Source organism: Gossypium hirsutum, chromosome D01 (genome assembly GCF_007990345.1).
Source record: "Gossypium hirsutum isolate 1008001.06 chromosome D01, Gossypium_hirsutum_v2.1, whole genome shotgun sequence".
Classification (NCBI taxonomy): domain Eukaryota; kingdom Viridiplantae; phylum Streptophyta; class Magnoliopsida; order Malvales; family Malvaceae; genus Gossypium; species Gossypium hirsutum.
Window position 1 is genome coordinate 59,541,722 of NC_053437.1, and position 125,138 is coordinate 59,666,859.

Genomic DNA, 125,138 nt, shown 5'->3' on the forward strand with positions numbered 1-125,138 from the left:
TACCATACACACATACTATGAAACTTTTATTTTCACACATGAGCTTAAACCATGACCAATAATGCACAAATATAAGCATCATTTCTATTTCATTGTTTATCAATTAAAATCAAGCATATGACCAATTATACACAAATCAATCATATATTTCCAAATTTTCCTCCTCCTCCTCTCCATTCCACATCCTTAATGTGTATAACACACTTAAACAACATTAGCTATAATTTCACTATTCACTCACATGTATATTCAAAACTGTTTATCCGAGTCAGAGTCACTAAATTATTTTTATCCAGAGCTACAGAGCTCCAAATTAAGATCCGTTAATTTTCCCTAAAACTAGACTCACATATCTTCATACCATAAAATTTTAATAATTTTTGGTTCAGCCAAATAGTACAGTTTATTCTTTAAATTTCCCCTATTTCGCTGTCTGACAGTTCCGACTACTCATCACTAAAAATTAATTATCTCATTGTACAGAATTCGGATGATGTTTTTGTTTGTTTCTTCTAAAAATAGACTCATTAAGGATTCTAACCATATAAATTATCACTCATAATAATTTTTTTACAATTCTTAATTACTTTCCAAAGTCAGAACAGGGGAACCCGAATTCATTCTGACCTTTTCTCACAAAATCTATTATATCTCATGATTTACAATTCCATTGCTCACACTGTTTCTTTTATAAAAAACTAGACTCAATAAGATTTAGTTTCATATTTTATTCATCCTATAATTCAATCTATACATTTTTTGGTGATTTTTCAAAGTTACACTACTGCTGCTGTCCAAAACTGCTTTAGTGCAAAATGTTGATTTCCATTTTGCCCCAAATTTCACAGTTTATACAATTCGGTCATTTCTCAATTAACCCATCAATTAATATAATTTTCTCAATTAATACTTTACCTAGACATTATAAGTTGTTACACAACTATTGAAATTCAGAATTTCCACATATAACTGTATCTTCAAACTCTTTCACTATTAGGTCCCAAACATTCACTTTCTATTCAATTCTTTCAATAAAATCAGCATATGAAAAATTTAAAGCTCTAATTTCATGATAAACATCATATAATTCCAGCACATATTCATATCAACTTTCAACTTCTTTCATAAAATCAAAAACTAATGAATTTAACAAGTGGGCCTAGTTGTAAAAGTCATAAAAATACAAAAATTTCAAGAAATAGTCAAGAATTGAACTTACTTTTAATAAAGATATGAAGAACCAGCTTGAAGAAGCCCTTCCATGGTGTTTTAGCTGATGAGAATTCAGAAAAATGAAGAGAAATCTAGATAATTCCTCTTTGGTCCTAACTTTATTAAGCAAATTTTGCAATATTCCAATTTTGCCCTTAATTCTTCTTACTTTCTTGCTGATTTCATGCCTTTGCCGTCCAGCCCAAATAGACCTTGGGTCTATTTGCCTTTTAATCCCTCTTCCTTTTATCATTTAAGCTATTTAATCATTTCCCAAAATATTGCATTTGTTACAATTTAGTCCTTTTTGTTCAATTAATTATCGGAACTTTAAAATTTCTTAACGAAACTTTAATACTAACTTTTTAACACTCCATAAATATTTATAAAAATATTTATGGCTCGGTTTAAAATCCCCGAGGTCTTGATACCTCATTTCGATTCTAATTATTTTAATATTTATTTCTAATGCACTATTAACTATTTCAAAAATTTTCCTAACTTCACATTTAACTTATACTTACTAAATTAATAATATTTTCTACCCATTTGTCAAATTTAGTGATCTCGAATCACCGTTCCGACACCTCTCAAAATTCAAGCCATTACATTTTTTTTCTCGTCGGATTTGTGGTCCCGAAACCACTGTTCCGACTAGGCCTAAAATCGGGCTATTACAAACCAGATTGGTGAATCATGATATGAAGATATACGTAAGTCCATGTGGAAGATACCCACGGCATTATATGACAACGAATACACTCATGGTGTGTCCTCCAGTGAGACGAAGACTAGACTAACAAATCACAACATGAGGATGTGTAAGTCCATGTGGTTGAGACTCATGGTATAATATGATAATAAGAATACTCATGGTGATGCCTTCGATAATATGTAAACCGAACTGGAAGATCACAACAGGAAGATATGTATAAGTCCATGAGGGAGAAACCCATAACACCTTCTGTGAATGTCTGCCGGGACAATAAAAATGTGATCTTGTGTGTTACCTGTGTGGTGTAATTTTCTAGGCCTTAGTGGTATGTTCTGTGTTGCCTTTGTGGCGAATTTTGAAACGCCTATATGGTGTATTCGAGGATGCCTACGTGACAGAATCTGGTTATCCGCCTTTGTGATAAGATTTGGTTAAGTTCAGAGATTTCTTTGACAGATAATTCTATGATAAGAATCTGATACATCTGAATTTAATTTGGTTTGGTTAGTCTTGTGATGAAATTGAATGAGTCTTAAGGGACGTTTCTTGAAAGAAAGTATGTATTTGTCTTTTTAAAGAGGGAATCTGTCATAGTAGTCTGGTAGTATAGAATATGGGTGTATTTGTAGTTATGAAATGTATAAGGGTTCGTTGGTCTGAGTTTTTCTACGCTATGTAAGGTCAAAATTTGAGCTCACTGGTACCCGTTATATCTGAATAGTATCATGTCTCGTTCTGGGGTTATTTGGAATCGTAGTCATTTGTCAATTTGGGCGTTCTTGTGTTATGTAACATAAAAGTTTGGAATTCTTATGAATGATCTGGAACGTTTCATCATTAGTATGAGTTTGTTTTGGGTTTGAATCAGGATATGCTCTGATTGGTAGTCTGATAGTTACCAAACTTAGTATGGGAATTTTCCAAATGTAACATAGTTAAAAAGTATCCGCCAAGGAATAGTATCTATGAACAACCATTCTAGGGGGAAATGTTAAATGTTTGTTTGAAGAGAAAATTCAAGTGGTCTCTGTATAGATATTCTTTTCAAAAGTACTTTCGTTAATCTAAGAGAAAAAAAGACATATATATCGTCTGGTAAGATCTGGAGTCAACTAAGGTGTGAAGTGAGAGTTGATACGTTAAGTATGGTAGTTGGCGTATAAGTATATATCTGATATTATAATTGTATTCACCAAAATAGAGGTGTACTCCAAAATCTTCAAAATGAGGAATTCAACTAGAAAGGCTCCAAGGTATTCTATATTAAAACTCACTAAGTTCGTGTGAACTTATAAATGTTTGTCCATGTTTTAGGTTTTGTTGTGATAATGAGTACGCCAGGAAGGAATAAGCCAGGAATGTGCCAAGAATACGGCGAGTTTAGGTTACTATGCATACAGAGCACATCTTAGGAGTATGGCGTATAGTATACCACGCCTTAAAGAGTTTGTCTTTTAATGAAATTTTATGTTGTTGTAATGTATTATATTATTTTAAAAGCCTATTGTATTCTTGAATGTTTTCCTTATCTTTTTGTTCAGAAAATATTTATTGAAATAATATGAAGTATATTGAAAAAGGATTATACACAGATGTCTTAGAAATTATGCTAAGTGTTTGTATATCGTAACATTCAATATCCGGACTCAGTGACTCGGGTTGGGTAGAAGGTGTTACAATACTAGTATCAAATACCAAAACAACATATCCAATTTACCACAAGTATGACCAATTCCATCTTACCTATCAATAACCAACAATTACTTACATACCAATTCAATGTTAGCCATGAATCATACATTCATTATATCATATCATCAACATTACATTACACATCTAGTATGATACACAATTCATTTACTTTGTTGTCATCTTATTCAACTTGTTTCTGGAGTCTATTGACTCCTTTACGTTTGTTTTGGCCCTCAAGACTTATTTTCATTTGATTTTCACAATCATAAGCATAATTCCCTTTATCTCAATTCACATATATGCATATTTAGTTCAATAGCATCATATGTTACCATATTCACATCATTTATCAAACTCACAATTTACAACCTCTATTAATCTTACTTGGACTCGAACGGATACTCAGATCGTCCAACCAACACACCAGACTGGCACCAAAGTGCACCACCGGATAAAATGGAGTAAGGTAATCGGCATGTAACGTGCATATTAGCATACAGAACACATCCTGGTGCACAAAGCACATATTAGCACACGAAGTGCATCCTAGCACATGGAGTGCGTATCTGGCACACTAGGTGAATCCTGGCATGTAAAGTGCATCATGGCGCATAAGCGCATAATCCCGTACACAACTCAATTTTATAGCATGTCTACTATATCTGACACAGCCCGAACAACTAATAGGGTACCAATATGCAATTTATTTACAATTTAGTACACTTACCATTTATCAATTATATTCATAATGACAATCCAATCAATTAACATATCACATAAGCTTCATGTCGTTCAATACATTTTCATCCAATCTCACAACACATATCATATTCCAAGTAATTCATAATATTTTACAACTTCTTCAATTTATTCCCTCATTTCGACAATTCACAATCAAGCTCAATTCAATAGCTTTCATCATCACTAGGTACTCACCTTGATATTTCTAAATGTATTTAATATGAAGATGCAATCAATTAATACAAGCCTAAATTGTAAATGTACAAATTATGGTCTCGCGACACTTGTCGACAACTCTCACTTTTTTTTCCTTTTCGAAAGTTTCGCGTCGATGTTAGCTACAAGTAGTGATAAAACATAAAACATTATCAATTTCTAGCAAATTCATAATCAATTATCACTTCAAGCATATTTTGAAACTTATTCAATTTAGTCCCTAAAATCAGGAGAAACATAACTTTCAATTTAAGATTTTGGATTAAAATCCAATTTCACCAAAATTCATTAGGGACCTTATATTTTCTATTCTTATCATAACATTTTTTTCATTTTATTCAATTTAGTCCCTAGTGTACGAAACTAACAATTAATGTTTACAATTAAGTCTTCTTAAACTAAGTTTAATTTCTAACAAATTCACACCACTTTCATTGAATTTTCAACAACGACAACTTCCAAAAACTTTACCAATTTTACAAATTAGTAGATGGGCTAGCTAAATCAAGCTCCCATAATGTAATTTCCATAAAAATCTAAGAAAAATGGCTAGGTACTTACTTGAATTAAAGATCAAAAGCTTAAAAAAAACCCTAGCAATGGCGTTAAGCTTCTTTTCTCTTATGGTTGGTTGGAGAAGATAATTTTTTATCTCTCTATCCACCAAATTTTATTTTATACTTAGATTATTATTTAACTAACCTTAATTAATCCACAATTATCCTTATTATCCACTAGCACGTGTTTAATAATTATTTATTAACCATTTTGGCCCTTTAGATAACCATTTTGGCCCTTTAGATAATTGCAATTTAAGTCTCCAAGCCATTTCCTGAGTAAAAATCTATAACAATTGGACTTTACAATTTAGTCTCTAGGCCTTAATTAATTACTATTTCGGCTAAATTACTTATCCAAATTTTAGTTAATCTATACACTAACTTCGTAAATATTCGTATTTAATATTTACGAACTTGATTTATAAATACGGGGTTCAATACCACTGGAAACTGGGTTGTTATAGTGTCCGAGTCTGTTTTACTAGGGTTCCATTAGGCGAAACATTGAAATTGAATCTTGAAATCGGAAAATGAAATGAATCGAATTTGGTAATCTATTATGATATGTGATTTAAATTGAAATGGTATGAACTTGTGAATTGATTATAGTATATGAAATTATGATGATCTTGTATGAATTGGAATAAGTTGGTGATGTTTTGGACATGCTATAATGCCTAACACATTTATATACTTATGCCTTTTATGCATTTTCTTGTGACATTATGTACCAAGTTTTAGCCAAATGTATGTCAAATCCTTTTGGTAAAAGCATGTTCATCTATGAGCAAGGCAAGTGTTGTAATTTTCATATGAACTTACTAAGTGTGGGTTTGGATAAGCGATGCAGTTCGGTGCATTTAGTTTACTTTTTGTCTCATGTTACAGTATCTAATCTCACCGCTACCACTATTTTTACACTAACTGCAGGTAAACGCACCGTCCATCCAAACCCACACTAAGAATTAAATGCTTATCTATCTTTGTTTTTCCTACATGTAGATCCCCAACTTGCGAAATTCACCAAGCCGGATTAGTGTAGATATTCCACTATCATCAAGACGGTAGAAATATGTACATTTTGGTATCTCATGTTGTGGCATGTATATAAGGTATTTAATATGTAAATGGTCATCCCTAATTATGAATGTTATTGTTGGATTACTGCCTATGGGTCTGTATAACTAAGCTTGATCTATGGTCTAATTATGCCTAGTTTTTTTTCATGAGTTGTGTATGCCATTTGAACATTTGGTTGTAAAGGTTTCTTAAGCTTTAATTGCATAAGCTGGCATGATATGGTGAATTGAGAAGCTGGGATGAAAATTTAGTTGTTATGCTTGCCATTATAAGTCCTAAAATTTGGTCATTTTATGTGATTGATAAGGTGGAACCAAAAATGGATTGAACTTGTAGTAGACTGCTCTCAAGATCGCGACACTAGCCTTCAATATTGTGACATTATACCCCTATTATTGTGACACTAACTTGATGAAGTTTGGAAACTTTACATTTTATTCCTTAAGTTGTGATGCCAACCTACTGTTTTGGAGGTCGCAACATTAAACCCCAAAAGTCGCAACTCCAACCTGAAATATTTCAAAATTTTGCAGTTTAGTCTTTCAATGGTATCGGGTTATGAAAGGAGGTTTCACAAGCTTGTACAAAGTCGGGATAAGATAATATATTATAAGATAATGATGTAATAATCATGTCAATAGATATAATGTATTAAATCTATAAAAGTTATGTTGCATTTGATTGTAGTTGCTCTAGCAACGGATATGACATCCTATAGCTCAGACCCGACGATTGGGTCTAGTAAGGGACAATCATACTTCTCAAGTCCTCGAGATCTAAGGTACCTACGCACAGAAATAAACAACCTACACGTCGGACAATAGAGCTCAATGGTGCTAACATGATTTGGAAATAATATAACACATATATAAGATTCAACAATAGATTCAATCATGTCCATCTTTCTTGTCTCATGCTTTTATTTATCATGTTTTCATGCTTGTTTAACGTATCACATATCATTATTTTGAATTCAACTATTATACCATTTCAATTTCAAGTATCATGATGAATATCAATTACACACATTAAACTATCAGACATTTGCCATACCATCTCAATCACATGTATTCTCTGACATTTCATAATAACATATTGACTTTCTCATTTCTCACAATTGAATCCATTGATTTTTGTTATATCCATATTAGCCTTCAAGGTTCGTAATAATCAAATCACATGGTCTTTTTCATGCTATCATCAATGCTACAATGTTCATATACAATTTCAAAAATCAACATTCAATATTCATTAACCAATTTACATGTTTTATAATCTCTATTAACCAGACATGGACTCAAGACGGATACACGGATCAACCAACCATCACACCAATATAACTGACACTCAGTGCATCATCAGCACATCCAAAGTATATAATACTTCGTTCCTCATTGGTATAAACTGAAGTAATTTATATAAATGTGTCTAGCACCTCATCAGTATGTCCGAAGTATAATGTGCACTACATGCCTCATCGGTATAAACCGAAGTAAACCCCATATACTAATCTTATGAGATACCAACTATACCAAATTTAATCCTAGATTGTAATAAGGTATTCAATGTTTCATACCATTCGTATTTCACATATTCTAAGTCATCACATGGCAAATTCATATCATACTCAATTTATTTTCATATCATTGCATATCAATACATCACATTATCATGCTTTCTAATTGTACATCACACATTCATGTTATATACATGTGTTTGCATCAAGACATCATTTGCTTATCATCATATACATATACTTTCATCTCATTTCCGTAATTCAACCATAGCATAAATATACTCACCTATCGTGCTATGTATTAAGAACAAATCATGAAATTATAAACCAGTATAGGCTACTCGTCTACTACTTTTGCCTTTCCTTTATCTCGAGAAGGTCCAATGTTGTTTTAAGCTAAGTGCATTAAATTCGATAATAGAAATAATATTAGTTTCACACAATCACATGTATATACATTAATAAGACATAGATTGCATTTTATTCATCTTAGTCCTTATATTTGAATTGCTCATATCTCTCAATATTTATTATCGAATCAAAATTTAATTTTATAATTATTCATTAGGGACCTCATACTTTTAATCTATAGCAGAATTTCTTAATAGCTTTCAATTTATTCAATTTTTCCCTAATATAAAAAATTAACTATATAGCTAAACATTTAAACAAAATCTAAGCTTAACAATTAGCCATCCATCATTTTCAAGCTTTGAACCTAACAACTCTTTAATGGCAACTTGGTATAAACTTAACAAATTTAAAATCTATTACTTAGCCTAGTTAAACTAAGCTTAAATAATAAAAAATCTATAAAAATTTCATGAATTTAACTTAATTACCTTGTGGAATTTTGGACCGAAATGAAAGGAATAGATTAACCTATTTTTTTCTTTCTTTTCTTCAAGCCTTCGACTACAAAACCAAGGGAAAATGATGACTTCATCTCTTTCCCACCAACTTATCATATATATATACTTAGGTTAATAGGTTTAATTAAACTTAATTAACTTAACTTAATGATTATAATATATAATTATTTTTCCTAATTAAAGAATGAATGGATGAAATCATCACACTCCACTTATCTATGTTATAAAAATGGTTATTGATAACTATTTGCCCTTGGTTGAATTACTAATTTAGCTTTGTGACATTTTTCTAAATTAAAATTTAATAACGATTGAACTTTTACAATTTAGTTCCTACATTATAATTACTTGTTTTCTCAATTTAATTACTCGACAATTCAATAATATATTTTCATACCAAATATATAATTTCTTCTATTCATAATTTCACATATTAAATTTACATAATTTGATTTCAAAATCACATTTTTGGACACCAGCAAAAATAGGATCATTACACCTTCAATACGGGGAATGCTAGAGTCTTACATGACAACAAATGTCCTAGGCTGGCATGATCATCTTATCTCAAAATTGTTGATGAAGTGGCGTAATTGGACAAGGAAACCCCTCACCTATAAATACCCCATAGAAGGGGTAGTAACATACTAGACTATCATTCTCTTCCTCTTTGCATATTTTGGCTCTCTGCTTAACTCAAGTGAACTGACTTCCTAACCATCACTACCATCTTTTCCTTTTCTCTTCATTTATTACTGTCTTGCATCAACAAGTATTATTAAAAAGAGCTAGTGTAACACCCCAAACCTAGCCTAGACATTATGGTTGTATCTGGCAATGTCACACGATAGTGTTTTTGAAACTCGTTGTTACGTTTAAAAAATTCCATGTTATTATCTTTAGTAAACCATTGTTAGAACTTAGGAAGTCGTCTTTATTCATTTAAAACATTTGTTTTGAAACATCCCTCATTACAGAAGCTTTAATAAAACAGTCTAAGTGATCATGCATTTAGAAACTACTCTAACTTTTTGAAAACCGAATTTCCTACGACCAGCAGGTATAAATCCATAAAGTAAAATAAATAAATAAAAACTCAAAATTTAAAACAAAAGTCCCAGAGGGTCCTTAAATTACAACCCAAATAATCAATAATAATTAAATCATAAAACATAAATTGAAAACCATGAAGTCCAAAAATTTCGGTGGTCACCCCTGAGTCCTCCGTCGCACCGATCCGTCTAAGTCTGGGGATTACCTGTGCACATTAAACAAAAAGGGTGAGTTTATGTAAACCCAATGTGTAATACTGCAGAAACAAACAAACAAACAGCATTCATAGTGCATAGTTAAATAGTCTTGGGCCTAAGCCCTTTTCAGTATCAGTGACAGTTTGGGCCTTAGCCCATCTCAATACAGTGTCAAAAATGTAGTAGGGCCTTAGCCCATCAAAGTACTAGTAGCAATAACAGTTATGCAGTAGCAAAATCCTACCCATCCAGCCTCTACACACCATCTCTGTCCAACCCTACACTCCACGTGGGGATATAATCAACCCACCCATCCCTACACTCCAAGTAGTACCGAATGCGGCACAAAATAGTAGTTTGCAGCTGAGCTGCCAGTAAATTAGGCTTAAAGCCTTTTAGTACACTTTCTCCGAATACAACCCCCAACCCAATGCAATGCAACATACAATGGATGATATGCTATTATGCAATTTCAGTACATATATTCAGTTCAGATAGTAACATGCTCAGTACAGATATTATTTAGTCAATTTCACACATTTAGGGGTTTAAGTAGCGCTTAACGATCTTATAGTAGGTTCACAGTCGACTTGGGCGACTCGTGCAACCTTAGAAACATTCCGGTAAAAATGGGCCCACATGCCCGTGTGTGCCCGTGTGGCCCACTCTGCCCAAATTGGCCTTGGCCGTGTGATCCATTTTTAATGTAACCTATGCTAGCTAAATATTCATATATGTTTTCACTATTTACTTATATGTTCATTCAAAACTGTCTACTTGAGTCATTGTCCCTAAATTATTTATATCTTAAGCTTCATAATTCCAAATTAAGATCCGCTTGATGTTTTCGAAACTAGACTCAAATAACTTTCTACCATACAATTTTTAGATTTTATAGTTTATCAAATAACTACAGTAAAATCTTCAAATCTATCTCGATTCTGCTGTTTGACAGCTTCAACCTTTCCTTACTAAAAATTATTTATCTCTTAGTACGAAATTTAGATGATGTTTCCGTTTGTTTTTCTTGAAAATAGACTCGTTAAGGATTTAAACATATAAATCTAAGCCCCTAATTATTTTTTTACAATTTTTGATGATTTTTTCCAAAGTCAGAACAGGGGAACCCGAACCCATTCTAACCTTGTCTCACAAAATTCATTATATCTCATAACTTACAATTTCATTGCTTACAATGTTTATTCCATGAAAAACTAGGCTCAATAAACTTTAATTTATTACTTTATTCAACCTCTACTCAATTTCCACTATTTTTGATGATTTTTCAGAGTTAGACTACTGCTGCTATCCAAAACTATTTTAGTGCAGAATGTTGATTTCCAAGTTTATAACACCCTTATTTCCTTTCTCCAACACTCCACTTATCCACCAGACCAGCAGACTCATTCTGTTAATTATTTTCCAACTTTTACTTAAAAGCCTACTGACCAAATATAGGGCTTATTAATAAAAATACCAAAATTTGCTCAAGTCCTGGCTTGAACTTGGGACCTCACACACACCCAGAAACAGATATACAGTTGTGTCACACCTTCGCAAGAATAAAAATAAAAATTCTGGGGCGTTACAACTCTACCTCGTAAAAGAAAATTTCGGCCTCGAAATTTACTTGATCAGAACAAATAAGGATACTACTAACACATCGCATCCTCAGGCTCTAACGTGGCCACCTCAATGTTATGATTACGCCATAAAACCTTCACCAGAGGAATAGGCTTCTTCCTCAAAACCTTTACGTCATGATCCAGAATCTGGACAGGCTCCTCCTCAAAAGCCAAGTCTGGCCTAACCTTAATCTCCTCAATAGGGGCAATATGAGTAGGATCAAAGCAGTAACGCCTTAACATAGAAACATGGAACACATCATGGATACGATCCAATGCCGAAGGTAGCACCAAATGATAAGCAACTGGTCCCACTTGCTTCAGAATACGGTAAGGTCCAAATAAACCTAGGGCTTAACTTGCCCTTACGATCAAACCTCAGTACCTCCTTCCATGGTGAGACCTTGAAAAAACGAAGTCTCCCACAGAATACTTGATCTCATGCCTCTTCAAATCTGCATAAGATTTTTGCCTATCAAAAGCCGCTTTCAAACGATCCCGAATCAATCTAACCTTATCCTCTATCTTAGAGACCAACTCAGGACCCAGAACACGTCGCTTATCCAACTCAGTCCAACATAAAGAACTGCGACACTTACGACCATACAGTGCCTCGTAAGGTGCCATCTGAATGCTAGACTGGAAGCTATTATTAGAGGCAAACTCCGCTAACGGCAGATAATCCTCTCAACTGCCTTAGAAATCAATAGCACAGCTACTCAACATATCCTCCAGTACCTGAATCACCCTCTATGACTGACCATCAGTCTGAGGATGGAACGCAGTACTAAAGTCCAACTTTGAACCCAGAGTCTCATGCACCTTTTTCCAAAATCAAAATGTGAAACGAGGATCCCTATCAGAGATGATCGAAATCGATACCCCATGCAGTCTCACTATCTCAGAAATATAGAGTTTCGCCAGCTTCTACAAAGAATAATTTGTCCTGATTGAGATGAAGTGTGCAGACTTAGCCAATCGATCTACGATGACCTACATTGAATTTTTCTTAGTGGGTATTAAAGGCAACCTACTAACGAAATCCATCATTCCTCGTTCCCACTTCTATAGCGGAATCTTAATCGGCTGTAGCAATCCCGAAGGCAATTTATGCTCAGCCTTAACCTGCTGGCAAGTCAGGCATCCAACCACAAAATTTATAACCTCTCACTTCAACCCTGGCCACCAATACAACTCCCGAAGATCTTGATACATCTTATTTCCGCTAGGGTGTATAGCATAAGGGCTACTATGTGTCTCTTTCAAAATAGACTACCTCAAGTCCGAATCATTCGGGACATATCAGAAACACAACACACCCTCAAAGTTCAACTAAAAGTTTATAATGCTACCACTTTCAATCTATCGAAATAGAAGACCCAAAGACTCATCCTCCAGTTGTCTACCATTAACCTACTCGATCCAAGTTGGCTTGACTTGAAGCTCAACCAACAAACTCCCATCATTGAACAAGCTAATTCGAGCAAACATCGCTCTCAGATCAGTCATAGCCCTACGGCTCAATGCATCGGCCACCACATTGGCCTTGCTAAGATGGTATTCAATGGTACAGTTGTAATCTTTAAGCAGCTCAACCCATCTTCACTGCCTTAAATTCAGCTCCTTCTGAGTAAGGAGATACTTGAGGCTTTTGTGATCAGTGTAGATGATACACTTCTCACCATACAGATAATGCTCCTAGATTTTCAATGCAAAGACTACGGTGGCCAACTCCAAATCGTGTATCAGATAGTTCACCTCGTGTGTCTTAAGTTGACAAGACGCATATGCAACCACCTTACCATCTTACATCAACACATATCCCAAACCGACATGTGATGCATCACTCTAAACCGTGAACTCTTTTCTAGGTTCAGGCTGTACCAGAATAATAGCCTCAGTCAGTACAGTCTTAATCTTCTCAAAGCTCTCTTGCTATGAATTAGTCTAGTCAAATGATACACCTTTACGTAGTAGCTTAGTCAAGGGTGCTGCAATCAATGAAAATCCTTCCACAAACCATCGGTAATAACCTGTCAACCCCAAAAAGCTGCGGATCTCAGACACATTCTTAGAATGCTTCCAATCAAAAACAGCCTCAATTTTTTGAGGATCAACTCGAATCCCCTCAGCAGACACCACATGACCCAGAAATGTTACTTTACGTAACCAGAACTCGCACTTGCTAAACTTAGCATAGAGTTTTTTTTCCCTCAAAATCTAAAGAAAAATCCTAAGGTGCTTATCATGCTCATCCTCAGTCCTTGAATAAACCAATATTCCATCGATGAACACCACTACAAACCAATCCAGGTAGGGCTGAAACACTCAGTTCATCAGATCCATGAAAGATGCTGGTGCATTAGTCAGTCCAAATGGCATCACTAGGAACTCGTAGTGACCATAACGAATCCTAAATATCGTCTTATGCACATCAGCCTCCTTAACCCTCAATTGATGATACCCTGAACGCAAGTCAATTTTGGAGAACACAGACGCCCTTCGAAATTGGTCAAACAAATCATGAATCCTCAGAAGTGGATACTTGTTCTTAATAGTCAACTTATTTAGTTTTCGGTAGTCGATACACATCCTCATAAATCTATCTTTTCTCTTAACAAATAGTACCGGTGCTCCCCACGGGGACACACCAAGGCAGATAAACCCACGATCTAATAACTCTTAAATTTGAGCCTTGAGCTTCGTAAGCTCATTCGGTGTCATTCGATAGGAAGCGATGGACACCGGAGTTGTACCAGGAAAAAGCTTAATCCCAAACTCCACTTTTCGATTCAGAGGTAAACCTGGAAGCTCCTCAGGAAAGACATTCGAAAAATCCCTTACAGTTCTGATGTCCTTTACAGTAAAGTCCCCAAAAGTGGAAACACTTACGTAGGCCAAATACGCCTCACATCCCTTGCGAACCAGTTTTTCAGCTACCAATTTTTCACCCCATAAGCTCTGGCCTTTTTCTTAGGCCTCTGCACAAAACTCGAGGGCTCCAAATCCCTCTTGTTCCTACCTCTCTCCCTATCACAGTTTTGGCGCTCAGCGCACTTAACCTCCTCGGTAATCTTCACCTTCTCAACCAGTGAAAAAAAATCACACTCCCTCTGCGGAGCTATCAGGACTCTCAAATTATCTCTGAGGCCACCCTCAAAGCGGACACAACGTTAATATTCAATCGCCACCATACCTCGTGCATAGCGGCTCAGTCACAAGAATTAAGCCCCATACTCAGCCACTGATCGATCTCTCTGTGTTAGATTCAAGAACTCCCTCATACGAGCGTCCACATAACTAGCTCCCACATACTTCCCCTGGAAAGCAGTCTTAAAGAACTCCCAAGTCAGACGTTCGAGCTGAGTGCCTTCCTTAACAGTAAGCCACCACTAATAAGCCTCATCACGTAGCAGCGAGACTGCACCCTTTAACTTCTACTCGAAGGTGCAATCCAGGTCATCCATGATCCTCTCTGTGGCCTCAATCTAATACTCAGTCACATTAGGGGTGACCCCAGTGACACCCTTGAAGAGCTCAGCTCCATTTAATCGGAGTCGTTCTGTAACCGACCCACGGCCCCCAGATCCAGTATTAGGACCAGCGACCCTCTCTAATATCCTCAACATAGCCTGGGACAATGCGTCATCCCCAGCCATGCGATCATGAGACTCAGTCTCAATAGCAGGTGACACAGGCGTCTCACTCGTGTCCAAATTCAGTATATTACCTAGGAAAGAGGACTTAGATCGAACCCCCTTACGGCCTCTAACTCGACCTTGAGTACCACGTCCATGAATACCTCGTGCGCTTATGTCTATTCAAATTTCTCTGTATTACGAATTTTTATACATCAGTTTTAGTTTCAGTATTTACTAGCAAATGTTTTATGTTAACAGTTTCAGTAATTCAAAGTGATTTTCATAAATCGCAGTCTCTATCAGTTTTGCTACAGTCTTAATATACATCATCTAGAGTGTTTTCATAGTATACTACCTATAGTAGTTTCAGTATATCATAATATATATCAGTTTCAGAATGCTTACAGGATCAGCGTCAGAGAATTGGTGTACCACATACCCAGTAGAAATATTTCAAATCATTTAAAAACCAATTTTTCAAAAACCAAATTTAAAACCCATAATCCACAGCCGAGTTTTGCAACCTGAATCTGATACCACTAAATGTAACACCCCAAACCTAGCCTAGACGTTATGGCCGTATCTGGCAATGTTAAACGATAGTGTTTTTGAAACCTCGTTGTTACGTTGAAAAAATTCCATATTATTATCTTTAGTAAACCTTTGTTAGAACTTAGGAAGTCGTCTTTATTCATTTAAAACATTTTTTTGAAACATCCCTCGTTGCGGAAGCTTTAATAAAACAGTCTAAGTGATCATGCGTTTAAAAACTACTTTAACTTTTTGAAAATCGAATTTCCTACTACTAGGAGGTATAAATCCATAAAGTAAAATAAATAAATAAACACCCAAAATTTAAAACCAAAGTCCCAGAGGGTCTTTAAATTAAAACCCAAATAATCAATAATTATTAAATCATAAAACGTAAATTGAAAACCATGAAGTCCAAAAATTTATATGGTCACCACTGAGTCTTTCGTCGCACCGATCCGTCTAAGTCTGGGGATTACCTGTGCACATTAAACAAAAAGGGTGAGTTTACGTAAACTAAGTGTGTAATCCTGCAGAAACAAACAAACAATCAGTATTCACAGTGCACAGTTGAACAATCTTGTACCTAAGCCCTTTTCAGTATCAATGACAGTTTGGGCCTTAGCCCATCTCAGTACAGTGTCAAAAATGTAGTAGGGCCTTAGCCCATCACAGTATCAATAGCAGTAACAGTTATGTAGTAGCAAAATCCTACCCATCCAACCTCTACACACCATCTCTGTCCAACCCTACACTCCATGTGGGGATATAATTAACCTATTCATCCTTACACTCTAAGTAGTACCGAATGCGACACAAAACAGTAGTTTGCAGCTGAGCTGCCAATAAATTAGGCTTAAAGCATTTCAGTACATTTCAGTACACTTCCTCCGAATACAACCCTCAACCCAATGCAATGCAACATAGAATGGATGATATGCTATTATGCAATTTCAGTACATATATTCGGTTCAGATATTAACATGCTCAATACATATATCATTCAGTCAATTTCATACATTTAAGGTTTTAAGTAGTGCTTTCCAACCTTACAGTAGGTTCACAGTCGACTTGGGCGACCCGTGCAACCTTAGAAACATTCCGGCAAAAATAGGTCAACATGCTCATGCGTACCTGTATGGTCCACTCGGCCCAAATTGGCCTTGGCCATGTGATCCATTTTTAATATAACCTATGCTAGCTAAATATTTATATATATTTTCACTGTTTACTTATATGTTCATTCAAAGTTGTGTACTTGAGTCATTGTCCCTAAATTATTTATATCTTGAGCTAAAGAATTCCAAATTAAGATCCGTTTGATGTTTTCGAAACTAAACTCAAATACCTTTCTACCATAAAATTTTTAGATTTTACGGTTCATAAAATAAGTAGAGTAAAATCTTCAAATCTATCCCGATTCTACTGTTTGACAGCTTCAACCATTCCTTACTAAAAATTATTTATCTCTTAGTACGGAATTTAGATGATGCTTCTGTTTATTTCTCATGAAAATAAACTCGCTAAGGATTTAAACATATAAATTTAAGCCCCTAATTATTTTTTTACAATTTTCGATGATTTTTTTCAAAGTCAGAACAGGGGAACCCAAACCCATTCTAACATTGTCTCCCAAAATTCATTATATTTCATAACTTACAATTTCATTGCTTACACTATTTCTTCCATTAAAAACTAGACTCAATAAAATTTAATTTAGTATTTTATTCAACCTCTACTCAATTTCCACTATTTTTGATGATTTTTCAAAGTTAGAATACTGCTGCTATCCAAAACTATTTTAGTGCAGAATATTGATTTCCAAGTTTATAACACCTTTATTTCCTTTCTCTACAATCTTTCACATAATTTTCTCTCATTTCTCTTATTTCTCAACAGCAAGTAATTACGGCTTTTCGCCAAATCCCATTTTATGCGTTTTGGGTACACACCTGGTATTGTTTCTGATGCGTAAGCACTCCTAAGCCTGCAGAACTTAAAAATCGACCAACAAATCTCTAGATTAATCACTTAATTCATTTTCAATCAACCTATTTTGGAAGGAACTTGACTAAAAACCTAAGAAAACCCTTACCTTGCTTCAGTAACCACGACTTCGCACAATCACAGTGTCTATTCAAAACCACAAGCCCCTTAATTAACTCCTAAACACTAAAAAGAAATCCCCCTTTCAGAGATTAACCAAGAATGATTAACAATAGACAAAATCGTTACTTACCGAACACACGCAACCAACAATGAATAACCAAATCATTTCGAAAATAAAGAAAGAAACAAAAGGGGAATAAAATAATGGAAATTTCGGCAGCAACTAGGGGAAAGAATCGGCAAAGGAGGGAAAAAAGAAAAAGAAAACGTCAGAAAAAGTTTGGGTAATTGGAGAGAAAACTGAAACTCTACTTTTTTTCTGTAACAAAAAGATAATCAGATTATTTTCTGATAACCTCTCCCCCATTATCTCCTAAAATCACTCCCTATTAACCCACTAAAACACAACTACTCAGAATTTGGCCCCAACACAACTCTTAGCTGAAATTGGAGCAAAAATACTGTCTCCACGCAATCACAAAGAATTGAACATAATACCTCCTTTACACCAACACTCTACTTATCCACCAGACCAGCAGGCCCATTTTGTTAATTATTTGTCAACTTTTACTTAAAAGCCTACTGACCAAAGATAGGGCTTATTCATAAAAATACCAAAATTTGCCTAAGTTCTAGCTTAAACTTGGGACCTCTCACACACCCAAAACATTTAACCACTGAAGTAGATATACAATTGTGTCACACCTTCGCAAGAACAAAAATAAAAATTATGGGGCGTTACAACTAGGGATTATGAGATGATGGGTGGGACTTAATGTTCCACCATGCATTTAAGGATGCATGGGCCGTTGTCACATTTTTGCAATGAAAATGAGTAAAAGCACAATATATTAAATGCAAGAAAGAGGCTACAGGAAAAGAAAAATGAAGAACCATGCATGGGAAAGCTAAAAAAGTACAAAAGCTTAAATAGCTTGTAAAGGATTACACCGCAATAAGCTAAAGTATATTTTTGAGTTATACGTTGTTTATAATTTTGTTTGCATATTGATGGATGAATTTTTGTTAAAGTAAATTTGTGATGATTTTATTGTTATGAACATGATACATTCTTGAAAATTTAGTGTTTTTGTGAAGTCTATTGTGTTTGGCTATTCTCCATAATAAGTTTTTTTTTGTGAAAAACATAGAAATAAAATTGCATAAATATAAATTGAATAAAAGCATCATTATTCTTATCTTGTTGAATGAGCTCTAAAAGTTCATTCGGGGCACTATCATAAACCTGAAGACTTGAACTCCCTGTTAGACTTAGTTTCGCCAAATAATCAGCAACTTTATTAATATCTCTAGGGATATATCTGATGCACCAATTCCCTTCAAATCTCATAATTCTTTGAACTCTTCTGAGTACAGTGATACTGGAGTCTGTCATCATATTTTCTTGTAAAACCCTGGAAACCTTCAAATTATCCGTTTGAATTGTGGCATTTTTAATCCCTTTTCTAAGCATCACTAATCAACCATCCAAGATTCCCCAAAGTTTTGGTTCAAAGATGTCTCAAACAATGATTAAAACCTAAAATCCAACTCCCATGTTGATCTTGTAAAACACCCCCAGTAGAAGGACTTCCTGTACCGCTAGTAACTGCACCATCAATGAACAAGTTAACCCACGTATTGGCCATAGTTGTTTGAGGAGCATTCGTAGAGGGAAGTTGTTTATTGCCTCTATGGTTGAGATCGAACTGTTGTGCCCAACTAATGGAAACCTTAACGGTTTCAAGAGCCATCCAAGTAATGCCTTGAAAAATAAACAGGTTCCTGTTTTTCCAAATACGCCATGCAATTAACCTGAAGAGACAAGACCAAGAAACCCCTCGATCAGACACTCGTACATGTGAGCAGAGATTAGAATTCAACCAATCCTATAAGGATTTGGAGAAGAAATGATTTTGCCTATTGATAGGAAAGACTTGTAACCAAGCTTCCTTTGCAGCCGAGCAATCTCTAAGAGCATGGAGAGTATCTTGAATTTCACAACCGCAAACAAGACAAGAGCTATTATGACCAATTCCCCGCCTAGAACGCTCCAAATTAGTCAAGAGCCTTTGCTTAAAAGCTAGCCAAAGGAAAATTTTAACTCTCTGCAGCCCTTGGTACTTCTAGAATACATCTTTCACATTCCAAGAATGCTCCTTAAGAGACCAAAAGGCGCTACATATCGAAAAAGATCCTGAAGCCATACATGTCCAAATAATTCTATCTGATCCTAAAAAGGGATGAGGATGTGGAATACAAACTATCTCCTTGACCACTTCCTCAGATAACCAAACGCGAAACAACTCAAGATTTCAACTACCATTTGGCATAACCATATCACTAAGATTACAGTTCAAATTGAGGTTCACATGAAAAAAAATTTGCGATATCAAAGGAATTTGATCTCTTGATGCTTTAACATTGTATGGCTTGTTCATGTCATCTTTTGGGCCAATGTGGTGTAAATTACTATTTAATTTTTTCCTCTTTTTTAAAATCCATTTTGTTTAAACTTTGTTTAAATCTTACATGTATGATTCATAGTAAATTTAATTTTATTTATTTAAATGATGTTTTTAAATCAAGAATATTAAAATAAATAATTTTGCTAACATTTTAACAATTTTTAATGTGATATATTTCTTTTTTATTGGAATTATAATAAAATTAACATAATGTGTAAATATTGAGGGTTAAACTTGTTATTAAGTTAAATTTAGAACTTCCATGTCTTATCTCCATCACAAAGTTAATGAAATTGGATATTAAAAGAAGAAGAAGAAGACAAATGTGAATAGTTAAGTGATTATTTTAATTTTTTTATTATTGGATGATAAAAATAAATAAAGCATAACTTTGCTGGCTTACAATATAATTTATTCTTAAAAATTAATAGACCAATCATTGGTGTATAAAAAAAAGGGTTAATCAAATATGATGAGTTTCCGATCATTCTAATAGCGTTTCTATAGGAACCAATTTTGTTCCAATACCACGTATAATGGCAAGAATGCTCCATTTTGATACGAGATCGGGACACTAACCCCTAAATTACGTTCTGTTTTAAATTACATTGGGCATTCATCGTTGCATCATGTTTGAGTCAATTTTGCCCATTTCGTCAGAATTTGAGGTGCCGAACGATACCCAAACAGAGATTGATTTCAATGCATTCTTAATGGAAGAAAAACGAAACTGCAGATTGCATACGCTATGGAAGATGAGACAATGGCGTAAAGAAAATATAGACAAACCCTAGAAAAAAAAGAGTATCCCTACACAATTGGGCCGGCCATAAAGAATAAGTCTCGAAATATTTTTTGGGTACTTGAACTTTCAAAATATATTAAAAAGGCTTTCAAAATTTAAAAAAAAAGCAATTAAGTCCATACTTTTTTTTGCACTCAATTAGGTACTTGAACTTTCAAAATGCATAAAAAAGACCCTCAAACATTTTTTTGAAAAAGCAATTAAGCCCCTGCTTTTATTAAAAATTAGAACAAAAATTGTAAAATTTTATAAAAATCGTAAAAAATTATAAAATATATAGAAATATAAAAAAATTTATAAATTTTATAAAGTCGTAAGAAAATTATACAAAATATAAAGAAATATAAATTTCGTAAAAAAATTATAAAAATTATTGTACCAAAAGAAGTATTTTATAATTTTTCTATAACTTTTATTGATTTTTTTTATTTTTTTATCATTTTTAGCCACACGTCACATTGTGTTGAGACACGTGATGACTTTAACTGAAAAAAATTAGGAGTCGTTAATTTTTGTATGATTTTTACAAAATTTTACAATTTTTTTATTTTTTTACGATTTTTATAAAAAATTATAATTTTTAATAATTATAATTTTTTATATTTTTATTATAATTTAATAATTTTTATAAAATTTATTATTTATTATAATTTTTTTCTAATTTGTAATAAGATTAGGGGCTTAATTGCTTTTCTTGAAAAAGTTTGAGGGTCTTTTTGATGCATTTTGAAAGTTCAAGTACTCAATTGAGTGAAAACAAAAGTAGGGGCTTAATTGATTTTTTTAAGAAGTTTGAGGGCTTTTTTTATGTATTCTGAAAGTTCAAGTGCTCAATTGAGTGCAAAAAAATAAGGGGCTTAATTATTTTTTTGAAAAATTTTGAAGGCTTTTTACACCCTTAAGCCTAATTTTTTTTAAGTTTAATGAATAAAACGCAAATTTATTAATAATTTAGTATATTTAGGTTTAATTTATCTAATAATTAAAGAAGATTATAATTTAAGGGATAATATATTTTTTGACCTTTAAACTTCTTTTTTATCGAATTTTATCTCTAGATTTGAAAATTGTTATTATTTTAAAACCTATTTTATTAATGACCGTGACAAAAAAGAGGATAATGTAACTTTTGGTCTCTAAACTTGGTAAGTAAGTTCACTTTGGCACCTAAACTTGACGACTAATTTCACTTCGGTAGTTGCAACTTTTTTTTAGTTCATTTTGACACTTGAACTTGACAACTAGACTCATTTTAATTCGTGAACTTGAAAAATCTAAAAGTTTGATGACGTGACACTCAAAGTTTGAAAAATAATTTTTTTTAGATGAAGATGTGGCACAATCTCAAAGTGTCATATTCAGTGTTTTAATAACTACAACGATAGTTGAACAAGTTAGACCACCAATTCTTGATTCAACCGTTCGGTCGGTTCGACCATCGAACCAACAATAATTAATTAATTAATTAAAAATTCATAAAAATCTAAAAATTCAAGTAAAACTATTTTTTTTGGCCCGACAATTGAACTAGTTGAATCAAAAATTGGTGGTCTAACCTGTTTAACCATCAGTTCGATTATTAAAACCTTGAATATGACACTCTAAGATTGTACCACATTATCATCTAAATTTTTTTTTATTCTTCAAGTGATGATGTGGCACAATCTCAGAGTGTTATGTCATCAAACTTTTAGAATTTTCATGTTCGAGGATCAAAATGGATTAGTTGTCAAGTTCAAGTGCCAAAGTGAGCAAAAAAAGAGTACAGGTACCAAACTGAACCTAGTTGTAAAGTTTAAGGGAAAATGTGGACCTACTTGCCAAGTTTAAGGGCCAAAAGTTACATAATCCCCATTTCTTTTTCCATGGTGATTAACATAATGGGCTTAAATGAATAACAACTTTCAAGTTTAGGGGCCAATATAGACCTGCTTGCCAAGTTCAGGGGCCAAAAGTTACATTATCCCATAAATTAATAACCATTCTACACTTGTTTAAAGTCTAATTCTAAACCCGCGTCGTCCAAAACCCCTGCCGGAATCCGAGTTTGTAAAACCTCAGCGGGTCACTGCAGCTGCTTCATGGCTGCCACTGTATCAGTTGACGAAGATTAAACCAGCATACTGCCATTGGTCCTCTCAAAACTTACCAAATCCAAGGTATATTACCTAAACTTAGGCCATCTTTTTTTTTGTTTTCTTCTTCAAGCTTTAAAAGTTCCTCCTTTTTCTGCTCTCTCTACCTATTTATTTTTAGCAAAGATTCATATTTTTTTATCAAATTAATAATGACCCATTTTCGAAACCTTAGAAAATCAGTTATTCTCAAATGGGTATCTTCTTGTTTCTTTGAAAACCAACTCAACCCCCCAGTTTTTGTAATGGGTTCGTTTCACTTATCACAAAGGCAAAACCCTAGGTTTTATAGGTCAAAAGGATCAGCTGTAGCAGTGAAGCGTGAGGTTTTAGAGGTTCCCAAAATCCCTCGGGCCACTTTGAAAGAGGCTCAAGCTGCTTTGTTGGAATATTTGCATTGGACTAGGAGTATTCCGTTTATGGATGCGGAGAACATAAGCAAAAACTCACCTCATTTTTTACGAAACCTTTTGGAAAAGGTTAACATTGTTAAGGATGTTAGAAGCTCTATGGCGCGGTTTTTACGTTATCATCCCATTAATGAATTCGAACCTTTCTTTGAGAGTTTGGGATTGAAGCCTTGGGAGTATACTCCTTTACTTCCTAGGAATTTGATGTTTTTGAGTGATGATTCTTTGTTTTTTGAGAATTATAGGGTCTTGTGTCAATTCGGGATTGAACGAAATAAGATTGGTCGGATATATAAGAAAGCAATTCAAGTGTTCCAACTTGAATCTGGTGCTTTGTCATTAAAGCTTCAAGCTTATCAAGAACTGGGGCTTAGCCACTCTTTTATGGTTAAGATTATTGTTTGTAGCCCTTGTGTTTTGATTGGTGATGTAGATATGAAATTCATTAAGGTATTAGAGATTTTGAGGAGTATGGGATTTGATCATGCTTGGATTCAGGAGCATTTGGCAGATCAAGATTCATATAATTGGGGTTTGATACTTCGTGTTCTGAACATCTTTAGTGAGATGTTCTTCAGCAATGAGTTAGTTAGGTTAATCAACCAGCATCCAGGGCTTTTGTTTGAGGGTTCTGGGTATGCTACGTTTTCACTAATCGGGTTCCTGTTGAAATTTGGACATCCAATAGATCAGATATCTTCTATGTTCCTACAGTTTCCAAAAATCCAAGTTCAGCAATTCGTTTCAAATCTTATTAAATGTTTTGTGTTCTTTCACGAGATTGAGATGGAGGTGGATGAGATTGCGAAACTTGTTTGTTCATACACTGTATTACTTGGTTCATGCAGGTTGAAGAAAACAAATAGTTTACTTAGTAACTTGAATGTTGGAAAAAAGAGGCTTTGTAAATACATCCAAGAGAATCCCCAAGAATTGAGTAAATGGGTTATTGGATTAAGAATTGTGCCATTACCAGACTCAGGAGAGGATATAGAGTCAAAAAGGTTGAAGATGAAGTTCCTTTTAGACTTGGGATATGGAGAAAACCCAAACATGATGAACAAAGCATTCAAGGTGTTTCGAGGCAGAGGAGGGGAGCTCCAAGAGAGATTTGATTCGATCGTGAATGCTGGTTTGGATAAGGCAGACGTGTCTGAAATGGTCACCGTATCCCCTCAAATCCTAAATCAATCAAAAACTGTTATCCAATCTAAGATTGATATTCTAGTAAACGAATTGGGTTACCCCTTATCGTCTTTAGTATCATTCCCCTCTTTTCTTTCCTATACAACACAAAGGGTCAGGCTTAGAATGGCAATGTATAATTGGCTCAAAGATCATAAAAAAGCAGAGCCTGACTTGGCCTTGAGCACCATTGTTGCATGTTCAGACAAAATATTCCTGAATCAATATGTGAATCATCATCCTAGTGGCCCTCGAGTTTGGCAGGATCTAAAAGCAGAGCTTAACATGGATAAATGATACATTATTTACCTATTTTATTGCACCATTATGAGTTATCTCTTGCAATTTTCCACTGATACTTTATGCTGTTTAACATCACCCATCCTGCATTCATACATAGTAAAAAGGAACCAGTTTTCTTCAACTGCCAGATTAGCCTGTATGGACAGAGTTTATTTGCGTCAGGTAATAAAGTTTTAGATTCTGGTTCCTACTCTATGCTTTATTTTCCTTTTTTTAGGGTTCAGCATTTAGACATCCATCCATATGCGTTACTTATTATAACCATTGACTTCAAAGTGAGTCCATCATGATACTAATAACTTGTTACCAGCTTTGTGTTCTGGTGTTAAAAATACCATAGAGGTCTCTGTACTAAGAATCAGATTGCATAACCATGTATCACGTGGTGTGTCACATGTGCCTTATGTTGATGTACAAGAACCAGTTTGTTCTTTGATCTAACGTACATATACCATAGTATTTTTATCTGTTCCGGTTCTACATATTTGTATGAGAGTTATGCTCTTTGTTTGTCAATTATTTGTTGGGACTTGGGAGTGGCATAATATATAATTGACAATAACTTGTCAAAAGGAATTAACTCTTTGTTTTCGCTTTTTCACAACACCACAATGACTAAATCAACTACTTCTATATAATCATACTTGGAATTTGGTTAAATTTTCAAGGTAAATTCATTGAACAATCAATTAAGCCTCAGCTATCTTTATTTTTATGTCTTAATAGAAATGTGGCTAGCGTGACTTGAACTCGGGTCACATCTGAGGTGGTGAATACCGTAGTCAACACATGGGTTTTTTTTTTTTTTCTCCCTTTAATTACTAAGTACTTTATTTTGGTACTTGAAACTATTTTATTAACACCCCAAGTGCCTCAATAGGGAACATTGTCCATTGTTGGAACTTGAAAACGTACAATCTCTAAACCCAAGTTTTTTTTTTTCCATCCTCCAATAATAAAAGTTATTACTATATAAATTAAAAGAAAAAGGGAAAAAAACCCTTCTTTATCTTTTGTAATGGTGTGAAAAACACCATTCAACTACAAAGACAGATCCATTTCATCAGATACAGACATTTATCGTTTATATATTTAGATATAATATAACTCCATGTGTAATTTTCTTTTTCCTTTTGGGATATTCCAATATTATTACTCAATGACGATTATACCCTCATGTCAATAGATACTTATTAAAATTATCTGTTTTAGTTTTAGCTTTGAAATTCCCCTTCAAGCCTTTAGCCAACCATGAAAAGAAACAAATAAAAAATGTAAAATGCCTTGGTAAAAATATCATAGAAATCCTTGCATTAAGAGTTGGATTACATTTTACTTCTTCTACTAAAAAAATGGGTAAATTAATCTCTGTACATAAGATCTAAAAGTAAACTGATTTTTCTGTTAAAAATTTTATTTATTTCTATTATTAAAAATTGATCCCTATACATTGATATAAGGTACACATGGTCTGTCATGTGTCACATTGTTTGATTATTATGTCAATCATGTTGGTTTTGTAGTAGAATTAGAGTTGGTCGGGTCAGGTTTGGGTCGGGCTAGTGCAAAAAATCAAGTTTGTTTTCTAAGCTCAGGCTTGACCCGAAAAAGTGGGTCTAAAATTTTGCCCAAGCTCAGCTTGGATAAAAAATGCTAAACTTGAACCCGTTCGACCTGGCTATATTAATTTTTTAAAGATTTTTTTATATAAAAATGAATTTTAAAAATATAATATATTAAATATAACAAAATTATTGAAATAAATGTTTCCTAACAATTTAGAAGTACATATAAAAAAGTTTTTATACTTAAATAATACTAATATAGTTGCAACTAAACAAGGAAATATCTCCAAAATAGTAGTAAAATTAATAATAAAATAAGAATTATATAATATTCAAACAATAACAACAAAATAGTAGCAATATAGTATCAAAATAGTAGCAAAACAACGTAACAACAATAAACAATAAACAACTAAATTTTTTTGTTGAATTTGGGTCGGGGCTGAGCCAAAAAAGTATTGTTTGGAGTTTAGTCCATTTTTTAAAAGAGCTTTATTTTTTATTTAAGTTTATTTTTCGGGTCTATATTTTTACCCAAATTGTCTTATTTTTCAGTTGGGTCTTCAAGCTTAGACGGGTAGGTCTAAGTAGAATTAAAATTTTTAATAAAAAAGATTAGTTTGTTCTTTGATCTAATGGATATGAGTTAATTTATCTATTTTTTAAGTAAAATCAAATATGATATCTAGTACAAGGACCTTCATGAAATTTTTACCCAAAATAAACCCTTACTCTTCTGATATAATGGCCATTATCACCCTACACGTGTCAGTCAAAACCCACCAATTTGAGAGAGTGATGATGATGATGATCTAAAGTGTGGACAAATTGTTCTTTGGCAGTGAGGACTGAAGCAATGTCTGTTAAGTTAACCTTTTTTCTACTTTAGTTTTTTACCCTACAAAATATTTTTTCTAACTCTAGAACTAGGACTAGAAAACAACCCTTCTAAGGAACACCCAAGAAATAAACAATACATATCTTTTTGACACTTTTTTCTCTTCATCTATTACCCTTCTTCCTTCTCTACATTTTCTCTTTCTCAACTCCATGGCTTAGAGCTCTGTTAAAAACCCATTGTGCCTTTGCTCATCTCTCCTTTTAACTGATCTGGGTTTTCTTTATTTCTCATTCAGATCATAGTTTTCCAAGAAAAAAAAAACTTCTTCCTTTCTTTCTTTCTTTGCTTCACTCAACCTTTGAAAGAAATAAAAAATCCAGCTTTTCTTTTTTCTGTTATAGTAACTTATTGGATTGGCCAACGAGATTCTGAAAAATGGGATTTTGTTTCAAAGATGCAGAATATTGATGTATGTTTTAAGATCAGCTTCATTTTTCTTGGTTCTTTCCTTATTCATAGAGAAAAAGCTGTGTATATAAATGTTTCTTTTATGTCGTATTGATTTATCATTTATGAGGAGTTAATGCTGTGTTTGGTGGTGAAATTATAGGAGTCATAGATGCTTTTATCTTTTAGTAATTCAGAAAATGATAAAAACTTTTGCTTTACTTAAACCTTAGATTGATATACTGAAGATGTTATGAGTTCATATTGCAAAGTGAATAGCATGAAGTTATGTATTTGGTATTGATTTGGGGGTTTCTCTATTCTTTGTTGGTTACTCAAACTTGAAGATTTGTATGGCTTTGTGGTTGTTTGGATTTTCAGGTTAAATTCAGTTTGGGATAAGGTTGATTTGTCTTGAATCTTTTTTATTTGATTTATTATAGTTCTATTCAATGATTTATGTGTTTATGAACTCTTTTATCTTTGATTTATTCCTAGAAAATGTAGAGAAAAAATAGGAACTAAAACAAGAAAATGCATTTCTTATTAATTAAAAATGGGGAAAACCTGCAGTTGGATGAACCAAATAGGAGTTTCTGTTTTGAGTTAGGTGGGTTTTTACAAAGTTTCTAGGAGAGTGAACATTATACATACATACATATTATATATATACACAGACACATAAACAAGCAATTTCTTTTGTTGTAATGATGGAATGACAGCATGAATGTTTCACTTATTTAGTATTGCCTGTATGTATATAAACTGATGACATGCTATATGTATTTTGCTTAATCTTTAATTGGTTAATCTTTTCTTACTTAATATGGATTATTTTGGCCTGAATCCATCTTTTCTTCTTTGCAGAAACCTTCTTTAGTTGTTTGAAGTTGTTGTTTTATGATGAGAAGAGGAAGAGGAAAAGCAAAGAAGCAGAATGTTGTTTCGTCTCTCGAAGATCCGGGTAGTGGTGAAGATGAAAAAATACCGGCATATAAGAGAAGAGGAAGGCCACAAAAGCAGATGAAGGATGATATCGATGAAGATGAAGCGGAGAAGGTTGAAGAAGATGGTGAAGATATAAAAGTTTCAGTTCTTACCAAAGAGATAAAAAACCAGGCTGTCACAGAGAACGGACGGAAGAGGAAAAGATCAATGCAAGCAAAAGAAAACATAGATTCAATCAAGAAAGGAAATGGCATTACGACAAAGTCAAGCACCGATGATGCAACTAAATCGGTTGGGTACCGACAAAACGGTAGCAGACGCAAAAACAAGCCTCGACGGGCTGCTGAAGCTGTTGTCGAGTGCAAGTAATGCTTGTGAGGTTATGTATGGATTGAGATGTTTCTTGTTGTTATATGGTATTTGTTTTTTGGGGTTCCAAGTATTCCATTTTGATAAGTTTGCAGTACATGCTTGTAATATTCCATGGTGTCATCACAAATTTTAAAGAGAAAACTAGTGATTTTTTTTTTCTCTGAGAAAATCTTGTTATTCAGATGAGAAATTTGTCTCTCTGCAACATCTGTAAGGAACCTTGTTTTTATATCTATCTTGGTAATTTTCTTAATGGAGACCAGGTTATATGTAACATAGTAGAGAGAATGAGTGGTTTTATGCAGAGTTAGAGAAAGAAGATGAAGTCTGTAAGCTCGAGAACCGGTGGAGAAATGCTTGCGTATGTGCCGAGCAGTGAGCCAAAGGGAATCTTTGTGGGTTACTTGTGCCAATTTTTTCCAAACTTTCGTACTCAATAATGTGTAATCATTCGTTAAATTAAATTGAATTCAATTGGAACGGGGTGAGAACTCGAGTAATTAATAAAGTTACTTTATTTATTTTTGTTAATTTTAATAGTAATTATATTGTCTAAGTAGTTCTCTGATTACAATTTATACTATCACCCCATAAACTTAAAAATTTAGAATTATTAGTTAATTATTAAAAACTAATTATTTATTACAATACGTCAAAAAAATGAAAGTTAATTCATATTAATTCATATTTATGTATTTTTAAAATTTTCTAACGAATGAACCTTTCCAGACCCGAATTTATTGGAGCCGGGCGGGGCGGGTAACAGGTTTAGTAGCGCATCTTCAAGAAGCAAATGAACTTCTCGAAAACCTTTCTGAGCTAAACTCCCTCACTCTTTCACTTCGTCTTCTCCAATTTCCTCCGAAAGGTAATTTTCCTCCATTTTCTCTTCCTTCTCTTTTTTCTCTTCTTAATTGATTACCGCTATTTTCCTACACCTTATCGCTTTCAATTTATTGGAGTCAGCTGCATAATCTAGGGTTTTCTTTTCATAAATCTAATCTAATCCTTTGATTTGCTTGATTTGATCTATTCTCAATTCCTTCGTTTTCTCTCTCTTTTTTTTTTCAATTTAATATGATTTTTTCCGTTGGGATCTGACCGATAGTAAATTAGCATTTCAGAAATTCTTTTTTCTCATTTTCGAAATAAAAAAGATGTTTTAATTTGGTACATAGGCATTGTTGGTTCGCAGCTGTGCAATTAAACTGAAAATGATTGGTTCATTGCCCTTTTTCACTGTATTTAACGGTTTCAAATATATGGATGTGTTTTTATTTCAAGTTGTAAGTGCTTTTCTATATTATTTTGAACATATGACAGTATGATTATGTTGATTTTATGCATTGAATTTGTGTTGTTTTCCGGTATTATCGAAGGTCCATTTTGAATTCTAATTTGCTTTAGATGATATGCTCGTTGTTGTGTTCCAGAAAGTATACCAAATGGTTAAAATTTGAAATTGAACTTAGAAGTCTGAGATTCTCAAGCTTGAGTCTCAGGAAAGGATGGGATTTATGGGATGGAGAGAACTACCTTCCTCTATGTATCCCACGCCCAATCCTTGTTACTTTGCAGATGTATTTTAATTGGGTCATTTCCTTTTCCTATAATATATATGCTAGACAAAGTTCTGTGGCTCAACACATTCGATATTGGTTGTTATGCAGTAAGATGGCTGCGGATCCCTCAGAGCTTAGGTATTATGAGGATGATGACACTCCAACAATGAAAACAATCAAGGGTGCAACTACTGGTTTTGTTGCTGGAACTATCTGGGGAACCGTTGTTGCTACATGGTATGATGTGCCTCGTGTTGAGAGAAGTGTTGCCATACCTGGGCTTGTAAGAACGCTAAAGATGATGGGAAATTATGGAATGACATTTGCTGCAATTGGGGGAGTCTATATTGGTGTTGAGCAGCTGTTGCAGAATTATAGGATGAAGAGAGACTTTGTCAATGGTGCCGTTGGTGGTTTCGTGGCTGGGGCTTCCATTCTCGGTTTCAAAGGTATAAATTTTATTCTGAGTGCTAGTCTGGTATGCTTTGTGCGCCTTGTGACTTTTTATCTGATTTTATTATTTCTTACATCAATATTTTCTGATAATTGGCATAGCTTGGATGATTCATCTAAACTAAGTCACTGAAAACTTTAACCTTAGAAAACTTTACCTCTTCACAATTTCAAAACTTGTGATGGTTCTTAGGATCTCCTCTACCATCTAAGGAATGGTGCTAAAGTTTTACTCATATATTCCAGTATTGCTTTGACTTGTTTTTGTTTGTCTTGTTGATATTTACTAAACATATTTACTTGTTATACGTGTAGTGGTAGGAGTTCTGCATCTTGTGAATGGTAAAAGTTAATACTTTCTGATGTCACCTATCATTTCCTTCTTCTTTTTTTCGTACATTTCGATAGTTGCTTGCTTTGTTGTTTCATCTGTACTGTGAACTATCTGTAGAGTCGAGCAAGACTTGACAATTTTGAGCTGAAATATGTTGTGATAAAAATCCTTGAGTTAGGGGTCTGAGTTTGACTTTCGAAGCAGAGGGTTGCGTAAAGGCATTACTTAATATAGTTGATCTCCATAAGTTTTTGTGCTTTTAAGGGGAATAAAATGGATTGTCGATGCCCTTTTATGGGTTTCTTGATCTATGTTAAACGTAATCAGCTTTGGCCACTTGTAATGTTACGTGTTATGTATTTCCTAGGGAGGAGCATCTCAACAGCTATTTCTGCCGGATCAGCTCTGGCATTCACCTCTGCGGTGATTGATGCTGGAGGTCAGACTACAAGGCTGGACACAGGGAAGGAGTATTACCCATACACCACCAAGAAAAGGCCTGTTGAGTCATAAATCTTGCATGTCTCTGTTGAGAAGGCACTTCCAGTGAAACGTGAGATAATCGATCCTGTTCGATGATCTGTCTTTGTTTTTTGAAGATATAATCATACTCGCGGACTCCATTTTGCTTTTTGCTATTCACTTTTAAAGTGAGGATGTTGGTTTGAATAAAAATGCATCCGAATTTATGGAATTCTTGACGACGAATTGTTGCATTTGTTAAATATTGGTGCCTGTTATAATGAGTATCGTTGTTAATGAAATGAAAGAGAAGATCTTTGCCATAAATCTGTTATAGCTTTAGCTAAATGTGAAATCCATAATTGCACTTGTTAAATTTAGGGTTCCATGTTGACATTGCCAAATGACATGCCATCTAGGTCCCAATGTTCACGTGCCACACCATAAATTAGGACGAATCCCGTGACTCACGTTTATCAGTTTTGCCAATTAGCTTCAAATTTAAAAGCAGAAGGGCCTAAGCACTTCAATTCATTATGACGGGTCCAATATGCCCACTTCCTAATAGTAAAAGGACTGAATAGATATATTAACGGTCGAGTTCTTAGCTTCTATAAATTACAAGTGAGATTAAAAAAAATGATTTGTCTCATTTATTTAATTTTTATTTTTTCTAAAATGCTAATTAAGGGCACGTGTCAATTTATGAAGTTAAAAAATTTCACTAAAATATATCAAATAATAATTCAATTTTTAATACAATTAACTTATTTAATTACCAATTTTAATATTTGATTATTTTTATACCTTTTATCTTTTCACAGCAATGGGGTGTCTCAGATCCATTTCTCATGCCATTTTTAGAACTTTATGAGTTTGCCTTATCAACAATTCATTTTCATAATTAATAATTCTATAACTTATAAAAATAAGAGTTAATGTATCATTTTGTACTTAAATTTAATTTCAATGTTGAATTTGATATCTAGATCAAATGATATTAGATGTCCCAATTAATATTTTTTATGTGTACTCTAATAAAAAAATATACAACGTTTAGAACTACTTATAACCCCTCCCAACTCTTAAATAGGAAGACTGTTTATGTAGAATATCATGGAAAAAGAGGAGAGCGGGTGGTGCCGAAAAAGATAGGTTCACCCAAGCCGAGGCCGAGAGTCGAAAAAGTAGGAGAATGGAGAGGAGAAAGATGAGAGCTTAGCATCTTAGGATTTGTTGGTGGGAAGGAGAGAGCCTCCTTTCTATGTGGTAACTTGGGATATTTACAGGAGAGGTAATGGTTTCCGGGTGATCCCCTCTTCAGGAGAATGCACTTGTGATACAAGCAGCTTGGTCTAATTCAAATGTCATAATGGAAATGTGATTAGTTTCCCTCAAGACCCAATCACAAGATCCAAATCCAAGCAGCTAAAGTCCTACAAAAAAAAATTCAATTTATTCAATTTATTCGTTCAAGACTTTATCACAAAAAAAAAATTCGAGAAGAAGAGTTGAAGCTTCAAGACAATAGATTTTGGAGCAAGGATGAATTAGAAGCGATTAATTTTGTTTGTGGGTCTAAAGTCCCAATCTATGATGACAAGCTCATGTGGAAAATGTTAACAAGCTTAAGCGTTTCATTATAAGGACCCTAATCAATCCCACAACCTCAAGCGTTTCATATTGGATTCGAGTCCTAGGTTTAATTTTTATTATACATGAGTCTAATATTGTATTTAATATCTCTTATTATTTTTTTATTTTTTATTACGAATTTTTTATAATTATTAAGTATTTTAAGTTATTTGTTAACAAAAAACAAGGTTCAAAACTACTTATTTAGATTAAATAGAGTTTTAGTATACTTTAGAGTTTTAGTTGGATGTACTTAGTAGCTTATATAAAGGTTTCTTTATTGTTCATTAAGCAGATAATTTGGTTTTCATTAATAAATTTTTCTCTGGGAGTTTGTTTCTTTGTGCAAGATTTTTTTTTTTGTAATTTTTAAAAGTAGTTTTTTTCTCGATTTTCTTCAATGAGTCGTGGAATTCATTCTTCACCTTTTAATTTTTCCAAGGATTATTTCTCGGAGGTTTTATTAGAGCCATTAATTGAGTTTGTTGGGATTTATATCTCAAATGCTTCAATTGGACCTTTATCTTTCTATTATCATATCCATCGATTTACTCGTCTATCTTTCACTTTTTTCTTTTTTAATTTCTATTTCTTATTTATTTTTATTCTCAAATTTCTTCTTTTACTATTTTTGATTTCTTTATTACTAAATTTCTTTATTTCTTCTTTTTAGATCGGATCCAAATCTTTCCTTTTCAAGTCGAACAACTTAAATTTGATTTTTCTTCTGCTTCCTCCATTCATTCCGTATCAACCCGTTAATAGCATATGGCTTAATAGAGGATTTAATTGGATGGACAGTCCCTCCCATGAGGGGGTACGAGGCACTTGGGTAGTTGGTCACTAAGTGACCATTCGGATGGTACAAGGCAAAGAGTTGCTAGTGAGTATCTTTGGTTGGTTCCTGTGTTGTCACGTTTCCCAATCGAGGTAAGGGTATAATAAAGATAATAATGCTTCAACGCGTTTAAATACATGCCCTCTTGCGGTGACAATAAGCTCGAGCTCAATTGAGCTAAAACTCATTAGGTAAAAAAAGTATAGATATCAAATTGAGAGAAAAGAAAAACTCAAGAACCAAATTGAGACAAAAAAAATATTGAATATAAAATTGAGAAAATTCGGATACCATAATAAACATTTAAACCAAACTCAATTGCCAAAATAGGAAAAAGAACTTAAATATCAAAGGAGTGGGGAGTGGGTCAATCTAAAATCATACAATATAGTTTCAACTTTTTATATTGCTTGTTCTTGTAAAGCAAAATCAAAGGAGGAAGGCTCCAGAAATAATAATATCATATATCCGATTTTGATGTACACGTGGCAGAAACCCATTGCTCCTTCCAAATTTCTTGGGTCAATCTCGTGGCTATCCTCAATTCTAAGCTGGCTCCAGTGTAACCACTCTGAAAACACGGAGAGGAGCAGCAGCAACAAAACCAAGTAGATATTTCTTTCAATGGCTGGAATTGCTACTACTTGTTATTATTTGACCCTCTCTTCTACAAGGTAAACTTCTTTTCTTCTCAAATTTGCTTAATTTCGAAACCTGATATTTGGGTCTACTGTTTGGTTTCTGAGAAAATTAGAATGCTCCAATATTGAGCTTTATTTTGAGTTTGGAAAGACAAGTTTCTCGAAGAAATATACATATTGAGTGCTAAAATTGAAAATTTTCAACAGTAAAGATCACTGTGTTTACCAAGAAATGTGGGATCGGAGTAATTTGTTGTGTAAATTTTTGTTTGGATTCCTTAGAAAATGGACAAAAAAAAAAAAAAAAACGAACATGAATTTTTGAGTTTTCCTATGTCTATGGGTTAGTGATCTTAGAATGGAGTAGTTTGTTCAATGCAGTTTGATTTTGCTCTATGCATGAACATTTTTGTTGGGATATTTGTACTTAATATCACAACTACTGTAGAAATTTAAATAAAAAAGAAGATATGAACATTGGAAGTAATGAATTGAGATGAGATTTCAGCACTAGGAAAACCTGGTTGGAATTAAAGACCAACTATGGAAGAGCCACACCTATCCGGAGAAGAAACTTAAGCATTAGAGCTGAAGTCAATTTTGTAAATGCTGAAGAAGCCAAAAAACTTATAGCTGTTGAGGGTTATGCCGTTCTCGACGTCCGCGATAAATCTCAGTTCGATCGAGCTCATATCAAATCATGTTATCATGTTCCCCTTTTCATTGAAAACACAGACAATGATCCTGGTGAAACCTCCTATCTCCATTCCTTCTAAACTCAGCTCATTTCTCAGTTTAAGTACTACATAACTTACATGTTGATCTGTTCTGTTTGTGCAGGCACAATTGTTAAGAGGACTTTGCACAATAACTTTTCAGGCTTATTCTTTGGGTTGCCATTTACAAAACTCAATCCTGAATTTGTACAGTCCGTGAAAAGTCAGTTTTCGCCCGAATCTAAATTGTTACTTGTATGTCAAGAGGGGCTGAGGTTAGTTCTTACCATGCTCTGGATATGCTTGATTTGCAATCTGATTTATTAGTATACATCCGAATCCGATTCATTCTAGATCCGATTAAAGGCTATTCTGCATTGAATATACTCAACTGATGAATGGTTATTTCGATGCCCTTATCTTCATTTTAGCCTCAATGTGAGTAATCATTGATGGAACTGAACTTCTTTTTTCAATGTGAAGGTCTACTGCTGCTGCCAATAAATTGGAGCAAGCTGGTTTCCAGAATATAGCATGTATAACATCAGGGCTTCAAGCTGTAAAACCAGGTTAAACATCAACCGCGTGCTGTTGTAATGACCATGCTTGTGATGTATGCAAGGAACAAAAACATGAAATGGTTCTTGTTTTTTGCAGGTACATTTGATTCCGTAGGTAAAGCTGAGTTGCAAGATGCTGGCAAAGCTGGTTTGGTGACAATTCAAGGCAAGATTTCGGCTGTGCTCGGAACTGTACTCATCTGTGCATATCTGTTTATAACTTTGTTCCCGGATCAAGCGGAGAAGCTGCTTCTGATGAGTCCTGTAAGGTAGCCCTTTGCAAGGAACCTTAAAGTTTTGTAGTTTTCACAGTGCCAATGCCAACAAGGGAATTCTAAACATGGAGTTTCGTCATTCACACTGTATATTTTATTTTGTTAAATCCTTTTCTTTTAAAGATGATTGCTCAAAAAATATACTGAAAATTCAAGGTTGAGTATGAAAGAAATGATGGTGGTGAGATTTGTTAAAAAAGTATAGGTTGTCACAAGTTGAGTTCAATAGACGAAACTGAATTCAAATATTAGTTAAATAGTAAGTCGGTTTAGTCGTGTTTCATTATGAAATTCAATAATCAACTGACATAATCAAATAAACCGATCCTACAATTGAGTTAATTTCCAAAATCAACTGAACCAAATTGATTAAATCGATTCCATACTTACTTCAATATTCTTTTGTTAGCTCATTTTGCTTTTTCAAGGGGTCGATAATAGATCTATATATATATATATAGCACTATCATTTTGAATCGTCGTTTCATTTTCTTACTTTTATCCGTCTAATCATTAGTTTTTGACGTTAAATGTTAACTTGAATCTAACATATTGAAAAAATTAATTATTAATGCATATTTTTAAAAAAATATCACATCAGATCCAAATTGAAATTTAATGCCAAAGTTAATTGGCTAGCAGTACTTTAGTTCAAGGATTAAATTGAAACATTTTGAAGTTAGGGAACCAATTTAAAAATTAGTTTATAGTATGGAGGGTATCAAGTAAAATTAACCCAAGAGGAAATGGCAGTCAGGGGCTGGACTTGAATGGATATAAAGAAAGTTAGGCTGATTTGGACCTAATCGAAGTTGGATTAGAAATAAAGCCCAAAAAGGACCTCAAAATGGCTAAGATTCTTTTGGATTATTATGGCCGTGAATTATCAGCCCTAGCTACTAGCTATTAAATATCTCTATCTTTCAACCTTTTTTCCCACTCTCTCTGGCTTTGTTTCTCTTCCTCATCTTCTCCCAAGCTAGGGTTACTCTTCTTCTTCCTTCTCTCTCTGGGCTTTTACATTCCTCTTTCTTTGGTTTTTAGGGTTCCTGAAACTCTTGCAGTCATTTGATTTTTTTGTTGGTATCTTTTTCCTTTGGATATGGATCTGTGATTTTTCATTAAAAGCAAAGTTCTCAAATGGATGCTCGTAAAAGAGGAAGACGTGAAGCTGGGTTTAATGCTAATGGCGGCATCAAGAAATCTAAGCCAGGTTTGCCCCTCCCCTCCTTTTTTCTCTCTAATATGTGGTCTTTGTTCCTGTTAATATTCACCAGCTTGTTCAAGTGTTAATATAGAAGTAATTAATTATATAATTATTAGTAATTAAATTTCAATAACAGCTTAAATGAAGAACTAATAACGTGTAATTTTTTGGAGGTAATTTCAATAAAAGAGAAAAAGTAATTAATTAATGTTGTGCAACAGAAATGGAATCTTTATCAACTGGTGTAGGAAGCAAATCGAAGCCTTGCACCAAATTTTTCAGGTTAAAATTCTTATACCTACCTAAATAATAAATATTGGTGTTGTTCAGTTTATATTGTACTTAAATTCTGTTTTTTTTTTAATAATTCATTTCTAATGCATATACTGTAAAGAATTTAACTTTTTAAATTAGCCAATACTGATAGTTAAAAATTTGTGATTTTGCTAATCAAATGTGGGGTATTGAGCTATGACAGGTACATTACTGTTGTTTGATCATAATCAAGTTAGTGATTAACAGAGATCTGCTTGGTGAAAAAGGCAAATTATATCAAAGATGTATCATTTGTTTCAACTTATAAACTGTACCTAAGATTGAATTAAATGGTAAAAACTTTCAAAACCGGTACAGTTATCGAGTCCGATGGTAAGTTATAATTCGAAGCATGATGAAATTCAGGTATGATGTGTTTTTGTCAAAATTATGTCATTGGAGCTCTTTCATGTTTGATGTTGTTTTACTATTTTCTGGATGAAGGTTTTGTGGTTTGTTTTGTTGATCCGGTGATTGCAAACTCTAATAGAAAACATGACAGGGAACTAGTGTGGTCTGGTTCTTTTCGCTGTTATGCATTTAAGATATTTGCTGTGTGCTTGCTCTAGCTAGGTTTCTGGTCTACTGAATATCTGGGTTTGACATCTTATACCGGTGAAGTGTATGTATGTCATCTTCTAATGGTTTATATTTAGCTGATTCCTGTGTTGTTTTAATTGCAGTACTGCTGGTTGTCAATTTGGTGAGAGCTGCCATTTCCTGCACTATGTTCCTGGAGGTTACAATGCGGTGGCCCAGATGATGAACCTTGCACCAGCTGTTCCACCGGCTTCTAGAAATGTGACAGCAACAGCTGCAGTCCCGCATGGATCTGGCTCCCAAGTCAAAACTCGCTTATGCAACAAATTTAGTGGCCCTGAAGGTTGTAAGTATGGTGACAAATGTCATTTTGCACATGGAGAGTGGGAACTTGGCAAGCCTATTGCTCCATCTCAAGATGATCCCCGTTCCATGGCACCTCTTCCTGGTCGTATGGGCAGTCGGATGGAACCACCACCCCCATCAGGTCCTGCTGCTACATTTGGTGCTTCAGCAACTGCAAAAATTAGTGTGGATGCTTCCCTTGCAGGAGCCATCATAGGGAAAGGTGGTGTGCACTCGAAACAGATATGTCGTCAAACAGGAGCAAAGCTATCTATTCGGGAGCATGAGTCAGATCCATCACTTAGGAACATCGAGCTTGAAGGATCATTTGAGCAAATTAAAGAAGCGAGTGCAATGGTTAGAGAACTAATCAGCAGCCTAGGTCCGGTTCCAGGTCCTGCCAAAACACCTGGTGCGCATGGTGGTCAAGGGCATCCAGGAAGCAACTACAAAACGAAGTTGTGCGACAATTTTGCAAAGGGAAGTTGCACGTTTGGAGAAAGATGTCACTTTGCACATGGTGCAGCGGAGTTGCGGAAGTCAGTAGTGTGAGGGCTTGCATTGGTTACTAGTGCATTCCAAGTAGTTAATAGCAGGAGATTCATGTAATGAAGTGTTGTATCAGATAGAGCCCTTGTATAACATGCTAGCCGTTGAATTGCTGTGTTTTTACTGTTTGAGTTTTTTACTTAATTAGTCTTTTACTTCATGACTCTCAGGTTTGGTATCCGCAATTTTTCAGTATCTAATGTTGTTTTGTAAGCGTTTTGATTGGTAGGCCAAATAATCCAAGTTTATGCGTTGAAGTCTTTTTTTTTTCTTTTTTTTTTTTACCAGACAATTCCATTTCATTAAGGAGATACTTGATTTGAGTCATTTCAGAGTAATCCTGTCGACTGCTGCATATTCTTTCAGTAATAAATCGGTGCAATACGTTTTGCACCCATCAAAATTTCAAATCTGTATTAGTAGAATTCAAACTTTGGTTAACAAATTAATTGGTTAAATTGATTTAATTCGGTTAATTTGTCAATGACTGAACTTAGTTCGGTAAGAAGTCGGTTGATAATTTTTTAAAATTTTGGATATTGATTAATTCGACTTAAAATCAGATAATTAACTGAATTAATTGAACTTAATAATTAATATTATGTGTTGATTATATGTTAATCTCAAGACTTAATGTAGTGTTTGAAAACATAAAATTTCAATTAATTCGGTTAACTTTCAAGACAAAAAGTATATATATATTTCAACTAATTTCAATCTATTCTTTTATATATTTTATACTTGTTTTAACCAAAATGCAGAAACATATAAATTCGGTTCGGTTAATTCTTTTTGAAACTTTTTTATTCGGTTAACAGTTAAAAAATTATACAATTCAATTAATTCAGTTAATTCTAGCTCGGTTCGATTAATAACCGAACCGACCATCTAGATACCCTACTAATTGAATTAAAAAATATTAAAGTTCCAAATTTTTTACTCGTAATAAATAATAATTTTTTATTGAAATTCATGCATCAATATTTCACATTTCAAATTTTTTTAATATTAAATATCTATCTATATATATATTAAATATTTACTCTTTTTTTTTAATTTTTGATAAATCTGAAATTACAGAACAAAATAAATTAATATTAATTGATATTTGTTGACACCATTTTTTTGATAAAACGGGATCGAATTCGATTTTGAAAATGAAAATTAAAATTGGGAGTCGCCACCGATCCTTTTTGATGAGGTGTGATCGGATCACCTCGAAAAGTGGTTGTTTTCAATAAACGATTTGATTTTATTAAAGCAACGATTTTGGTCCACGAAATTCTGAAAAATGGGTTCGGGAGTCGGTTACGTACGAGGAAGGATTAGCACCCTCGTAACGCCCAAAAAATTGGTACCTAGTTGATTAGTTAATGTCTTGATGTCGAGAATTAAAAAACTTTGAAGAATTTTAAAATTACGATCATTGTATTAAAATGTTGAAAATTTTTGCGAAAAGAAGCATATTTTACGTTAATCGAGAAAAAAAGCATCATATCCAGTAAGTTAGGACACAATGTCTCGAATTCCTGATACGCGAATGAATGTCAAAATTTATTTATTTAAAAGATATTTAGCTATCTCGAAAAAAAGGGGTCACGACCAGTAAGTTAGGACACAATTTTTTTAATTCCTGAGATCGTTTAAAACTTGAGTTTGAAAATATTCACGTATTTAGATTTATTGTGAAAATCGAAACCCAGTAAGTTAGGGCACGACTTTCTCAAATCTAAATGCAAAATACTGCCTTTATTATTTTTTAGAAAAAATTCTCATCTCAGGAAAACAACATGTCATATCCAATACGTTAGGACACAACGTATTGAATTCCCGATAATGAGTTTTTTATTATATATATTTAAAAGAGTAATCTTGATTATTTAGATTCAACGAAGAAAATCGGAACCCAATACGTTAGGACTCGATTCTCTCGAAGATCCCAAATATCGAGTATTACTTATATTTTTAAAATTTCTTTTTTTTGAATCTAGGTAAAAATTGACGTAATGGAATGACAATTATGATGATGTAAGCAAAATAATACAAGCAAGGGCTACAAAATAAAATAAATACAAAGACAAACTAATATAGTACACAATCGCAAGCATATAAGCAATAAAATTAAAACATTCTTTCAAAACAAATAATGAAAATATAAATAAAGAAATAAACAAAGAAAACGTATAAAACTATAAAAATATAAAAGATATATATGTGTATTTACATAAAATTATGGAAATATGAAAAATATATGTATGTACATATTTTAAAATTATTATATAAATATATATATAAGTAAGCATATACATATATACGTATGTAACTATCATAAAATATAAAAAGTATATATATAGGTATATATATGAATCATAAAATATAAAGAACATATATAAAATACATATCTAAAAAATATGAAGAACATGTAAGTATATATATATATTTATGAAAATAAAATACATATATAGACATGTATATAGATATGTATAAAAATTATGAAATATAAAAATATATATAGGTCCGTATATGTATATATAGATAGATTATAAAAATATGCATATTATATATATTATATAAAAACACATGTATGTATATATAACGAAAATTTCAAATTTAAATAATATAATGAGCAAATAACAATAACAATAATTAATAATAATAGTAATAATATGAAATTTATTAAGAAAGTAAACAAATAACGAAAAGGACTAAATTAAACTTTAAAACGAAAGTGGGGGTTTAAATCTGCAAATAAATAAGGGGAAATGACTATTCTGAACACGCGCAAGACATGGAGGGACTAAAAAGGTAATTTGTCCTTCTCCTTTAAAACGACGTGGTTTTAGAAGGGACTAAATTAAAAAACGAAAAAATCATAGGGAGAAATTAAAAAAAAAACTAAAAGACTTGATTATAAAACCATTAAAAAGCGGAAGGGCTAAAAGTGCAATTAGCTCATCCCTTGAAAAAACGCGGATCCCCCTGGAGCGGGTCGGGTCGGCCAACGGGTCAGGTCAAAACGGCGTCGCTTTGGTGCCTGAGAAGGCTGCCCAAAACGACGACGTTTTGGAAGCTTATTTAAGCTAAAAAATTTTCAAAAATTTCATTCTTCCTACTTTTCAGAAAAGAAAAAATTTTTCAAAAAACACTCTCCCCCGCTCCAGAAATTGGCCAAGGTCCAGCCAAGGAACCGGTCATCGGCCGCCGCGTCGACCGCCGGTCACCGGCGCCGGTGCCGCCAAACACGGCGGCCGGAAAGCTAAAAAGCCTCTTTTTTTTCCGACGCACTCCTTGGGGCCTCCGAACACTCCGGTGACGGCGAATAGAGGTAAACTCTTCCCTTTTCTTATTATTTCGAAATAAAAAAAAAAGAAAATAAAAGCCAAAAAATCACCTTAAAAACTTCTACTTTTTTATTTCTTTTTTTAATTTTTTTTCCAAAATCTCCCCTTTTACAGATGCAAAGATCGGTCTCTTTAAAATCGATTTCCCCCTTACAATCGGTTTACAATCGGTTTTTATATCGAAATAAAAAAACAAAATCCTATCCCCTCCACTTGTGTTGTGCTTTGCTTTCTCTTTATTATTTGCAGGTAACTGATGTTGATGGAGCAGGTGGGCGACGGTGACAGGCGGCGGCAATGTCAGAAGACAGGGCAAGTGGAGGACAGGGCAAGTGGACGTGTGGCTCTAGGCTAGGGCTTCAGAAAACTGAAACCCTAGTCTGACTATTGGGAATTTGGGTATTGGGCTTGGTTGGGCTTGGGTTTTGGTATTATAATTGGGTTCTGGGTTTTGGGGATTGGGTTTGTAATTGGGCCCCGGGTAAAAAATTGGGCCCTACAGCTGACCCTCTTTGCTCATTGTCGTGTAACGAGAATAGAGCAAAGACATCAAAAGGGATCAATTTTTGCTCGGTGTTGCTAAATCTTAACTTCTTTTGGCACTTCTATTCCTCAAATAGTTTTACTCTAGTCTACTGTGTCGTGTTGCGTCAATCCACTACACTGCACTTCAGAGAGATCTGACTTGTAGCTTCAATCTTCTTCGCAGCAACTTCAGGGGGACGAGATTCGTGGTTTTAGTCTGTTCCACTGCAACATCAGGGAGATAAGACTTGCTATGATAGATTTAATTTGACCTATTGCAACTTCAGAGGTATAAGATTTATCATTTTAATCCGTTCTACTGCAACTTCAGGGAGATAGAATTAGTAGCTTCAATTTGCTCCATTTCAACTTCAGGGAGATAAAGTTTGTTATCTCCAGTCTGCTCTACTGCAACTTTAGGGAGATAAGACTTGTCATGGTGTGATCCGTTCTACTGCAACTTTAGAGAGATAAGATCTGTCATTTTAATCCGCTTCACTGCAACTTCAAGAAGATAGGATTGATTTCTTTAATCTGCTCCACTACAACTTCAGGGAGATAAGATTGGATGCGATCTGCTCTACTGCAACTTCAGAGAGATAAGATATGTGGTTTTAATCCACTCCACTGCAACATAAGGGAGATAGGACTAGTAACTTCAATCTACTTCACTGCAACTTCAGGGAGATAAGATTGGATACAATCTGCTCTACGGTAACTTCAGAGAGATAAGATCTGTCATCTTCGATCTACTTCGCTGCCAATACAGGAAGACAAGATCTGATGCTTTCAGTCTTAACGCTGGGGAGATAAGATTCGTTGTTTTTCAATCTGCTTCGCTGCCAGTACAAGAAGGCAATATCTGCTATCTTCAGTTTGCTTTGCTGCAAACTATGGTGTCTTCGATCTGCTTCACTGTTAGTACAGGAAGGCAAGATCTACTATCTTCAGTCTGTTCCGCGGTCAGTATAGGAAGACAAGGCTGGTGTCTTCGATCTGCTTCGTTGCCGGTACAGGAAGGCATGATTTGCTATCTTCAGTCTGCTCCGCTGTCAGTATATGAAGGCAAGGCTAGTGTCTTCGATATGCTTTGCTGCCAGTACAGGAATGTAAGATCTGCTATCTTCAGTCTGCTTTACTGAAAACTATAGTATCTTCGATCTGCTTCACTGCTAGTATAGGAAGGTAAGATCTGCTATCTTCGATCTACTTTACTACCAATACAGGAAGATAAGATTTGCTATCTTCGATCTACTTCGCTGCCAATACAAGTAGACAAGATCTGCTATCTTCGATCTACTTCACTGCCAATACAGGAAGACAAGATCTGCTATCTTCAGTCTGCTTTATTGCAAACTATAATATCTTCGATATGCTTCACTGTTAGTATAGGAAAGCAAGATCTGCTATCTTCGATCTACTTCGCTGCCAATACAGGAAGACAAGATCTGCTATCTTTGATCTACTTCACTGCCAATACAGGAAGACGAGATCTGCTATCTTCGATCTACTTCGCTGTCAATATAGGAAGACAAGGTCTGCTATCTTCAGTCTGCTCCACTGTCAGTACAGGAATGTAAGGCTGGTGTCTTCAATCTGCTTCGCTGTCAGTACAGGAAGGCAAGATCTGCTATTTTCACTGATCTGTTCTCTGGGGAACATGACATGTATGTTCTATTTTATTAACCTAATTGTGCCTAGTGATTAGGATGACATGATCAGAATGAATCAACTACTCCTAACTAGACGCGTATGAATGACATTTGCAGAATGTCATGAAGATGATTCCTTAATGTTTGAGTTGTTATTCCTCGTTCTTCATCAAGGTTTCATTACCAATACGTCAGAATGCTATCTTGCTCGGCTGGTAACACTCATTTCTTACTTAATCGGATTACCCCTACTATAATCTCCAGAGTTCTATCCGCTGTAATCTTCAAGGTTAAGTCCACTGTAATTTTAGGACACCATCTTCTTCCCACTCGGATATCACTGCTTGCTTGTTCATTGAAGCTTTGTCACCGACATGATATCTTGTCATTTTGTTCCATCAATGCTTGGACAACAAAATCTGAAAGGATAGTCTGAATTTAGACTTTTCCTTCTTAGACATTTCAACCTTTGAACTTGGTGTGTTCTAAACAATAGTCTTGTTTCAGGTTCCTATATCATTTAAAAACTTCTAGAGTAAATATGCAAAACTTCCATTGTGAAAGTATTATTAGTCCATTAATCATTATTCCAATGCAACATGCTTGCAAAAGGATCATAACCGTGGATAAAAATAAAATTAATTTGGAAGCATAGCTCGAAATGAATAAATTATCAAGAATAAAAGATGAATTGATTGAGAGCATGTATTTTGAGAAAGAAATATTCCAAGATTAGCAAATTCAATATATAAATAGTATGAAGGTTAGGTGCCCCAAATATCGCAGCTTGAACTTCTCTGTACAAACTTTCTAAAGACCTTTCTGAGTTTGACATGTGTTTAGGAGATCTACTGGACTTTGTCGATGCCTCAAGATGTTGCCTACCCTTTCTTGTTGATTTAGGTATAGCAAGATCATCACATGCCCCGATCTGATCAAAATTTGAGCTACTCTGATCACCTCATGCCCCAATTTGATCCAAAATTTGAGCCGCCATTTTCGGGTTTTCAACTCAAATCCCTTTTGGTCTCAAGGCGCCATTTGCGGGTTTTTACTTTGGCATCTCCTTCTCTTTTTTTCTTTTCTCTTCTTCTTTCTTTTTATTCTTTTTCTTTTTTTTTTCTCTCTTTTTTTTATATTTTTATTGAATCTGAACTCATAGGATTAGGCATGTTCTTGTTATCCCTTCCGATCAAGATTGACGCTTTTCCAGATAAGGTCTTTCACATAAGGTTCTTCCCAGCTTGGCATGAAGTTCTTTTGTATGGGGAAGATCTTCTTCAATACCAGACCCCTCTCGTGAAATCATCTAGGGCGAACTCTTCTCCTTTTTCTTCTTTTTCTTCTTTTTTTGGGCGATATGGCATTAATCGTGAACATACTACAAACTTTTGATATTGTGCTGTTGTTCAAATTTAGTGCGTGTCGGATATGATCCTTTTTGGCATTCTATACCGACATATGTATTTTTCAAGAATTTACTAACTGTCGACTTTGTGACATTGGCACATGAAACAGCTTCTACCTACGAAGATAAATCGATGACCGCCAAACTCTTTTGGCGAGATTGACCAAATGAACTTCATGCCCCACATAGAGAAAAGCCATGGACTCCATTGATTCTTTGTAAGGTAGGATCTTATTCTACCATCCTCAACAAGTCCGGAGATAGGCTACAATCTATGTCACCTTCAAAGTCATGAGATCCCTCTAAACACATGTCTCACTCAAAAGGAGATTCTGAGTTTGTAGCAGCGTCACTCATGTCGTTGATATCCAATGACCTATTGTAGGTGCAAAAGAATATACAAAGAATATATGAATTTAAGAATAATTATCTGTACAATATAATTATGAATGAAAGGTTGATTTGGAAGAAAAAGAACGAAAGAATAATTATTCATAAAGAATGAAAGAGTATTGGCTCAAAAATGATCGCAAAGATATATTTCATTAAAATAACGACGTTCAGACATGAGCCTGTTTCACAAAAGAGTTTTTGTTGCCTCTAGGATGAAAGCAACAAGAGTGTTCTGAATATTACTCTAAGTAGACTCTAAATACTACAGGGTCTCTTCTGCTGTCCCATTATTTAGAACACTCCTAGGTTTATAAGGGCGAATATCTAATAAGGTCTCTTCTTCAATTGCTTTTTCACAAATAGCATTGATGTGAACATTTCCCAAATTCTTCATGCATTGTATTCACTCAATTATCAATCATGATTGGGTAGTGGAATTTTTGCACTAGATAAATCATCCAATTTGACAATGCCCATACTGATAAGCCTTTCAACCACTTTTTTAAAAACAATGCAATTTTCTATGGAATGCCCCGTAATTCCCGCATGATAATCGCATTGTGCATTCGCGTCGTACCATTTGAGGTATGAAGGTTGTGGGGGTTTTGAGTAGAAATAGACTATTACATGCGCATCAAACAGATTCTGATATAACTCCTTATACGTCATCGAAATGGGTGTGAACTGGAGTCTTCCTGTGTTTGGCCTCGAGTTAGATTATTGCTTTGAGAGGCCTTGATAGCTAGCTGCTACCGTCCTTAGCTGGCCTACAGTGACTGATTTTGAATACCCATTATTATACAAGCTCATGTTGCTCACTTCATTTTCTTTGTGCTTTGGGGTTGATCTTTTGGTACTTTCCCCCACATCTATCTTCCCACTTCTTATGACGTTTTCAATTATCTCGCCAGATATCACTACATCTGAGAAGCTCATGGTAGCACTTCCTAACATATGGTTAATGAACGGTACTTTCAGAGTGTTGATGAAAAGCATTATGGTTTCTTTCTCCAAAAGAGGTGGCTGAACTTGTGTCGCTACCTCTCTCCATCTTTGGGCATATTATCTGAAGCTCTCACCTGACTTCTTTTCCATATTCTGCAGTGTAATTCTGTCAGGTGTCATGTCTGTTACATGGCTGTATTACTTCATAAAAGCCTGTGCCAAGTCCTTACATGAGTGGATGTCGACACGGCTCAACTAGTTGTACCATTTGGCAGCCGACCCGGTCAAGCTATCTTGGAAGCAATGAATTAACAATTGATCATTGTTGATGTATCCCGTCATCCTTCGACAGAACATAGTGACATGAGCTTCAGAACAACTAGTCTCGTTATACTTCTCAAACTCCGGCATTTTAAATTTGGGAGGGAGCACCAAATCTGGTACCAAGCTCAAATCTTTAGCGTCCATTCCTCGATGGTAATCGACATTTTTCATGGCTTTAAACTTCTTCTCTAGCCACTTACACCTGTCTTCTAGTTGTTTTGGCAGGTCCGCTCTTACCTTTTCTATTTCTGCTACATCGTCGAGATCAGGAACCACGAGATTGGTAGGATTATCCCCGGGATTAGAACCCGAGCCTGTTGGAAAGTTCATCGATACTGGGGTACCAACTTGGTATTGGAATCTAATGGTGACAGGTACCCTTTTTGGGTACACCTCTAGTTGCACCTGGATATTAGTTGAGGCGAAACCTGGAGGATAGGAAGAGTCTTCGTGATCATCCCTAGAATTTACCACAGTGTTCTTTCCCTTATCATGCCCCCCAGCCATTAACTGCTTTAAATGACTCAATAAATCTCTTTGGGATTCTTTCATGTCTCGCTGCATTTTAGCTAGCTTTTCTTGCATCTGATATTGCATCCCCTTTTGCAATTGTTCCAGTCTTTCTAATCTCTGGTCCATTGCTTTGGTTTTACGACGGGTACCGTAGTGATATCTAGTTGGCAAATTTTTGTTGGTTTCCAGGGTAACTGTCATAATTTTAATTAATTAGGGTCATTTTGTAAAAATCTAATGCATATGATGCAATGTAATGCAAATGAATGAAATGAATGCAAAAAGAGACGTTGATTCTTGATTCAATTCTATTAGAACAACTTTACTAGAAAACAAATCTCTTTACATAAAACGAATATATATACGGCTTTGCCCTCATAGGCGGAGACATTCGATCCTCTTCTTTATTCGAGCGTTAAGATAAATTTCACAAACTCCTCAAAAGGGACATCTCTTTTATCTCCTTTTTGCTTGATCTGGGCCGCGACTCGTTACTCATTCATCGTCGTGATGCTCGTTGGCTCCTCTTTAAGAAAGTTCAGCGGCTTTCAAATAATCTTTGTCATCTTGAATCCTCGGGCAATGGAGCAATAGTCGTGTAGTCATCCATTAAACTATCACGTTTTCTTGGACCATATTCGGACAACCGTATTATCATCCACTTTATCAAGAAACCTATTTTCTTATGACAAGCTCTCTATTTAACAACTGAACGTGAATCAACACCTCTTTTTTTATGAAGAAAATGCAATGCAATCATAGCAAAAAAGAAAACAGGTTAGTACAAAGCAAAAGCAAGCAGGAATAAATAAAACACCTATTTGGGTGACTACTAGGGGTTTGAAGTGGTTCTACCTAGGGTGGGCTCCTAAGGTATTCTACATGTGGTTTTAGTTCTAAAGCAAAGGTACCCGAACCAGTAGATTCCTCGATTCTCACCCATTATAGGCTCATATGGATCGACTTCGGTTCAGGGGAATACATTTCCCTATGGCTGCACGGAGATGAAAATCTCACGAAGACATAGGTACAGATGTATCCTGAAAGCGATCCACTATCCTGCACGGAGGTGAAAACCTCACAAAGGAGTAGCTTCTCACTCCCACTTGAAAAGGGTGTGACCAAAGGTCATGCAATGTAATGTGCAAAAAGATACCAAAATTTAAACCAACACAGCAATTATAAACCACAACAATGAAAATTGTAATAATGATGAATGAAATGCAATGAAAGGGTGGTATATTTAAATCAAGTTTTCAATTTTCAACAAAAAGACAAAAAGTAATCAACTTGTGGCTCGACTCACTTATTTTGGTTCCCTAGTGGAGTCACCAAGCTGTTGACACTATTTTTTTTGATAAAACAGGGTCAACTTGGATTTTGAAAACGAAAATTAAAATGGGAGTTGCCACCGATCCTTTTTGATGAGGTGTGATCGAATCACCTCGAAAAGTGGTTATTTTTAATAAACGATTTGATTTTATTAAAAAATGATTTTGGTCCACGAAATTCAGAAAAACGGGTTCGGGAGTCGGTTACGTACGAGGAAGGATTAGCACCCTCGTAACGCCCAAAAAATTGGTACCTAGTTGATTAGTTAATGTCTTGATGTCGAGAATTAAAAAACTTTGAAGAATTTTAAAAATACGATCCTTGTATTAAAATGTTGAAAAGTTTTTGGGAAAAGAAGCATATTTCACGTTAATCGAAAAAAAAGCATCATATCCAATAAGTTAGGACACAACGTCTCGAATTCCTGATACGCGAATGAATGTCAAAATTTACTTATTTAAAAGATATTTAGCTATCTCGAAAAAAAAAAGGGTCACGACCAGTAAGTTAGGACACAATTTTTTTAATTCCTGAGATCGTTTAAAACTTGAGTTTGAAAATATTCACGTATTTAGATTTATTGTGAAAATTGAAACCCAGTAAGTTAGGGCACGACTTTCTCAAATCTAAATGCAAAATACTGCCTTTATTATTTTTTTAGAAAAAATTCTCATCTCGGGAAAACAACATGTCATATCCAATACGTTAGGACACAACGTATTGAATTCCCGATAATGAGTTTTTTATTATATATATTTAAAAGAGTAATCTTGATTATTTAGATTCAACGAAGAAAATCGAAACCCAATACGTTAGGGCTCGATTCTCTCGAAGATCCCAAATATCGAGTATTACTTATATCTTTAAAATTTCTTTTTTTTGAATCTAGGTAAAAATTGACGTAATGGAATGACACTTATGATGATGTAAGCAAAATAATACAAGCAAGGGCTACAAAATAAAATAAATACAAAGACAAACTAATATAGTACACAATCGCAAGCATATAAGCAATAAAATTAAAACATTCTTTCAAAACAAATAATGAAAATATAAATAAAGAAATAAACAAAGAAAATGTATAAAACTATAAAACTATAAAAGATATATATATATATATATGTATATACATAAAATTATAGAAATATGAAAAATATATGTATGTACATATTTTAAAATTATTATATAAATATATATATAAGTAAGCATATACATATATACGTATGTAACTATCATAAAATATAAAAAGTATATATATAGGTATATATATGAATCATAAAATATAAAGAACATATATAAAATACATATCTAAAAAATATGAAGAACATGTAAGTATATATATATTTATGAAAATAAAATACATATATAGACATGTATAAAAATAGATATGTATAAAAATTATGAAATATAAAAATATATATAGGTCCGTATATGTTTATATAGATAGATTATAAAAATATGCATATTATATATATTATATAAAAACACATGTATGTATATATAACGAAAATTTCAAATTTAAAAAATATAATGAGCAAATAACAATAACAATAATTAATAATAACAGTAATAATATGAAATTTATTAAGAAAGTAAACAAATAACCAAAAGGACTAAGGGTGGGTTTGGATTAGCGATTGGGTGCGGTGCAGTGCGTTTAGCTTACTTTTTGTCTCACGCTACAGTATCATTACAGTATCTAATCTCACCGCTACCACTGTTTTTACACTAACCGCAAGTAAACGCACCGCCCATCCAAACTCACCCTAAATTGAACTTTAAAACGAAAGTGGGCGTTTAAATCTGCAAATAAATAAGGGGAAAGGACTATTCTGAACACGCGCAAGACATGGAGGGACTAAAAAGGCAATTTGTCCTCCTTTAAAACGACGTGGTTTCAGAAGGGACTAAATTAAAAAAACAAAAAAAATCATAGGGAGAAATTAAAAAAAACTAAAAGACTTGATTATAAAACCATTAAAAAGTGGAAGGGCTAAAAGTGCAATTAGCCCATCCCTTGAAAACACGCGGATCCCCCTGGAGCGGGTCGGGTCGGCCAACGGGCCAGATCAAAACGGCGCCGCTTTGGTGCCTGAGAAGGCTGCCCAAAACGACGACGTTTTGGAAGCCTATTTAAGCTAAAATTTTTTCAAAAATTTCATTCTTCCCACTTTTCAGAAAAGAAATTTTTTTTCTTCAAAAAACACTCTCCCCCGCTCCAGAAATCGACCAAGGTCTAGCCAAGGAACCGGTCGTCGGCCGCCGGTCACCGGCACCGGCGCCGCCAAACACGGCGGCCGGAAAGCTAAAAAGCCTCATGTTTTCTTCTGACGCACTCCTTGGGGCCTCCGAACACTCCGGTGACGGCGAATAGAGGTAGACTCTTCCCTTTTCTTATTATTTCGAAATAAAAAAAAAGAAAATAAAAGCCAAAAAATCACCTTAAAAACTTCTGCTTTTTATTTCTTTTTTTAATTTTTTCTTTTTTTTTCCAAAATCTCCCTTTTTACAGATGCAAAGATCAGTCTCTTTAGAACCGATTTCCCCCATTACAATCGGTTTTTATACTGAAATAAAAAAACAAAATCCTATCCCCTCCACTTGTGCTGTGCTGGGTTTTGGGTATTGGGTTTGTAATTGACCCCGAGTCAAAAACTAGGCCCTACAATATTGATATGCATCACTACTAATAGAAAAACAGTAATATCATTATATCTTTATGACTCTTATAATTTTAGATTTCATTTTTGGAATAATAAGTTCACATTATTGATAGAATGGTCTTTGTTCTCTTGTCAAATTACTACATTCTAACAGGCCTGTAAATTATCACACCATTTAGTTTAATAGCTTCCATTTTGAGTCAATAATATGATATAATTAATTAAATTTTTAGTATAATTGTAATTTAAACCTAATTATATGTGGATAAGGTAAATAACCAATCAATAATATTTAATTAATTTGCTATAGTAAAAATTGCACAAATAAATTGTAACAATTGGCCATACTTAAATTTTTTAAGCTTCGAAACAAGGATCAACAATGAGAAGATAACGGCGGGAGTTGGAAGGGGGAGAGGGGAGAGGAGAAGGTTGGAGAATGCCAAGTTAATAGATTATTCATGTGGTCAGCTAATTGATAAAATGTTAGCTGTCAGTTAGTCAAAATAAAAGTGAGTGACCAAAAGCGATCACCTATCGAAAACTTTGCTTTAATTCCCTAAAAACATACAGATTTAATTTACTCATTCAATAAAAGTTGATTTTTGTTGAAGATAATGTCTATGCGTTATCATAACCATTAGGCTCAAGATTCATGCAAAAACCTTGTTTCAGACTATGAAGCTCAATATTTGATTTCTATCATAACATAACTGCATCATGTTTTGCATTACTTATTTCCTCAAATAAAACAAGAAAAAAGGGATTAACTGGTAGTCCCTCCAGTACCATATCCATGGGGATTTCCCTCCACTCGAGTATTATGTGATTTGGCCCCTCCCACACCAAGATTTGACCCAATAGGATGGGCAGCAGCAGTACCCTCAACCACTTGCCCTGCAGGCTGCCCACTCCCATGTCCAGGCAACGCCGACATCTGATGAGCTCCAGTGGATTGTCCACGTTCCCCTGTGGTGGAATAAGAGTGAGTCCCAGTTGCTTTGTAAGTACCAGTTCCCGTTGCGGTGAATCCGCCCTCCGCTCCGGCTTGTTTCGCCGCCGCATTATGCTGACGAGCCTCTAGTTTGTTAAGCTCCGCCTGGTGGATCCTCTCCTCTTTCCTTTCCTTGGCAATTTGTTTCTCCATTTGGTCATTGCTTCTTGCTTTCTCCACCTGCACCATAATCCAAATTAGAATAAGTTTTTGGTGTATAAAATACAAGGAGAAGGAAATGAAAGGACCACCTTCTCTTCCATGGTAGCCTTGGTCTTTTCCAAGCCAGATTTGGCCGAAGCCGCGACGTTGGCTGCTTTTTCCTTCATGGACTGCATTTTTCTTTTCTTGTTCAATGGATCAAACTTGTCAAAATGAACATGGTTTTTTGCAGCTTTATCGTTTTTCAATTAAATAGAAGCAAAGGGGGATGTGGGTTTCTGCCACTTATTGCTAAAAATTACACGTGGCACTTACTGAGATGTCTTTTTCTAAGGTGCTGCCACGTTGTTATTTATTTATGGCGGTTTGCATTTGGCTTATGATTCGGCGCATCAAACTGTTAAATAGTAGGAAATGGAGCATCCTTTTTCGATTTGCTACAAAAAAGAAGCAAATATGACATTGGATTATGGGGTTAAGTGTAAGTGTATAATCCAAAATATAACCCCATTGCTTGTTATAATAAATAACCAAGTCCTCCAAATCCAATCAGCTAGAAGGACACTTGGAGAGAAAATGATGCGTTTAATATAAACCCAAAGAAACTGCCCGCTGTGGAACTACTTCTTCTTCCCTTCTCTTCTTCATCGCCAGTGTCCGTTTTCCAACTCCGGTTTCTTGACTGTGTCCAACTCTTTCTTTTTGTCGTATCCCAGCGTGTCTTGTACATATCCGAGCTTACCAGTATGACACCGGTACGATGGCGGAAGAGCCATGTCGGTGCTTCATAGTTTCCGGGGGACAAGTCTCTGAAAGTAGCATAGCCCATGCAACCACACAACATGCAGAACAAGGTTGTCACTCCAACACCTAACAAAGTTGCCTTGTTCATTGTCTTTGATTCGGATGGTGGAGCGTTAAGTGTGTCCTATACAAGTATCATACTGCTATTGGAGTTAGATAAATTAGATAAAATGAAGTTACATGACATACCTGAATTTCAATGAGTATGAGGGAGTAAGAAAGGCAAAAAGCTATATCTCCAAGTCCCTGGAACCTAAATGTTTTTTGTGTTTGAGTAACGGTTCCAACACTGGTCCTAGTCAGGTTTTCCCTAATTTTTCCATTCGCTGGTACATTATCCAAACAAAGCACCCTAAGTCAGCTAAACCGTACCCATTTTCCTTTCTAAAAAGTTCATCTCAACAACATCAGGCTGATTGCATTTTAAGTGTCTAAAAGAATGCTGTTAATACATACCTACTATTTTAGTAACTCCAAGAGCAAGTCCAATCCCAATTGTTGAGTAACTGAAGGACAACAGCAGCAACAATGGAAAGCCACCATAATAGATCAAAGTCAGGAACTTGAGAGAACATGATTTCAGCAATGCCAAAAGCAATCCTACAAGGGTTGCTATTCATGTGAAATCGATTCTTGCCACCGCTTTCATGGAAGCAACTAGACCTTTTTATAGCCCCGTTATAATGAAAACACCAACAAACAAAGAAAAAAAGAAAACCTGTTAGCCCCCCAAACAAACGCAAGTAAGGAAAGCAAACATGTTCTGGCTGGAACCCTTGTGTTAAGGAACTCACATCATGCTAATTGATGATGCAATTGTGTATCCAATGGCAATTCCAAAAAGGTTCAAGTATTGAACCCACCCACATATCTTCACCTTAAACCCACCTGAAAAACAAAAAGGTTAAGTTTACAAGTTTAGGAAGAATCCTCCCATTTTGTTAATGCAAATGAAAGTTTCATTTTAGTTTACCAAGATTGGATCTGACAGCATCCATGTAAGTATAGTTTCTCTTGCCATTAACAGGGTCATCACAGCGGTAACAAGCAGAAAGAAGAGTAGAAGTGTAGTAAGTTACAAAAGAGAAGAAAAACATAACTGCTGGACCAGCTATCCATCCAAGCTGAGCAGTGGCCCAAGCCAGGGACAGGATGCCAGAACCAATCACAGCCGTAATAATATGAGCACTTGCCGTCCATACAATTCCTGGCACAGGGAAAAAACAGTGACATCACATAAGCAAGTGTTTGGTGCAAAGGGATGTCGTCATAAACTTGGTGGAATTTACCAGTTCGCTTGAGTCGGCCGTCATCATCAAAGCATTTGGAACCACCTTGTGGAAGCACGGAGAGATTAAAAACTTGGTTGTTGTGAAGCTGAGTTTTCCCTGTTAGAATATGATTTATGCATGCTTAACTATGCAGTGCATATACAAATTTTTCATTGATTGCAGAAATGGATCGATACAACATTTATAGAGACTACTGTGAAGCTGTTAGCTTTTTTTACCAGAATAACTACTAACAACTTAACTGCTAACTAACTAGTAACTGACAGCTTAACTACTAGCAACTGACTATCTTTTATATATTCTATCATTCTCCTCGTTGTCAAAATCATTTTAAACTGAGTTCCTTGCTGTGACTCGAAGCGCTTCCCGAAAATCAGAAAAATGTTTGGGGGGAACAGGTTTTATAAGGACATCTGCGACTTGGTGCGCTGAGGGTACATAGTTGACTTGGAGCAGTCCTTCAAGGACTTTTTCACGAACAAAGTGGTGGTCTATCTCAACGTGTTTGACTCTTACATGATGTGTTGAATTTGCTGCCATAGACACAGTGGAGGTATTATCACACCAGACCACTAGTGTTTGTTCCATTGAAACCCCTATTTCCTGTAACAACTGCTGAACCCATACCAGCTCAGAGACACAATTTGCCAAGCTGCGATATTCAGCTTCAAATGACGACCTGGAGACCACAACCTACTTCTTTGAGCACCAGGCTACTGGATTAGGCCCTAAATACACCACGTAGCCCATAGTAGAGCGCCTGTCTTCAACTGAAGATGCCCAGTCAGCATTCGAGTAGCAGATCAGTTGAAACTGCCCCTGTGTAAAGAACAACCCATGATCTAAGGTGCCCACCAGATAGCGTAGTACTCGTTTAATGGCCTTCCAGTGAGATTCACTAGGAGCGTTCATATACTGACTGAGTTTGTTAACATAGAAAGCCAAATCAGGTCGTGTAATGCATAGGTATTGAAGCATACCAATAGTGCTGCGATAAACGCGTGATATGTTGGCACAAAAGTATCGGTGCTGGACTGTGCAGGCTGCTGAGACACCAGATTAGCAGAACTGGGAGTTTCAGCCAAGATAACCTGTTGCCTTGCTTCTGCATCCAGAAGCATCGTTGTGACACTCTGAACTGTGTAAATTTGTTGAACAGCAAGGATGATGGAAACAATAGGCTCATACTCAAACGACAGCCCATTGAGAATAGCCGTGATGTGTTCATGAGCACTTATGACCTCTCCACAGCTAGCAAGATTGTCACAATAGGACTTTATTTTTAGAAGAAAATCTTTCATAGACATATCACCTTTCTGTTGTGAGTGAAGAGCTCGACGATAAAACATCAGTCGAGAGGTAGTTTTGCTACCATACAGGTTGACAATAGAATTCCAGATCTGGGCACTAGTCTCAAGACCAATGAGATGAGGAAGAACGTCAGAACTTACCGAAGACAACAACCATGAAGCAAGAGCACTATCTTGCTGCTCAAACTTCACAAATTCAGCATTTTCTTGTAGCACTCCTTCACCATCGGTGACCATCGAAAGGGGCGGTATTATGTTGATATCAAGAAACGACTGCAGTTTGTGAGCTTTAACTGCTAGCAAAACTTGTTGCCTCCACAGGAGATAATTGGAATCATCAAGAAGGACACTTATTTTCTTGGTAGAGAAAAACTTACTGTCAAGAACACTATTAGCAAGAGTGGACACCATCGTTGGAGCAGCTGAGTGAGCAGCGGAGGGACTCGACAACGGTTCCATGCAGTATAAGCAACTAGAACCCGAACTGAACGTATGATAAGAAAACCTCTGATACCATGTTAGAATATGATTTATGCATGCTTAACTATGCAGTGCATATACAACTTTTTCATTGATTGCAGAAATGGATCGATACAACATTTATAGAGACTACTGTGAAGCTGTTAGCTTTTTTTACCAGAATAACTACTAACAACTTAACTGCTAACTAACTAGTAACTGACAGCTTAACTACTAGCAACTGACTATCTTTTATATATTCTATCATTCCCAGCACACTTCTCTCCCATCTTTGCCAAGTGACACTGAGATTTACACAGAAAAAAACCAAAAAAACGCCTAGAGATCAAGGAAGAGAGTGTTGCAGGGGTGGAAATTAAAGAAGAAAAGAGAAAAGGCCGGTGAGAAATGAAGAAGAAGAATAGAGTGGAGTGGAGTATGATGTCAAACCTCCCCTGCCCCTCCATTCCCCCACAACATCATTGGCCCCAAACCTACCTCTTCTAGTACGCGGTTTAAAATTTATTCTTACTTTTTATTTAAAAATCTTCGAAATGCACATTATAAAAAAAATAAAAAATAAATCAATTCGGTACTTAATCTTTAAAATTACATTAACAATTACAAAAAATTTGAAAAATTATTTTTTTCAATAAAAATATAACAATTTTGAAAAAATAAAAAAAATCTTTAAAATTAGAAAAAAACATTTTAAATAATATTAAAAATATGAAAAACATAAAAATTTCTAAAAAATTCAGAATTTATGTTATTTGTTCATAAATGGTAACAAGGCTATTCATTAAGTTTATATTAAATCAAATTTAAGAAAACTATTATTATTATTTTCAATCAAATTATTTATATACCAACAATATTTTTATATAAATTTATTTATAAAATATATAAAATATCAATATAAAATAAATTTTATATAATGAAGCAAACTCTAAATCAATTCAAATTAAAAAAAGAAGAAGAAGAAGAAGTTGATTTCGCTTTTAATTTTTGAATAATGTGTTACACTTACATTCACATGCTTTACTATTGAAATAAAATTCTATTCGAAGTCGCAAGTTCTTATTCATTAAATTCTGAAAAAAAAATTAATCATTAATATTATCAACATTTATATTTTAATTACTGTTTGATTAAATAATTAGTGGAATGTTAATATGGTGTTTTTTTTATTAGCATGATAATAAATTTAGTCATCTAATATTTACAAAATTTATTAATTTGATATTGAATTTTAAAAATTCAACAAATTCCATCATTCACTTTACACATTTTTTCAATTTAATTTTATTCTAAAAACGTTAAAAAATAAAAAATAAAAATTATAAAAAAAATATTTTCCATAAAAATACTTAAAATTGTAAAAACTATAAAAACAATAAAATATATAAAAATTCTATTACTGTTATATGTTTTTGTAGAAAATGAATTTTTAAATAACTTTTTATTTTAAAATTTTTAGAATCAAAACTAAATTGATAGAATATGTAAAGTTGGTGGTTAAATTTATTGAATTTTTTAAAATTAAAATTAAATTGATAATATATGTAATTATTGGAGGACAAGATTTGTTACCAAGCCATTAAAAAAGGCCGCAGCAGTATTTTATTAATGATTTAATGGGAGAGTGACCAAAAAATTAAATGTCAATAACATTGATGATTAAATTTATTTTTTAAAATTTTTAATAATTTATTTACTTAAAACTAAATGAACCAATCAACTCAAAAATGGATGGTCTAATTAGTCTTCCTATCATTCGATTCCAAAAACATTGGCAGTAATAAATTTAAACCTCCTTTTTGACTAAAATAGATTAAAGAAAATGACAATGTAGATAATAAAGAAACTAATATTTAAATATTTATGGGTGTAATTTACCCAAAATTAAAAAAGAATACATAAATTAACTCAACAAGTGGTTGAAAATATATTTAACACAAAATCAATTCAAGTACCATGGTGACACAAAATCAAGATACTGACATTACATAATGAAGACTACTACTTGAGAGAAAAACTGCGAGCTCCATTGTAATGTGCAGCGGTTGGATAGATGGGAATCCACCCACCTTGAGAGTTAAGATCAGTACCTGCAGCCGTGAATCCACCGTCTCCTCCCATATGCTTGGTCACAGCATCGTGTAGGCGTGCCTCTTCTTCATCGAGTTCCGCCTGCTCCATCCTCACCTCTTTCTTTTGGCTCACCGTTTCTTCCTGCTTAGCGTCATTACTATTATTACCTTTCGTTTTCACCAACTGCACCACCACACATATATATATATCCACCATTGTTAAAATCAAACATATCGCGTTAAAATAATTGTAATAACAATTTACTTTGTCATTACACTTGAAAGACATAAAAAAAAAACATTGGGTTCCTTCATGTTCATCTAATAGACCACCTTGTCTTCGACGATGGCTTTGACCTTTTCCAACCCAGATTTGGCTGAAGCCGTTGCATTGGATGATTTTTCCTTTATAGCTTGCATTTTATGTTCTTCCTCCACACACTAATCAAAATCTTGCATGGTATTCCCAATTTAACATGATTTTTTTGGTTCGTTAAACATAAAATGAGGGAAGTACTGTTCCATTCACTTGTTTATCTAAATCTAGAACAAAGATCCAATAGACCCGTTCTTTTTTGGTTAAAATATGCACTTAGTCCCTTTACATATTTAGAATTTGAGATTTGGTCTCTATACTTTAAAAGTTAAATAATCAATCCTTTTATTTTTTTAGTTTAAAATCATAACTCAAGCATTATTAATGTTATTGGTAGTTTTATCCAAATTTGTCAGTTTAACATGTTTATTTTTTTGTTACTCATATGTCACATTATATGAGAACCTAACAAAAATTCCAATTTGACAATTTGACTAAAAATACTTATGATTTTAATGATTGGATTAAGATTTTTAAATAAAGAAGTAGGAAGACTTAATTTTTAACTTTTAAATACAAGGACTAAATCTCAAAATTTGTCATCGTATAAAGACTAATTGCAGGCTTTAACCTTCTTTTTTTATCCATTTTAATCAAAGCATTTGAATCTATATTTATTTTCATTTATTAATTTCGATAAAATAAGTTCATCAAGCTTTAATTTCAAATTATAATGGCCCTTGTATTAGGGTATAATTTTGATTTGTTATATAAACCTTTTTTTATGCATGCAACAAAGTTTAAATCTCAATTAACTATTTGAATAATTTTAATATCACTTCGTTACATTTTGTTATGATTTAACAAGAGAAAAGTGTTTTAAGACACATTAATTTTTTTCAGTAAAAAATACAGCAAAATATTGACTATAAGGTAAAGAAAACACTAACGGGCGACATTAGATATGGTAGCAAGATTGTCATTAAGTAAATCTTGGATCGAAATCGGAAGTTCTTCAAACAATTGCAAGTTGTTGTAATTTAAGCTGGCAATTTTAGCCATAAGATTAGCAACTTTGTTGTGGTCCTTAGGAATATGTTGAATTCGCACTTCCCAGTCGTGGCATAAGAGATAGTGGATCGGGCGCAACTCCGACATCCTACTATTTACAACACCTCCAGCTAGGATTGTTTCAACTTACAAAGCATTATCACATTCCAATTCTGTTGGTCTAAAACCAGTATCCCATACTATGACGAGTCCTTCTAAAATAGCTCTTGATTCGACTTTAAAAATTATATCCTTGCCAGTCCTTATAGCAAAACCACACAGCCAATTTGCACAAGAATCTCTGAAAACTCCTCCAATCGAAGCATTATTATTAAGAGCCGAAATAAGACCATTTGTGTTGAGTTTGACTAAGTGTAATTTAATAAAAGATTGCTGACATTAAGCATTAATTTAAATCATTTTTCCCAAGCTTGTGTTATATGATGTGATGGGGGAAAATATTTTATGGAACTTATACAAATATTCAAAACTTGACATGTCGTAAAAAATATTTTTAAAAATTTTGAACAATATTTCTTTATAGGATACCAGATATGAATTTTTTCCCCCTTCAGCATAAATTACACTTTTTATTTATTTATTTATTTATTTATTTATTTATACAACTTTACCTAAATTACATCGCGTAATACTTATATATGCCTAATAGTTCTGTGCACAACGTCTAAAGTAGTTGTTGCATAGTCTCTCAAACTATGACGTATTGATTAAGTCTTAACTAAATTTTCCCCAAAGTTTGACCTTCCATTTTTACAAAATTTAATGGACAAAGTTCTTTTTCCCTATTGTTTTTCTAATGTGACAGAAATGGAGATTGGATTCTGAGGTACAACTGTTATTTGAGGCAGTATTTGATACCAAATTATAGGTATTTTGAATGATCTAATTCTTTTTCAAGGCCGAAGGTACCAAAGGGTGATGATTCAAAGTAATTGCTTAGAGGTCAAGGTTCTCCAAGACACTTCATCAGCAATATTGAATTTACGACAAGTCTCAAGGGAGGATAACCAAGCTGTTGATATATATTTAAAATGGTCTCGGAAGGGAAAGAGGGCCTACAGGTGATCCTCCTAAGGAGATGCTAGCAATCCTTTACTCTGATAAAATAAGTGGTGTTTCTGCTCAGTTTAATATAATGCAATTCAACTGTTTTAAGTCTATTCACCAAAAAAAATTGATTCATAATTTTTTTTTGACAATCAACCCAAGTAACTTGGTTTGGCTAAATTTGAATCATAAATCTTTCACAATAAATTTATTTTATTGATGAAGTAGGCGGATCAAACTTAAAGAATCAAAAAAAGATAAAAATTACAAATATTGTAAGGGAGAAAGCGTCATGCTTAAGATCCTCTTCATCGTCAAGTTTCATCTGTTGGTTGGATGCTCTCCTCTTTCATTTGGCTCGCCGTTTCTTTATGCTTTTTGTCTGTGCCTTTTGCTTTCTCCAGCTGCACCACCACATGATCCGAATGTTAAAATTTTATAATAAAATATTAAGCTTCGAAGCAATAAAACTTGGGTTGGTTTATGTTGGTGAAATAATAAGTTGTGGTCATAAAACAACACTAATCTATTAGACCTTCTCTTCAACAGTGTGCTTGGCTTTTACCAAGCCAGATTTGGCCGAAGCCACTACGCTTGTTGCTTTTTCCTTGATCGCCTGCATTTAGTTTTCTTCTTCATACTAATCAAAACCCCGCAATTTAACATGTTTCTTGTCTGGTGGACATGATATGAAGTCAGTTTGGGTACTTGTTAATAGAAGTTTAATCTTGAAATGAGGTGTTGCTCTTGTTTTCATCCCATGACCAACTATTTTGAAATTTGACCCCTTTTTTTAGTTTTATTGTTTTCATCCCAAACACCAATGTTGCACTTTTTGTCTAATTTGAGACTAAACATCCATCACAACCATTTTTTTCATCCACTTTAATTCAAATTAAATGAGCTCATCAAGTCTGACCCATTACTCTAATATGATTGTTCGTTAAAAAATTAAACTAAACAATGACATGTTGTCATGTGTCAAAAAATAAAATAAAAGTTACATAAAGACCATTAAAAATCCCAAAAAAATTTTAAACTTGAAAAATTATAAAAACTAAAAAAATAATTAATTATCGATTTTTTTAGGATAAGACATTTGAGACTTGGTTTTCTATGCGTCACTAGTGCAATATGATCTCTTCGGGACTATTGAAAGTGGTTAATTGTTTGACCGAAATTCTCTGTCAAATTAGTCTGATAATTACAAGACTAAGATGCAATTATTGACCGTTGATCAAGATAATAAACCTTTTGTTTGTTTCCAAACTTTTCAGTGTTATAGTTGCACTCTTTTTTGAAACAGTGGCATTCTTATACTATTATGTGTAAGGTTTATATTTCTATTTTTATATGGTTCTTTTTGGGTTTTTTATAAAAATGTTATAAAAAAATAAAAAAATAAAAATTTACCAAAATATTACAACTTTTTTATTTACCAAAATATATAAACTTTTTTTTATTTACCAAAATATATAAAAAAAAACTAAAAAAAAATTAGACTGATGTGACAATTTACTGGTCACGCCAATGGTATTGGCGGCACCAGTGGTGCCAATGCCATTGGCGGCACCAATGGTGCCATACTAATTGGCGGCACCACTCGTATTATAAATACGACCTCTGGCCGGCTGAAGAGAGAAAAATCAAAAAGAAGAAGAAGAAGAAGAAGAGTTGGCGCGGAAAAGAAGAGAAAAAGAGAGAAAAAGAGCAGAAAAAGGAGGTATTTTTTTAAAAATAATTGATTATATTGTTGTTATTATTTTGTATATTTTGTAATATTTTTTGTTTTAGTTTAGTTATTAAGATTAATAAAACTCAAAATAAAAGTATTAGTTAGTATTATTATTATTATTGTTGTTGTTGTTGTTGTTGTTGTTGTTGTTGTTGTTGTTGTTGTTAGTATGAAGATGTAACTTAGTAATATTATTGTTAGCAGAAAACTAGTATTATTATTGTTACTTATTATTTTTATTTACGAAAATAAACTAGTTAGTAAAAAATTAGTATTATTATTATAGTTAGTTATTATTTTTAGTAAAATTAATAATTTTAGTGTGTATTATTTTGAGTATAAAATTATTAATATTATTCGTAATATAAAATTAATAATTTTAGTGTGTATTATTTTGTGTATTATTTTGAGTATAATTTTTTTTAAGTAATTCAGTTACCGTTCGAGATTTTTTATGAGATTTTGTTTTTTTTTGACAGATTAAATATTGAAGATGGATGCTAAGTTTCTCGTATGCGTTTATTTCGATGGAGTCATATTGACAACAAGTGTTGGATGTGTATTTGAATATCGGCAACAAATAGCAATGAGATTTAATAGAAATGTATCGTTCGATGAAATGAAGGCAATGATTAATGCAAAAATCCATAGACGTTGTGGGAGAAGGATATCAAAAATTTTCTACAAGTTTCCAGTTTTGACAAACCCGGTCAAATTCGTCGAAATGGAACTTGTAGACGACGAAGACGTGGAGACAATGGTCGATCTCTACTGTGGGAATGGGAGTGAGAAGAATGCACCGATTCACTTATTTGCTGAGTTAGTCGGTATGGAGCAAAATGCATCTGATGAAGAAGACGGGGCTGAAGAACCGCGGATGGTGGCTCCAATATCATACGTTGATAGTGAATCAACTATGGGTGGGATGGGTATCGACCTGAATATTACACCCGATGTTGACATGGTTGGTGGTGAAGAAGAAGGTGCCGGCGAAGAAGAATATGGTGGCGATCATTGGGATGAAGAGGTCGATAGTGACGCTGATCCCGATGTGGACGATGTACCTGATGATATTGACGCTGAAGATGTCAACAACGATGAAGGCATTAGCGTTTCTTCGGTCGGGGAGCAGATGCGGCGTATTGTGATACACAATAATCCTAGGCCACACATGTCGCTCATAGATCCCGACGCAGCGTATGTATCTGAGTTTCCGGAGTACCCTGAAATAGTTCATTCTCACGGGCTGGCCGTAACATCTGATGATGATGAGTTATTCATAGGCCAGAGATTCAGTTGCAAAGAAGAGTGCGTATATGCCATTAAACTGTACAGCATAAAGATATCGGTGGATTATAAAGTCTCCGTGTCTACTCCGACAATATATGTTGGGGAGTGTTGGAAGGCAGCGGAAGGCTGCAATTGGCGGGTACGAGCTGCATTCATTAGAAGTTCTTAGATGTGGGAGATACGGAAATTTGTTGGTCTTCATACATGCACATTAACACGTATGACAGAAGATCATGGAAAACTTGATTCGAAAACTATTTGTACGTGTATCATGCCAATGGTGAAGGATATGACAACCATTAGAATTTCGGTACTCATTGTGGAAATGCAAGCACGATTCCAGTATCGAGTCTCATATCGGAAGGCATGGGTAGCTAAACAGATGGCGATGGAGCAACTGTATAGGGATTACGATTCGTCGTATAATGAGATTCAAGGTTGGATAGCTGTTATACGGGAGTACGTACCGGGGACTGTGATTGAGTTGCAGACCAGTCCATCTTACGGCCCGGATAAGCAGTTAGAGCCGGCAAAAAAAATTTTCCATTGGATGTTCTGGACGTTCGATCCATGTGTGCGGGCATTTCCCCACTGCAAGCCACTTGTGCAGGTGGATGGGACCTGGCTGTATGGAAAATATACACAGATACTGCTTCTTACAGTTGCTCAAGACGGTAACAAAAACGTACTCCCGATAGCATTTACTATCGTAGATAAAGAGAACATGGAGTCTTGGGAATTCTTCCTCACAAATCTGCGGAGGTATGTTATTAGGAACGATAACATTTGCATAATCTCTGATAGAGGGATGGGTTTAATTGCAGCTATTAGGCATTTCGGTGTGCCGTGGAAATCCGTTTACTGCATTCGTCACATTGCGTCACACTGCATTTTCAATATAAGCTGTCAACGCAGTCTTGTTAAAAACACGTCATCTTCCAATTGCATCGGTATTTTCTGCTACTTTCTACAGGCTGGCCACTTTGATATCAAGAATGGGTCAGCAGCAAGTCGACCAGATTCAGGCGGGACATGTGTTTGTTGAACGTATGAGGGATACAATGGTCGTAAACCATCGGTTGGCGAAGTCAATGAGCATGGAAATATATTCACGACGATTGGAAACGTTTCGAGTTACTGAGAACATCGATCGTCGACCTAGGTCTTACGGAGTTGATCTCCGGAACAGACGGTGTGAGTGCAGGAAGTTTGAAACACTTCATTACCCCTGTGTGCATGCCGTAGCAGCGTGTGCTAAAGTCAACCTTGATGCTGAACAATATGTCGATGATGTGTACACGCTGGAGCGCACATTGCGTGTCTGGGAGAATGAGTTCCCCGTCCTGCCGGACCTATCTACGTGGGAGGTGCCGCCAATCACTTTCGAGCTTCTCCCAGACACAGGGCTACTGAGGAATCCAAGGGGTCGTCCGCAGTCAAGCAGAATTCGTAATGAGATGGACATTAGGGAGAAATCTGACAGAAAACGCTGTGGAATATGTAGGTTAAGTGGTCATAGTCGGAATAAATGCCCTAACTGAAACTTTTATGTTGGACAGTCGTCGGGATCGGGGCGAAATTGAGCTAAAGCTATAAAATTTTTATGTATGTTGTTATAAAAGGTAATTTTATAACATTTGTAATTTTTCTTATTCGGCTTATGCTTACGCTTAAATTGTATCCATATTGTTTCCAGATTAAGTTATAAGATACCATGTGAGCGTTGTGGAATTATTAAGATTATATCGAAAATAGAGGCATTCATAATTCGATTGAGCTTTAATATAATGAAAAAAATTGAATAATTGATATCTATACATAAAATTCAGAACATCCGAGATATCTAAAATACAAATAGTACGAGTTATAGAAAAAGTGCATTAAACCCCTACAGTTGATGGTTCGGTGGTGTTGTCCGGGGGGTATACCTACGCGGAGGTCGACGCTCACGGCCTGGGCGACGACCAACATCCTCATCGTCCGCAGGTGGGGGCATGGAAAACATAGAGGGAATGTCCTGTCGCTCATTCACTGTCGACGAACTTGAACCATCACGAGTCCCATAATGCGGTGGATACGTGTCAGACGGGCCGGGCATGCCGTACTGCGGCCGGGGGGAGCCAAACAGTTTAAAATCGTATGCATATTCGCCCTCTGCGTAGCTCGGATAATATTCACCGCCCAAAAAATCCGGATGATAGCCATGTGATTCTTCAGTTGATTCTGATTGTCCGGGCTCTGCCTGTTGTGGAGGACAAAATACCGTCGAATCCAGATCCATCGAGTTGTGTGCTTCCGATCCCCCAACTTACTGAACGTACGGGGGGATTATCGTCGATTGCGCTCCAAGTAAATACGGCTTCCCGCGACTATGGTACCATTCTGTATACTGTCGAGATGGCTGCAGGTCGGTAGCCATAACCATCTGAGGAATTCGGTGCAATCGGTCGTACCACAATGTAACGTATTTTCGGTGATATATTCCCCAGTCCAATTGAACTCTTCCTCTCTTTGTCAAGCCGTGATCTTTCCCCAACTGGCACGGCGAATCCGGGATAGGTTGGATGCAGCCAAACTGCCGAAGCACCCGATCGCCGTGATACCACTCGACGACGTTGAAATTTATAATTGGTGTGTTTGTGCACCATGTGTGGGAATCAACGAGTGCGGACGGGGGTACAACGTTTGTAATTTCCGGCCTCCGATACGGCATCCATATAAACTGCATGAGTAATAACATTGTAACGAGTTAGACCGATAACATGTGAGTAACATATAGAAATACCATGTAAATACGGATATTAGAATAGAAATTTACCCCTTCCCGGGCATGCTGTTCAATCCTCATGCGGTATATCGGGACATCACACGACTTCCCGATGCCTGGATAAGTCGCCCACCTACCAAAAATAGTATAGGGTTTAGGGTTGGTAACATTACTCAATATATTATGACTACAAATAATGACAATTTTTATTTTATCACCTGAGTGGCAGTGGATATAGATAGGGTTGGTAACTAACGCGTGCCAAAAATGGCATCCGATAAAGTGCCCATGATGCAGCAGTATGAGGCATCCGCCGATGTCTTTAACTTTCGGCTCTGTCGCTCGACAAAGCTCATTGTACAGCGTTGCTAGAACGGCCGAACCCCAACTGTACGACCTAGCCGTGGACGAATCAGCAAGCAGAGGCAAGTACAACAAATGCACACTGTCGCCGTTTACATCAGGCATGAGTAGTGCCCCTATCAAATGCATGATGTACGCTCGAGCAGCGCATATTAACTCACCTTCACTGGCGGTCGCTGATAGTCGACAAATTTTAGCTCTTAGCCATGTAAATTTTATTCCGAAAAAATATTTATCACTGTCCTCTGGTGACTCTCCTAGGAGTTTATAGCAAACTGCATCCGGATCGGTTAATGAAGATAGTCCCGTAACGGGACTCCCGTCAACTGGGAGCCCAAGCTGCACTGCAACGTCCTCCAACGTCACCGTGCACTCCCCGCACGGAAAATGGAAAGTATGGGTCTCCGGACGCCACCGCTCCACTAACGCGGATAATAAATCAAATCGCAAGTCGGAGGACCGGATCAATGCTACTGACCCAAATCCGGCTAGCTCCAGGTACGGCATAAATTGTGCATCCGGAGCTATCTTTAAAACACTCACGCGGCCCTTAATACTCGAAACGAGTCCTGATAGTGTTAAATAACAGAAAAATATTACGATTGCATAATTTATTTCTATATACTGCGTATATCCTTTTTAAATAAATAGAACTCCTGATTAACAAATAATAAATCATACCGCGTTATTAGCCGCATCAGATATGTGTCTAATACCGCTTCGAATCAATTCAGCCATTGCGATGCCTGCAAGTTGAAAAAAAAGTTAGTAAAAAAATCTAACTTCGGCCATTTATTCGTTTTTTTTTTCTGCGCATTTTATTCCTTTAAAAATATCATAATTCCTAATTTTATATTTTTACATTCTTTCAGTGCATAATGTTTGAAATTTATTAATCGAGTGTGTTATTTAAATTAATTTGCTATAAAAAATTAACCCTTACCCCTGCCCTTTGCTCGTATAATTTTCTCAATTTTTATTACTTTAAATAAAAATATATTATTCTCCTATTTTATTGTTTTAAATTATTTCAGTACATTTTCTTTGAAATATTTTGTATTAATTGTTTCTGAATTTTAAAAAAGTTAGTAATACACTCTTACTTCTGCCATTTGTTCGTATTTTTTTCTCCGCATTTTATTACTTTAAAAAATATCATTAACTTAGTCTTTTATAATTTTACATTATTTCAGTGCATAATGTTTGAAATTTATTAATAAATAAGGAGGGATTAAAAAGTAATTACCCACATATTGGTACCGCCTTTTTATTTCCCTCCATAACCATTTTTTTCCCTCTATTCTTTTGGTAAATAAAATAAAACTTTATAATATTTTGGTATTTTTTTTGTAATATTTTGGTAAATAACCCGAAATAAACCCTTTCCTCTGCCCTTTGGTCGTATTATTATTTTTCCGATTTTTATTACTTTCAATAAAACTATATTATTTTTGTATTTTATTATTTTATATTATTTCACTACATTTTTTTCCAATTATTTGTATAAATTATTTCTGAATTTTTTAAAAACATTTACTAATACAGTCTTACTTCGGCCATTTATTCGTATTTTTTTATCCGCATATTATTATTTTAAAAAAATCGTAATTTTTTATTTTATAATTTTACATTATTTCAATTGATTATGTTTTACATTTATTACATGTACATTTTTCGCATTTTTTTTCGCATTTTATTATTTTCGATAAATATACAATTCTCGTTTTTTCTTTTCGTATTTTATGTTTTCTTAAACATACTTCTTTGTCATTTTTCTTTTAATGCTATTTTCCTAAAATTTTAATTTCAAATTCGTAAGTAAATTTCATAAAAAAATTCCCTAATCAACATACAATGTACTTTAACTTATTTTTTTCATTCTAAATATATTTCATAAAATATATATGCTAAATAAAATAATAAAATAACTATAATGTACATTACATAAATTTTAAACACACAAATATTACAAAAAAATCAAATTTATAAATAAAATTACCTTTTTTTTCCTTTTTTTTCCCTTTCTTCCCTCTTCTTCTTTTTTTTCTCTTCTCCTTTCCCTTTCTTTCCTTCTTTCTTTCTTTTTTCTTCTCTTCTCCTTTTCTTCTTCTTTCTTTCCTTTTTTCTCTTCTCATTTCCTCTCCTTTCTTTCTTTCTTTCTTTCTTTCCCTCCTTCTGCCCCCACCACCGACCCCCCATAATACCAATTGGTGCCGCCAATGGTTTTGGCACCTTTGGTGCAACCAATACCATTGGCGTGACCAGTGCATTGTTACATCGGCCTGATTTTTTTTGCAGGTTTTTTTTATATATTTTGGTAAATAAAAAAAGTTTATATATTTTGGTAAATTTTTATTTTTTTATAATATTTTTGTAAAAAAACCCGTTCTTTTTCTTAAAAAAATGGTAATCTTAATCAGATGCAGGTATATAGAAACCCAAGCAGCTCCACAAATTTTGTACTGATTCACATCGATTGGGGAGTCTTGGTAGTAGTAGGGTAATGCTTACTCCGCTTTGGCGACTCAAATTTTCGAAGTTACTATTTTACACCTTATGGTATTCTATATACTTTTTATATAATATTTTATATATACCAAGATTTTTAAAATTAGATTGATGATCAAATCAATCAAGTCATCAATTCTTGATTTGTTCAAATTGATTAGTTTGTTCGGTTTAATTAAATAAATGATTAAAAATTCGTTAAAAATTTAAACAAAATTAGTTCAATCGAGTTTTTAATTTAATTCTGTCGAAACCATTTTTTGAAAAACAAAAAAGTTTGTTGTCGACTTTAAAAAATGAAAATTAGAGTCGCCACCGATCTTTTATTGAGGTGTGATCGGTTTACCATTAAAAAATGATTTTAGGTCTGCGAATTTTGAGAAAACAGGTTCGGGAGTCGGTTACGTACGAGGAAGGGTTAGCACCCTCGTGACGCCCAAAATTGGTACCGAATTGATTGTTTAATGTCTTAATGTCGAAATTTTAAAAAGATTTTAAAATACGATCCTTTTATCTTGAATAAAAATGGATTGAATGATAAGGCTCACTTATTTCAAAGGAATAAATTGTCGCACTAAGTAAGTTAGAGTGCAACATTTTAAATCCTCAAAATTAAGTCTATCTTTTGATTTTCGAAACCTATGCATTTTAAGAAGGGTATTTGGTTATTTGGGTCAAATGAAAAATCAAAACCCAGTAAGTTAGGGTTCAATTTCCCAAAATTCCTAAATATCACATATTGTCTTTATTTTTAGAAGAATCCTCGTCTCGAGAAAATAACATGTCATATCCAATGCATTAGGATACAACGTATCGAATTCTCGAGAATGAGCTTTTATTTATGTGTTTTGATTAAAGCATATCCTCGATTATTTAGATTCAACGAGGAAAATTGGAACCTAATACGTTAGGGCTCAATTCTCTCGAGGATTCCAAATTTCGAGTATTGCGTCATTTTGAAAATTTTTGTATGAAATAACTTTAACATTTGTAATCTTTTGAATAAATAAAAACGATTGAATAATAATGTACAACGCGAAATGATAATTTATAAACTAAAACATGCATTAATGAATAACAAAGATTCGATATATACGAATAAACAATATCATATACATAAGAGCAACAATTTTATATCCTATATTACGCAAATACTAACATCCATATTAGCAAGCAAAATGAATTAAAAAGTTAATCTTAAAAAAGTGACAAGCGAATCAACACAAACACCAACCCAATGTACAAATTTGAAATAGCTAAAAAAAAATATGAAAGAAAGGAAGTTATATATTAAAATGAATTTAAAATAAATAGTATATAAATGAAAATTTGAAATAAATTAAAAAATATGGTTAAAGATAAATACTACATAAAATAATAGTGTCCAAATAAATTTTAAAGTAAGTATTACGTAAAAGTAAATCAAAGTACATTAAATAATATGTATATGTACGTATATTTATAATAACAATACATAATGAAGATTAAACAACAATACGCAATAAATTTTAAAACAAATGTATAATAAATCTAAAGTGGTAATATAATTTTATTTATAATATAAAATAATACTACATAAAAAATACGTAATGAAACTAACTATTAATATATGATAATGATTCAAAACTTAAAGAAATAATATAAATAACAAAATAATGGCATATGTACATAGGTAAATAGACGTATAACCCAATATAAATAATAATACTAATAGTTATAATAACATTAACAATAACAATAATAATAAAAATAGTTGAGTAATTAGAAAACGCAAGAGGGACTAAATCGCAGTCAAAACAGAAATAACAGGCCACAAATGTAGTTTAAAAACACGGAGGGTCCAAACTGCAACTCGAGAATTATGAGGGGGCCAGGTTGGAAATTATTCCATTCCCCAAAACGCAGCGCAATGACGCAGACTGAAATGAAACAATATCAAAATGCGGGGCAAAAATGAAAAAAATAAAAAAAGACCGATTTAAAGATCCTGCAAAAGAAAAAGGACCTTTTGCGCAATATGCTCAAGTGTTGGAAAACGCGCGGATCCTTCCCCGGGTCGGGTCACCGCGCGGGTAGCTATGGGCAAACAGCGTCGTTTTTGGCCATTGAGGTTGAGGCTCAAAACTGCGCCGTTTAGGTCCTCTATAAAACCAGATTTTTTCTTAAAAAATTCATTTCTTCCCTTATTTTCCAAAAAAAAATCAGAGAAAACCTCTCTCTCTCTCTTTCAAAACCCAGAATCCGGCCGGCCTGCTCACCAAACCACCGCGTCGGCTGTGGTCGCCAGCGACGGCGCCGCCGTACGCGGTGGTCGAGAATCCAAAAACTCTCCATTTTCCCTCGTTCTTTACCGTTTCAAATCCTAGGCCTCCGCCCATTCAACTCCGATTCGTCCCGAGGAGAAGAAGGCTTCATCGGCGCACCCACGAAGGTAAAACTCCTTCTCCTTCCCTCTCTTTATTTTATTACTTATATATATATAGACAACAAAACGAAGAACAGGTTGAAGAGAGAAAAATAACAACTTTGAAATCACCTTTAAGAACTGTTTTTTTTATTGCTTTTCTTTCTAGGATTTCATACAATATTCGTCCCCTTACAGATTTTTTTTTAAATTGGCCTTTATAGTGCCGAAAAATCCAAAATAAATAAAATTTGAATTTTTTACAACTGTTATCTATCCTTTTTTTTGTTTGGTGCTACGTTGTTCGTCTTTCGTTTGTTGCAGGTACGGCCTGGAGGAGAAGAAGCACGTACGCGCGGAGGCGTAGCACGCTCGGGAGGGGGCCCTGATTGTTGCGGTGCTAGATGCTGCAGAAACCTTAGGGTTTCTTGTTTTCTTAGCTTTGGGCTGATTGGGCTTTTTAGATAGTGAGTTTTGCGGTTATTGTAATTGGGTTTAGTGATTGGGCTTGGCGTTAGGTTAAATTTGGGTAGTTTAGGTTAAAACGGTTTGGGCCACGTTGGGCCCATGTATTTAGACTGTGAACATTTAATTATTTTTTGGTTTTTTTCTTCTGCTTATTCTGAATGGGCCCCGGGTAAATTGGGCCTATTTCAAATTCAACCTTTTTTCGAATTAATACCTTAATTGATTTTTGGTCTAACCGATCCGATCTATCAATTCAATTGATTATGAAGAGAGTGATAAATATTAAATATATATTAAAAATATGTGTTATTACCAAAAGAAAATTATCTATATGTGAACATATGTTGTACATATTTTATATATGCTACCATATAGATATACTAAAGGATCATATATACTGAAATTATTTTCATGAATAAATTATAAATATATATAGTTTTATAATACTATTTTTTTAAAAAAAATCAATAAAAGAATTTAGGTGGAGCATATATAGAATCAACATTTATAAATGTAGATGTTTTTCCATAACCCTAATTGAATGTGTTGGGTAAAATTCATCAAATTAACTTAAATTTTAAATATAATTTTATCCTGCCTCAAAATCCATTCGATTCAATTGAAATTTGATTGAAAGAGAAAATATTAAGATTAAATATGAAAAATAGAAATAGCGAAACATGTTAAATTGTCTCAGGGTAGGGCTAGTTGGTCCACACAGTTGTTAAGTACAAGCAATATATAAATATATGCACGATCAATTATAACGCAGAATTCAATTAATATAATATACAATAAATAAAAAAATTGAACAAAAGTTAAATTAGTTTATAAATAATTAACTTCAATTTTTACGAACAATAATAAGGTTTTAAAAAATTTATATAATTGATGTATTATTTCAAAAAAAAATCAAAATATAATCTCACAAAAAATTGATCCCACAAATTTTCTTTTAAAAATAATTATCTTATAGAATAAATTATTTTATATAAAAATAAATAAATGAATTCCTCCCCAATCACTAAAACCCAAAAATCTCTAATTTTTTTTTTTATTTTCTTTCGACACTCATCCCTTTTTTTCTCAATTTTTTTATTCTCTTACTCTCTACAACTTTTACAGGATGAGTGTTCAATTTTTCATGTTGGTCTCCCACTTTGTTAACAATTCTTCTTTTTCTTTTCGTGATTTACTGATTCATCTCTAAAAATATAGAATTATGGCTTTTCTTATGATAGATTAGGATTTTATGCAATATTTTGTTTTTTTTTCATTGAATGATTTTGTAAGAGATTCCTAACATCGTGAGTGGGTAATTATTTTTAGAAGATGATTAATACAAATCATTGAAGAAATTAGGATTGATTAAAAATTTAACATTTTTATTTAAAAATTGGTGTTGCTAGTGTGATTATCGTGAATTTTGTGTTTGGAAATTTGATATATTGCATTCTCATGACACCAAAAAATACTAAGTAATGTTTATTTTTGTGAAAGAAAATTATTAATGATTTATTGATTTCATGAAAACTTTTATGTGTTTAAGGCTTAGACATATTTGGCCTAAATATTTAAGAAAAATGGAAAATATTTTAAAAGAATGCCTACTAATGAAGTAAATGAAGAAAAGAAAAAATATTATATTTTGACTTTTATCAACATTTTAATTTTTCTTAAAAATTTGACCCCACGGTCCAAAATTTCCTAACCACTTTAACTACCTAATTTTTATCTAAGAGCTACTTTAAGCCGTACTAAATAAGGTCGGTTTTGAGATAACTATTTTTGGAAAAAAAAAACAGATATGGTGAGAATGGATTGTATGAAACTACGATTCTATGTCATTTTTATCCGTTTCCAATAGGAGAATGACAAATCAGATTTTTTTCTCTTGATTTTTAGCATATTTAGTTGGATTTGAATTGTTTCAAGAGAAAAAAAAAATCTAACTTGTCATTTTTCTATTGAAAAGGGATAAGGATAACATGGAATCACAATTTTAACAATTCTTTCTCGAATTGAGAAATTTGGTTCGAGAGACAGAATTTTTTTATCAAAATAATTTGATTCACTATTATATTAAGTCCTATATGAAAATATATTGGGTGATCGCTGAATGGTTGAATTTGAAACATAGATGATCTATCACAGATTATGAAGTAGATGAGATAAAATTTGAGAAATATAAGGATTATAAAAATATACAAACTTACAAAAATTAGAAGGGAGAATTAACATTTGGTTGGTTGGTTGGATCCAAAATTTATTGATATAGAAGGAAAGAAAAATTAAATCGAATTAAAGTTTATTGAATTGACAGTTAAACTAAATTTTATAATTTTTAATAATTTATCAAATTAAACATCATGATTTGACCTATCTGTTTCCACGTTATACGGTGAACATGTAATGAGACAAGTTTTGGTAATCTTTTAAACGAGGGCCAAGACAGCTGCTGCTTGATTTTTCTCCAATTACCATGCTTTTTGAATTTTGAATTTTGACTCTTTTTTTTAGTTTTTTCGTGTTTCACATATTAAGACAAGTAACACTGAATTGTTATTATTTTTCTAAATCTAACAAATAATATTTTCTTCGTTTATTTTTTAAAATAATTTTATTATAAGTTCTGATTATATTTTACATAATATCAAGAACTACTTATAACTCCCCCTCAACTCATAAATAAGAAGATAATGCGTTTAAGCACACTTGACCTCATACAATATCTATGCCAATCAACTTTTTTTCATCCATTTTAAATTGAAGAAACAGAGGTTAATAAACATGGGTGAATGGATGTTTATCTTAATTTTATTAATTTCCTTAAAACAAGACTAAATCTTTTTGTGTCTTAATTAAAACAAGAGTTAACATAATTAATAGTTCCACTTTAAGATTGTATGTAAAAAATAACTACTACTACCGCCACCACCATATATAGAATAAAATAATCAAATACATGTAGATTCTAGAATATGATTGCTTTTTTCTTTAAGGATATCTAGAAGCAAATATTAGATACCAGCTTGAATATATTTTCCCCAAATCTATATTTAAGTAAAATGCAAAATTACTTTTCTTGTAGGGTAGTTAGAGGTTGTGTAATAAAATAAACATAAAGTTACAAGTAATAGTTAATTAGAGCTAGGGATATTCATCCCATTTGAGTCTCTATGGGAGCAGTTCAAACGTCCAATCTAAGGACAGCTCTTTGTTAGATATGGGTATGTAAGTACTAAACTTTTTATTATATGCTACTTTAAAATAATGTTAAGATAAAGATAATACATTGAATCATCGATGAGGTCGTCGAATTTAGCTGTAGGAAAAATAGAAAACCGTCAAAGTCTTCTAAACACTCGAAAATCTCGCTAAATGATTGTTTTTTTAATTTTTTTGTACCTAAAGACCTTATGATAGTTAGTATTTATAGTGATGGTTCCCTATCAACTATACATCTCATTATCACACATACAAAAGTGTAAAATATGAGCATGTGGAAGTGACCCCAGTAAACATGGGAATGTGGGAGGCCTTCCCACGAACCAGTTCCAACAATCTAAATTAGTTAGTTAGTTATAATAGATTATAAGGCTATAAATACATAGTTTTACAGATGACAGTCAATCCTGTTTATCATGAAAGAACTAAATACATAGAGAAAGATTGAACAAGACACAATATGTTTAAACAAAAGAACATATTGCTGACATTAATTCTACAGCAGCATGAGTATCTTAGCTCCAAGCTGAGAAAGAAAGACATTTTTCATCTGTTAATATAGGATAGAAGTTAACTAGTTAGTTTAATAAAGCTATAAAACATAGCTTGTGTAAATAAACATTATGCAAAATAGAATAAAGATGTATTTTTCAATGTTACAGCTTGAGGTTCATCAGTTTTAACAAAAATAATACTATGGGTTTATAGGTTTATACATGATAGAATTAGACAGAGTAATAGCCCACACCATTTAGCAAAGCATGGCTCATACAGACCACCGAAAGAGACGATCATAAAACATACCTAAAAACACCCATCCAATTAGCATAGCATACAAACTAGGACACCTCGAAGCAGGAAATGCATATTAACACCACGTTAAGAACAAGTTCTCTGACAAAGAGTACTTATGCTCTCTCCCACACAAGAGCGTCAATGCTCTTCTAAGCATCCTCATTCATTGTATTCGACAAACTTCTATACTCTTTCCATTCAATTTAATCAAAAGATCAGCATAAAATGTACAAGGATGAAATTTGGTGTATTTATTTCTTTAAATTCGTATAATTTAATCAAAATTAAAGTTTTATATATACATTTAAATCACAGTCAAAGTTTCTTATGTATAATTGTACCAAAATAAAGTTTATGTACCAAGTTGTACACTGAATCAAAATTTATGTGTAATTTTGAGATTTATCTATTTTTTATAGAGACTTGGCTTTTACACAAGGTATGCAATATATAAAAGGGCTAAGCCAACATTTAGCCCCTGAATTTGGTCCTTTTTTTTCAATTTAATCCTTGAAAAGGTTCTTTTCACATTTGTCCCTAAACTTATTAAATTTTCTCAATTTTTTTCCTTATGAATGACGTGGCACAATATTTAAGTACCACGTCAATACGTCATCACATGGATCAAATTTTAGAAAAAATATTATCAAATTTAGGATCAATGTAAAAAATAATTATTGAAAAAGGAAAAAATTGCCAAGTCCCTATTGGGTAAAACGCGGAATATGGAAGGCATGACATTGGTTTTTATTCCAACTACGTGGGCGGGTTGGTACGTAAAGTAGTGATATGGTCACTTTATTAGGAACAATGATATTTATTCTTAGTGCAAGGTTCATGACCAGATCAGCGACCCTAAGTTTTCCAATTTTGAAATTTTTTTAAAAATAATTTTGTTATATATGTTTTTTTTATATAATGTTTATAAATAAGAGAATAATGTGCTTCAGCACATTCGAACCAATGCTCTCCCACATTTACAATAATTCTCGTGCCAATCAAATTAAGATCCAATCAAATTGATTTTATTTTTTTCAATTTTGTGTTATATATAAACAAGCATATACTATCTACCATACAATAATCAAGATGTGTTTCAATGAATGATTTTAGTTTTCCTATTGATTTTAGCCAGGGTTTGGGATTTGTTTTTCTTCATTTCTCAAGTGAAACATTAATGTATATACTTTGGGATTTATTATTACTACTTCAAACTCAATAAAAGATATATATTTAATAGAAGAAAAAATCGGTTTAGTTGGTTTGTAGTTTAATTCAATTAGATTGTATCAATTCACAGGTTTAATTTCTTGTTTCAGACTAATTATAATTAAATAATTTTAATTATTAAATAAAATAATAAATATTTGGATTTCTCAAGTTTTAATTAATTTTTAATTATTATTAGATATAAATATGATTGTAATAATTTTTAATTGTTTATTAATTTTTTAAATGTTAAATAACTTTTTTTATTATATACAAGATTTAACCAAATGTCATTAATAGTATTTTTTTTTATAAATCATTTCTAAATCTATTGTCGTTAATAGTTATTTTCTATTCTCATCTCACTTCCACAGTAGTATTTGAGTCCAAACATACACTTCACGTTTTTTTTAATCTCATTCCTACAATAATCAATGTCACCGTCTCCGCTGTTTTTGATATCGCTGAAAGTAAACACACCGCCTTATCAAAGAAAACCTTGATGTCTCTTAAGATTTTAGATTCGAGTCTCACCTCTAAATTTATTATATATATATGACCAGCTACAAATACAAATGTAGAATCAAACCACTATAAAATATATAAGATGAAAAACTAAACAAAATTCACACATAAAATTATACATAGTAAAACTTAAACCCCAATACTTGAATCCTAGTCATGTTAGACTTAACCAAAAATTTAAGAGATTATTGGTAATTAATTAATGAATTTATGTTGGTAGGGACGGTTTAAGTCGTCTATATTATTTTATTGAATCTCTTCCATTTGGAGAGACAAGGATTCATCGAGTCGTTTGTCCCCAATTCTCAAAGACAGCTTGTCTTTTTGCATTACAAAATCTTTCCCATCACTTTCTCTCCTTATATAAGATACCCCCATCGATCTTTACACACCAACTCATCCATCCCTTCTTTGGTTTTCCCTTTGATTTTCCTTTGTCTCAGACATTCATTTTTTCCATGGAGAATTTGAGGATGATGAGGAACCAAACCAGAATGTCTCCTTCAAACTCATCACCATCATCATCCCTATCCATTCATAAAGATTCGCAAACAATAACAAAGCCAAAGATACGGATCATTCACATATTTGCACCAGAGATCATCAAGACTGACGCAGCAAACTTCAGAGAATTGGTGCAAAGACTCACTGGGAAACCACCTCAACAAAAGGGTTGCAAAAGGAAACCAAGAATCGGCGGAAAAGATGACAAGCCAATGGAGCTAAGAACTGGGTTTCTTGCAGGGATTGAAACAAGAGAAAGGGTTAAGGAAGAAGGAGGTGGTTTCTCAAGTGGTTTTGGAGATTTAGATGATTTTATTCAAGAGATGGGTGAATTCCCTTTGCTTCCTTTGGATGATTCTCATCACATGCATGGATTTGAAGAAGCTCAACTAATGGCATAAAAATTGATTCTGGGTCTTTTAATTTTGTAATTTTATGTTCCATCTTCCCTGATTTTGGTTTTGGTATGGGGTTTAGTTGTAGATTTTACTGAATTTTATGATTTTCTCATGCATCTCTTTCTCTCTTTCTCTGTAAATATAAGAGATTAACTTAATTTCATACTCTCCCTTTTTTTCTTTTTTCTTTTTTGAACTTTCTTGATGCCTCATTTCAATTTGGATGTAATAGAATTAATCAACTGATCAAAACCTTTTCAGTTTTTTGAATATTGAATGGATTTTTTTTTTAATTTCATTTTCTTCTTACTTTGGGAAAAGAATAGCTGTTTGGCAGACCAAACATGAACTTGCAAAAAAGAAAAAAAAAATGTCTTACTTTTCTTGAAAGGCTCTCTTTAATTTTATAAAATTTCTACATAAATATAACAAATAAATTTATCCCTTCAAGTCACCTCCAACTAGTATGATGTTTTGTGCATATCTCATAAGCATCCCAAATTTGAGAAAAAACTATTGCTTTTGATTTTGATGGAAAACCATCTTTTAAAATGTTGAACTTCTATATGAATATTGGTCAATTATGTAATTTAATATATAAATTTTCATTCGGTGTAATTATACACATAAAACTTTAATGGTAGGTAAACGTAAAACGATGTTGTATTGATAATGATATTAGTAGTTTAGTAAATTGCAAGAAAAGGACAAAGCCCTAACAACAACACGACTTACGCAATTTAAACCCAGATCACATCTTAATCATTAAACATCCTGAACATCAAATCAATATACGGATTCGAATTTCAATTATTACTAAATTCCTGATAATTACTCAACCAAATAAGTCAACTCGTTTTAATCATTTATCAGAAAAGTTTTGGTAGATAAAATGTTGTGTCCCTTAAATTAAACGTTATGCTTTAAGAAAGACATGGATTTACAAATCATTAGGTTTTAAATAGTTGACTCGCTTTGTGAATAAAATATGTGTAAATGGGGTTGTATTTTAAAATTAATGTGTAATTTCCAGATAAGATGTTGCATTTTAAAAGGATTACATTCATCTAATTTATTCTTCTCAATATTTTATAATTTTAATATATCTGATTAAATAGAACTAATGTGTAAACAATGAAGGTTAATTTTTTTAGAATTAGGACTAAATTGACATAATATGTAAAAAAAATATTTAGAGCTAAATTTGTTATTATCCTTTCGTTAGCTATTTAACGGCTTGGTAACCAGAATATATAATCTCGAATAGTTGAGTGATCAAATTGTAAACTTTCATAGTTGGATTAGAAAACTCACCTTTTAAAATTAAAAGACTTAAATATCCATAATTTTCTTTTGTTATTGAAATTATATATCTATACTATATATTAAGTATTTTACTAAATTGATAACACAAGTTAAACGGACACTAACTCAGTTGGGTAATGAGAAAATACTCTTTACAAAATAAATTATATTATTTTGAGGGTGATTTTATCTTTTTATATCTTTTATATAGAAAAATGCACGTATATAATAAGATTTAAACCTATGCCTCTATAATTTTTATCAGCTTAATGGTGTAAAAAGCTCTCAAACTTTTTCAAAAAAAGTAATTAAGCCCCTGCTTTGTTTTTTTTTTTTTGCACCCATTTGGATACTTAAACTTTCAAAATGCATAAAAAATACCCTCAAACTTTTTGAAAAAAGCAATTAAGCCCCTGCTTTTATTAAAAATTATAAAAACTTAAATTCAATAAAAGATATAAATATTATTAAAATTTAATAAAAAATTCAAATATTAAAAATTTATTAAAATTAGAAAAAAATATAAAAAAATGTAAAAAAATAAAAAGTTACAAAATTTTATAAAAATCGTAAAAAATTATAAAATATATAGAAATATAAAAAAATTATAAAATTTTATAAAGTCATAAGAAAATTATACAAAATGTAAAGAAATATAAATTTCATAAAAATTTATAAAAATTATACCAAAAGAAGTATTTTATAATTTTTCTATAACATTTAATGATTTTTATTTTTTTTTATCATTTTTGCCACATGTCACCCTATGTTGCGACACATGATGACTTTAATTGAAAAAAACTAAGTTTTGTTAACTTTAATGATCAACAATTAAAGTTAATTGCATGTTATAATTTTTTTTATAAATTTTATAAAATTTTACAATTTTTTTACGATTTTTATAAAATATTTTATTCTAATTTTTAATAAATTTTAATTTTTATATTTTTATTAAAATTTAATCATTTTTCTAAAATTTATTATTTCTAATTTCTAATTTTTTTCTAATTTTTAACAAGAGCAAGGGCTTCATTGTTTTTTTGAAAAATTTTGAGAGTCTTTTTTATTCATTTTGAAAGTTCAAGTACCCAATTGAGTGAAAAAAAAAGGCAGTGGCATAATTGCTTTTTTTTTTTGAAGAAGTTTGAGGGTCTTTTTGATGTATTTTGAAAGTTCAAGTGCTCAATTAAGTGCAAAAAAAAAGAGGGTCTTAATTGCTTTTTTTGAAAAAATTTGAGAACTTTTTACACCCTTAAACTAATTTTTATCATTTATTCTTTACTATTTAACCAAAGCCTTGTTTGTCATTTATATTTGTCACATAATTTTATTTTCACCCACATCGTAAATGTGTCATATATTTTAGCTGAGTTGGTAGACACATGTTATAATGACACAAATTATTATTATTTTTTTAAAAAATATTTGTATATCTTTCTAATTAAGTTATATTCATTTAATTTTGGACACCAATTTAATGTAATCAAACCAAATGATTCGAATTATGTTTCAAGTCATGCACATGTGTTTTACTTTTCTTTTTTCTTAGCAGTTTAATTTCCAATCGACATTAGTGCTTGGACTTTCCAAATTGACCATGAAAGCTCCTTCATCAATACCCCATTATTCTATGTTATTATTTTGGGATAATTCTAAAAAATTATATATCAACTGTTATCTAATATTTAATTATATACGAATTTTATTTTGGTGTAATTTTATACATTAAATTTTGATTTGATCTTATTCTCACAAATTAACACCATTATTAATATAACATCATTTTATATTTATATATGGCATACACAAATAATTATATTTATCCAATATAAAAAATAAATTAATGTATTTTTCTTTAAACGATTATGATTGAATTAAAATTAAGGTTTCATGTATACAGTTGAACCACAATCTAAGTTTCATGTATATTATTGCACCAAATCAAAATTTATATATTGAATCAAAGTTCATATATAATTTTAAAATTTATCCCAATTATTTTTCAACCGATATGTAACCTTGATATAAACCTAAATATGGGACCATTAGTGAAATTCTATGTATAACTAATAATCTTTTATATGACCAAAAGGATGAAAATCATGGAAGAAGATTCATAAACTTGATATAGGTGCAAAAGGCCACTCAATTAGTCACTTTCAAGCTCATGGATAAGCTCTATCTATTGAATTAACCCCATTTGAAGCACATGGATAAACTCAATCAATTGAATTAATTAACCCCTAATCATTAAATTTATTTTAGTAGAACTTGTTTGAAACTAAGGAAGAATGGGAGAATTGTAGGCAGGTAAAAAGATGACATGATTGAATTTGATTATGTGGTGGACGAAATTGTAAACTTGTATTTAGTTTCTCCAATGGTAGAGGATAGAATATGATGAAACTGAGGATTATATGTTGAAATTTTAGTTATAAAGTATAAAAATGAAACCCACCATTGTAGCCAAAGGCTAGCCTTCATATTTGACTTTACCCACTTTATGTTTAAGTCAACATTTTTGGTTAACTTTATCACAAATTGCAATTAATATTAATTTACTTCCTTTGGACGGTATTTTATCACAAATCACAAACCGTCTAATTTTAGAAAACTGAAAACTAGCAGGATGAAAATTGATGTCTTAACCAACACCTTAGTTGCCATTTGAGTATAAATTCGATTGGTATGAACATTGTTATTACTACATGAGAATGTAGGCATTTATGAATTGAGAAAAGACTACGAATAGTTCTAGGTATTACGTCAAAAAGAACATATATGATTAAAAGAGAAATATAAAATTCTAATCATACCGTACCAACTCGAGTTGTTATATTGACATTTACTAATTATTTTCAATTAGTTAATCGACCAAATAAAAATTGGAGCGTTGACAAATGATATACTTTTTTTTCTTTTGACTATATCAAGAACTTGAAGATTAGGGTATTATTCTAACAATTTAGATACGAATGTGCAAAAACTATTAGGGTATTTTAATTACATTTGGAAAGTATAAAATATGCAAATTAAAAGATAATATGTAGTTAAAGATATTTTTAATTATTATAATTATAATGATATTTATTGAGAATTTTAAATATCAATTAATGATTAGAATTAAAACATTAAAATATTCTGTGTTTGAGGTTTAGGTTCCTACTTTCATACAAAGATGAAAAAAAGAAGGGCCAAACTTCTTTTTATTACAATTTGATTGAATGTAAAAAGGCTGTTAGATATAGATGTGAGCCCGCCATAGCTTTAAGTAATTTATTAATACCAAATATCCCACTAATCGGATCAATATGATGTGAATGTCAAACAGGATTTTTCTTTTATCTATTAATTCGATTAATATTAATATTGTTATCAATGTATGAAGATCTGGGTTCGAGTGTTGAAGCATATTATTTTCTTATTTAAGGGTTGGGGGCTATTGATAATTCTAGACAAAGGCAAAGTTAGAAAAAACTTTTAGGGGACCAAAATTAAATTGTAATTTTTACGATAATAAAAATGTAATTTCACTATTTTAATATCCTATCTGTTTATAATTTTTAAAAGATTAAATCAAATTTTTATCATTTTAAAGGAAATCAAAGTGTAATTTTACCTTAACTAGGGCCTAAATAGTTTTTTTTCCCAAAAAAATCATATAAATTCTATTATAACACATCACCACGTGTTTCATTTATTTATCTACTTTTAAATATTAATTATGGATGTCTATTAGTTTCTTAAATTCCTTTGGGGAATTAAAAAAAAATTATATTTCATGTATCAAATAATAATCTTTATATATACTAAAATAAAATTATATTGATTTGTTAATGCACAATCCTAAATTTTATTAAGGTATAATGAGTTTTTTTCCTCTCTACGGAACCAAGGTCGAAAAGATTGAGAAAAATGAGTCATTCACAACCACTGATGAAGGATTCCTCGAAAAGTTAAGGATTAGTAATTCGTTTTAGAAATCGAATGAGTTCGATCTTATACATACGCAAGGAAGATAATAAAAAAAAAGAAAGAAGATAAGTTCCTCTTTACTTTTATCACTTAGGAGCCGTGCGAGATGAAAGTCTCATGCACGGTTTTGAATGAGAGAAAGAAGTGAGGAATCCTCTTTTCGACTCTGACTCTCCCATTCCAGTCGTTGCTTTTCTTTCTGTTACTTCAAAAGTAGCTGCTTCGGCTTCAGCCACTCGAATTTTCGATATTTCTTTTTATTTCTCATCAAACGAATGGCATCTTCTTCTGGAAATCCTAGCTATTCTTAGCATGATATTGGGTAATCTCATTGCTATTACTCAAACAAGCATGAAACGTATGCTTGCATATTCGTCCATAGGTCAAATCGGATATGTAATTATTGGAATAATTGTTGGAGACTCAAATGGTGGATATGCGAGCATGATAACTTATATGTTGTTCTATATCTCCATGAATCTAGGAACTTTTGCTTGCATTGTATTATTTGGTCTACATACCGGAACTGATAACATTCGAGATTATGTAGGATTATACACAAAAGATCCTTTTTTGGCTCTCTCTTTAGCTCTATTTCTCTTATCTCTAGGAGGTACAAAAGAGTGAGATTTCTACAAAAGAGAAAATTTGAGAGTTCAAATAAGAGGATTTTGTTGATTCATTTGTCGATCTAATTGATATGTATGTCATTAAATTAGTATCGTGTATCAGAATAAAATGTAAGACAATCCTTGTGACCATCTATTTGTTTTCATGCACCCAGCACGATACATACAAAATATAGGGGAAATGTATCATTAAAATAGACCATTAACGAATTTTCAGACGCGGATACATACGGATCCTTATCACACTGAAACAACTGCCGTTATTAGTATTAAACCAGTATCGATTCATACAAGCTAAATCTTCTAATCGGTAATTGAGCCAAAGAAAGAACTTTAAAACTTATAAAAAATTCATTTTAATCCTCTATTTAATTTTTTACTTATTAACTCTTAAACTTACATTTTTATATTAAATCACCCCAAAATGAATAGAAAAATTAACATTATTTAACTTTGCTGAAGCTACATATATATATGGATTGTTACATGGATGACACCTCAATATTTAATTAATTTTTTTAAATTAAAAAATTAAAAAATTATGAAAACTATTTTTCAAATTTTAAAAAATTAATTAAACGTTGATGTGTCATCTACATGGCAATCTATGTGTAAGCCACATCAACAAAGTTAACAAATGTTAACTTTTCCATCTATTTTGGGCTAATTTGACCAAAAACTGCAAATTCAAAGAGTAAAAGAGAAAAAAATTAAATGAAGAGCTAAAATAACTTTTTTTTATAAAGTTAGAGAACCAAAAAAATTATTATGCCGAGGTTGGATTCTTACAGCATACATGCAGTGGTGGAGCTTTAAAATTTTTTGGGGGGAATCGAAATTAATTTGTATATTTTTATGATAGTAAAAATGTAATTTTATCATTTTAATAACTTATATCATTATAATTCCTAAAAGATTAAATCAAAATTTTATCATTTTTGAAAGGAGAGAGAAAATATAATTTTACCATTAATAATTTAAAATTTAATAAATTATAAAAGATGTACTATTTTAGGGTGGATACTAATCATCCACCACTGTCTACATATATAAAAGATTGGAAAATGATATATATATATTAGTGATTAGTCATGCAAGCAGGCTGTTAATTTGTTGTTAGTCAAACATCATGGCGGTCAAACATGTTTACATTTAGACACTCAGGATTATGAGTTTGAAAAATGATATTAACATAGTTTAAATTTACCTAATATATGGACTATGAATACAATAAAATTAATTGAAAGCTTTATTCACAATTCACTTACTCCAACTTCGACTATTGCATGCAACTTGCTTCTTCCTCTTCCAAGGGGTGATATTATCTTTCACAATAATCTATGTGTGAATTCAAATATCATCCAATACCCCCACACCACTTCAAACTTTGATTTTTATTAAAGTAGAATGATCGTAAAATAAAAATAAAAATACATAGATTTTATGTGAAAATCTTTTCGAGAAAAAAATTATGGGTAGAGAAGGAGAAATTCGCTAATGTTGAAAAACAAATGATACAAGAGGAGTTTCGGCTGCATCTATTTAAGAGTTGAAAAATCTTATTGTGATCAAAGTCAAATAAGAGAAGAATAGTTCTAAACGGATTCAATTTGTGCCATATGGTCTGTACCGCCTCAGTCGCAACTACAAATCCCCTTTTTTTTTCAACAAATGACGGAGTTCAGGTCACACAATCTCTGATATGAACAAATACAATAAAATATAGTTACCTATTAACATTAATTTAATTTGATACATGCATATATATATGAATTTTGCTAAAGAGCCTCGTCAACATAGTCTTTTAAATATGGTTGTTGCATTAGTACACTAAAATATTGCAATAAGGTGTGGAATAATTTACTTTTAATAGCGATAGTTAAATACTAAAGATGTTAAAAGTAGTTTGAAGATAAGTCTTAAAAGAATAGTAATACAACGAATTCAAGAATTATGACCGTTTCTATTGAGAATAAATTAGTGGTTCTTAAAAATAATTAGGTGATATTTTTTATTTTACACTCAAGAAATTGTTGTTTAAAATTGGTAAATAGGTGAAACATAATTGGTATTATTCTTTTCGAAAAGAATAAAAAACTAAATCGGAAAATAAAACAAAAAATCTTAGTTAAAAATTTGACAAAAAAAAGAGAAGAAAACATACGAGCTGAGAAAAGGAGAATGAGAGAAAAAGTTGTTTTGCTTGCTTCCAAATGAGTATAATGACTTGTTATATATAGGATTTTCTGAAGGGGCAAAATGGTAAATTTATAATGTAAGTTTCTAAAAAATATGCTACGGAAACTGATCAGACAAGGGAATTTTTTTTGAAAATAACTTATATTGTTTAAAAAAATATAATTTCATCCAAAAAGAAGCACATGCACGATACATATTAACACGAACCAAGTCGGCAGCAACAAAAGCACACAAGGCACACATATGTTGAGTCTTTAGCCTCAATTATTCAATAAAATAAAAAGCGAGACTATATTTAAACCCTCTTAATAACCTTTTTCTCAACCAGTATAGTATTGATAATCCACTTTGCATTACCAACCCTTTTTAATTGTAGGAATAAAGATAATATATAAAAATGATCAAAATAGAAAAAGTTAATCCCTTCATCACTTTAGTCAATCTCAATCCCATAAAAACTAGATTCACTTCATCTAATTTTCATTTTTACAATTAAATTATTTAAGCTTGCAACCAGTGAAAGATAAAACTCCAAAGATTACAAGTCAAAATTATCAATAATAAAAAAACTTGAATTACCCATAATGTTACAAGCAATGTTACAACATATTGTGTAACACTCTATTTTCAAGCAATTTACACCAAAAATCACCCTTTAGCATTTTCTACTTACTCATCCATCTTAACTCTATACTTTTTTCTTCAAAAACACAAAAAAGAAAATCTCATCTTACCACTAATTAAGGTGTAAATGAACAGAACGTTCGATGAACAGTTCGTGAACCGATCGTATAGCATTCGTTTATGTTTGTTTATTATGCTAAATAAACGAGTATGAACAAAATTTTTATATTGGTTTAATACGAACGAACATGAACAGGTGAGTGTTCGACTCGTTTATATTCACGAACAAACTCGTTTATTGACTCGTTTATTTATTGAAAATATATATTATATTTACAATCACTATTGATAATTTCACAAAACAAGTTATGGGCAGCGTGCTCTAAATGCTTTACTTGATTGAAACAAAAAATAATATACAACTTAAAAGTAATGAAAAACTAAAAATATAATTTAAAAAAGCCTTAGCTGTCATATACTTTCTTTCTTTATGACAAAAAATTGAAATTAAATTATTTTTGTTATAAAATAAAGAAAGATAGAGAGAATAAAGAAAATATGAAAGTAACAGAGAATGAACTTTATTGATTAAAAGGAATGATTACAATGCTTCATAAGAGTCTCTATTTATAGGGATAATAACTATAAAAGAAATAGAGATCTAATTCTAATAACTATTAGAATTTAAAGTATATTAAAACTTTATCTTTATCATGATGGACATCCACTTAAAGGTATTCATAACACTCCCCCTTGGATGTCCATTGGTAGATAATGTGCCTCGTTAAAACCTTATTAGGAAAAACCTTGCGGGATAAAAAAACCTAATGAAGGAAAAAGAGTACACAAACTTCTATTACAAGCTGCCTCGTTAAAAACCTTTACCAGGAAAATCCAATGGGGCGGAACCTTGATTAAAGGAAAAGAGTACAACTTGTTTTTAGACTCCCCCTGATTGCAACATTACATTACATCTTTGAGTCGACGCATTCCAATCTTGTGTAGTAGTCTTTCAAATATTGAAGTTGGCAATGCTTTAGTAAAAAGATCTGCTAAATTCTCACTAGAACGAATTTGTTGAACATTTATATCACCTATTTTCTCAAGATCATGGGTGAAGAATAATTTTGGTGAAATATGTTTCGTACTATCACCTTTGATATAGCCACCCTTCAATTGAGTTAAACATGCGGCATTATCTTCGTATAAGATAGTTGACATCTTTTCTTGTAAAGGCAAATTACATACCTTCTGGATATGTTGGGTCAAAAACCTTAGACAAACACACTCTCAACTTGCCTTATGCATTGCAATTATATCTGCATGATTTGAAGAAGCAGCAGCTAATGTTTGCTTTGTTGAACGCCATGATATGGAAGTATCCCCACATGTAGATAAATATCCTGTTTGAGATCGACCTTTATGTGGATCCAATAAGTATCCAGCATCAGCAATATCCTATTTGAGATCGACCTTTATGTGGATCCAATAAGTATCCAGCATCAGCATAGTCGACTAATAGGGATTTTAAATCATTTGAATAAAATAACCCCGTATCAATAGTCCTTCTGAGATATCTAAATACATGTTTAATTCTATTCCAATGTTTACGTGTTGGAGAAGAACTGAATCTTGCTAACAAGTTTACAACGAAAGCTATATCAGGCCTTGTGTTGTTTGTAAGATACATCAATGCCCCTATGGCACTTAAATATGGTACTTTAGGACCAAGAAACTCTTCACCATCCTCGCAAGGACGAAATTGATCTTTATTCACATCTAACGATCGTACAATCATCGAAGTACTTAATGGGTGTGCTTTATCCATGTAAAATTTCTTTAATATCTTTTCCGTATAAGGTGATTGATGAACATGAATTCTATCTTTTAAATGTTCGATTTGTAAGCCAAGACAAAACTTTATTTTTCCAAGATCTTTCATTTCAAATTCTTTCTTTAAACAATTTATTGTATTTTGGAGCTCTTCAGGAGTTCCAATAATATTTAGATCATCAACATAAACAACAATTATCACAAAATTTGATCCAAACCTTTTTATAAAGACACGTGGACAAATTGGATCGTTTTTGTAACCTTCTTTTAACAAGTATTCACTAAGACGATTGTACCTCATACGTCTAGATTGTTTTAATCCATATAAACTTTTCTTTAATCTGATCGAATAATTTTCCCGAGAAACTCTATATCCTTCAAGGATTTTAAATCCTTTAGGGATTTTCATATAAATTTCACTATCAAGTGTGTCATACAAATAGGTTGTAACAACATCCATTAGATGCATGTCAAGTTTTTTACGTACTTCCAGACTAATAAGATATCTAAACGTGATTGTATCCACCACAGGAGAATATGTCTCTTCATAATCAATGTTGGGCCTTTGTGAAAATTCTTGTGCTACAAGTCGTGCTTTATATATTACGACTTTATTTTTTTCATTTCATTTTTGCACAAATACCCATTTATATCCTACTGGCTTTACACCTTTAGGTGTTTGGACTATAGGTCCAAAAACCTCACATTTAGAAAGTGAATTCAATTCTGCTTGAATTACATATTTCCATTTTGCCCAATCTTTTCTATTTCTACATTCATCAATAGATTTAGGCTCAAGATCATCATTTTCTTTTTCTACTTGAATAGCAACATTATATGCAAAATTGTTGCTGATAACTATATTTTTCCGGTTCTATCTTTTCCCCGAAGTAACATAACTTATCGAGATCTCTTTGTCATCATCATTGTAATAGGCCCAATTTGCCCGGGGCCCATTCAGAATAAGCAGAAAAACCAAAAAAAAATAAAAAAAATCAAATTCAGTCAAAAAAAAAATAGTCCATTTACAATTGGCCCAGATCAATTTACCAAAAAAATACAGACTCTAACCCCAAAAATATATCAAGACCCAAAATACAAGCCAAGCCCATTTATAAATGGCCCAATACAAACCCAAACTCTAGCCTAGCCCAGAACCCAACTCAGCCCAAGGTTTTCCCCAAACACCGAAAACCCTAGAAACAAGGGTTCTCAGCGCCGCAGCAGTGACGTCCCCTCGCTCTCCCTCCGCACGTGACGAGCCCTCGTACGCGCGTGCCTTCACCACCATACGTGCCACGTCTGCACCTCTGCACTCCGTACCTGCAAGAGACGAGCAAACGCGTAGCAGAAAACAGACAACGAACAAAAAGAGAGGCAGAAATCGGCAGAAAAAAAGAAAAAAAAAGAAAAACAAAAGGAAATATAAATTTGTATTCTTTTTTTTTATTTTATTTTCGGGTTATAAAACCCCAGGGATGTGCCCTTTTTTCAAAAAAACACACATTCAATATACAAAAAAATCGAGAATACAAAAATTGAAAAACAAAAGGTGATTTTCTGGGTTTTTGGTTCTTCTTTTATATTTCTTTGCTATTGTTATTTACTTCTCTTTTTTGATCTCAGCGTTCATGAAAAGTTTATTGAAGGGGAAATGGAAAACGAAAAGAAAAAGGCGTACCTCGCGATTGGATCCTTTGCTCTTTCTCCGTCGTCATCAAAGTTTGGGGGCAAGGTTTGAGAGTCTCCGAAGGAGGCGATGAACCGTCGAGCGGCGCATGAAAGGCCTAGGGTTCTTCTTTTTTTTTTATTTATCTTTTTAACTCTTTTTTGAAAATAAAAGGGGAGGCTGCTGGTTAGGTTAATAGGGCATTAAGGCGCGTCGAAAAACAGCGTCGTTTAGTGCTGAGACCCGCGCGGTGACCCAACCCGAGGGCAGGATCCGCACACATGAGTTTTTCGGTCTATTTGAACAACAAGTCCCCCTTTCTGTTGTGTTTTTTCAATCTGATTCTGTTTATTTTTTTATTTGTACCACACATTTGGTTTCGATTCCATTTTGATCCATATTTAAACGGTGCCGTTTTCTGTGTTTGGTTTTGATTATTTATTTTTGCGTAATTACCGTTTTGGTCCCCTATGAAATACGCACATGCCATTTTGGTTCTTTAATTTTATTTTATTTTCTGATTTTCCTTATGATTTTGGTTTTGAATCTGATTTAATCCATGATTTAATTTTTTCATTTTCTAAAATTTTATTTTGATTTTGTTGTCTTTAGTATATATTTAGTTGTAAACCTAGCATTATTTGAACATTTAAGTTTTAATATTGTTTTAAATTTATCATTAGAATTATTTAAAATATAATATACTATTATTTTAAACTAATATTATCTAAAAGTACCATACATAGTTATTTTAATTATAATTTTAAATGTATTATGAATTTCTACTTAGGATTTATAATTAACATTTCTTTTTATATTTATCTAATATGGTTTGTACATTCTATAACTTCATAATATTTTTCAAACTTTCTTTTCTTTTCCATCCAAATATAAAAAGTTATGGGCTGATACTTTCATGTATGTAATTTTAACTTATTTTGAAATATATATTTGTATATATGTTTTAAATCTTATATACAATTTATTTCTTTTAAAATACTGCTATATATACTTTACTTACTTCAATTTTTGTACATATATGACCATACATATACTATTATAAAATTTTGTTATTTTGAAGGTATTGTTTATTTAAATTAGCGTATACATTATTTTGAGTTTCTTTTCGTACAATACTTATTTTAAAATTTATTTTTATATTACTTCATATAGTATTCCTTTTAACCTTTTAATATATTTCAATATTCATTTTGTTTTAGTTGAAAACTTATTATATTTTATCTATGTTATTCCACTTGGCATTTCTTTTAAGATTGACTATTAATTCATTTAGTTGTTGAATGTTGATATTTGTATTTGCATAATGTGTGTTGGATATTATTGCCCGCATAGATTTTATATTGTTTATTCGTATTTCTTGATTACTGATGATTATTAGTATACTTTAGCCTATTATTTTGAGTTGTATATTAATATCCCATTGCATGTTTTAATATTCGGTTCCACTAAAACCCTAAAATCATTTTTATTTCATAATTTTAAAAAAGGGCCTAACGTTTATAATTCTCGAGAGAATTGTGCCTTAACTTACTGGGTTCCAATTTTTCTCGATGAATTAGATAGCTATGTGCTTCTTTTATTAAAACTATACCATTTTAAAACTAAGCATTTAGTGTAACACCCCTAACCCATATCCGTCGCCGAATTAGGGTTACGAGGCATTACCGAACAAACACAACCATTTAAAAAACAATAAACTGATCACAAACATAGAAATTAAACCATATTCGCATGGCTAATTATATTATACAATCCAAATCTAACCAAAATCATACTCAAACCTATACATGCCATAAGATCAAGTTCAAACTGTTAACAAAATACCAAAAGAAGTCGATAGTGTGATAGACTATGCTGATGATCCCCGAGCTCGTAACGCGTCTCCAAAATCTATAAAACAAATAAACAAAAAAAAAACAATCAAAGTAAGCTTCTATAGCTCAGCAAGTTTATAGCATGTCCAAAATACATATAAACGATCATATGTATTATCATTATATACCTAAAAATCAAGTTATATACATACTCATTAATCGCATATATAAATTCCAAATATATTTATCATTGCATTTCATTGAATGCATGTTTATGATCTTTCATATACATATGTCAAAAGCAAATAATTATACTTATCAACCACATGTGCCAAATGCACATACATATATATATACTTTAGTTCACATATGCTGAACGCATAGATATATATACTCACCAGACACCAAGATTCGAGCTTTTATATGCTTATCAAAAACATAGCAACAGATGTTCATATATTAATCCAATACAAATAACCAAATCATATACATATATACCCAATGTATACAATCACTTAATTAAAACAGATTCAACGACACTTAGCCTGCTAGACTTATAGCTTAATTCAGATCACCGGCACGTAGCCTGCTAGGTTTATAACCTGATTCAGATCACCGGCATGTAGCCTGCTAGGTTTATAACCTGATTCAGATCACCGGCAATTAGCCTGCTAGACTTAAAGTCTGAAAAATTCACCGGCATTAAGCCTGCTAGGCGCTTAGCCTGAAAATCTCAATTTCACAGATACAAAGATGATTTCTCGTATATTTCTTAATAGCAACACACGTTCATAACACTTATATATATTTCACAATCTCAACTCTATTCCAAGAAAATTTGTAGTCCATGTTTGAATCATACAAGCATTTAAAATTTATACAATCTTTCTTGCTAGGTGTCAACGGTAAACCGGATACAAAATCCATTGTGACTCGATCCCATTTCCATTCAGGTATCATGATCGGCTGAAGCAACCCAGATGGTACCTAATGCTCGGCTTTAACTTGCTGACAAATTAAACATTTCGAAACCAAGTCAGAAATGTCTCGTTTCATACCATGCCACCAATAGTGCTGTTTCAGATCGTTATACATTTTCGTACTACCCGGATGAATAGAAAATCGACTATTATGAGCTTCATTCAAAATCACCTGTATTAACTTTGAATTTCTCGGAACACATAATCGGTTTCTGAATCTCGAACAATCCTCAACATCAACTAGAAATTCTGAATCAACATTTAAGTCACACTGAGCTCGTTTTGCAGTTAAATCATCATCAGCTTTCTGAGCTTCACAAATCTGTTGAACAAGTAACGGTTTTTCTTTCAACTCAGCTACTATCGCACCATCATCAGATATATCCATATGTGCGTTCATTGCACACAAAGCAAACAGTGATTTTCGACTTAAGGCATCAGCAACAACATTAGCCTTTCCTGGATGATAGTCAATCACAAGCTCGTAATCTTTTAGCAATTCTAACCATCGACGCTGTCTCAAATTCAGATCTTTCTGAGTCATCAAGTACTTCAGGCTTTTGTGATCGGAATAAACATGACATTTTTTGCCAAACAAATAGTGGCGCCATATTCTTAATGCAAATACAATAGCTGCCAATTCCAAATCGTGCATCAGATAATTCTTTTCGTGCGTCTTTAACTGTCTCGAGGCATAGGCTACAACTTTGCCTTCCTGCATCAAAACACAGCCCAAACCATTTAAAGATGCATCACTATAGATAACAAACTCTTTACCCAATTCTGGCTGAACTAATACTGGAGCTTCGGTCAAAAGAGCTTTCAAGTGATCGAAACTTTTCTGGCAATTTTCTGACCATTCAAACTTAACGTCTTTTTGTAGTAACTTTGTCATCGGGGTCGCAATCATAGAGAACCCTTTCACGAACCGTCTATAATAACCAGCGAGCCCCAGAAAGCTTCGAACTTCTGAGACATTCCTCGGAGGTTTCCAATCAAGTATAGCTGAAATTTTACTCGGATCAACCCGAATACCCGATGCTGATACAACATGGCCCAGAAAACTGACTTCACGTAACCAGAACTCACATTTACTAAACTTTGCATACAACTGTTTATCTTGCAAAATTTGCAACACAAGTCTCAGATGTTCGGCATGCTCAGTTTCGTCACGAGAGTAGATCAAAATGTCATCTATAAATACTACCACAAATCGATCCAGATACTGTCTAAAGATCCGATTCATCAAATCCATGAAAACAGCAGGTGCATTAGTAAGTCCGAAAGGCATAACCAGGAACTCGCAATGTCCGTACCTCGTTCGGAAAGCTGTTTTTGGTACATCAGAGTCTTTAACTCGCAACTGATAGTAACCCGATCTCAAATCTATCTTCGAAAACACTGAAGCCCCTTTTAACTGATCGAACAAATCATCAATACGTGGCAACGGATATTTATTCTTTATAGTCACCTTATTGAGCTGCCGGTAATTAATACACATTTTCATCATTCCGTCTTTCTTTTTCACAAATAGAACTGGTGCCCCCCAAGGAGAGAAACTCGGTCGCGCAAAACCTTTATCAGTCAACTCTTGCAACTGTGCTTTCAATTCTTTTAATTCGATCGGTGCCATGCGGTACGGAGCTATCGAAATTAGAGTCGTCACCGGTACTAACTCAATACCAAACTCTACTTCTCGAATAGGTGGTAAACCCGATAATTCTTCAGGGAACACATCTGGATACTCACATACAACAGGTACTGATTCAATCTTCTTTTCTATCACTTTACTATCAAGAACATATGCAAGATAAGCTTCACAACCTTTTCTCACATGCTTCTGAGCCAACATAGAGGATATCACTGCCGATAAACCATTCAGATCATTAGATTCAATCCAAATAATCTCATCATTCAGACATCTTAAATCAATAGTCTTCCTTTTGCAGTTAACCACAACATCGTGTAAAGTCAACCAGTCCATACCCAAAATTATATCGAACTCGTCAAATGGCAACAACATCAAATCAGCCATAAAACACAAATCTCGAATCATCAACGGACAATTCTTGCACACTTTGTCAACCAACACACACCGGCCTAGGGGGTTTGATATTTTAATTACAAACTCAGTAGACTCAATAGGTAGAGTCTTACTGAATACTAAGGTCTCATACACATAAGAATGAGTCGAACCAGGATCAATCAACGCAATAACATTAGTATCATAAAGAGTGAAAGTACCAGTAATAACATCTGGAGAAGAAGCCTCCTCTCGTGCTCGGATGGCATATGCTCTAGCAGGTGCACGAGCCTCAGATCGAACTGCTGTGTCCTTTGTCCCTCTTTGACTACCACTTACATTACCCAAGTGCCTTGGCGGTCTACCCCGTCCTGACATATTAATCGGTCTGGTATTCTGCATAGTGTTTTGATCAGCTACCATCGGGCACTCTCGAATGAAATAATCCTTTGAACCACACTTAAAGCAAGACCGAAAATGAAATCTGCAATCTCCAGGATGCTATTTCCCATAATGCTTGCATTCTGATCTATTTTGTCGAACACTACCAACGCTAGCAACTGAAGTAGCTCGTGAACTCACAGGGGGTCGATCTCGATCATGCTTAGGAGACCCTGCAGTAGCTTTAGATCGGCTATGATCCTCTCTGGATTTCCTTGAGGCCGACTGGAATGATTTACTAAATAATCTTTTACGGGAATCTCGAGCTTCATAGTCAGCTTTTCTCTTCTCTTTCCTGAGCTCCTCGGCTTTACAAGCTCGTTCAACAAGTACTACGAACTCCTTTATCTCAAGTATGCCCACTAATAGTTTAATATCTTCATTCAGCCTATCTTCAAATCTTTTACACATAATAGCTTCAGTCGAAACACACTCTCGAGCATATCTACTGAGTCTCACAAATTTCCGCTCATATTCTGTCACTGTCATCCGACCCTGTTTCAATTCAAGAAATTCCTTACATTTCTGATCAATGAATCTCTGGCTAATATATTTCTTACGGAACTCAGTCTGAAAGAATTCCCAGGTCACTCGCTCTTTCGGAACCACCGATACTAGTGTATTCCACCAGTGATATGCAGTGTCCTGTAGCAATGATATGGCACATTTCAAGCACTCGTCAAGGGTGCAAGATAACTCATCAAATACTCGAATAGTATTATCAAGCCAAAATTCAGCTCGCTCAGCATCATCATCATCAGTAGCTCTGAACTCTTCGGCCTCGTGTTTTCGAATTTTATCAACAGGAGGTTTAAGTAATTTCATCGGATCACTTACTTGAGGTATAACAGGAACCGATTAGTCGGGGGTGAAGGTTGTTGTGCAACCGGATTAGTTCGGACATATTGAGTAAACCAGTCATTCATCATTTGGTAGAAGGCTTGTTTAGCCTCTCCCTCCTGGTTACTCGAGGTCAGTCGAGAATCTACCGGCTCTGTCCCTTGTGCGGGAGCAGGCGCTATACTCTCAACATCATCGGCTACGGCTCGATCGGGATCCATAACTATACGAAAACATATTTTAGATGTCAGCAGTCATCACACTATCTCGGTATAAAAATATGGCATGTATAGCTAGACTCATACACACTACGTTAGTCCAAGAATCGACTAAACCGTAGCTCTGATACCAATAAAATGTAACACCCCTAACCCATATCCGTCGTCGGATTAGGGTTACGAGGCATTACCGAACAAACACAACCATTTTTCTAAAAAAAAATAAACTGATCACAAACATAGAAATTAAACCATATTCGCATGGCTAATTATATTATACAATCCAAATCTAACCAAAATCATACTCAAACCTATACATGCCATAAGATCAAGTTCAAACTGTTAACAAAATACCAAAAGAAGTCGATAGTGTGATAGACTATGCTGATGATCCCCGAGCTCGTAATACGTCTCCAAAATCTATAAAACAAATAAACAAAAAAAACAATCAAAGTAAGCTTCTATAGCTCAGTAAGTTTATAGCATATCTAAAATACATATAAACGATCATATGTATTATCATTATATACCTAAAAATCAAGTTATATACATACTCATTAATCACATATATAAATTCCAAATATATTTATCATTGCATTTCATTGAATGCATGTTTATGATCTTTCATATACATATGTCAAAAGCAAATAATTATACTTATCAACCTCATGTGCTGAATGCACATACATATATATACTTTAGTTCACATATGCCGAATGCATAGATATATATACTCACCAGACACCAAGATTCGAGCTTTTATATGCTTATCAAAAACATAACAATAGATGTTCATATATTAATCCAATACAAATAACCAAATCATATACATATATACCCAATGTATACAATCACTTAATTAAAACAGATTCAACGACACTTAGCCTGCTAGACTTATAGCTTAATTCAGATCACCGGCACGTAGCCTGCTAGGTTTATAACCTGATTCAGACCACCGGCAATTAGCCTGCTAGACTTAAAGTCTAAAAAATTCACCGGCATTAAGCCTGCTAGGCGCTTAGCCTGAAAATCTCAATTTCACAGATACAAAGATGATTTCTCGTATATTTCTTAATAGCAACACACGTTCATAACACTTATATATATTTCACAATCTCAACTCTATTCCAAGAAAATTTGTAGTCCATGTTCGAATCATACAAGCATTTAAAATTTATACTTTTAATTCAATGCAAATCTTAAACATATATATATACATTCGACCATGTATATCAATATATAATTCCATACCTAATTTCAATACAAGAAATTGTACCTGTACATATATATATACACATAACTATATATTCGAACCTCACACATATGCATATATATAACATTCATACTCAACTAATTTTCAATACATATACTTTTAAATTTTAGCTCATCAATTATACAATAGATGTACATTTATATACATATATGTACATATTCGAACTTCATTTATGCATATATATATAACACTCATACTTAAAATCCATTACAAGAACATATACATATATGTAAGCATGCTTATTCAAATATAGCATATACATGTACATATAAATTACAATTCACATATACATATCTATTTGAAACTTCTCATACAATCATGGTTTACATAACTTTAAATAAATCCAAGAGTTTATACATGTATATACCTATATATATTTGCACCATATATATATTATACATTCCTTTGATTAAAATCAAGAATTTATACCTATGCAACATTCATACTTTAGCTAATTTCAATAACTTTTATATGTATATGTATATATATTCTAGCATTATATATATACATATATATACATGCTTATTCGAATATCAACTATACTCTTATACATTTCTTACCTTTATTTCAACCCATAAGTCTATACAAGATTATACTTGTATATTCGAACATGCTATATATGTAAATATCATCCATACTTCAAAAATTATTCAATCAATATATTTTTAATTATAGCTCAACACAAAATACAATTAGTATACATGTATAAATATTAACTTAATAGCTTTTAATTGCTAATAGACTTACCTCGGACGAAGGAAAATCGAAGTCGGACGATTATTCGACTAATTTGGCTTTTCCCCGATCTAACTCCGATTTCTTTGGTTCTTGATCTAAATATATTCAAAATAAGATAATTTATTTATTAACACATTCAATTTAGTCCAAAAACACATAATTTGGCAAATTACTATTTTGCCCCTAATATTTATACTTTTTGCAATTTACTCCTTATTGCATAAAACACAATTTACACAAAATTTTCCCATACCACACAAAGGCCGAATATTCATGGTTCTCATATAAGTCCACACATTTCATTTATTTCACATTTTAGTCCCCCAAAAATTTAATTTCACAAATTAGCCCTATTTACTCAATTTCACTAAAATTCCAATACAAAACATATTAATCTATCACATATCTTTCATTTTTCATCATCAACTATCACAAAGTCCAAGCATTCATCAATGGCACATTTCAAAATCATCAACAATTCACAAAATTAAAACATGGGTTTTGAAGAACACAAAGCAACGATCTCAAAAACATAAAAATTATCAAAATCGAACAAATAACTAACCTTAAATCAAGCTCATCAATGGCCGAACCTAGCTAAGTTTTCTTCTTTTTCTTTTGTTTACATTCGGCTAAGAAGAAGATGATAATTGCTTTATTTTTTTTTGTTTTATTTAACATATATTAGCATATATTTTTAGTTTACTAATTTAACCTTTGTTTATAAATTTATATACCTTATAATACAAGGTCATTCTCGACCAATACCACCCACTTACTTAATAGTGGGCTAATAACCTATTAAGGACTCCATATTAAAAAGGCATTAGCAATTTAACACTTTACACATTAACTAGCCTTTTTATTTTTTTTTACGCTATCAAGTCTTTTTTCTTTAATTAAGCACTCAAACCATAATATTAATTCACGAAACTTCCACACGCAAATTCACACATAATAAACACCAAATAAAATACTAAAATATTTTTCAGACTCGGATGTGTGGTCCCGAAACCACTATTCCGATTAGAGTCAAAACCGGGTTGTTACATTTAGGATTTCAAAATGTTGGATCCTAACTTACTGGATGTGACATTCTGTCATCCCGATTTTAAAATAAAGGAAAATTTTGGATATTTAATAACTTCAAGAAATCGAAACCTAACTTACTGGATTACGATTTCTTGCTTGACTTGAGTGACTAAACAACCTTTCCAAAATTCATGAATTTCAAAATTTGAAAATACTTAACTTTGACGATCGAATTGTTGCACTCTAACTCACTGAGTGTGATAATTTTTTCTTCAAAATAAGTAAATTTTTTTATTCAAAGCTGAGCTTTAAAAGAATCATTTTTTTAATCTTTTCAAATTTCGACACTAAGATATTAAATAATTAATTCGGTACCAATTTTGGGCGTTACGAGGGTGCAAACCCTTCCTCGTACGTAATCAACTCCCGAACTTATTTTCTCAAAATTCGCAGACCAAAAATCATTTTTAATGGTGAACCGATCACACCTTAATAAAAGATCGGTGGGGACTCCCATTTTGTTTTTAAAGTCGATCCCCGTTTTTTTAAACAAAAAGTGGTTTTGACAATCATTTCCAAGTACTTGAATCCCTTCTGGGGTTTTATGATTATAATTAGCTATATATTTGGCCTCTTCTTGGGAACTTGTCTCCATAATATAATCACCTTAAGTATTTGCTCATTTCCTTTTACGAGAATTTTTATCTTTAGAACCAACTAGTCTTCCATGCTACAAGCATGGATTACTTTCTTTTACACTAACAGTTTCTCCTATTGGGATATCAATTCATATTTGAGCATTTTCAGCTAGTATGTGAGATTTTGTAATTCTCTTTAGGTCGGTAAATGAATCTGACAGTTGATTGGCGATATTTTGCAAATGTATGATCATTTAAACTTCTTGTTCACATTGACTTGTACGAGGATCTAATTTAGATAATGATGATCCATTCCATGTAATTTCTTTTGTCAGCTGTATTTTCTCTCCTCCTAATGTTAGGAATATTGTTTCATTAAAGTGACAATCAATAAATTGTGCAGTAAATAAATCTACAGTTAATGGTTCAACACACTTAATTATAGAAGGAGATTCATAACCAACATATATTCCTAACCTCCTCTGAGGACCCATCTTTGTTCATTGTGGTGGAGCAATTGGAACATATACTACACATCCAAAAATTTTAAGATAGGAAATATTTGGCTCCTGACCAAAAGTCAATTGCAATGGGGAGTATTTATTATAACTTGGTTGCCTGATGCGCATAACTGTTGCTGCATGCAAAATAGCATATCCCCAAGCCGTAATAGGGAGCTTCGTTCTCATAAGTAATGACCTAGCTATTAGTTGGAGGTGTTTGATAAACGATTCAACTAAACCATTTTGTGTGTGAGCATGAGCTACAGGATGTTCAACTTTTATTCCAATTGACATGCAATAATCATTGAGAGCTTGAGATGTAAACTCACCAGCATTATCAAGACGGATAGTTTTTATAGCATAATCTAGAAATTGTGCTCTTAATCGAATTATTTGAGCAAGTAGTCTCACAAACGCCAGGTTGCGAGTCGATAATAAACATATATGTGACCATCTACTAAATACATCTATCCATACCATAAAATATCTAAATGATCCACATGGTGGATGAATAGGCCCACATATATCACATTGAATACGTTCCAGAAATGCAGGATATTCAATCCCAACTTTAGCTGGTGATGGTCTAATAATCAATTTACCTTAAGAACAAACATCATAAGAGAAATCTTTGAATTCAAGAATCTTCTGGTTCTTTAATGGATGCCCAATTGAATTCTCAATTATTTTTCGCATCATAATAGATCCGGGATGGTCTAACCGGTCATGCCAAATAGTAAAAGTATGTAGTTCTACAAACTTCTGGTTTGTAGTAACGTGTGCCTCAATTGCACTAATATGTGTATAATATAAACCTGATGAAAAAGTAGGTAGTCTTTCCAAAACATATTTCTTTCCACATTCAACATTTGTAATATATAGATATTCAATATTTTTCTCATTCATAGTCTCAATATGATATCCATTAATACGAATATATTTAAAACTCAATAAATTTCTTTGAGATTTAGTGGAAAATAAAGCATCATCAATGGCAAATTTTGTTCCTTTAGGTAATAATAAAATTGCTCTTCCAAAGCCTTCAATAAATTTTAAACTACCCGAGATTGTATTAATATGAGCATCACTTACTGTTAAATGAGAGAAATATTTTTTCTCTTTGAGTATCGTATGTGTTGTAGCACTATCAGCAAGACATATGTCTCCATTGATTTTGGATCCAACAAAATTTTGTTGATCATTCATATTCTTCATAAAAATAAATAAAATATAACATTAGAAACGTTGCAAATATTTATTGAATATGTATAACTTGCAAAATAAGTAAATAAATAAACATATTTTTTAATCAAGAAAATGAACATATTTAAAATAACATAATAACACCAACTTATTCCTTATGCAAGAAAATGAAACATACTTAAAAACAATATAAAATGCTAAAATAACAGCAACTCTTCTAATGATTCTCATAAAAATCTGTCACATCAAGGTGAGTTATATCATTAAGGCCATGAATTACATCACCCTCCTTTTTTGCCTCAATTTCATCATTTTTTGATATAAAATTTGTCTCAATATTATTTTTCTTCCCTTTAATAGATGCTTGATAATGTTTCACTAAATGTTCAGGCATATGGTGCAAATTGATTTTCTTAATTTTGTGTGAATCTCTTTCCTTTTTACTTTACTTTCTTTCTCAGCCAAAAACAAGAAAGTGATAAGTCAAACCCGATTCAACTTGGATTCAGCTTAATTTCATATTCAAATCAAGAGTTTGTTGCATCGCTTGATATATTTCATCGTTCAACTTCATCAGTTGTCACAAATACTCAAATTTTTATTTCCCAATGATATGCAAAAGAGTTTTCTTTTCCTTTTTTTTTGTTTCATATATTAGCAATATGCATATCCTCTTTAAGGCCCAACTCTTTTGAACAATCTCTCCAAAAATGATGTTTGAGGAAGCCGCAAAGAGTTCGGGGGAGACATTTTCAGATCTTTATTTGTGGTACACCATTCTTATTTATCTTGTTTAATCAATTTATTTTAGTATAAATTAATGTTGAGACATTTCAAGTTGGAATTATAATTTTGTAACTATTATTTTGCTATAATTATCTCCAAATTTAGCTTTATGAGATATTGCTTTAAACCTGGTGCACATTGTTGTGGTTCATACTTTGATTTTTTTTAAAGATGTTTAATATTATTAATGGTAAAAGAAAACTATTTGAAATGGTGATATATTACTTGTTTAGCCTATGTGTATTATTGCTTTTATAGAGCTTATTTATTAGATTTGGTGTTATCCATTAATAATTATTTAAGTTTTAATTTTTAGGTATGTTTTATAACTTGGAACAAGGTCATTATTCCTATTTGTGTACTGATTCTTCATCACTGATAGTTGTCATTGAAGGAAATGAAAATTTCCAATGCTCAGGATATTATTCATGAAAGACCAACCTCTGAGGAGGCTGAGTGTTTGGATGATATTGAAGTTGCCACTTATATGAGGAGAAATAGAAAGAAGACATCAATTGTCTGGCAGGAACTTATCGTAGTTAAGCTTGTTGATGGGACTAAAAAAGTGCAATGTAATAACTGTAAGATTAAACTTGCCAAGAACAAGGATGGTACAACTACACAATATAAAAGACATTTAAATGGTTGTGTGAAACGTCAGGTATCTTTAAAGGGACAAGGCAATCTTTTTCTACCACCGCAAGCACCTGGATCTGACAATACGAGTGGTATCCAGACTTGGAAATATGACCAAGCAAAGATTAGGGAAGTTGTTTCCCACATGATAATGGTTCATTACTGAGTATGAGTTATTCACTTTGTTGATGAAAACTACAAGCCCTCACTATGTAAGAATTTCTCGTGCTACAACCAAAACTGATTGTTGGACAAGTTATGAGGTTGAGAAGAAGAGATTAAATTGGTTGTTGAAGACTGTGGATAGGATTAGCATTACAACTGATATGTGGAAGTCAGGTCAAAAGATTAAATAAATGGTCTTGACAACTCATTTTGTGGACTCGGATTGAAATTTACAAAAAGGAGTTTTGAACTTTGTTGATGTGCCTCCTCCGCATAGTGGAGTTGTTGTATATGACGCATTGTACAAATGCTTACAAGACTGCAGTATTGAAGGAAAAGTGTGCTCAATTTCCGTGGAAAATGCTTCTTATAATGATGTAGTTGTAACAAATTTGAAAGATAGTCTTTCATTTCATAAAAGGCTTCCTTTGAATGGGAAATTGTTTCATGTTCGTTGTTGTGCACACATATTGAGTCTATTGGTGCATGATGGTCATTCCAAAATTGAAGACGTAATTGATAATGTAAGGGAAAGTGTGAAGCATATCAAAGCATCCACAGTGCATTTGACTATGTTCAGTGATATTGTTAAACAACTTCAGTTGCCAAATAAAAGGTTGATTCTAGATTGTTGTACACGGTGGAATGCAACATATGTTATGTTGTCATATGTATTGGAGTTTAAGGATGTATTTCCGCGATATGCTCAACGAGATGCAAGTTATAAGTATTTGCTAAGTGATGAAGATTGGGTGAGGGTTGAGGAAGTTTTTTCTTTCTTGGCACTTTTTAATGAAGTTACCAACATTATCCCAGGTAAACAATTTAAATATATCTAGTTTTATTTCATTATTTCTTAATTTTCATTTATTTTATTTAATTTAATACTTGGTAGTTCCTTTATATATATTAGGTTCTGAATATCCAACTTCAAATTTGTTTTTTTTTTGAACTTTGGAGTATCAAAGAGTTATTGATGGAAAAATCTTTAAGTGAGGAACTTTGCATGAGAAAAATGCTGATAAAATGCAAAGAAAATTTGATAAATATTGGGGTGAATTCAATTTGTTGATTTATATTACTGCTATACTAGATCCTAAGAATAAGATGAAATTGATTGACTTCAGTTTTCGTATTATTTATTCTAAAGAGGAAGCTCCTAGATAAATTCGCATTGTGCGTGATAGTCTATATGAGCTTTATCAAGAATATGTGGATGAATATATAGCAGCTAATGTTGGTACATCAATGGAAAATGATGTACAAGAAAGTGGTGTCAGCAACGCTTCTACCACTAGTAGAATAGGCAAGGAAAAGTTATGGTTGGAAGATCCGAGTTTGAGAGATATATTAGGAGTGTTGACACAGTTGACAATGTTAAGTCTGAACTAGATATATACTTGGAAGAAGGAATGTTCATTTGTAAGGAAAATTGTGGTGATTTTAATGCTTTAGAGTGGTGAAAAGTTTATAACCTCAAGTTTCGAATTTTATCAAAAATAGATTGTGAAATCTTGCCTATTCGTATTAACACAGTGGCTTCAAAATCTACTTTTAGTGCTGGTGGTAGAGTGATTGATGCATACCGTTCTTCTTTAGGAATTGATACGGTGCAAATGTTACTTTGTGGTTCTGATTGGTATCAGAACTTTTATGGGTTGAAAAAGAAAGTCAAAGTGAGTAATTTTCAAGTATTTGTTCTATTTATTTAATATATGAAATATTATTTAACTTGGTTATCTAATTTTAATTTATCATGTAGAGCAAAGTAGAAATTAAAGAGATTTCTTTACTTTGAAGTTAGAATTTTGAAGAATTTCAAAGATACTTAATTTTGGGGTGTGTACATTTTGGGTGGTATTTATGAGAAGTTAGTGCGCATTTTAACTTGGTGTTTGTCCAATAACTTTGTATGAATATGTTTTTAACTTTTTTGATATGATTATCTTTGTAAGGAAATTTTACATTTTAACTAGCTGTACCTTCTATAACCTTATTTTCTTTAATAAATAATAATAATAATAATAATGGATCAAACAAAAGGTTTGTATGTTGTTGTCTTATTGAATTTGATGGGTGAAACTCATGAATTTTTTGATTTGGTGTTTTCAGGATGTAGTATTATTGAATTCATTGCAAGGGAATATGCTATTTAGGTTGTGGTATTTATTGCAGCATTTTTGGTGTTATCTTTTTGAATTGCTTCTCTTGTAATATGTTTTGTTTTGAGTCGATCAAACAACTTATTTTCAACTTAGTTTTTTGTGATATTACAAATGCCTTCTTCAACTTTAAAACTCAACAATTCTCATGTTGAAATGTAAGTTTTATTTAGTTGGCTTTGTTTTATTTGTTTAGTTAACATTCACGAACGTTAAACGAACCAATCCCGAACACACCAAATAATAAACGAACCGAGTTCGAACATGATATTAAAAATTTAAACGAACACGAACCGAATATAAACATAAACAACTTCAAAAATAAACAAACGAATACGAACACAACCTTATTCGTTTGAGCCCGGTACATTTACACTCTTACTTACCACATTTTAAACAATGCCAAATAATCATGTATTATATTCGTATGTATAGTTTTTTCCATGTTCTTAAAAATGATTCCTTTGTATTTTAAATATGAAGAATATCAGTAATATTAACACAAAACCAACTTTATCCTTTTCTTTTCTTTGTTTTCTAAAATCAAATAAAATCTATATACTATAAATAACATAGATAAATATATAAACGGATTTATCCCTTAAATGGACTTGGAAGTGCTTTGGTTTTTTCATTACTATTATTGAATTTAGGCCCCTAAATTTTGGTTTGGACTTTCACCATATATTTGTTAGATTTTTTTTATAGGTAAGAATGACCAAGTTTAAATTCACAAAAATTTTAATCACCATTCCGAAAGAAAATAGCAATTAAACCCAATAGACATTTTTAACTACAAGTTAATTTAACATGGTATAGTTGCTCATCATTTTCAAATATAAAGTGAAATTCAAATAAAAGGATCTAAATAAAATTAAGTGTTTACAAGAATTCGTCACGTATATGATTATATTCTACCTTTTAAAAATTCCGTGCCATAATATTACCCAACTTGAAAACATTATTGTTAGTAGGGATAATCTCATACATAAAACATTAAAAAGGTAAAAGTACTTATTAAGAGTCGGATTGCATTTTGTTTCTTCACTTAGAAAATGGGCAAGTTAGTCCATATATATTAGATCAAAGAGCAATTTGGTTTTTCTATTAAAAATGGGTCTTTGTACATTAGAATGAGGCATGTAATTGTTTGGTTATTCTGTTAACAATGCTAATTTTTATCTGTGAAAAATAATAAAGTTTTTATTAGATGACACCAATTTACCTTTTAATCTAGATTGAGTTACTCAGGGTGTACATGGAGGGGTCCTTTCACCCCATTTATGTGTGGATTTCTGTCGAGATTAATAAATTAAATAAAAGTGGTTAAATTTCAATCAGGTCCCCGTTAGTCTGGCAAGCTAACATGGGAGGAGCGCATTTTTTCAGAAAATTGATTATTTTGTTATAAGTACATATCAAACCCAAATTCCCTTCACCCCTAAACCTAACGGCTATATTGTATAAATTATTCAAATCCTTAATTCCTTCACTAACCCCAACGGTCCATTCCCATTTTCCCACATTGTATTTGGCTGTTTCCCCACAATCCAACAAAAAACCAGCCCCACTTCCCCATCCTCCATTTATATTCCTACCATTTCCTCATCTACACCAAATCTCTCTCTCTCTCTCTCTAAATTTCAACAATGGAAGCTGCTACTCCTAATCCTAATGATGTTCAAGTTCAACATGTTACTAAGAAATCGTCTGATGAGTTGCTGAGGAAGTTCGCTGGGCTCGATGATGATGATGGTGGCGGTAATAAGGGGGCGGCTTTTACGAAAGAGTTAAGGGTAATGGTGGTGAAACGGCGGAAAAGGAGTGGGTTTCCCAGGTCCAGAAGGGAATCATTAGGTCACTGTGAAAGTCCTTCCAACAATGGTACCACCGGCTTAGTTGAGCGGAAATGGCTTCTTCCTCCGCCCGCCACACGCCGGTCTACTTTTCTTAAGCAACTTGGGATCGGGAGGTCGCAGATAAGAGCTAGGGAAATCAGGAACAGGTCCATCTTTGGCACCATTGAGAAGGTACCCTTCGTTAATCCCTTGGTTAATTTATGGTTTTGGTCCCTCCGTATTCTACTTAAACTTACGATTTAGTCTGTTTTTTCTTTAATTTGGTATAATTTGATCACTCTTCTTTTATAACTGGGATAAAGTAATACGTAGTCCTTGAATTAGGCAAACTTTTTTTCTGTCCTCCATCACCTAAAAATGCCACATCATCACATAGACCAAAACTGAAATTATTTTCCCAAGTTTAGGACTAATATAGATAAAAAAAAGAATTTAAGGATCAAAGTAGAAAAAATTAACAAATTTAAAGACTAAATATTGCTTTTATCTCTTTATAATAGTATTATTATATTTATACTTGTGAACCTTTCTTCTAATTAAAAAAGAAAAATCATAAATCTCGCCTATAATTTAATCATTTGTAAAATTAGAAAAATCAAATTAAATTCTAGTAAAGGGACCAAAATGAGAAATTGAATTGAATTGGTTATGAATTTCATTAGTGTATGGTATATAAAATAATAATTTGTTTTAATTATGGATGCAGACATGGCGCAAAACCATAGAAGGAGCTTCCAAAGTCTTCATGGAGAAACATTATAATAGGCATAGGCGTTTGATTAATGATGTTGTCTAGCAATTTTAATCATTTTATTATTATTCATTTTTGTTATCCACAAAATAAAAATAGTTTAATATCCAAACCAATCTTATCTACCAACATTATAATATGTGTTTGATATTTTCTTTAAGGATATTTCGTGTGTAACATATTTTTTTAAGATTCAACAAATTTTTTTATAATAAGAATTGAAATACCCAAAAATATTATGAAAAGCCTTAAAAGTTCATATATACTACTAGTTAATACAACATGCATAAAGGATGAAGAGTTTTGGTTTACATGCTTTGCAGTTGTTACACAATTTTTATCATGCTCCTAATGATTTGTTATGACCCATATAAACCTAAGTTATGGGATCATTGTAGACATCTAAATTTGGCAGTAGTCTTTTTATTCTCATCCATGTTTTATTTATTTGTTTTCTCTCTAAAAGCTATGTTTTTGTAATTGTTCTATCACATCATATTTTAGATAAATATGTCTATTTTTAACATCCAATATAAAAACTAAGTAATTAAAATTCAAACAAAAGAAATTATTGTTTTTGAGTAAACCCTTTTTCAATTAATCTAATTTTACATAGAATCACCAAGTTTAAATTTCCTATTAGAAATTCATTTAAAATTGATGGTTTTTTGTTTCAACAAGTAAATCAACTCATATTTAATATTATTTTATAAAATAGAATCAAATTATACTTTGATGTCGTTTTTTCAAAAAAAAAAAAATATCAAATAAGAATTTACATCTAAATAAAATTTTCAATTCTAAATCTTTTACATATTCTCAAATAATCATATTCACATTTCTTTTGAATAATTGGTGTGCGAGAAATATTAACAACTTTTATAGGAAATACATGCTCACAAAATTGAACATCATTTGTCTCAAGTATAATATTACGATCAAACACTTCACTTTTTAAAATAAAATAAGAAAAACCCTATTTGTATCATTGTGTTCAACATGCAATCAGAAGTTGTAGATTCTAGTTTTCTTTTCTTAGGTATAGGTAGTATTAGGTCTGATCTTGGAGGTTGTTTGAGAGTGCAACTGCTCAGGGTCTAGGGTTAGAAGGAGTTCAAAAAAATTATTTTTTTTAGCTTTTAATGTGAAAAATAAATTTCAAACTAAAATAAATTAGGGTAGGAGGATAACTCTTCTACAATTCATAAGATATCTTACTAGTTTTCTTATAAAGAACCTGATTTTGCAAGTGATATGCCAATGACATAGCCTCTCCCCAAAAATTTATTTGCATGCAAATATTATTTGTACTAAAAACCAAATAAAGTTATTGCATCTTTTGAATTTAGGAAAAACTCACATGTCCTAATCTAACATGTTATAAATAATAAGAATCAATCATTATATTTTAGGAATATTATTTGAAAGAAAAATTATTTTAGTAATATTTAATTGAAAATTTTATTAAATAAAATTTGAATTCAAATAAATTTAAAAGTGAAGAAAAAGTTGGCTTTGTTAGGCAATTGGCTAATTACTGCTTGCAATGACTAGTTTGACTAATTGATTCTATTAGCTGTTTATTTAAAAGTGTTTGGTAAAAACTTTGCTGATAGTTGAAAGCTGATATGTGTAAAATGATAAATAAGGGCATGATACATTTTATTGTTAAGTATTTATTTGTTTATAATTCTTTGGTTTTTATTGGGTGGAATTATTGAAATAAAACACTATTAACAAGGAATTAAAACATTCATTATGAAAATTAATTATTAAATATTTTTTAAATTTACTTTGGCCTTTGAAGGAGAAAATGAAGATAAGAGAAAGTGGCGAAAAGAGTAATTTTTGAGCAAGTATGATTAGATATGTCATTCCATATATCTCATTTCTAATCAACTGTAAAAAAAGTTGCTAATCCTAACGTTTTTTTTTTTATTGTGGAGGTTTTAGCTCTACAAGCATTTACAAGCCTCCATTCACCCAGCACTACAATTAGAGGCTTTGACTACTCAATCCTCTATTTGTGTCTAAATCAATTAAAAAAAAATCTAAAACTCTGCTTACTAAACACCCTCTATATATGCTATCAATAAATTATTTTATTTTTAAATAAACCAGATACATAAATGTAGTTGTATTGAAATAAAAGCCCAATAGTAGTAGTTAATTATTTATTATACACAAATAACTTTAATATCTCTTAAAAGAATCGAAAGGACTTTAATTTTCAAATCTACATGTTCAGTCGCTGTTATACTCCAAACTTTCGTCTAAGCTTATTTGGGAGTCGAATCAGGCTGCAGTCCAATTGAAAATTTTTCAAGCCCAATGGCATATTTTACTATTTATTTATTAATAATATATTAAAATGTAATATTGACGATTAGATCGACTTAGATCTAAGATATTTTAATTTACTCGTCGATGGATATTGATTTATCTTACCGATTGTCAAATTGTTACTTGGAGTTCACTAGTTAGATTTAAGCTTAGCAGCCATATAACTTAAATAAAAACTTTTGAATAATTCGATAACCGTTTGAGTGACTAAAACGTAAATTTATTAATAATTTAATGACTTTAGTTGTAGTTTACCCAAAAATAAAAATGATCTAAATTCCACCAAACGGAGCCAACCTAAGTTGGGGAACAGGTTCTTTAAGGCAGCCAAATGGTTAGAAAACGTGTAAAAATATGTATCATAAGCTCTATTGGTACTACCATTGGACGATCCAATGAAGGATCGCAAGTTGTGAATCTAGTGATGGTTCCAGCATTCATTTCTAGCTACTCTAGGCATTAATGTAGTGTAACCTAATCCCTCCGTTTACTTCGATCCAAGTCCTTCTTTTCGGAAAAAAAAAACAGACTTTCCCTTCCGTTTTTATTCGAACAATTGCAAAATACTGAATACCTAAAATTTTGCACTAATTTCAATTTCCCCCATTTAGGGAAAAAAAATCGTTTTTATTGTTCTTTTAAAAAAAAATGGAGAAAAGCAAATCTTTCAAATACTACTCTGAGGAGCCCGAATCACCTCATCCATGGAATGCGGAATTCGGAATCAGCTACGCAAGCGATCGGCGTTACGCGTTTTCGCGGCAATCATCGTTTAAACAGTCGATGAGAGATCCTCAAATACCCAGCTTTTCCAATGGTTCCTCCAAGCCTTTCTTATCTAGGAATGTTTCAAGCATCGATATACCCCCAGGGTTTTACTCTTTTGACCATTCAAAGGAAGGAAATTTCGATGCCAAAGGATCGGCTGATAAATTCTTGGTTTTCGATTCGGTTTTCTGGGTTTTTCGGGTTATGAGAACTGGTAATCGCCAAATGAAGAGGTTGCTGATTATGATTTCACTTAATGTGGCGTATTCTACGGCTGAGTTGGCGATTGGGCTCTTTACGGGTCGTATTGGTGAGATTCCGATATCTTTTATGCTTGGTTTTCGCATTTATTTGCATAAATTATGATTGTAGTTTTATCGGTTGGTGATTAAATTAGGATATTTATTTGTATACGAAAGAGTTTTGGCTAATAAATATGGACAAAGAACAGCTCAAGTATCAATTGGACTTGCTATTTCTATGTAATAACGGTATTTGCTCACTAATTAATTGCTTTTTATCATTCTCAGCTCTAATTTTCTTTTCTAGTTTTGATATTTTGCAATTGAACTAAGCTTCTACCTGTGTTGACGCAAACTTTTATCTTTTTCCCTTCACTTTTTCAATTTTAAAACTTTTTGTCGACTATAAGCTTAAATGATCATATTCTATGGGTGCGCTTGGTTCAAGCAATGTAACATTCTTGGGGTAATGTGAGATTCCATAATAGGGTACTTGCATTTGGATTTCAAACATTATCCTGAGCTTGAGCTATTAATCTTACATTCCCAACAATGTCGAGATTTCTAACCGCACTCTCAATAACACCTCTTCTTTAAGAAATCTCATAATCTTTCTTACCCTTATTTTTAATCATTTTGGTTCATTTTACTTAAAAACGAAGTAACACTAAAAGATAATGAATCAAATTCTCTAGTTCTTTGATATAATCTTCAAGCAACATTTTAACTATATTTTTATTATTATTATAAGTTGAGAAAATTAAGCTTTAATGCTATCATATTACATTTTGTCCATTGCATTCTGTCCAAAATATTACTTTTATAACAATTTACCATTCTTTTTTATCATTTTGGCCAAATTTGCTTTTAAAGCATAACAAGTAACATGTTCTAATAATAAAAGAACATATTTTTCTTATTTCTTTTCCCTGTCACTTTTAGTTTAAAGAAAACCCTAATTGCTTATCACTCCTTGATTCTAGTTTTTTCATTTGAGAAAAGAGAATTGAAATTAATTTATTAGAGAAATGCATTCATTTATCAGTAAAATAGAATGCTATAAGCTTTCAACCTTTGTGTAGTAAACAATAAAAGAAAGCAAATTCTATAAGGATAATTCAGTAAAATGTGCTTTTAGGTAATCTTACATTCTGTCAATCAAATAGAAAAATCTTAAGTTCTACCCAAATAAACCAAACAGTGCAATGCAACATACCCGGTAATATGTCAAGTAATCTCATTACCCAAGGTAATTTTGCATTCTGTGAACCAAACATCCCAAAGTATTACTATGGATGGCATGCATTCTTTATGGCTGTAAATGCTTTTATCTTCACAATCTTGTAATCCTATTTCTAAGTGTTCCATTGTTCTTTATTATTTTTTGAACAATTTGCTTTGAATTTGATGTCTTTAAGTCTTTGTGTGAAATGGAGTACAATGCTTGAAAATATCATCCTTGGTTGAATAAAATTCCTTGTTGATTTTAATTTGTATCAAGTTTTTAGGATTCCTGGTTTTATGGTTACAGTTTTTTTCTGTTAATCATTTTGTTTCTATGCTTGTCTTTTCAGGTCTGGTATCTGATGCCTTTCATTTAACATTTGGCTGTGGTCTCTTGACGTTTTCATTATTTGCAATGGCTGCTTCTCGGAGACAGTCTGATAGTGTTTATACTTATGGGTGAGATCATACAGGTTTCAATAGGTCATGAGATAACGTTGGTTCAGTTTATTGGTATTTCTTGGAGTTCTTGAGCTTGTTAAAAATTTCCAGAAAGTATTTATTTCCTTGGTTCTGATTTAAGTTTAATTATTCTCAAATATGCTTTTTACTTGAAGTTGCGCCTCTTACTAAGATTATCTCTTTTATCAAGCGCATAACCAATGTTAACACAGTTACATTCACTATTATTCACTGGCCTGACTGATTCATTTGCTGTTTCACAGTTTTCTATTATTTTCCTGTTTCATCAGTTATTTGTGGCAAAGGCATAATTTAATTGGTAGTCATTATCTCTCCTCTAAAAAGGGCATCTCAATTGCATATCGTCCAACCCCCAAAATCACTTATGAAATGACAAAGGAAGATTTTCCTTTTCAAATTATTTTCTGGAGATTATATTGATGGTTCTACATGAATGCTAATAATTGTAAAAAATTTCATTATCAGGTACCAAAGACTTGAAGTATTGTCTGCTTTCACCAATGCTGTAAGTATTTGTTTATTTGCAACATTCTTTTTGTCAAAGTGTTGCGTTCAAGTTTTAGTCTCTCAGTTTGTACCATATTTATGTTATGGTTTCATTTTAGTGAAGTTGAAGTACAATAACTTAGGAAAAGGATGAGATAAATTGTCCCTTTAAATCCCAGCTGCTGTTTGCTAGAAATCACTTGGTATTAATCATGTTGGTATAGACATCTATCTCTGACATTTGAATTTCAAAGTTTAAATTGATAGTAGAACTAGATATTTGTTGTCTTTTGGATAATCCATATAAAAGCTAGGTAAAATATACTTGTATTTCACTCAAAGCTTACCTTCACTGTTTAAGATGTAATAGAAAAAGTGAAAAATATTTAGAGTCAATATATGCAAAATTAGGAAACTACATTAAATGATAACCCATAATTTAGAACTGTATGGGAAATGGTAAGTCATAAGTTTAATTGTTGGCTTGCACTGTTCTGTTGAGCTGCTGTCAAGTCCATGTAGCTATTATAATTGATTTCTGTTTCTTGTTCTCTTCTGCTTTACAAATATTCCTAGTTCTTTTAAATATTTCAGCAATTTTATTTTGTTGATTCTGTTTTACTTACATAAAATGGGTTAACATCTTGATATTTTTGATTTTGCTGCATGTTTAGACAGCTATTTCTATTGTTCTTGTCATTCTCCTTAGCTGTGGAAGCACTTCACGCTTTTATCCAAGATGAATCAGAGCACAAGTAAGTCATCATTCCCTTGATTGGTAGTAAGTTGTTAGATATTTAATCAAAATTTTTTTATGATTAGAAGGAAAAAAAAAGATGAAAAATGTTTACTAACTTTTTTTTTTGTTGGTTATAGACATTATTTGATTGTTTCGGCTGTGACAAATCTGTTGGTGAATCTTATGGGTGTTTGGTTCTTTAGAAATTATGCTCGAGTCAATCTTGGTAAGTCAGATGTTACATTTGAAATTAAAATAAGAATGCTTATGAGGTTCAGGATGGAGCAATGGATTAGCCTTTTACTTTTAATTTAGGAAGATGGACCCAGCCATATGTAATTGCTTTTAAAAGTATATATCAAATAATAATTTTAGCAAAAACCATCATCAGCTTAGTGCTTTTACGGTGTTGAGTAAGGGGGTTGCAAGTAGGGCTCTTTGTTTTGGGGTTGATGAATGTGTAGAGTAGTGACTTCAGTCTGATATGAATTTATTATGAACTTTATGCTAAGAAGAAACATTGTGGGGTTACATACAGTGATGATAGATGTTTGCCATGCCTGTATGATTTTTCACTTTGCTTTTGTTCATGCTAGTATGTGTGCTTGCTTACCTGTTGTCAGTGGAAGTGTTCAAACTGACGCAACTATGTTATGTTTAAAGCATTGCAATTTGTTTTATCATGATATGAGAACCTAGAGCTTAATAAGGTTATGATTGCCACAAATTGAAATATGAGCTTGGGATTGTTTGTTTTTCTTATATGTATTTTTTCTTGCAGTATACAGGAAACCTGAAGATATGAATTACCACTCAGTTTGCCTGCATGTTCTTGCAGATTCCGTTCGCAGGTGTGCCAGTTGTTCTGTCTCTATATATGCATTACTTTTTTCTTTCATCATGTAAATTGTCTTAAACTTCTGAACATTTGTTTTTCCTTTTTTTTTTCTCAGTGCAGGTTTGATATTGGCATCCTGGTTTCTCTCTCTTGGGTAATTTCTTGCTTCAATTTTAAATTAACTGCTAGTGAAAAAACAAGCCAGATGTCAACTATCCTGCTCCTTCAAACAAAAACTTGCCTTGTTCCTCTGTTTTCCCCCTTGTTCTTTCTTCATTTTGTCTTATTTTTCTTCCCCATCTTGCAGCGTTAATAATGCTGAAGTTCTGTGCTTGGGACTAGTTTCGGTGGCAGTCTTTATGCTTGTCATGCCTCTATTTAAAGCTAGTGGCGGTGTCTTGCTTCAGATGGCACCACCCAATATTTCATCTTCAGCCTTGGCCAAATGCTGGTGGCAGGTGTTTGCCTTTACTTCTCTATTTTTATGCAATTTCTTGTCAAATATACACACCTTTCTTTTGTGATTTATAATTTAATTTTCTATCTTGTTTAGATTAAGTCTCATGAAGATGTTATAGAAGTTTCTCAAGCTCGGTTTTGGGAACTAGTGCCTGGTCATGTTGTTGGATCCCTTTCACTTCAGGTATTTTACTGTTAATCTCATGCCTTTCCAAAATGTTTTTAATCCATTGTTGGATGTTTAATGCTACATTTCTTATCGACACTTTGAGCAGGTGAAGAAAGAGATGGATGATCGGCGGATACTAGAGTATGTGCATAATTTGTACCATGAATTGGGAATACATGATTTGACAGTGCAAACTGATTATGCATGAACTTCATCCCCCTTTACGCTCGTTTTTTCATTGTATTTATGAGATTGGTGATGGGAAAAGAACCTTGTATTGTAGTCATTTTGTCATCCCAAATGGATAGATTATGACTAGGGGGGGGGATCTTCTTGGGTCAAATTGACCGTTCAAAAAGTAATATTTCATATTAATTTATATTATTTCTCTAATTAAGAAATTTTGTGGGGTTTCATCTGTTGGCTTTTATTATTTGTTTTTCTCGTTCTTCTCATAGATTTGGCTTTAGTTTTGGACTTAGTCTTGCCTTCAATTTTTCCTTAACTCCTGGTTAAAACAATGGCATGTATTGAACTTCAACTCGCTTATGATAACCCTTGTATAATTTTGTCTTGTGTGAGATCATAATAGTTAATTGAACTTGACATGTTTGTATGGGATTCTGAAGCTTCCCCTGTTTACAAGTATGTATTGCAATTCCTTTAATCATATGTGATCTTACAGATATGATGGGGAAAGAGAAGAAATGATGAAGCTACATTATGTGATAGGATAGTAGGACAGTTGCAGTTTAGATACAAAAAATGTTCTTATCTCAACTTCCTGTGTCATCAACCGCGTCTCTTGGCGACTTTCTTCCACTATTCATCATTTTTCTTGACATCTTTTATGGTATCACTAAAAATACTATAGAGGTCTTTATATTAAGAGTCGGATTATATTTTACTTTTCTATAAATCCGTTCATTTTTAGTATTACAAAATTAGTCTTTATACGTTAGCATGAGGTGCATGCGACATGTCACGTATAATTGTTTGGATATTTTGTCAACTACAACAAGTTTTAATAGTAAAAATGGATGAAATTTTTAACAGAAATGATCAACTTATTTCTCTTTAATTTAATGTATAGGGATTAGTTTGTTCATCTATAGAAAACATGAGAGTGATAGTTAGAAAATCCTTGTGCACATGGATTTCTAAAAGGTAACATAAACATATATACAAGTTACGGAGACATTTGTATTTGAACATTTGATGAGATATAATCGAATAATAATGACAAAATGAAAGTAACCCCATCGACAAAAAGAAAAGGTTGGAGTATTCTGGTACGCTAATATTGCAGAACTGAGTAACAGTGATTAGCTAAGGTGGTTCATCTTCCATCGACCTCAGAAAATGTACTGAATTGGGATTGGGATCCGGTGAGAGAATAATCTGACTGGGTGAAAACAGGGGGCACTGCAGGCCACACAAATGAAGGCCTTTCTAGTGGCACCTGTGGTGGATCCATTTCCCCTGCAAGAACCGCCGAAACAGTCTTCATTGATGGCCTGAAATGTGGGTTCGGATGGCAACAGGCTAAACCCAATATAAGTGCGGATTCCACTTCTTTTTCCGCAAAGTCTCGATCTAAATTCGAATCCGCAGCATCTGTAATCCTTCCTTTGCTATAATATTCCCATAGCCAATTCACAATGCTGTTGTTATAATTACTCAACTCACTCTGATTACCAAGCTTTCTTCCACATACAACTTCAAGGAGAAGCACACCATACGAATAAACATCGGTTTCAACCGTCGCTCTGCTTATAAGAAACGTTTCCGGTGCCATATAACCAGGAGTGCCTGCGATCTCTATCGTTGAATGGTGCGTTTTTTCTCTTTGTTGAATTGTTCTTGCCAATCCGAAATCTCCCAATTTAGCATTGAACTCCGAATCCAACATTATGTTGCTACATTTTACGTCCCGATGAAGCACCCTTTTCTCACACCCATTGTGAAGATAATCAAGTGCCTCAGCCACCCCTTGTATAATGATGAGCCTAGTTTCCCAACTGAGATTTGGTTGATTTGATTCACCTTTCCCTGTTTTCTCATCATAGAATATGAACTTATCAAGGCTTCCATTCGGCATGTATTCATACACAAGAAGGAGTTCTCGGTTCTCATAGCACCATCCAATTAGCTTCACAAGATTCTTGTGGTTTAAGTTACCAATTGTGGTAACCTCAGCTATGAATTCTTGGTTACCTTGATGTGATTTCTTGGACACCCTTTTCACAGCTATTTCTTTTTCTTTCCAAACCCCTTTGTAAACTGTCCCAAATCCACCTTTACCAAGCTTGTTTTTGTGATTAAAATTGCCTGTTGCTCTTTTCAATTCTCTTAGTTTAAACCTTGTTGGAGCAGTAGAGCTCTTAATATGAGCTTGTATATTTGCATACCCTCTTTCCAAATCATCCTTTTTGGATCTCCTCCTCCAATAAATCCCAAGCCCCAAAATCAAACCCAGAACTAGAATTGGGATAACAATCCAAACCCACAATAGATTTGAATCATCCCCAACATCATCACCATGGAATTCCCAAGCTCTTACACAGTTCAACTCTGTGAAGTTTCCAGTTGAAGCTGAGAATCCCACATGAACAGTTTCGGGAAGAAACGAGGAGAGATCCACTGGCACTGATAATACTGGATTACTACTTTGGGTCTCGCTTCCATTAGAAACGAAAACAGTCATGTTTTTGCCATCGTATTGAACAACAACCCGTACATCGACCCCCATGGAAAGGTTAACCCCATAGCCACTCAATGATTGCTGTTCAATTGAATAACAGCTATTAATATCCAAGCCAACATGGTTACCGTCAGGTTCTTCTTCATAACTCTTCCTAGTGTCGAACTCCACGCCGACGATCCTAGCTCGAGAGGTTCCATTGGTGGTTGCATTGACTATGCCGAGCCATTGGCCGAAGCTCTCCTGTGGAACATTAGAATCTGCACTTAGCACAAAGGCTAAACCTTCCCCAACTTCTGGTGAATCTTTGTTACTGATATTAATAACGAAAGTTGTGTTGAAAGATGCTATTTTTCCTTTCGTTTTGCTCCACAGCTTGAATTTCTTCCCATAGAATGCCCTGCCTGGTGTGTTTTTAATATCACCATTAAGATCAGGTGTGATTTGGATGGCATCTCTGAAAATAGTTGAATTCTTACTCAGCAACAAATCTTTTCTGTTCTCTTCTTGGAAATCTGAAAACTTGAAATCAAAACACTGCACTTTAATGCAAGAAACTACGATTATGATTGCTAAAAGCAACAGCTCGACGATCGGCAAAGTTGCCATATAGCATGTGAGCTCAAGAGAGATTGTGTTAAATGTTAATGGCTGGTGAAAAATAATGGAGGAAATTTTTTGGGATAAGAATTGGTTAATTTCAGGAATGAAGACAAGATAGATGGTGTAACTTCCTAGAAATTTAATGCAACTTTGGTCAAGTTTGAGATTCTATGACTTTAAGGAAACCACTCGTTATTTGTCACCTGTATTCCACTAGGAAGAAGAAAGGCTTTATTTCATTTTTCCCTTTAATAAGATGTAATTTTATACTCTTTCCATAAAATTAGAAGATATAAAAATACTTTAAAAAGATCTCCCCATCTTTTTGAATTACAGCTAATTTTTTTTCAAACGTGTTTACACTTTCTAAAATTCTTAAATAGGGGATAAGCGTTTCAGCACGATCAAACTCATATTTTTCTGCATTAACAATAATACCGATATCAATCTAGGACTCAATCAACGAAGAACTTAACTTTTATAAAAGTAACTTCTAAATAATGTCCATATCAATTAAACACAGACTCAATTAACTATTATTCTTAGTGAATTTTAAAAAATAAATCCACTCATTTAATTCATTAATATTTGTTATGATGGGAGTTTGCACTTTTGTGGTTAATGATGGGCATTTAAAAAAGTGCTAGGATAGGACTTGATTGACAAAGAATAAAGGCATCCTTTTCCTTTCATCAACACATTCAAACTTTGATTGCTGGCCGCCCCAAAACAACGCGTAATTGTTGGGGGTCTTTTTCATTATTAATGCCATAAATTGACCCCTTTATGGGATTCACGTGTTTCATTTATCTATAATTTAGTAAAGACCACCAACTCTTCTCTAATCAACCTCCAAATTTCGTTGCAAATGCCAATTTTCAAACTTAAAAAGTCATTTTGAATTGAGTATTGACCTGATATTTATAGAATGTTCTTCATTCATCCTAGATGTAGTTTAGGTTTGAGACCTACTAGTCGCATCTCTTTTTGTAATTCACAAAAAAAATCAATTATTTTTAAAAGTTCAATTCACGATCAAAATTAATTAAATTAAAAAACGAAGAAAGATGGTGTTTACCCTTGATTTAGTTTTACATGTTAGAAAATTTATATTAATAGTTTGTAGGATTAAATTTAACAAATGGTTTTAATAATAATATATTGTTATGTCATTTATAAGTTTGATTAGCGAAACAGTTGACTATCGGAGCAAGTATGACTATTAGAAATAGTCTAAATTGAGAATACATCTTACTAGTTGAATTTATGGATTTATTTACTTATTACGTTAATGGTCTGACTTACATTAATTTTAAATAAATGAATGATCATGTTTGTATGTTGGGCGAGTAGAATGTTGGGTATTTTGGGTGCATGACTTTTGTATGACATCACATCACTTACAAAAGTAGAATTCATAGCTTGAATAAAAAGTAAATATTATCTCTCGTTGACATTATGTGGATTGTGAAAATGGAACACGGTCATGAGTCATTTGTCTAAGATAAATGATTAATCATTATTAATTGTAAGTAATAATAATTTTTATCGCGAAAGATACAATCGCTACCATAAAATAAAATGAATTGAATTAGGTGAACGATTTTAATCTAAAAGGATTACGGATTGGCTTTCATGATGGTATATAATAAGGATATTAATTATAACTTTTACTTGATTGACTCCTTAACTAAATAATTTTATAACTAATAGACAAAGAGTCAAAACCTAATTATAAATTATCTAAACTCCAATTATATAAGCTCGATCGATCATCCTGCTGACTCATCGTAACTCCGTCCTTATTGCATAATAAGAACTGATTAAATCTATAGTGAAAATGATGTATGATAAATAGATTATATCAGTCACTCTTTATAATAAATGTATTTCTTTGTTTTTTTATTAAAATAAGTATAAAACATATAAAAAATAAATTTATAATGTTCATTTGACCGAATTAACCGAACTAGTAATAGCCTAATACATATTGTGTATAATATTATTTATTAAATTCGGTTAATTTGGTTAATTACCCGATTTCGAACCGAATTAACCGTTAATCGAAATTTCAAAAAACTTTTAATCGACCTCCGACTAAACTAGATCGATTAACAGACAAATTAACCAAATTAGATCAATTCATTCAATTAATTCAATTTTAACTGAAATTTAAACACCCCTACCTTCAAGTACAATTATACTAAGAGTCTAAATATAAATAAACCATAATGAAAGTGGGATGGTGGCATCGCTCCATCTTAATCACTCACCTCCACTGACTTAGGGACAAATTACATATAAAAGCCTTTTTTTTAAAAAATTTACCGAAATGGGCCCGGTATATAATTATTTATCGGAATGGCCCTATTCCCCAAAAGCGTGTCCACGTCAGCGCGATGTCAGAGGACGTGGCAAAAAAACACGTCCCTGAGGAAGCGTTTTGCCTACGTGGACAGAAATTGCTCCCTCAAGGGTGCGTTTTCCTGCTACGTAAACGCTCCCCTGGGGACGCGTTTTGCCCGCGTGTGAACAGTACCAACAGATACTTTTTTTACCGTTGGTGACCCCCAACGGTAAAATAAAAAAAAACTATAAAAACCCCCCACCTTCATTTTTTTTCACAACTAAATCCTTTCTCTCTAATATTCTCTCAAATTCCTCTCAAATTCCTATTTAAAAGAGCTTTAATTTTTTAATTATTTTTAAAAAAGTTTTAAAAATTTTTTTGAATTTTTTTTAAATCGTAAAAATTTGTACCAATTTAGCAATGGCCGGAGAATTTATTCATCTTGATGATAAGCATATATCCGTCAAACAAATGAAAATGGTAAGTGTTAAATTTAATTTTTAAATATTATTAAAAAAAATTTTCTTCATGCAATTTTAAATAATTATTATTTTATTATATGTTATAAAATTCTGTAGATTGGATATTGCAATGCTATATCCGTAATATGCATGGTCCTCCATTACCGTTGGTAGAGAATTACTTGCGGGAGGCGGATTTTTGGCACATGGCGACGGTAGGCCGGGGATGCAAGTTGGACCCAAAACTTATCAATGCGTTGATTGAGAGGTGGAGACTCGAGACGCACACATTCCATCTTCCATCTTCCAATTTCGAAAAACTTATAATTAATTTAATTGACAAACCCTAAACCCTAATTCCTTATTTATTTAATTTTTTCTTCCTAAGCCCTAAACCCTAAAAACACCAAAACTCTAACCCTAAACCCTAAACCAATAACCCA

The 125,138-nt window shown here is 32.9% G+C and overlaps 13 protein-coding genes across 15 annotated transcripts; 8 read left to right on the forward strand and 5 right to left on the reverse strand.

Annotated features, from left to right (window-relative positions):
* Positions 1 to 20,991: 20,991 nt before the first annotated feature.
* Positions 20,992 to 25,085, forward strand: LOC121213612 (transcription termination factor MTEF18, mitochondrial). Its single transcript, XM_041086410.1, has 3 exons — positions 20,992 to 20,996; positions 23,034 to 23,192; positions 23,452 to 25,085. The coding sequence occupies exons 1-3, from the start codon at positions 20,992 to 20,994 to the stop codon at positions 25,058 to 25,060; spliced, it is 1,773 nt and encodes a 590-aa protein (XP_040942344.1). The 3' UTR covers positions 25,061 to 25,085.
* A 111-nt stretch (positions 25,086 to 25,196) lies between these two features.
* Positions 25,197 to 29,492, forward strand: LOC107922451 (uncharacterized). Of its 2 annotated transcripts, none has more exons than XM_041087523.1 (2): positions 25,197 to 25,228; positions 28,787 to 29,492. In XM_041087523.1, exon 2 carries the CDS (start codon positions 28,820 to 28,822, stop codon positions 29,234 to 29,236), a length of 417 nt encoding a protein of 138 aa, XP_040943457.1. In that variant the 5' UTR covers positions 25,197 to 25,228; positions 28,787 to 28,819; the 3' UTR covers positions 29,237 to 29,492. The 2 variants fall into 2 exon arrangements, with proteins under 2 accessions (XP_040943457.1, XP_016707986.2); XM_016852497.2 differs by lacking the exon at positions 25,197 to 25,228 and adding an exon at positions 27,457 to 27,941.
* A 476-nt stretch (positions 29,493 to 29,968) lies between these two features.
* On the forward strand, positions 29,969 to 32,289 carry LOC107922523 (outer envelope pore protein 16-3, chloroplastic/mitochondrial). The gene is made up of 3 exons (XM_016852603.2): positions 29,969 to 30,107; positions 30,910 to 31,250; positions 31,956 to 32,289. The coding sequence occupies exons 2-3, from the start codon at positions 30,914 to 30,916 to the stop codon at positions 32,099 to 32,101; spliced, it is 483 nt and encodes a 160-aa protein (XP_016708092.1). The 5' UTR covers positions 29,969 to 30,107; positions 30,910 to 30,913; the 3' UTR covers positions 32,102 to 32,289.
* Positions 32,290 to 34,857: 2,568 nt separating this feature from the next.
* On the forward strand, positions 34,858 to 36,998 carry LOC107922186 (rhodanese-like domain-containing protein 9, chloroplastic). Its single transcript, XM_016852080.2, has 5 exons — positions 34,858 to 35,197; positions 35,673 to 35,911; positions 36,005 to 36,155; positions 36,364 to 36,449; positions 36,538 to 36,998. Exons 1-5 carry the CDS (start codon positions 35,148 to 35,150, stop codon positions 36,711 to 36,713), a joined length of 702 nt encoding a protein of 233 aa, XP_016707569.1. The 5' UTR covers positions 34,858 to 35,147; the 3' UTR covers positions 36,714 to 36,998.
* A 567-nt stretch (positions 36,999 to 37,565) lies between these two features.
* Positions 37,566 to 39,931, forward strand: LOC107922185 (zinc finger CCCH domain-containing protein 14). The gene is made up of 3 exons (XM_016852079.2): positions 37,566 to 37,928; positions 38,144 to 38,204; positions 38,921 to 39,931. The coding sequence occupies exons 1-3, from the start codon at positions 37,856 to 37,858 to the stop codon at positions 39,672 to 39,674; spliced, it is 888 nt and encodes a 295-aa protein (XP_016707568.2). The 5' UTR covers positions 37,566 to 37,855; the 3' UTR covers positions 39,675 to 39,931.
* A 13,505-nt stretch (positions 39,932 to 53,436) lies between these two features.
* Positions 53,437 to 54,380, reverse strand: LOC107921338 (late embryogenesis abundant protein 46). Its single transcript, XM_016851211.2, has 3 exons — positions 54,239 to 54,380; positions 54,013 to 54,103; positions 53,437 to 53,941 (listed from the first exon to the last, which is right to left on the reverse strand). Exons 2-3 carry the CDS (start codon positions 54,097 to 54,099, stop codon positions 53,534 to 53,536), a joined length of 495 nt encoding a protein of 164 aa, XP_016706700.1. The 5' UTR covers positions 54,100 to 54,103; positions 54,239 to 54,380; the 3' UTR covers positions 53,437 to 53,533.
* Positions 54,329 to 56,327, reverse strand: LOC121213613 (amino acid permease 2). The gene is made up of 6 exons (XM_041086411.1): positions 56,273 to 56,327; positions 56,017 to 56,139; positions 55,701 to 55,934; positions 55,522 to 55,615; positions 55,184 to 55,402; positions 54,329 to 55,053 (listed from the first exon to the last, which is right to left on the reverse strand). Exons 1-5 carry the CDS (start codon positions 56,325 to 56,327, stop codon positions 55,192 to 55,194), a joined length of 717 nt encoding a protein of 238 aa, XP_040942345.1. The 3' UTR covers positions 54,329 to 55,053; positions 55,184 to 55,191.
* A 3,313-nt stretch (positions 56,328 to 59,640) lies between these two features.
* Positions 59,641 to 60,362, reverse strand: LOC107921938 (late embryogenesis abundant protein D-113-like). The gene is made up of 2 exons (XM_016851736.2): positions 60,215 to 60,362; positions 59,641 to 60,065 (listed from the first exon to the last, which is right to left on the reverse strand). Exons 1-2 carry the CDS (start codon positions 60,299 to 60,301, stop codon positions 59,811 to 59,813), a joined length of 342 nt encoding a protein of 113 aa, XP_016707225.1. The 5' UTR covers positions 60,302 to 60,362; the 3' UTR covers positions 59,641 to 59,810.
* Positions 60,363 to 67,648: 7,286 nt separating this feature from the next.
* LOC107921515 (serine/threonine-protein phosphatase 7 long form homolog) lies at positions 67,649 to 69,208 on the reverse strand. The gene is made up of 4 exons (XM_016851358.1): positions 69,187 to 69,208; positions 68,364 to 69,039; positions 68,159 to 68,240; positions 67,649 to 68,062 (listed from the first exon to the last, which is right to left on the reverse strand). The coding sequence occupies exons 1-4, from the start codon at positions 69,206 to 69,208 to the stop codon at positions 67,649 to 67,651; spliced, it is 1,194 nt and encodes a 397-aa protein (XP_016706847.1).
* Positions 69,209 to 79,954: 10,746 nt separating this feature from the next.
* On the forward strand, positions 79,955 to 80,689 carry LOC121213978 (VQ motif-containing protein 17). Its single transcript, XM_041087524.1, has one exon. It carries the CDS (start codon positions 80,066 to 80,068, stop codon positions 80,510 to 80,512), a length of 447 nt encoding a protein of 148 aa, XP_040943458.1. The 5' UTR covers positions 79,955 to 80,065; the 3' UTR covers positions 80,513 to 80,689.
* Positions 80,690 to 109,654: 28,965 nt separating this feature from the next.
* On the forward strand, positions 109,655 to 111,060 carry LOC107937464 (uncharacterized). Its single transcript, XM_016870350.2, has 2 exons — positions 109,655 to 110,246; positions 110,782 to 111,060. Exons 1-2 carry the CDS (start codon positions 109,866 to 109,868, stop codon positions 110,869 to 110,871), a joined length of 471 nt encoding a protein of 156 aa, XP_016725839.1. The 5' UTR covers positions 109,655 to 109,865; the 3' UTR covers positions 110,872 to 111,060.
* Positions 111,061 to 113,473: 2,413 nt separating this feature from the next.
* Positions 113,474 to 118,978, forward strand: LOC107937483 (metal tolerance protein C2). 2 transcript variants are annotated; one of them, XM_016870369.2, is made up of 10 exons: positions 113,474 to 114,247; positions 115,754 to 115,862; positions 116,352 to 116,391; positions 117,051 to 117,127; positions 117,249 to 117,337; positions 117,893 to 117,962; positions 118,065 to 118,103; positions 118,257 to 118,407; positions 118,503 to 118,592; positions 118,684 to 118,978. In XM_016870369.2, exons 1-10 carry the CDS (start codon positions 113,818 to 113,820, stop codon positions 118,783 to 118,785), a joined length of 1,197 nt encoding a protein of 398 aa, XP_016725858.1. In that variant the 5' UTR covers positions 113,474 to 113,817; the 3' UTR covers positions 118,786 to 118,978. The 2 variants fall into 2 exon arrangements, 1 of the variants encoding a protein (XP_016725858.1); XR_005909570.1 differs by lacking the exon at positions 118,684 to 118,978 and having other exon boundaries at positions 113,552 to 114,247; positions 118,070 to 118,103; positions 118,503 to 118,560.
* Positions 118,979 to 119,712: 734 nt separating this feature from the next.
* Positions 119,713 to 122,062, reverse strand: LOC107937482 (probable L-type lectin-domain containing receptor kinase S.5). The gene has a single exon (XM_016870368.2). The coding sequence runs from the start codon at positions 121,888 to 121,890 to the stop codon at positions 119,917 to 119,919; it is 1,974 nt and encodes a 657-aa protein (XP_016725857.1). The 5' UTR covers positions 121,891 to 122,062; the 3' UTR covers positions 119,713 to 119,916.
* Between the last annotated feature and the right edge of the window lie 3,076 nt (positions 122,063 to 125,138).

Excerpts from the sequence above, each read along its gene's own strand:
- LOC121213612 (XM_041086410.1), top strand. Across the intron at positions 23,193-23,451 it reads CAAAACTTACCAAATCCAAG|GTTTTATAGGTCAAAAGGAT; the intron begins GTATATTACCTA and ends GCAAAACCCTAG.
- LOC107922451 (XM_041087523.1), top strand. The coding sequence starts at position 28,820 with ATGATGAGAAGAGGAAGAGGAAAAGCAAAGAAGCAGAATGTTGTTTCG.
- LOC107922523 (XM_016852603.2), top strand. The coding sequence starts at position 30,914 with ATGGCTGCGGATCCCTCAGAGCTTAGGTATTATGAGGATGATGACACT. Across the intron at positions 31,251-31,955 it reads TTCCATTCTCGGTTTCAAAG|GGAGGAGCATCTCAACAGCT; the intron begins GTATAAATTTTA and ends TGTATTTCCTAG.
- LOC107922186 (XM_016852080.2), top strand. The coding sequence starts at position 35,148 with ATGGCTGGAATTGCTACTACTTGTTATTATTTGACCCTCTCTTCTACA. Across the intron at positions 35,198-35,672 it reads TTGACCCTCTCTTCTACAAG|CACTAGGAAAACCTGGTTGG; the intron begins GTAAACTTCTTT and ends ATGAGATTTCAG. Across the intron at positions 36,156-36,363 it reads GTATGTCAAGAGGGGCTGAG|GTCTACTGCTGCTGCCAATA; the intron begins GTTAGTTCTTAC and ends TTCAATGTGAAG.
- LOC107922185 (XM_016852079.2), top strand. The coding sequence starts at position 37,856 with ATGGATGCTCGTAAAAGAGGAAGACGTGAAGCTGGGTTTAATGCTAAT. Across the intron at positions 37,929-38,143 it reads CATCAAGAAATCTAAGCCAG|AAATGGAATCTTTATCAACT; the intron begins GTTTGCCCCTCC and ends GTTGTGCAACAG. Across the intron at positions 38,205-38,920 it reads CCTTGCACCAAATTTTTCAG|TACTGCTGGTTGTCAATTTG; the intron begins GTTAAAATTCTT and ends TTTTAATTGCAG.
- LOC107921338 (XM_016851211.2), bottom strand. The coding sequence starts at position 54,099 with ATGCAGTCCATGAAGGAAAAAGCAGCCAACGTCGCGGCTTCGGCCAAA. Across the intron at positions 53,942-54,012 it reads AGGCTACCATGGAAGAGAAG|GTGGAGAAAGCAAGAAGCAA; the intron begins GTGGTCCTTTCA and ends ATTATGGTGCAG.
- LOC121213613 (XM_041086411.1), bottom strand. The coding sequence starts at position 56,327 with ATGATAGAATATATAAAAGATAGTCAGTTGCTAGTAGTTAAGCTGTCA. Across the intron at positions 56,140-56,272 it reads AGTTAAGCTGTCAGTTACTA|CATGCATAAATCATATTCTA; the intron begins GTTAGTTAGCAG and ends TGCATAGTTAAG. Across the intron at positions 55,935-56,016 it reads CGGCCGACTCAAGCGAACTG|GAATTGTATGGACGGCAAGT; the intron begins GTAAATTCCACC and ends TCCCTGTGCCAG.
- LOC107921938 (XM_016851736.2), bottom strand. The coding sequence starts at position 60,301 with ATGCAAGCTATAAAGGAAAAATCATCCAATGCAACGGCTTCAGCCAAA. Across the intron at positions 60,066-60,214 it reads AAGCCATCGTCGAAGACAAG|TTGGTGAAAACGAAAGGTAA; the intron begins GTGGTCTATTAG and ends GTGGTGGTGCAG.
- LOC107921515 (XM_016851358.1), bottom strand. The coding sequence starts at position 69,208 with ATGGCTGAATTGATTCGAAGCG. Across the intron at positions 69,040-69,186 it reads GGCTGAATTGATTCGAAGCG|GACTCGTTTCGAGTATTAAG; the intron begins GTATTAGACACA and ends TAACACTATCAG. Across the intron at positions 68,241-68,363 it reads GGATGCCATTTTTGGCACGC|GTGGGCGACTTATCCAGGCA; the intron begins GTTAGTTACCAA and ends TATTTTTGGTAG.
- LOC121213978 (XM_041087524.1), top strand. The coding sequence starts at position 80,066 with ATGGAGAATTTGAGGATGATGAGGAACCAAACCAGAATGTCTCCTTCA.
- LOC107937464 (XM_016870350.2), top strand. The coding sequence starts at position 109,866 with ATGGAAGCTGCTACTCCTAATCCTAATGATGTTCAAGTTCAACATGTT. Across the intron at positions 110,247-110,781 it reads TCTTTGGCACCATTGAGAAG|ACATGGCGCAAAACCATAGA; the intron begins GTACCCTTCGTT and ends TTATGGATGCAG.
- LOC107937483 (XM_016870369.2), top strand. The coding sequence starts at position 113,818 with ATGGAGAAAAGCAAATCTTTCAAATACTACTCTGAGGAGCCCGAATCA. Across the intron at positions 115,863-116,351 it reads GATAGTGTTTATACTTATGG|GTACCAAAGACTTGAAGTAT; the intron begins GTGAGATCATAC and ends TTTCATTATCAG. Across the intron at positions 118,593-118,683 it reads TTGGATCCCTTTCACTTCAG|GTGAAGAAAGAGATGGATGA; the intron begins GTATTTTACTGT and ends CACTTTGAGCAG.
- LOC107937482 (XM_016870368.2), bottom strand. The coding sequence starts at position 121,890 with ATGGCAACTTTGCCGATCGTCGAGCTGTTGCTTTTAGCAATCATAATC.